The sequence below is a fragment of the Thrips palmi genome, unplaced genomic scaffold (assembly GCF_012932325.1).
Source record: "Thrips palmi isolate BJ-2018 unplaced genomic scaffold, TpBJ-2018v1 HiC_scaffold_17, whole genome shotgun sequence".
Classification (NCBI taxonomy): domain Eukaryota; kingdom Metazoa; phylum Arthropoda; class Insecta; order Thysanoptera; family Thripidae; genus Thrips; species Thrips palmi.
Genome location: NW_023144626.1, coordinates 9,982,551 through 10,122,955, shown reverse-complemented (window position 1 = coordinate 10,122,955; position 140,405 = coordinate 9,982,551). Strand labels below are relative to the sequence as shown.

Sequence of the window (140,405 nt, the reverse complement as noted above, 5' to 3'; positions counted from 1 at the left end):
GCAGCGAGCGCAGTGGGTATCAGACAAAGCTAGGTATGAGGCAGCCGTCACGTGATTCCCTTCCCCTCCCCTCTTTCCCCTCTCCTCCTTCCCTCCCCTCCCCTCCTTCAAGCACATCCTCATCGGCGGCACTCGAACGCCTGATTGGTGATTGGTTTGCACCGACCGCGGTGCAACATTGTGTGTGGCGTCGCGGCACTGCAACAAGCTGCTTCCGAACGGCGGCCCTTTCGTCGCTCTGTCTCTCTCGCACCTGTGCGGGATGCCCTGGGAGTGCGAGAGAGAGAGAGAGAGAGAGAGAGAGAGAGAGAGAGAGAGAGAGAGAGAGAGAGAGAGAGAGAGAGAGAGAGAGAGAGAGAGAGAGGGAGAGAGACAGAGAGAGAGAGAGACAGAGAGACAGAGAGAGAGAGAGAGAGAGAGAGGGAGAGAGACAGAGAGAGAGAGAGAGAGAGAGAGAGACAGAGAGAGACAGAGAGAGAGAGACAGAGAGAGAGAGAGAGAGAGCGACGAAAAGCGCGCTGCAGGTGCCGCGCCACGCCTGCAGTTTGCGACTGACGACAGCAGACTGATTCCGAGAGTCGTGTTCGTCGCTCTGTCTCTCTCGCACGCATGGCGCTCCCCGTCCAGGCGCGAGAGAGACAGAGCGACGAAAAGGACTCTCGGAATCAGTCTGCTGGGCAAATATGGAGCAAGGTTAGATCAATGTCAGCGCGACTCTGTGCGCTTATCGCGGCCAGACCTTTGCGCCCCGATCTCGCTTTCGATGGCGAACACCGTGGAACAGTGCACCGCCACACCGCCACACTGCTATCGCCACGCCGAGCCGTCTGCACTGCGAGGGGGAAGGGAGGGGAGGGGGGGCAGAGAGTGTTCTGCCTCGCATACAGAGAACCACCTGTTTGGCCGGATTCAAATACTAGCACACCCCCGCGTTCTGCCCCCAACCGCCCTGCACTGTGAAAAAAAATTAGTGGTAGGTTTACCGCGCTTGTTCGCGTCAGGACCAAACGCTGTGTGCACTTTTTTAAGAATGAGGGTGGACAGGAAAAAGACCCTGTGTGCAAATTTATCCACCGTTCCACACGTGGTAAATTGACCCATTGACGTACCCCCTAGTTTTTGTTTTCACAGTGGGATTTGGAAACACGATTTTCAAACTGTTCGAGTGTTTTCAGAGTCGTGCACAGGTTTTCGAGCTCCGCGAAGCGGACGGCCAATCAGTCCGCCAGTCCTGTGCGTGCTGGCCTCGCTTCCATTGCAGCCCTTGGCGCGCCTCGCCGTGGCAGTGGCGTGGCACTGCCGTGGCGTGGGGTAGCGGTTCGGGTCGGGGCCACGTCGTCGGTCAGCAAATGACCCTCAAGGCCAGGATTCGACCGCGGACTCCTGAATCTCGGTATTGCTCCGGCATTGGCCGTGGTGCTGGCACCACCACACTGGTGGCTCGGCCGGTGGGCGGCGGGACGGGCGGTGCGCGGCGGGGCGGCTCAGGTTCCAGGCAGCAGCCGGGGCGAGAGGCAGGGCGCCGCAGGGCCGCTGGGCCACAGGGCGCCTTCCAGATCTAGAGCGTCTATATTTGGGGCGGCGAGACCTTGGACTGAGGGTGGCAAGGCTCTTCGCACTGGCGGGAGCAGAGTGGCGCGCGCAGGTGAAAAATGTACCCATCGTGTACTACTACGTTCTCAGGCGGCTGACCAGTAAAAAGTCTCGTAGCTGTGAATGGTTAGACTCATTTTATGTTGTTGTTTTTCAGCCGGGACCCCACATTTTGGCCAAATCAAAAACAAAAAACACTCCAAAATGTCGCTTCTTGAACCAAGATACTTGCAACATGTGCATTGAATTGAAAAATACAATTCATTGTTTCAACTCAGGTCAATTCACTCATAGCAAGAAAATTTCCTTGGTTCCAAAAAAAGGTCAGTTTTGTCAGTGCTGCGTTGTTTTCTACCCCGTACTCTTTTCGCGTGCGCCAAAACCCCCGCGCCGTTTCGGTTTCGGTCGGCGGGAAGTCCGCGAATAGTGCAAGCAAGGGGCGGGCGCGCGTGCAACGACGTGCACCTGCACAGGCCGCTTCGCGTTGGGGGAGGTCAAGGCCTGGGCCTCGTAGCGTGCGGCGCCACGCCTAGCCTCGCGCGGGGCCTCGTCTAGGAGGCTCGTCTAGCCTCGCGCAGGCCTCGTACAGGGCCCCGCGACGTGCCAATCAATACCCGCCCGGCTAACGAGCGTACCCCCGCTGACTGATTCCGACAGTCTCTTGCGTCGCTCTGTCTCTCTCGCACTCATGGACCGTCCCGTATGGGTACGAGAGAGACAGAGCGACGAAAAAGACTTTCGGAATCAGTCTGCCGGCAGACGGTATTGGCGGTGCCGCGCGCTGCGCCATCGAAAATTGATCGACGGCAAGTTGGCGGCAGTGACGGACCAGTGAAAAGCAAAACAAAGGCAGCACTGCACAGTGGGCCAGAAGACCGGCGCCAGCGGCCAAAACTCTAGACGCGTTTTGAGCTCCAGAGTCGCTAAACAGGTCTCGAATCGAGCGTGTAACCCCACCAATGGATTCCTCGTTCAGAGAGCAATCCATTGGTGGAGTCACACGTGCGGTTCGAGTCCCATTTAGCGACTCTGGAGCTCAAAACGCGTCCGGGATTTCGACCGCCTCCACCGGTCTTCTGGCCCACGCCCACTGTACACTGCTCTCTGTGAGCGACGGTGACGTCATCGAGTCGGGACCGGCCGGCGGCGCGCTGAAATAGAGCGGCTTCTCTGCCCCCGCCCGTCACGGAACCGCCCCCGCGGCCACCACGGCGACGCCACGGCGACGCAAAGGGGATTCATGGCACGGGGGCGTGGCGGGGCCGGGGGGCGGTCGGGCACCAAATCCTCCCCCGGACAGCCAGCCAGCGCCCACGTCGACGTCATGGGTGGTTCGTGCCGCCCGGTCAGGCACCTAGGGTGACTCCTGAGACGTTTATTGGCCCCAAATTGGTGCCAAAGTCAACCCGGACTGAAAAAATCGGTCGCAGGATTTCGGCTGGGCCGCGGACGACAGCAGGACTCTGTCGTGGGGAACGTTAACGCGCGGGGCGCCGGGAGAAGCCCCGGCCACGACGACGACCCGGCCGGCACACTGGTTCCGCGAATCGTTTTCATCGCTCTGTCTCTCTCGCACCTACACGGGACGCCCCATGAGTGCGAGAGAGACAGAGCGACGACAACGACTCTCGGAATCAGTCCGTAGGCTAAGCGGCGCCGTCCCCGGCGACTCGGCAGTGCAGGCCCAGAGTCCCCGCGGCACAGCGCGCAGCAGCGTCCCGGAAAGGGGCGGCGATTTCGCGGAAAGTCTGAAGGAAAGTCTGAGCCGGGCTCGCGGGAAGAGTGGAAGGGCGTGTCTCGGTATCGGGGTGAGTGTCTTTGCGGGCAAGTTGCGCCGTGCTGCCGTTCGGCACGCCACGGCACGGCACGGCAGGGCACGGCACGGCACGCCACGGCACGACACGGCACGCCACGGCACGGCACGGCACGGCAGGGCACGGCACGGCACGGCACGCCACGGCACGGCACGCCACGGCACGGCACGGCACGGAGTGGCAGGCGGGGTCAGGGCGGCGATACATGGCTATACTACCCTGCCCTACCCACCCCACCGGGGGCCCAAGAGGTCGCGCCCCGAAAACTGGGTCAGCCGAGGCGCGGCCGAGGTCGCCGAGGTCGCGGTGGCGAAGGCGAGTCGCCGACTCCATCAAGCAGTGTCTGTCGGCGCATACAGAGCCGGCGCGCCGAATCCGAGGCCGAGCCGCCCAGACTGGGTCGTCGCGGGGGTGGGGACACGACGCCGGGGCCGCCAGGGCCGCCCCCGCAGCGCCGCTGCTGCTGCTGGCCAGGTAGGCCACCGCGGTGAAGGACGGCCATAACGCGGTTATCATGGGTGGGGGCCGCGTGGGCCCCGCCCCGCCCCGCCACGCCTTGTAATGGCCGGCTTGTATGCGCCGCACATACGACTGCAGCAGCGCGATCGTGGTGCAGGGCCTGGCGTGGCACGGCGTGGCACGGCGTGGCAGGGCCGTGTCGCCTGGGGCGGCTGAGGCGAGGCGTGGCACGGCGTGGCACGCAAAACGCACGCCCGGGAAATGTGGGTCGACTCGGCGCCCCGGGCGGCGTCGAGTCAGACCCAGTCAGAGCGCGGCCACTCGGATGTGTATGCTCCACGAAGGGGCGAGGAGATGCCCCAACACACACACAGACACACAGACACACACACACACACACACACACGTATACATGCATGCATACTCGCACACGTGTGTACACGCGCACGCCCACACAGACGCGGCAAGGCGGGGTAGGGAAGAGCGAGCAGGAGCAGGCTCGGCGCCGTGGCGCGTCAAACGGGCGGTATAGGGGGAGAAGAGTGGGGGAGGGGGCGATACGGAAAGCGGGATGGGCGCTTCCAGGTGGACAACCTTTTGATCACTAAATGAACATGAACGCGAGTTGCCTTCCAGGGCCGCGCACTGCCGACGCAGACACCTCCCCACCCCGCCTTCCCGGAGCAGGGCCGCACAGTGGGCCAGAAGACCAGAGGAGGCGGCCAAAACTCTAAGCGCGTTTTGAGCTCCAGAGTCGCTAAACAGGCCTCGAACCGAACGTGTGACCCCACCAATGGATTGCTCTTCGAACGAGGAATCCATTGGTGGGGTCACACGTTCGGTTCGAGTCCCATTTAGCGACTCTGGAGCTCGAAACGCGTCTAGAGTTTTGGCCGCCTCCACCGGTCTTCTGGCCCACTGTGGGCCGGCCAGCAGCAAGGCCTTGCGCCAAGGGTGGGCTGATGCACTGGTACAGCGGCGAGGCCCGCAGCGGCGCCGCTTTTCGTTTCGAAAACGAGAGACGCGAGAAACGAGGACGACAACAAACGCCCCATCTTCCTCGCTCGCGCCTTCCCGCTTCCCCCATCCCGCCGGGCCAGCCGGGCCCCGTTCCGTTTTGCAGCGGTCGATACGGCGGAGTCCCCCCCCTCCCCCAGCCCCCTTCCCCGGAGAGTGCCGCCTCGCCGCCCGCTCCCCGCGCCGCGCGGCCCGGCAGCCCTGCCTGCCCTGCCAGCCCTGCCCCCAATGCACCAGTGACCCGTTTTCGCGGGCGAGCTGGCGAGCTGGCGTGCGTAGCGCAGCGTGGCGTGGTGCACCACGGCCAGCTCGATCATGGTCACCACGACCACGGTCACCACCGGCACGACCATGTTCAACGCCAGCACGGCCATGGCCATCATCAACACGACCATGGTCACCACCAGTACGACCTTGGTCAACGCCAGCACGGCCATGGTCATCATCAACACGACCATGGTCACCACCAGCACGACCGTGGTAACCACCATCATGGTCACCACCGCGACGAAACGGGTCAGCACCACGACGATCATGGTCGCCACCACCACACGAACATGATCACTGCGACCACGATGACCATGGTCACCATGATGACCATGACCACCACGACCACGGCGACCGCCACCAAGCAGGGCATGCGGCAGCACACCGCGATGTGACCGCCCCGCTGTCGGCGTGGTGATTTCTGTCCCGTCGCGGAAACGGCCCATTTCGGCGCCGCGTCCGCGAGTCCCGGGACGGCGACGGCGACGCCGAGGGCGACGCCAGCCCGCCGCGGGGGCGGACCGAGCGGACGGCGATCGAGAGATTACAGTGGGGCCAGAGGGGGTCGGGGAGGAAGAGGGGGGGGGGAAGAGGTAGTACCCGGTGGCGGGGAAGGACGCCAGGCGAAAGGAAAATGGGGAAAGGCACGGCGGGAAAGGGGGGGGGGGCAGGCAGACGGGGTGGTTGCTCGCCGTGCCCCCGGGAGCAGCAGCCGCGCGCCCCAATTGCAGCGAGCAACACTCTGGAGCGGCGGACGGGGCGCGCTTCGGCCGCAAAGGGGGACCGCGGAGGGGTACGTCGGGGGCGGCGGGGGCGGCGGGGGCGAACCCTTTCCCTGACCCTATTATGAACCGCGCCCTCATTCAGCGTGCCGTGCTACGCCCCGGCCCCGGTGCACCCTGCGCACCCTGATTCCGAGAAACGTTGCCGTCGCTCTGTCTCTCTCGCGCTCATGGGGCGTCCCTTGGAGGCGCGAGAGAGACAGAGCGAGGAAAACGACAGTCTCCTTGTGCGGGGCTGCTGCCGGCCCGACTAGCCTTGAGCCGCAGCAGCCACCGCACTGTACAGTACTACACTCAAAATGTTGTACAGTGAAGGTTCTCCATATTATGGTGAAAATGTTCCATATTATGGTGGTGCAGCTGACTTCGTAACATACCACTGAGAATTCGCTGTACCTTATAGATATTTTGACGAATTTTGTTGGTATTATGGAGAAAATCTCCACCATAATATGTTGGTGCAGCCTTTCACCGTAAGACATTTACAGTGTATATTCCTGGGTCTCAAGGTGGTTGACGGACACACCTCTAGGACACGTATTGAGCACAAAGGAACTCTCGTGCAGGACTACGTACACTGCAAAATATCGTTGGCGCTTTCATTGTATTTTATGTCTCGAAATTTCATTGGCAAGGTCATGTGTCTTCGAAAATTGACTGACACTAATTTCGTATCTTGAAAATTGATTGACAATTGTATCTACCCCAAATTGATAAATACTTTCATCTCAGATCTCCTGTTGTATACGAATTACAAAATTTATTACTTGGGTGGAGTGTGACTGGCAGACGCTGCAGACGTTTCTTGTACGGAAAGTTAGCCTTGAAAATTGTCACTGTCAAAAGTTACCACAGTGAATGATGGTATCATTATATGTTCCTTGTTCTCAGGGGTCAAGCGGCTCAGGGCTGTCAAGCCAAGCCGGCCTTCCTGGCTCCTGGCTGCAGCGCCGTATAACCCGGCCGGGTGCAGCGGCGACGCTGTGGCTACAAAGTGCCCCTGTAATTCTGTTGCGAAGTTTCCTTGGCATCGGCCGGGCCCCTTGGAAGACGAAGACCACTGCCAAAATGTCGGCACACTGTAGGCACTCCGGTCGGAGTGCTATTATAGGTTTGTGGCAGGGAAGCTTGCCAGTGGGTAGCGGTCACTGGACGGACGGATATACCTCGCCAGGGGTGGTGCTTCCCCCCGACCGAAGGCTTTGTCACTCTGTCTCTCTCGCACTCGTGGGGGCGCGCCGTAAGGGTGCGAGAGAGACAGAGCGACGAAACAGGTTGCGCAACGGCAAGCAGCTCGAGGCCGACTCGCTTTAAGACGGCTACGCAGTAATGAAGTCACCGTGACGCAACGCGTTGCTGTCGGGTCCAACCCTTCCCGGAGAGAAAACTCGGCCGAATCTCGGCTCGATTCCGCACCTATTCGTCGCTCTGTCTCTCTCGCACAGCTTGCTCTACGCGGGACGCCTCGTGAGTGCGAGGAGGACAGAGCGATGATACAATGTGCGCGGAATGAGAGGCAGCGGGTGTGCTTTCCAACTTGCTGGGGCCGCGCCATTCATAAGCAAAGGATTGGCACCGCGTCTAGAGACGTGCTTTCGTCTTTGTCTCTCTCACTCTCATAAAGTGTTCCGTAGTGGTGCGAGAGAGACAGAGAGAGCGTCGTTCGGAATCCTTCCGCAGTGCGAACCGAATAACCCGGCCCAAAGGACCAGACCCGCCCCGGGGCGGCGAGGCCGCTCCTTTCCGGAAGATCGCTCTGTCTCTGTCGCACTCATGGGGCGCCCCGCATGGGTGCGAGAGAGACAGAGCGACGAAAGGACCCCTCCGACTGGCCAAGGCTGCCGAGGCGCCGGCGAGGAGGCGCCGCCCAGGGAGGCCGTCTAGGCCGTCTAGTCAAAATGGAGGCGACGCACTGAGGCAGGGAGCCCCCCCCCCCCCTCTCGCGCACCCGCCCCGCCCAGCCTTGGAAGGCCCAGCCCGGCAGAGGGCGGACTTCACGACACTGGTAACTGAAGCGTACTTTTACGCCTTTCTTCAAGCGTAGCTCTCCTTCCCCTTCCTCTGCCGCCTATCAAAATGCATGGGACAGCACTTCGCTTGACTTGACGCGTAGCGTCTACGCTCAAGTTTTTCCAGTGGGTGTACGAGAATGACACGAAACGAGCCTGAGCCTTCCTTCATCGCTCCGTCTGTGTCGGGCGGGACGCCGTATGAGTGCGAGAGAGACAGAGCGGCGACACCGATGTGTGGATTCAGACGGCAGAGCCAGACCCCTCCCCTTCCCCCCGCCCCTCGCCCGGGGAATGCAAGCGTCCCCGACAGCGGGCGCCTCTCGATATGATGACCTGGAGTACGTACATCTCTCTAAGGTAGAGAGCCGCGCCCGCATCGCCCGTCTACAATGTACCGCCACTCAACACCCGCCAGGAGTACATCTCTCAAAACCAGAAGGCCCCGCTACGCCCGACGCCGGAGCGTTCCGCAACCCACGCCTCTCGATACGGCGACCCGGAGTGCATCTCTCTAAAGTAGAGAGGCACCGCGTCCCGATGCACTCGACAGTCCCGACAGTGGTGCCGTTAGTCACGTCGAGAGATACTTTATGGCCGAAATCAATAACGCAATGTACAGATAGGGGCGTTATGGGGCGGGGCGGGGCGCTGGAAAAATGGCCGCCATATAGGTCAGCAAACCGACTTCCGCTCCGGCCGCGCCATCCCCCCTCCCTCTCTCTCTCTCTCTCTCTCTCTCTCTCTCTCTCTCTCTCTCTCTCTCTCTCACTCTCTCTCTCGCACTCATGGGACACAGCGACGATGCGATTCGGAATCGGTCCGCGCTGCGAGCGAGATGAAGGAATTGCAGGCGGCGCCTTGGCTCGCCTCGGCCCAGCCATTCCAGCTTCAACTGCAGCGAGGGCCTTACAGTGGCGCGGAGCGATGCGCCCTCTCTGCGCCATCGGCGGAACTGTTATGGTGCACACGCAGTGGCGTGGCAGTGTGTAGAAGCGAGCCGAAATTCGCGCCTCGCTTACACAACCCGCCGCCCCTTTCCACGGCGTCCAGCGCCGCGCAATTAATATGGAGGAGGGTGAGAGAGAGACAGACAGAGAGAGAGAGGAGAGAGAGGAGAGAGAGAGAGAGAGAGAAGGGGGGGGAGAGAGAGAGAGGAGAGAGAGGGAGGGGGAGAGGAGATGAGAGAGGAGGAGGGAGAAGGAGATGAGAGAGAGGGGAGAGAGAGAGATGAGAGAGAGAGAGGGACGAGAGAGAGGAGGAGAGAAGAGAGAGAGGGGGGGGGGGAGGAGGGGGGAGAAAGAGTGAAGAACTACAAAAGTAAGAAAATGAGAGAGTAATGGTGACAGACAGGGTGAGAGAGTGGGAAAAGGGCTTCGCGGAGCTCGGCAGAAATTCAAACGCTCCAGGACGAAGTTCAATAAATGAAAATGCATGCGACAATTGGTGCGGTCATCGCCATTTCGCGTGATGAATATCGAAAAGCGATGATTTCACAGCAGCGAAGAAGAATCGCAGAGAATCGTCGTAGCGCGCCGCGAGTGAAATGAAAGAAATGAAACAGTGAAATGAAGTCTCACTCCACAGCCAGGCAGGCCGTCTGCCATCCAGCAAGCCAGTGAACCAGCCAGCCAGCCAGCCAGCCAGCCAGTGAACCAGCCAGCCAGTGAACCAGCCAGTAAGTGAACCAGCCAGCCAGTGAACCAGCCAGCCAGCCAGCCAGTGAACCAGCCAGCCAGTGAACCAGCCAGCCAGTGAACCAGCCAGCCAGTGAACCAGCCAGCCAGTGAACCAGCCAGCCAGTGAACCAGCCAGCCAGTGAACCAGCCAGCCAGCCGGGCGCTCTGAGGGGCGCGGCGCCCGGCGGGTAGGCAGTCCCGGATGCCGCGCTGTCTGACGGGACAGCGCCGCTACCCGGGGCCCGCGCAGCACACTGACACCGAGAGTCGTTTAATGTCGCTCTGTCTCTCTCGCACTCACGGGGCGCCCCCTGTAAAGATGCGAGAGAGAGAGAGAGAGAGAGAGAAGAGAGAGAGAGAGAGAGAGAGAGAGAGAGAGAGAGGAGCGACGAAAACGACTCTCGGACGGCATAAAGCGTTTTATCGAGACAGCGCCATGAGAAATGGAGCGCGCCGCTCAAGGCGATGGTCTTCGCCATGGCTACGCCCGCCGACTGCAAAATCGGGTCGCGTAATTTTTCATACTGGCCGGGCATGGCCGCGCCAGCAGAGGGGCTGGGAGGCGTGCCGCTATGGCGGATACCGAAAAACCTATCGCCAAGGGAATTGGCGGTAAAGTCCGTCCGTCTGTCTGTCTGTCTGTCTGTCTGTCTGTCTGTCTCTCCTTGGTGTTGCACTTGTGTAATACAACTGGAAAAATAAAATGGCTATGAATACGGACTTTGTTGTGGACGATTGGAATATTAATGATGTTTTAGAAGTTTCAACATGTGAAGAATGGATAGGTGAAAAGGAGACTGAGGGTGATTTGTGCATTGTACATTTAAACATAAGAACGATTCATAAGTACTGGGATCAACTATGTATACTACTGGATAAAGTATTGGAAAAGATAGATATCATAGTTCTTAGTGAGACTAGAATAAGAAATAGTTTTGAAAAGTATGTGCTACATCACTTTAGCAGTATAAATGTTATCAGAAGTAATTGTGAAGGTGGTGGTCTATCGGTGTTTGTAAGAGACACTCTCTCTTCTAGACAAATCAGTGTAACCCCGAAAAATTTTGAGGGAATTTGTGTGGAAGTATGTGATGGGAGAGGACGACAAGCAACAATATTGGCTGTGTATAGACCCCCCTATGGTAAGACAGCGGACTTTGTGGATGAAATAGATGATCTACTGCAAGCGGAAAAGTGGAAAAAATACTGTAATAATAGGAGACATAAATATTAATATTCTGCAGGAAGGTAAAATCACAAGTGATTATATAGATATGTTATTAAGTAATAAAATCAGGCACTGTATTAACAAATGTACAGAGAGGAATATGCTGGAAACCATTTAAGTGAAACCTGTATTGATCATATTGCGGTAAGTGTTAACTATAAAAATGTGTATCCTGCAATAATAAAATGTAAAATTAGTGATCACTATATGGTAGGAGCTCTGCTCTCTTTTCAGAATAATAAAAATAAATGTGAGGAAGATGGAAAAAGTGAAAACAAAATGAAGAACATACTTGTAAAAAAGAGGTGGAAGGAAAACTTAAATAGTGTCAAAAATAATATGACGGAAAGTCCAAGTGAAAATTATTTAGAACTTAGAGAGGCATTTTCGTCTGCTACCATAAGGGTTAAAATGAAGGAGAGAAAAGTAAATGGACATGTAAGAAAACCTTGGATAACTGATGAGATTGTTCGCTTAATGCATGAGAGAGATAAAGCCTTCAAAAGATGGAAAGTGTCCTCGAAAGAAAGCTACTTAAAAAGACTGGAGCTGAGACAAGTTTATCAGGGTCTCAGAAATAAAATAATTTACTCTATTAAAAGAAGCAAGGAAAGATATATGGAGGAGCAATTTGAAAAATGTAAAAATGATATTAAGGCTACAGTCTTCATCGGCAAAGAGTCGACCGGCAAAGAGTCGACTTCGTGCGACGGTCCCCGCTTACGCGGCGGGGGCGAGCTCGGGCCACAATAGTTTTATGGCCCTCCCGAGCTCGGAGCACTACCGGAGCTTTTGTCTACCACCATGTGCTGTTCGGTTTTCGTGTCGGCAAAGAGTCGAAATCCGGTCCCGACCCGTCGACTCTTTGCCGATGAAGACTGTACTTGGAAACTGGTAAACTCTGTATTAAATAACAAAGTGAGTGAAAATATTGACAACATAATTACAAAAAATTTTGCGGGTATCTTAGAAATAGAAACGGTTGCCAATAACTTTGTCAATACTTTCAAAGATCAGGTTGAGTGTATTATGCATGAATGTCCGACACTCTTGCTGAAGAATGCAACTGACAGAATAACCAACTCTTTCTTTTTACCAGAAGCAACAATAGAGGATGTGATAAAAATTATCTGACTTTAAAAAAAAAAATCTCCTGGTGATGATGGAATTAAGGTATCACACCTAAGTGACAATATCGAACTAGTTGCTCCAATATTACAAAACATAATCAATAACTCAATAAAAAAAGGAATTTTCTGCGATGAAATCAAAATTGCCACAATCAGGCCTATTTATAAAACTGGATCACCCTGTGAATATAGTAATTATAGACCAGTCTCCATTTTATCAACTATAAGCAAGGCAATTGAGCTATATATGTATACACATTTATTCTCATACCTCAAAAAGTACAAAGTGATTGATGAACACCAATATGCGTATCAGAAGGGAAAGAGTACCATTGATCTGTTACAAAATTTCTCTGACATAGTAAATGAGTCCTTGGATAAAGGTATGCATGTTGTTGTAATGTTTGTGGATTTGTCTAAGGCTTTGATTCCATTAGTCATGAAAAATTATTGAAAAGCTTAGAAAATATTGGGGTGAGAGGAGAAGCGTACAAACTGTTTAAAAGTTATCTGGAAAACAGAATGTGTAAGGTAAGTGTGGCAGGAGTTGACAGCTGCTGTGTAAAACTTAAGTATGGTGTACCACAAGGCAGTTTTCTTGGTCCCCTGCTGTACTTGATTTATATAAACGATCTAAAAAGGTGTTTTAAAAAATGTAAATATTTTGTGTATGCAGATGATACTGTTATAATTCTGTACACAAAAACTTAGATATAGCTGAGGCAAGACTGCAGGAGGAGTTACTGAGTACCAAAAATGGTGTCATGATAAGAATCTCATAATGAATGGAACAAAGACTAAAGTAATGCATATATCCACTCCTTATATTGCAAGAAGAGATCTTAACCTAAGATTTCATTCTATTGAGTGTATACACAGTAATATTGCAAATTGCACCTGCAAAATGAATATTGAAATGGTGGAGTCAGTGAAGTATTTAGGGCTGATAGTTGATAAACACCTAAACTGGAATAGCCATGTTAAAATGCTAAGAGGGAAGTTGAGGTGTTGCCTGTATAAATTATCACAATTAAGTAACTGCTCCCCACATAACATAGTAAACATGGCTTATACAGCCCTCTTTGAATCAGTCATGAGTTATGGGCTTGAAGTGTGGGGATCTGCCTCGGATACAAACTTGCTCCCCATTAAATCATTACAGCAGAGAGCTGTAAAGATTGTGAAGAAAAAGCAAAGAGTTCCATTACCAAATACTATTTTAACATTAGAGAATTTGTACAAATTAAAAGTTTTAAAAAGAAATTATTTTAAGAAAGAGTTTAGAAATATAGTACAACATAGATACTTAACAAGAAATGAGAGTTTCCAATATAAGATAGGTACTCGCGCTGCTCGCTGGGGGCTCCGCCCCCAGACCCCCGCATGTGTGGGGCGCGTACCGAAGTATTTTTAGTTAGTCCGTGGTGACCAAAGGAAAATTTTCTTATGAAGTAACTGTACTGCTTTTTGGAAGGGTCTATTTAACTGCTTTTGACCATTAATTTTTAAGGTACTATTACTGCCCAAATAGATAGCTTGTATTGGCTACTGTGGCAGTCAACGGCATTCAAGGTCCGGAAAAAAATTGAAGACTGCTTTGACAAGAATAAGATCTGTGTCATTATGGTCTATGTGGCCGAAGGCCAAACTAATGGGCCTCTTTTGCGTCTTTCATTTCTGATTTCTACAGATTTCACCGGCCAGGTTTAAGACGCAATATATTACATGGCTTTTATTGCTTGGAAACGGTTGTATTTTGTTCAGTTTAGGCCCATTTCATCGTTTTGAAGATGTTGCCGGTGACGGGAACCCGATTGCGGCACAGTTTCGGAAATGTCACGACCAGACCTACCGATGGGGCGAATAAAAATTTTTAATCGGTCGGTCCCCTTTTTTGAAGATTGAGTGGATTTTGTTGAATTTAGGCCTATTAATCGTTTTGAGGATGTTGCCGGTGACGGGGACCCGATTGCGGCCCAGTTTCGGAAATGTCTCGAGCAGACCTACCGATGGGGCGCATAAAAATTTTCAGTCGGTCGGTCCCCTTTTTTGAAGATTGAGTGGATTTTGTTGAATTTAGGCCTATTTAATCGTTTTTGAGGATGTTGCCGGTGACGGGGACCCGATTGCGGCCAGTTTCGGAAATGTCTCGAGCAGACCTACCGATGGGGCGCATAAAAATTTTCAGTCGGTCGGTCCCCTTTTTGAAGATTGAGTGGATTTTGTTGAATTTAGGCCTATTTAATCGTTTTTGAAGATGTTGCCGGTGACGGGGACCCGATTGCGGCCCAGTTTCGGAAATGTCTCGAGCAGACCTACCGATGGGGCGCATAAAAATTTTCAGTCGGTCGGTCCCCTTTTTTGAAGATTGAGTGGATTTTGTTGAATTTAGGCCTATTTAATCGTTTTTGAAGATGTTGCCGGTGACGGGGACCCGATTGCGGCGCAGTTTCGGAAATGTCTCGACCAGGCCTACCGATGGGGCGAATAAAAATTTTTAGTCGGTCGGTCCCCTTTTTTGAAGATTGAGTGGATTTTATTGAATTTAGGCCTATTAAATCGTTTTTGAGGATGTTGCCGGTGACGGGGACCCGATTGCGGCACAGTTTCTGAAATGTCTCGACCAGACCTACCGATGGGGCGAATAAAAATTTTCAGTCGGTCGGTCCCCTTTTTTGAAGATTGAGTGGATTTTGTTGAATTTGGGCCTATTTTATCGTTTTTGAGGATGTTGCCGGTGACGGGGACCCGATTGCGGCACAGTTTCGGAAATGTCTCGACCAGACCTACCGATGGGGCGAATAAAAATTTTCAGTCGGTCGGTCCCCTTTTTTGAAGATTGAGTGGGTTTTTTTGAATTTAGGCCTATTTAATCGTTTTTGAGGGTGTTGCCGGTGACGGGGACCCGATTGCGGCACAGTTTCGGAAATGTCTCGATTCAGGGGGTGGAAACTCCTATGGCGCGGCTGAAGCCAAGCTCGGCGCGCCGCGCTACGCCACGCCACTGCCCAGCCGGCCGGACGGCGGGCGGAGACGGTCTGCCGCCGCGTCTTTTATTGCTCAGAAATCACTTAAAAATTGAATGTTATGAGATGCCATGATTTTTAAACTATGGATTAAGACCCAAGGAATCGCCCTGTCACATTCATTTTGCCCAAAACTTCCGTCATTTCGTACAGTTTGTCGAGAAAACTTGCGGCGGAACACGAAAATTCAGACTGCAGTTCATATTTTATTTTTTATCGGGTATTTTGGTTGCTCTGACACGTATAGTGTAAGCGAGTCAAAGTTTCCTTGTACTTTCCTCTATCCAATGCGATACCCGGATGTTGAAAAAGACAATCCGCAAAGAAATGCACCGTCATAAAAGATGCGACGGCGAAATGACAGTTTTCGGCAACATTCATTTCCCGCTTGGATTATAATTTCATCTTTGAGGTTATCGAATAAAGACACCTCCTATGCCATGTCAAATTTTATGTAGATTCCAAATCTGTCCTCGGATTTGAAATCCGTTGAAGGATTGCTGAAATCGAAACGGATTAAGTTAGACTTGTAGAGGTTAGCCGTAGAGCTCACGTACACATAACCTCTACAAGTCAAACTTAATCCGTTTCGATTTCAGCAATCCTTCAACGGATTTCAAATCCGAGGAGAGATTTGGAATCTACATAAAATTTGACATGGCATAGGAGGTGTCTTTATTCGATAACCTCAAAGATGAAATTAAAATCCAAGCGGGAAATGAATGTTGCCGAAAACTGTCATTTCGCCGTCGCATCTTTTATGACGGTGCATTTCTTTGCGGATTGTCTTTTTCAACATCCGGGTATCGCATTGGATAGAGGAAAGTACAAGGAAACTTTGACTCGCTTACACTATACGTGTCAGAGCAACCAAAATACCCGATAAAAAATAAAATATGAACTGCAGTCTGAATTTTCGTGTTCCGCCGCAAGTTTTCTCGACAAACTGTACGAAATGACGGAAGTTTTGGGCAAAATGAATGTGACAGGGCGATTCCTTGGGTCTTAATCCATAGTTTAAAAATCATGGCATCTCATAACATTCAATTTTTAAGTGATTTCTGAGCAATAAAAGACGCGGCGGCAGACCGTCTCCGCCCGCCGTCCGGCCGGCTGGGCAGTGGCGTGGCGTAGCGCGGCGCGCCGAGCTTGGCTTCAGCCGCGCCATAGGAGTTTCCACCCCCTGCTCGATTAGACCTACCGATAGGGCGAATAAAAATTTTCAGTCGGTCGGTCCCCTTTTTTGAAGATAGAGTGGATTTTGTTGAATTTAGGCCTATTTTTACATATTATTATATCGTTTTTAGGATGTTGCCAGTGACGGAGACCGGATTGCGGCACAGATTCGGAAATGTCTGGACCAGACCTACCGATGGGGCGAATAAAAATTTTTAGTCGGTCGGTCCCCTTTTTTGAAGATTGAGTAGGTTTGCTCGGAAACGGTGAGAAATTTGTTCCCCTTTTTTGTAGATAAAGTAGATTTTCTCGGAAACGGTGAGGAATTTTCAACTTTTGGGATTTTTCCCAATTTTCCCATTAAATTTGGAATCGAATGGAAAAAACCGCAAGTCTCTACGACCACTCCTTCACCCCAAACATTTCTATGAGTGAGTGAGTGAGTGAGTGAGTGAGTCAGTCAGTGAGTCAGTCGGATTGGGGCTTTATAGGTTCTTGATGAATAAGTATGGTGATAGACTGACAGAGGTGGTCGTGCCAAAAATACTAAATAAGATGCCAATAGATTTAAGGAATATAAATAGTCAAAGTGCCATGAAAACAAAATTAAAACAATATTTTTTAAGTACAAACAATTGAAAAATCTAAATAACAAAAAGAAAGGTGGAGTTTAAATTGTAAAAGACTTTTTTGTTTGTAAAAGATTTTTGTTTGTTTGTTTTTATTGTTTGTTATGACAGAAAGACAGTAAATCCACCCCTGACAAGCAGTCATGCTTAGGGGTTGTCTTTTTCTATTTTTAGGCAGTTTATTACTATGTTAATGTTTCTATCTGTAAGTGCCTTGTTTAAGTTTTTCTTAATAAATACGAATTGAATTGAATTGAATTGAATTGTCTGTCTGTCTGTCTGTCTGTCTGTCCGTCTGTCTGTCCGTCTGTCTGTCCGTCTGTCTGTCCGTCTGTCTGTCCGTCTGTCTGTCCGTCTGTCTGTCGGTCTGTCTGGGACGAAGGCTGTATTTGGACGTCGTCTGTTCCTAGAATCGCATGCCCATATCGTGTACGCTCTGCTTTCAGGCAAAGCCCGTACAAGGTCTCAGAAGACAACAACAAAACGATACTTCAAAGGAAAAAGGCAGCACGGTTTTCGTTTTTGTGAGTTTATGTCAGTCACGAGGCACGGCGTATTCGCTTCGACACATAGCGGGGAAAAAAGGTCTCAAATAACGAGGTCTCCAACTGGAAAACTACTTCAAAATGCTCCCGAACGCCTCTCCTGGCTGCCGCCGGTCAAAGCATTTTCCAGTACTTTGTCGAGGAGCGAGGGAGGAGGGGGGAGGGGGGACAGGATCCCGCGTGGAAAATGGAAAAGAGACGCCCTTCATTTGCGTGGCCTCGTTTAGCGGCAAAACTCCCCTAGATGAATAAAAGGGAAGCGGGCAACAGAGCTCCGGGCCGAGGGGGAGGGGGAGAGGGGGCCGCGAAGGAAAATTGAACACGGTCTCGGAAGTTCACAGGCGAGTGTGGGTACCGGGGCGCGGATAAGGGGAAATGGCGGAGGCAGGGCGAGGCAGTGCAAGGCAGGGGAGGGGGTTACTTTACGCCAAGGACGAAGTGCAGTTGCAGGCGGCCCCTGTCGCCCCTTCGCCCCCGTGGCCCCCTTCCCCATGGCCGCCATCCTCATGCAGCTACCCCGCCACCCGCCACCCCCTCACCCTCCCCCGACTCCCAAGGACCACCGCCACCCCCGCCGCTCGCCTCGCAGGCCACGCCCCCCACCCGCGATTGGCCGGGCAGGGCGTGTAGCCTCGCACAGGGCGCGTAGCCCGGCGTAGCCTCGCACAGGGCCTCGCACTGGGGCGCCTGGGACGCAACCAACATCGCTTCCTTTTCATCTCTTTCGCTGCTTGAGGATTCGAGTCCACATTCACCCGGTTTCCGTGTCCTTGCCACCTACAGTACTCACTTTCCATTTCGGCACCGGCTCGCCCACTTTTCACAGTTCCACCTTTTCCACACTCAGCCGCTTTCTAATATTACACCCACTTCCACTTCTCCGTCCTTGTATTTACCCTACCCTTCATCATCATCATCCGGAGCCATCATATTCTTCTGTCCTTTCTCCTCCTTGGCTAAATTTCACCGACAAATTTCCCCTCTTTTCGATTTCAACGCAAGGGCAAGAACGATAAGAAAGCCCATCGCAAACTGAAGACAATTTTCACGAGCGATGATGACGCTTATGTCACATGCCTACAGCTGACGAGGACATATGCATTTCAAATCTCTTCACCGTCCTGTCTTTGCTGTTTCGTTTTGTTTTTGTTTGTTTGAGTATTTGCACACCCGGCTTACAGTGTAGAGTGGTGCATCGCTAGGCGGGGAAGCGCCTTGGCCGGGCCTGGCAACGCCAAGACCAGGATAGCGTTATGCAACGAGGCTTACAAAGATGTATGGGACTAGTCTAGCCTTGACTAGCCTAGACAGACAATTCTATCTTATCGCGGTGCCCTTGCGGTGCAGTCTGCTTGACATTGCACTCCTAGATTATAGCTTCGGATCAATTCTAGGTTCCCGAACAACGACGCACTCTGCACTCGTTCGTGTTTCGTTTACGACCCGACGAAAGTGTCGCTTCGTGCACGCCAAGCACGTCGAGCACGCCAAGCCCGGCGAGGAGGAGGTACACTATCAAGTCGTTCGTGACGCCCTTCAAAAGGGCACGGTGGGGTGACATTGCAAAGTTTCTCAGAAATACGGAGACCGAGTTCCCGGCAAGAAGAACTCTGGTAAAACTGAAGAGTAGTTGCACGTGTTGCACGCTTCATTCAGGCTCAGTACAACTACGCTTTACAACCTCACGCTTGAAGTCACTTGGAGTCAAGCGTAGAAAATAAATTTTTCCAAGCATTCAGGCGGGAGAGGGCGGAACGGACAACTACACTAGAAGCCGAGCAAAGCAACCACTACCCTTGGAAAAAATGCGCAAAAGTACGCTTTGACTCAACCAAAGCACTGCGTCGGCTTCTCGGAGTAAGACTTCTCGTCGCCGCAAGCGGGTGGCAGCACTGCCTTGCTGGTGATTGGCAAAGTAATTGGGTGATAATGACGCAAAGCAGAAGGACAACAGGGCAGGGTTACACCGGGTAGCACGCTTGAATTTCCAATGCTGACTTCAAATCTTGTCACTGTCAAATTTCTAGAACGATGTCCGTCAACCACTGACAAATGAATAACCTGTTTGGGTCGAACACTCCTCGTCCTGAGAGTGAACCTAGGTTTGCAGGTGACTTTTAACCCTTTCAGGTTGCATTATAGTTGGCGGGCCGGGAGCCTCTTGCATTGCAGGCCTATTCTTGGTGACATTATGAGTGTGGCAATCAGTACTCAAGATGCCCTGCGGAACCTGCACCTTACAAAGGGATCGAACCCTTATAATGACCGAAACGGGCGCAGTTACACTGCACTCAGAAATGGACCCCATGAAAGAGTCGCTAGTTTGAGGTTTTCTTTGGCCATCCCGATTTGGCTGAATCAACTATGCCAAATTTGGGTGAAAATTCGTTCAAAACCCTGTTTTACAACCAACACGGTGTGGGAGGAAAGTCCCCTTTGAGAATGTGTCGAGTGGAGGCAAGTCGCGAGAAGTCACCCCGGTTTATACGGTACAGTAGCAGCGCCTTCGCGACTCGAGACGCGGGCCCTCGCAAAGTTGGTCCTGTTGCCATGGCCGCCATGGCCGCCATGCCAAGCCAACGCCAAAGTGGCTCGCCGCCTGCAGACTGATTCCGAGACTCGTTTTCGTCGCTGTCTCCGTCGCACCAATTCGGGACGCCCCGTGAGTGCGAGAGACACAGAGCGACCAAAACACGACTCTCGGAGGCAGTCTGCTGTCGCCGCCCCGAGAGCCGAGGCGGGCCGAGGGGACCGCCTTGACGCCACAGTGTGGCGGGCCGAAGCCTCGGCCAAAGCCGAAACACTCTCAGACTTGACCTGCCTTACTTCGGCGCGCAGTACCCGTCTTGTTTTCGACGCGTGACGCGGCCGGGCGGGCGTGAGCCGTTGCCGAAAACGCCGACAAACAGACAGCGAGGAACCGATGAAGCGGGCACCACAACATGTTGAGTGTTGTCCGTGCACCGAGAGAGATACACTGGTAAAACTAAAGCGTAGTATTACCCTCTGTTTTCAAGCGTAGTCAGTGTTTACGCTTGAAAACAAGCGTAACAGGCTCATCGGCTAAGATTCCCCCTATCTAAATGCATGGGGAAATTTCCCGAGTATGCTTTATTTCAAGCATAACGTCTTCAAGCGTAACTTTATGCTTGACTCAAGCATAGAGTTACGCTTTAGTTTTACCAGTGTACATTCATCACTTTTGGTTGTTTCTGTTGTTCTTTTCACGGTTTGTTGGACAAAGAAATTGTTGCGGACGGAGACAAAATTTTGCAAGTTATGCTTACAAAGAACGATTTTTCACCCTTCGATTTTGAAGTCCGCCACTAAATCCTCCGGATGGCACAATAAACCCGCTGAAAAGCTACAACAAAACAATCTACAAGCTACTTTTTTGGTCGTTTTTGGACAAGGACTACGTTTATATTTCTCCACGCGGAGTTGGTTTTCACAGGGGGCAGCCACTTTCGACTTCGGAATCAATATTCGCAGCCTTCTCTCTCTCACTCACCTGTCGGATGGCGCTGGGGCTCTCGGAGCTCCCCACGGCGATGTGGGCGACGAGCTGGTCGCTGTCGCTCAGGCTGGCCTCAGGGGACGCTGAGTTGAGGCCCCGCCATGGCGTCACCGCCTCGATCTGAAACAAAGAGAAACTCCGTTAGCGAAATCAAGAGCAAGAAGTGGGAATTTGATTGAATTCATTAATCCTTTGTCGGTATACACTTCTTTGGTACAATAAGGTCCCGCTAAAGCCGTGGCCTTGTCCGAAGAAGAAGAAGGAGGAGGAGGAGGCTTCGACCGACGCAGAGGTTCGAAGCAAGCACACAGTTTAGTTCGCGAAGGGCCCAAACCCTTTTAATGCCCTGCCACTCTGACGTTGTTGGGTCATCGCTGGCACAAATAGTGGCTCTTAATTTTCCTCCCACTCCTCGTCCTACCCGAACCGAAAGGATGGGTGGCCGGGCACTGAGTATATTCCCCCTTTTTTACAAGGATCAACATTAAAATATCAGGCTAAAACGTTTCTAAATATTTCTGAAGAAAATAGGAGGATTATTTGTAGGCCAACCCTCGAACATACGAACATTATTTTATTTCTTCTACATCAGAGCATGTGTACAAACTCGTCCAAACATATTGCGATGTAGGTATGTTTGCAAGGAGGGCTTCGGTCTTATTATCCTGAACGCACCGGGAGGGTTGGGTTGCCATGGTCGATGGCATGGCATGGCGCTCAGAGAGTGGAGGGGGTAAATGCCGAAATTGTACGTCTCTTTGTGCTCCAGCCAAGCCAGCAGAAAGTACTCTCTCTAAAAAAGAAAATCCTCGGGGCTCGATCCAATACCACCACACAACTGGCGGCTCTCGGAACTCAGGCCAAGATCGAAAGTCCAATTCCAAGCCTACGTTTTTTTCTGCCACTCTACAATCACCCATTGGGTAATTCTTTCCCAACCAGACAGTCAGCCACGCGTCACGGGTGTAAAATTCAGTGCAAAGTGAATTTCACCCCCCCCCCCACCTCCCAAGTTTCCCACATCCTCCCCTGTCTGCACGTTAGGCAAAAGCTGTGTGCAGGTAGCTTTATGAAGTTTTGCCTACATATTACCCGATTGGTCAGTAAGAAAGGAACAATAAAAAATTTGTAACTGATCCCGAAAACTTTCTCGAAGTTTTGACGGATAGACCACCTTTAGGTATTCATACAAAATATCTGGCAAAACATCCTCCAATAACGGTTGAAAATAACGTGTCTGAACTACATAGCACAACAACAACGCACAAAACTTGACGCAAATCGTGCCGGCACGGTCCGGTTTTACCCCCACCCCGCCCCAGGCCGTTCCTTGCCCGCGCGTCGATACTCCGGGCGGTCGGCTCGAGCCGCGGAGTATCGCCGGGGCGGCGGGGCTCATGATTACCCGGCTGTCGTCGGGCCGGTAATGTGCGCGGCACCCCGCAGTGGCGTGGCAGGGGCCACACCAGGCAGTACACAGTGGCGTGGCAGCCAAGGTGCGGTGGTGCGGCCCACCTCAACAAGTAGCCAAGCATTTGGGCGCCGCCCCGACCACCCCGGTGGCAGGACCGACGCCCCCGCCCCGCCGCCCCGAGCACCCCCGGCGCACGCCCGGGCGATCAATAGGGTGCCGGATTAGACTGCAACGCCGCCATCCAGCCTCACTGCGTGATGCACACTGCGTGATGCACACTGCGTGATGCACACATGATGCACTCGTGATGCACCTTCTGGATCATTTCGTGATGCACTGCGTGATGCACTTTTTGTGCTGCACTTCATGATGCATTTCATGATGCACTGCGTGATGCATTTCGTGATGCATCTCGTGATGCACACTGCGTGATGCACACTGCGTGATGCACACTACGTGCTGCACTTCATGATGCATTTCGTGATGCACTGCGTGATGCATTTCGTGATGCACTGCGTGATGCATTTCGTGATGCACTACGAGATGCATTTCGTGATGCACTACGTGATGCATTTCGTGATGCACTACGTGATCCATTTCGTGATGCACTACGAGACGCATACCGTGTGATGCACCACGTGATGCACAGCCTGATGCAATATTTCATGCAATTCATCAGTCGATGCACTACGTGTTGCAATCCATGATGCTCCCGCCATGATACAGTAGGCCGCAGAAGTGGGCGCACCTTCGCGGCACTCATAAAATAAAAGTACGTAATGCCATAGATCTGCTCAATCAAAACTATCGAAGATTTAGATAAAACGCCCCTAATAGCCCAACCAACAGGATAAAATTGGTTTTATTGCCCTGCTTTTCCGATAGTCCGGCCCGGCTTACAAGGTATAGGTGGGGTCACTGAGCGGCTCACACTATTGTACACGAACGGTTGATTGGGCCACAAAAAAAGGAGAAAAAAGCGGACACATTATTGAACGACCTCACAGGTGGAAAAACTTGCTAAGTGCTTTGCTATCGTTGAGATTGAACACAAATTGAACGCCTAAATTTGTTCCAATAGTCGTGCACGTCGAAATTGCAGGAAGTCCCCGGAGGCCAAAAGCCAGACTCGCTGAAGGAGGCGAAGGGTGAGCACGTGACTCCGGCCAGCCAGGTCCCAGCCGGGGACACGGACTTTGAAGGGACACACAAAAGGCAGCGGGCGGGGCCCTTCCAGGATGCTGACGCTCACGCCCTTCGAGGCCTCCCTGATGACCGCCCCCGAACAACAGAGCCTCGTCTCTCTCCCACCTATGAGGGATGCGCCCCGAGTGCGAGAGAGACGGCTAAGTTCGGCATCGCCTGCCCCCGGGGCACACAGCTTCCTCGGAGACGAAAGTCTGCCGTCTAGACAATGCAGGGCGACCCCGCACCCACCCTGACCCGCGCAACCTCGCCGGCCAGTGCAGGGGAGCATCGGACCAACCCCCGCTCCCCTTCCCCCTCCCCTCCTCCTCGGCGTTTCGATCGGCCGGCAGTCCCGGGAAAGGGCCTCGCCGATCCCTCGCCCCCGCGGGCCCCACGCCCCGCGAGCCCCGCGCCTCTCGGCGCCGAGGTGGCCCCCGTCCCCAAACTGGCGGCCACTCCAGCTATGCACTTCCCCGCAAGCATCTCTGCCAGTGTTGCCGCATAAGTTGGCAAACATATCGACGCTGCGCCAGAGTCGGAAGGGTTGCCAACCTCAGCCTGTAGACAACTTCAGCAGAGTCGAAAGTGTTGCCAACCTCAGCCTGCCTAATCGACTACTTCACTTGAGTCGAAAGGGTTGCCAACCTCAGCCTCAGCCTGCCTGTACATAGACAACTTTAGCAGAGTCGAAAGAGTTGCCAACCTCAGCCTGCCTAATAGACTACTTCACTAGAGTCGAAAGAGTTGCCAACCTCAGCCTCAGCCTGCCTGTACATAGACTACTTTAGCAGAGCCGAAAGAGTTGCCAACCTCAGCCTAGACAACTTTAGCAGAGTCGAAAGGGTTGCCAACCTCAGCCTTGCCTAATAGACTACTTCACTAGAGTCACGAGAGGGTTGCCAACCTTAGCCTGCCAACTATGAGAAACTTCACCGAAGTCGAAATAAGGGTTGCCAACCTCAGCCTGCTAGGCAACTGCTCGAGTGCTCAAGAGCAAAACCCAGTATGAGGTTGCCAACCGTCCCGACCCTTGGTGTGTAAGCTTCGTGGGAATTTTCGCCTGCGCGTGGCAACACTGATCGCATCGTGAGGCGCAACGCCGCGCGAGGGTTTGGGGGTTGGGGAGAAAGATTTCTTCCACTGCGTCATTAAGGTAGTTTATCAGCTAAGAGGCCTAGTCAAGTAGGTGCCAGAGGCCTAGTCAGATTCACTATTCAGTTGCAAGAAAAATATTTATTATTGTTTTCCAGTTATTTATATATTACTTTTAATTCATCTTTACATTTTGATTTAATGTAATCAATAAAATATATTTATTTTAGTTTGTAAAAAGTTGTGAATTTGACTAGGTTTCAGCCTGCTGCCAACCCTGGACAGTAGTCTGTGCGGTGAAGTTGTGGTTGTACTTGACGAGCCAAAATGAACAGATGAACCTTCAAAACACCTCGGTTTATGTTGATAGTTGGTTTGAGCAGAATTTGACAGTGCGAAAATCACATAGACACTATTCTAGACTCATTTTTACTTCACGGGATTCAATCCCGTGATGTTGGTACCGCCGCCCGGAAGCCAGCCCCGCGCGCCATGTTTGCATTAGTGCCTCCGCTCCCCTGCCCATTCCTTCTCAAGCACCCCGAGAGTCAACCACGGCAACGGTATTTCGCGCGCAGTATTTTACATCAAGAGTATCATGGTGTTTATGAGTGCTTAGCGAAAGGCAAAGAAAGAGCAGAAATCAGAGCAACCACTTCGAATGCCCCCCACCCGCGCGCCATCGCGCCCTTTCCGGAAGATGGCGCGGCGGGCGGCTCCCAGTCGCCGGTGGGTCCGGGCGGCAGCCGTTTCTCTGACGTTAATTAGCCTTTACTCTTTCAAATTATCATGCGCAGGTGGTTTTCTTAACTTCCAAGGACGCAGAAATGCCCAAGGAACAAGTAGATAAGTCTTTCGAAGAAAAGTGTACATTTGAAATGTCTCTTTTTTCGAATTGATTGCCTGCCGACCACCGTCTGCCCATAAGCCGCCATGCTAAACGACGTGATTTTGGCCCAACTTTAACACTAAAGTACTCAAAAACTATCCCATAACCGAGTAGTTTTGAAGGTTCTATCTTGTAGAAGGAGTTTTGAGAAATCAATAGAGTCCTAAAACTTTAAAATCTGTACATTTTGATTTAGCTGATAAACTACCTTAAAAAACAAAAAACAAGAGCGCGAGGCTTCGTTCCGCGCCCGGGTTGGCTCGTGGCAACCGGGTGCTACTACTGTACTTTTACTTTTACTGGCCCCGGACGCACCTGGGCGGCTGGACGAGCGCTTTGGCCTTGATCTCGGAAACTCGGTTCAAACACGGTTCACTTTCAGAAAGTTCACTACAGTTTTATACAAGACTAAAACAAATCTCTCTAAAAAGTATGCAGGTGCGCTTTTAGGAACACCTCTTTATCAGGACAGAGTTCCTAGCTACGGGTGGTGGCGAAATGTCTGCCCAATCGGGTGCCTGCGAATTGAGTGAGGACGAGGAGACCAAGTCTAATTTCGTCCAGTGTAATTGGCAGGGGTTGGGTGTGGGCGAAACGGCGAAATGATGAAAGCACGCTTCTCTCGCGATACGTACCGCAGTCCGGACCGACCACATAGCACACCCTCTGTGCCACACAGTGTTCGGCTTTCACTGCGTGCCACTCGCCCACACCACTCTGGCCACACCCCTCTAAACGCGCTTCAATTCCAACAAAAAGGGATCTATTTTTATCGGCGCAATGTCGCACTTTCGTAGCAGCTCGTCGCAAGAGTACGCTGCAGTCGAACTGTCTGCATCAAGACAGATAATCCCCTAGGAGGTCTCCAACCCCTTGGCCGTCGCCGGCACCCCGCCCCGCCCCGCCCCGCCCCGCCCCGCCACGCCCCGCCAGGTCGTTGCCCCGGCCCTGCTGGCAACACCATGCCGGGAGTTGGGGTAGGTCTGGGTTCGATGTCCGCGCCGTCCGTGAGGCCGGGCCGCGTCGGTGTGTGCGTGTGTGTGCGTGCGCCGCGCCTGTGGTGGTGTGTTGTGGAGCCCGGCCGTTCACCCCGCCGCCTCGCCCTCTCTCTCGCACCCGCAGCGCCCCTCGCAGCCCCTCGCCTCACTTTCACTGAGCCCTGCCCGCCCCGCCCCGCCCCGCCCCGCCCGCCCGCCCGCCCACCCCACCCCGCCCCACCGGGGGAGCGGCGTAGCGTCCTTTACTTTCCTTCCGCCCCGGCCTGGCCTGGCGTGGCGTGGAGTGGCGTCCTCACAGCGAGCGGGGACCTAAGCTAATCATACGACTTTAATGGCAATAACACACTCCACAAAGGAACGAGAGAATTTCAGTCCATTTCCGAACTCCAACTTTATGCCTTCCCACCGGCCGACCACTTCGGTTCCTGATCGATTTCCAGTAAAAATCGAGAAAGAAAAACGGACGAAGCCTGTCGGCGACCGGCTTATTTTCCCAACCGTCTTGTCCAGCGCCTTCTTAGCATCACAGTGCCTACGACACAAACGCGCCTGCAGCAGCGGCCAGGACGGACTGAGCGCAGCGATTCTAAAACGAGAAACAAGAGCGGGCAATGAGAATAGCGGACGTATTATTATTACCAGAATGCGAGAATACGTTTCCTGCCCTGCCCCAAGGAAGCAGAATATACCGAGGGAGGAGGGACGGGGAGGGCAGCCGGCGAGCCGCGGCGGGAGGGGAAGGGGGAGAGAAAGGGGAAGGGACCACGACCCCCGCAACACGCCTGAGGGCATTGCACCCCTGTTTTCGTTTCAGATGGGAAGGGGAGGGAGAGAGAGCGAGAGGGAAAGGGGGGAGTTGCGTGGCGAGTGCGGGGAGGGGGGGGGGAGGGAAAGGGGAGGGGGGAGAGGAAAGGGGTTCGCACGCGTGTTCAGGCGTAGTAAGACGTACAGTACAGAAAACGCCCTTCAAGGCCGCCTGGAAAGGGAAACCGGCCGTGTAAAAATAGCCCCCATTGACGCCGCGCTGCGTCCGCATCCATGTGGAACGCGTCGTGGAACGTCGCGCGGACATTGACCTTTCGCAGCCAAAGAAAACAATGACCTTTTTTTATTTTTCTTTATTTTTTGCAGCAGCGGCCAAAGTAAACAATGACCTTTTTTAATTAATTTAATTTTTTTTTTGCATCTTTTTGCGTATTGTCGTGGCCAAGCAAGAGCCTGAGAATCCCGCTCGGTCACTCGGTTCGGCGAGGCGGGGTCGGGGACAGGAGGATCGTTTGAACGTGTTGTAATTTTTTAGAACACTACTTTCCTCTTTTGTTTTTAATTTTTTTTACCACGGTGGTTTTCGCTTTGCATTCGAAATGATTTGACGTCTGCGGGCGGACTGCCACGGCAGGAGTGGACAGCCCGACGCGGGAAAACCGTGCACGCGTTCCCAATCGAACCATCGACGTGAAGTCACAACGCTAATCTTTTATTCACTTCGCTCGTGGCAGCTTTTTCCTCCGAACTCTATTTATAAGAGAGCTAGCCGTAACTTCCTCGCCTTGCACCGAGGATTAGGAGAATACTAAAATACTCGATCCATACAATATTTCGGGGGAGGTATATTTTACCACTCAAATCTGGTGTTATAAACAAGCTGAAGGTGTTTGTGCTTGACCGTCATGACCAGGTGGTTTCGCCATTCGACACTTTTGAGTTGGGGGCGGTGCCCCCGGGGGGTACCCGTCCGTCAGCGGAAAGGTGACAAATTCGGTTCCGGAAAACCGGTGGCCCTCCCCGCCGTGGAGCTTTCCCCGAAATTATTAAAGGAGAGGCTGGCGGGTTGGAAATCAAATAACTCGATCCATACAATATTCGGGGGAGGCTACCTTCTTACCCCCTCAAATCGGTACACAGCCGAAGGCAGTTGTGCTTGCCCGTTCCGCGCGGCACACGCCGAGCCATCCCGCGAGATCGCCTTCATCAGTCCCGTCGCGACGGAAGGTGAAGTTCGTCCGGCCTCTCCCCTCCCGTGGCGTGCGCGAAATTATGAAAGGGGGGGTTGGATCAAATGCCCCCTCCCCACTTCGGGGATACCCGCAATTTCCCCTCCCTCCAGCGGCTGTCTAGCCGGCCGCAGCGGGGGGGGCACACCCCCACCCCCCCCCCCCCGGCGAAAAAACGTCCCTCTCTCTCTCTCTCTCTCTCTCTCTCTCTCTCTCTCTCTCTTACCGATGCACGGTACAAACGGTTCCTGGTTTGCCCAGGAACTCCCTGGAAGTCGCCTATGTCTTTACCAGGCTTCCTGGGGAAACCAGGAAACGTTTTTACCGTGTGCGGAACGACTCATGAGTGCGACAGAGACGACACTGGTAAAACTGGATCAGAGTTGTACGGTTCATTCAAGCCTGTGAGTCTATACGCCTGAACTTAAGAGTAGAGAAGTAGTAATTCTCCCAGGGACTAGAAGATGGAAGGAGATGGAAGAGAGAAGCGGAAAGGAGAGAAATACGCTTGAAGCCATAAGAGAAGCAACCACTACGCTTGAAGAGCGAGCGACGGACGCCGGCCGGTGCGCGCGCCTGGCGCCGGCAGTGTAGGCAACCCACTGCACTGCCACGCCCGGCGGAGCGCGGCGGACACGGCGTCGTCGGCGTCGAGCTGCAGACGGCGCGTCTACGCTGTCAAAAAAAATCGGAAAATCCCCGAAAGGGCATTCTAAAGCTCCGTTGCAATTTTCCAAAGGCTTCGTTTTCCGAAAAGAATTTTCTTTTCGTACTATATTTGCGAGGAATTCTGACAAAACAGAAACAATGGTTTTGGAATTTTACGAAGAACGGAGCTCGGAACGCCAGGCTATTTTTTTCTGGCATCAACTAATAGCGGGTCCACTTTCGCCCCGAACAGTCTGAACCAATTGTCCCATCTTGTCCAGGCGGTCCTTCCTGCCCCCCCCCCCCCCCCCGTGCCCCTTACTGCCCCTCACTGCCACGGCCAAGGAGAGACAGGCTCACGACTGCATAGCATCGCGTTAGTGGCGAGACGATCTGCCACTTGCGAAATGTCGAGACACACTGTCAACAGCGTCGCGCGAGCGCTGTGGTCGAACGGTCGAACCGAAACGTGCGCTTTTATGCCTTTCTTCTTCAAGTGCAGTGGTTGCAACTTGGCTTCGAGCGTAGTGATTCGGTCCTCTCCAACTCCGCCTATCTAAATGCATGGGAAGTTTCTTCTCTACACTTGACTTACTTCAAGCGTACGTTCTTGTAGGCGTGAACGAAGCGAACAACTACCAGTGTCTTTCCGGAACGATGCACTTTGCAAGGTGCACCGGGTGCAGCAGGCATTGTCACCTGTGTCTATTGGCAGCGCGTCCGTCACCGCGAGGCGGCCTTGACTGCGGCAGTGCATGTGCAAAGTGGTCTATTAACGTATCACGAGTAGTTGCGATCAACTCAACTGGATGGCACTGCGGCACAAAAAACCCGCTGCGAAGTTCATTTTTTTCCCCTCCGCCGCCCCGTTTCGACACCTTGGGCTTCATGATGCATGAGCGAAGACCAGCCACACTGGGAAAGGTCACGGTCGTCAAATGACGCCGGTGCTTTGTCGCTGTCGCACTCGCGGGGCGGTCCGTACGGGTGCGAGAGAGACGGAGCGACGGAGATGGAGCCAGACCGACTACACATTCGGCTGGGCGACTTTGTCGCGTCCTTTAGGCACCAGTGAGTGCACAGTCGAGTCGACCACCCGGCCGCGGCCAGCCTCGGCGGAGCGAGAGGAATCGAAAAACGCGCGCGGGTTCGACTCCCACCGCCGCCACCGCCGCACGTGCCGCCAAGCCGCGATGCACTTGGCTGCTGAGTGCAGCGCAAGCAAGGCTGCAGCGGCGCGCACGCACACACACACACACACACACACACACACACACACAGAGCCAGGCTGATAAGGCCCCCTGCAGCTCCGCGCGCTACACGCCGTCAAGGCCGCCAAGGCCACCGGGCCAGAGTGGCTGCTGGCGGTCTGGAAGGCGCAGCACTTCGGGCCACCAAAAGCAATGCAAAATTGGCAGTTTCTTTTCGAAAGCAACGAAATTTTCATATTTCGGTCCGTTTCGTGATATTCGATTGTACGTGCATTGTATGTGCAGCAATATGGGGCGAAGTTCATTGTACGTTTGTTTCGTCCATTCGTCCGTACTTGGTTCCGTAGCCAGATCAAATATACCGAAAAACAATTGTAGTTTAACTTTTATAAAGTACCTCCCAGTTATTTCGGCCACCTGTAGCCTAGTTTACTGGTCAGTTGAATTTCGTCGAATTTCGGACAAAAACTACTAAATTTGGGGAATTTGGAGAAAATTTAATGGATTTTCGTAAATTTTAAATTTTTGATGAATTTTGGAGTGCAACTTTGATTAGAGTAGTGTTTCCCCTTGGTTTAATCAAACGATAGTTTCACTAAAGGTCCTTCCACCCCGTCCGTCCGTCCGTCCGTCTGTCTGTCTGCTGTCTGTTTGTCTGTCTGTCTGTCTGTCTGTCTGTCTGTCTGTCTGTCTGCTGTCTGTCTGTCTATCTGTCTGTGTCTGTCTATCTGTCTGTCTGTCTGTCTGTCCGTCTGTCTGTCTGTTTGTCGGTCTGTCTGCTGTCTGTCTGTCTGTCTGTCTGTCTGCTATCTGTCTGTCCCTCCGTCAGTCCGTCCGTCCCGCACCCTCCGCGGTTGTCTTCGAGTTTCGGCAGCCTCCTAAAATGGGGCAAAACCGTCCAAGGGCGCGCGGCGGCACGGCCCGCACGGGGCGGACGTTACGCGGCACACGGCCGATGGCGCCGATGGCGGCGGCAGATGACCCTCGGAATATGAAACGCCATGCCACGCCACGCCACACGCCACCGCACTGCAAGCGCCTGCACTGCAAGCGGTGCGAGGACGCGGAGCGCTAAATCGGGGACCCGGAAGCCAAACCTGAAAAGGGTAGTACCGGCCGGGCGAGGACGGGCGGCAGTGTGAAACATGCACCAACAGCTGCACCGCGCCGAGACAGTGCAGGGCACCGGCGCCAATGCCCCACCGCGCACACAGACACACACACACACACACACACTGGCCATCTGCACTACTCACTAACATGAACCACCAGGGTCACGAAAAAAGTGACCACCGTTCGGTTGAAAATAAAAAGAAGTCCGATATGTCGCATACTAAAATAAGGCATGTCGAGGGACCCATCATCATCCTTGTGTGTTGTGGTTCGCGAATCCGTTTTGTAGCGAGTGGCGCAGGCACTCTAGAGTCGTCTAGGCGGCAGCAAGCAAGGCAGCAAGCCGCCGTGCATGCACTGTCGCCTTTAACGAGCTTTGGCTCACGCTTCGAGCTCGTCGAGCGAAGCGGCGCTTGCGAGCAAGCGCATGCGGTGGTGCGCTCGCGTTCCAAAATCCAAGCGCGCTGCGCAGTGGCGGATCCAGAGCCGGCCTGCGAGGGAGGGGAGGACAATGTATCGCTTTCTGTCTACTACTTACAAAGAGGTAAATAGTGGTTTTTTGTCTACCTTTTAGGAGGATATCCAGGGGCTATAGGGAGAGACTTGTACTTCCGTTTCTGGATCCGCACCCGGCGCGGGGCGTAGGCGCGCCCAGGCTAGAGAATCCTAGATCGGCCGCGCCAAGCCGGAGTGTGCAGCCTGCCTGCAGCAGACTGAGAGTCGTTTTCGTCGCTCTGTCTCTCTCGCACCTCAACGGGACGACCCATGAGTGCGACAGAGACGGAGCGACGAAAACGACTCGCGGAATCGGCCGGCAGGTCCACTGGCTGCGACAGCTGCTGCAGCAGCGCGAGTAACCTTGGCGCTTAATTTTAGCCGGCAGTGGGCTCTGTTTGAACTGCACTCTGTACTGTACTCGCAGCTTGGCTGCAGCGGCTCGGGCGTGGCGAGGCGCGGCGTGGCGCGGCGTGGCGTGGCGTGGCGTGGCGTGGCGTGGCGTGGCGTGGCGTGGCTGCGTGGCGTGGCGTGGCGGGTCCGAGGAACGTGACACGAAGAGGCACAGGCTGGGTCACCGCGGCGGCGTGGCGCAGCGATGCAGCTTATGTAATGCGTTGCTCGTCTCGCCTTATCGCTTAGCAGGTTTATTTCGACGCCCCGTGCAGCAGCGTGCAGCAGCACAGCGCGGCCCTCGCGCCAATTGAAAGGAAAGAGACACGCGAGGTCGCGGTCACACAGTGGGCCAGAAGACGGGCGGAGGCGGCCAAAACTCTAGACGCGTTTTGAGCTCCAGAGTCGCTAAACAGGGCTCGAACCGAACGTGTGACCCCACCAATGGGTTGCTCTTCGAACGGGGAATCCATTGGTGGGGTCACACGTTCGGCTCGAGTCCCATTTAGCGACTTTAGAGCTCAAAACGCGTCCAGAGTTTTGGCCGCCTCCACCGGTCTTCTGGCCCACTGTGGGTCACCAAGGAAACGCCCTCACTCGGCCATTTTTGTGATATATAATTGATAAACGAGTACCGCGTGTGCGAAAAATCTGGGCGCACGAGTCCTTTTTCTTGTTGATACAGTGGGGCGGCCTAACGCGCTTGATACGTACCGGGGCGTACCCAGCGCACAATGGGGCGCTGTGTCGATTACGAAAGGAATACAACAGCGAGCCAGCAAGCCAGCCAGCCAGCCAGCCAGCCTACGCAAAATGAAAGGATCCTCTTTTCAGCGGCAGGCTCGTGCCAAACACGTTTGGAACATTTCTTGTTGCGATTCCATTGCACACCACCAATAGGTTTTGCCTCTAGCTCTTCATCCCGTTTTCAGTGAGTTGGGGTTTACCCACGATTTTCTCGCTAAGCAACTTTGAGACGGCCTCGAAATAGGAAATAAGGGAAGACGAGCGTCATTTTCGCCATAACAACAGTAATATTTGGTTTGCTATACAGTGGCCTAGAGCTACGAGTATTACAACACTCAAAACACCCAATCCATGGTATCTCACTCGGTGCAACGCAAGCGAAAATATTGCCTATTGCCAGTTTTTATCTCACTTTAGTCCACATAATACGGAAATTCGTCTCGTTGTTGACGCCGGACGAACTTCAACCACAACAACGACGCAAGACGCGACCGAAAAAAAAAATCTCGGACACAAAGAGTAACCCGGCCCGAAATAGAGTCGGTAGTACTCCGTCGTATCCGCGGTAACATCGACTCGGTTGTCTAGGTTATGGCGGCGGCCGCCCGAAAACAGAGCCCGCGCAACGGAAGGGCTCGCGCGCGGGGGAAGCTCACCTCGCCGACGGACACTCCCGGACACTCGCGCCGCACCGCGACGGCCGACGCCGCGGGCCGACGCCGCGTCGACGGCGAGGCTGGCCGAAAACGAATCGTCCTTTCGCCGTGTGACGCAACGACGCCATGCAGTTTCAAGGTCGCGCGGCAGGCCTGCCCCAGGCTCGCCCCGCCCAGCGGCCATCCGCCGCCATCTTGAATCGGCGAGAGTGAATCGCCCAAACAAAGAAAGGCACGCCACGGCGGCCCCCGCGACCGCGGCCGCGGCGGGGGCGTCGACGGGGTGCACCGGGAGCCTCGTCGGCGAAGACACAGACGCGCCGTCACAGTGCTGTCACTGCCTCGCTCACCCCGACCGCCGCGGTGCCGCTGGCCCGGCCTCCGACGGCGGCCTCGGAAAACACGCCCTTGTCGACGTCCGCGAGGACGGGGCGGCCCGCCAGAGCCGTCGGGGAACTCAGAGGACACACACTGCCGCCGCGGAGCGAAGCGCCGGCCGCGAACACCTCGCCGTCAACCCTCGCGGCGCCGTCAGCCCCTGCGCACTAGCGCCGCCATCTTGTTTGCGCGCCGCGCTCCCTGCCGCTCGCTGCGCGCCGCGAGAGCGAGAGAGAGCGCCGCGCCGCCCCTGCTAAATTTACGTGTGCGTTGCACAAGCGCGGCGCGGCGGCGGGTCACGGCAACGATTGCACCTGCACTTGAAGGAGGCGCGAGATGCCCGACTTCCGAGGACTCCGTCGGCACACCTGCCGCCCCGCCGGCCTAACCTCCGATTCGCCGGAGCACGGCGCCGACGACGCACTTGGCGGCCGACAGGGGCGGGCCGGGCGGGCCGGGCAGGCCGCGGGGGTGCACGACGTGGGGTACGCACACCGGAAGGCCGCCGCCGCCGCGCCGACGCCGCGCTACCCGTTCGAACCGGATGCCGCCAGCCGCCAGGGTGCGCGCGCACGACGCCCGCCCGCAAAAATGCCCAACTAGGTCACGGCGTTCGCGGGGGCGACGCGAGCACGCCGACGATCGCGGCGGGCGTCGTCGCCGTCCTGGTCGGCCGCGTGTCGACGGTGTCCGCGGCGGCGTCCGGCCCGCGGCCCGCCAGTGGGGTAACACGGCTGCCGCCGGCACTGACCAAGGTCACTAACAAACCTCTTGCCGCCATCAACGGGCCGACCGCACTGTTAGGCCGGCCCGGGTGCGTGGCGGCCTCGACGCCGTCCTCCAGGAGCACCTTGGCGCGCCGCTCGCACCAGAACCGCACCTCGGCGTCGACGGAAATACCCACTTGCTGAGAGCGAAGCAAGCGAAGGCCGTCCTCTCCCGTTCGTCGGCACAGTGCAGGCACAGTGCAGGCAGAGTGCAGGCCGCTGCCAAGCGCCCTGCGGCCCGCGGCACGGAGCGGAAGAGACACGACGGGCACGACGCGGCGCAGGCTGGGTAGTGAGTGCCGACGGGGTTGGTCACCAGAGCGCGCCACCAGTCGACGCGCTCGCCAGCTCGGGGGCGGAGCGGGGCGCGGCGGGGCGGCCGGGGGGGCCAAGAAGGGGGTAGCAGCCCCCACCCTCGTCCTACATTACCGACCGTCTATGCCATTGTCCAGAAGTCCACTCCTGAACGCCACTCCACCCAATCAACCCCCACACTCTAACGAGGCTACAGTCACACCAGTGACACAACCACTCCAGCGCCCTCAGGACTCTACCCGGAATATGTCAAAATTTGTCACACGGTTACCTCACTGCGCCCCCGGAACTGCCGACTGATTCTGGAAAACGTATCCGTCACTCTGTCTCTCTCGCACTCATGGGGCGTGCCGTATAGGTGCGAGAGAGACAGGGCGACGAAAGCAAACCCTCGAAATCAGTCTACTGCACTTCACAGCGGAAGCTTCCCCCGTCGCCGAAGCACACGCACCTCCACCGCCACCGCCTCGACGGACTGCTGCTCCACTACACTCTCGTCCTCGTTCAGGTGAGCACTGCCCCGCGCCCTCGGCGTGTGGCAGCCTCACTCATCGCGTCGGCCTTGCCGGGCCACACGGCCAGGCCTTGCGACTCGTTGCGGCAGTGCTCTTGCAGCATCCCCCATCCCTCTGTCCTCTTCCCACACCGTCTCAGAGGCGGCGCGGTCCATCACGCACTCACTCTCACTCGCGGCAACCCTCGGCAACCCTTGTGCGACGCACACCTGTCGCGAACCTACCTGTTGAGGCGGCGCCAGGTACGCGCCGGCCCCCGGGTAGTGGCGTTCCCTGCAGGGCATGCCCGGGGGTGGCAGCACCGGCAGATAGGCGGCGAGGTCCTGGGGGTGGCCGCACTGGGGGGCGGCGGGGGCGGCCACGGGGCCCGCGGGGGCGGTCGGGTACAAACGTCTCATCGCCGAGGGCGTTCGCAGGCGGGCACCTCGGGGCGCCGCCGGTCGGCTACCGGGGACACGGCCTCATCTCCGGCGTCCGTCTGTCCGTCTGTCGGCGCGTCCGTCCGTCCGTCCGTCCGTTCGCGCGGCGCAAGTGCGGCTGGTCCGCGGAGTCCGTGCGGCGCGGCTGCGCGACGCGGCAGTGGTCCTGCTGGCCTGCTCCGCTGCTCCGCTTCCGCGCGACGCAAACCTGCGAGTCCCCGACCTGCCTCAACGGCGGACGGTTCCCCTAGGGCCGAGCCGAGCGCCGAGCCGAGCCGAGTCGAGCCGAGTCGGCCGCCGAGTCGAGCCGAGTCGAGCCGAGTCGAGCCGAGTCGAGCCGAGTCGAGCCGAGTCGAGCCGAGCGCCGCGCGACGCCGGCGGGGGTGCACCCCAGCGACACCGGGTGGGCGAGCCGCGAACCCGACTGCAGTGCCGGCGTCGCGGCGGCGAGGCGGCGCGCCACCCGGACGTCCCTGACGCGCGGTGCAGCGCCGTGCGGGGTAGCGTCGCGGCGCCGCGGCCGGCCGGGGGTAGTCGCGGCCACGCGGTCCAGCACGGCCAGCCCACGCTAAAGTCATGGGTGTTTGGGAGAAACGCAGGGTTACCCCTAGTCCGACATTTTGAAACCAACTATTGTTCACGTGGTCCAGGTCGTCCATTCGGTCCAACACGTCCATGCTAGAGTCCTAGATGAGCTTGAGTCCTGGATGTGCAAGAGTCCTAGTTGTGCTGGATTCCTAGTTGTACTAGCGTCCTTGTTGTACTTGAGTCCTTGCAGTACTTGAGTCCCAATGGTACTGGAGTCCCAATTGTGCTGGAGTCCAAGTTGTACAAGAGGTAAGTTGTACTAGAGGCAAGTTGTACTAGAGGCAAGTTGTACTAGAGGCAAGTTGTACTAGAGTCATGGATGCATTACTGGTACGCGCCCACTGCAGGATTCAAGGATTAGGTTGGTGGTTCATAATAGGGAACACACCCTGTGTTTCACCAACACGTCAAGAACGCTAGGCCAGGCTGCGCAGTGCCGTGCCATCCTCGCGGGGCAGCAAGACCACAGACCGGTTCCGAGAGTCATTTTCGTCGCTCTGTCTCTCTCGCACCTACACGGCACGCCCCGTGAGAGCAAGAGTGACAGAGTGACGGAAAACGATTCTCGGAATCAGTCTGCTGCATATCGTGCGTCCACCACGGCCGCTTCCGGCCCATCCGGTCCAGATAGAACACTCGCCATATGCCGTCGCATCCCGAGAACCGATCTCGGGATGCAGCAGCACTGTGTCCGTTCGCGTGAGTCAACGAATGTCACGGCTGACGTACGCGACGTCGCGCGACTCGCGACCCTGAGCGAGGCTAGATTACGCGCCGTGGCGCCACGTAACGCCACTGGACGTATCTCTGATGCAGAAACGCGGGCCGTGCAGTGCCACGCCGGGGGGCGGGTGGGAGGGGGAGGGGAGGGGGCGCCTGGGAGGTAGGCTGCCCGTCGCGGAGCCCAGCGTGTTGGGTTGCCTATGCCGCCGTTCACAGGCGCCGTCCGCTAGCGCGAGGCCGGGCGGTGGGCGGGGCGGGGCGGGGCGGGGCCGCGGCGAACCGCTATAGCAGCCGCTACCCGATCCTGCTCCCTTCCACTGCCGGCGGCTCGCCGCTCAACGCCCCGACTTGTAAGGATCATCGGCATCGATGGATCGAACCGAGATGCACTCCGTGCCGTGCAGTGCACCGTGCACAACCCCTCGCACGGGCCAGAAGACCAGTGGATGGAAGCGATCAAAATCCCGGACGGGTTTTGAGCTCCGGAGCCTCTAAATGGGACTCACTAAACCAAAGGTGTGACCTTTCTTGAACCAAGGTATACATACTCGCTTGAACGTTTCAAATAATATGACTTATTGCAAGTAAATTTTCTTAGTTGAACAGGCGACTAATTCGGGTGTGTCCACCTATAGAGCTCAGCCAAGCAAATAGGTGATATCGACAACTCACTAATGGCGAGGTAAAGAGATTGATTTCGCATTTCAATACTTTAAATCCAATTTTAAATTTATTTTTGAGGGAAGACACGTAACACGTTTTTGCGGGAAAACTTCTCCGTCCTCCCTGTGCTTTTCACTCCGAACATGGAGAAGGACCCTCGGCTCACCTGATGCGCTTCCACCATCGTTAGGCGGGCCGTCTCACTTCCATAGGTAGTCCGCGCTGGTCACCTGAGCAAAAAAAAAAAAACAGAATCATTAGTACATTGTTTTCTACCGCATTTTTTAACCCTTCGTGTAGTCACGTGGACTGAGGGCGTCGGAGTCAGCGGCATTCAGGTGTGTGGGGGGGAGGGGGGGGGGGTAGCATCACATACTGAGTAGGGTGGTGCATAGAATTTTTATCGAATTTCGTTTGCGGCACCCGCTGAATCAATTCAAACGGGTTTGAAGATTTCTAAAATCCTTTTTAAGTTTTCGAAAAGTCGCCTGGTAGGCAAAGGGCGCTTCTTCTGCCCTAAAAGTAGGCTAAAAAGCACTGCTTTACCCCCGTCCTCAGAAAACCCCTGGATCCGCGCCTGGTCGGCGGCCCTTCCCACACTGAGATTCCAAACGATTCCAAAGCACGTGGTACAAAATGCAGCTGAGATATCACACCATATGTGCTATGCGATAGCCTGCACCTTACGTGCAATGCGCCCCGAAAATGCCTTATGCTAAAGCATGGGATTGGGGAGGCATTGCACTTCATATGCAACCAATTGACGCTACTCATAGCGTTTGGATTCTCAGTGCAGCCGGCCGAGAGGTTTCCATTCGCCCGCGGCTCTGGAATCCCTTTCCAAAGGCTTTCCAAGTTCAGAGAGTGTTTCTCTTTCGGCAGACGAGTCGATTAGGACATGTGAAGAAAGTGATACAGCACTGCCACTGTGCGTTCCGCGAACGATGCACCGTGCCACGCCGTGGCTGCACTTCCCCCCTCCCCCTTCCCCTCTCCCCCCTCCCCCTCCTCCCGCCACGACCGGAAAGCAGGCCTGCCTCAAGTTCAATGGGCCACCGAGTCACTGGGGCAGCGGAGTGGCAGTGGCAGCTACCGGTCAGCGGAAGGGAGGGGGAAAGGGGGAGGGGGGCAAGGCGGAGAGGGGGCGGCCAGGGAGGCGGGGGGGGGGGCAGGAGAGAGGTGGGGACAAGGTGGGAAAGGGTGAGGAGGGGGTGACGGTGCGGCGGCTTGCGTATTTCAATGCCCGCGCCTCGGAGTTCATTCCCCCCTGCAGCGCTACGCGCTCTGGCGCACGGCCCCGTTGTTGTTGCTGTTCTTATTGTTTGATATCGGCACGAAAGAGGAAAAGAGGTGTACTTGGACACTGTTTAGGGCGCCGATGAGGGAGGACGTCCGGAACGTGCGTCGAAAGTCGTGTTCACTGCACTCTGCTGCAACTAGAAAACCAAGGAGCAGAGAGAACGAACGACGCTAGGACACATGCACCCAGAAAAATGGTTTCTTCATTTTTAACATTTTTGGTAGCCGTCTTTGTTAGTAAAAAAAAATCTTGGCGCAAAAAATATTCATACAGGAAAAAGAATTTTCATACAAGAAAAAATAGTTTAGATCAAAAAAGTTCTCCTTGGAAAAAAAAGAAAATTTAACTTTTTCTTGATCAAAAAGTCATTTTTTGAGGTGTGGCACTTTTTTACGTTCCCGATATGGCAGTCTTGCTTACCCGACTTTTAAATTGGCGTTCGAGTCCCAAGAAGTTGGGACAGTCATGGCTGCAAAATGATAACAGGAAAGAGAAAAAATTCGACAAAATATGGAAAATTAGGAATTTTGAAAACCCTTGACTTGAAATAATCTTAGACCGTAAAAGATGATCTCCTTAAATGACACCGGTCGCGCACAGCGCCACCCGTTCGTTCGCGCGGTGGAAAGGAGTTTCCACAGACAACAGGTGCAGTGCCCTCATTGACACAGATACACCGTAAAGCGTTTGGGCCTAGCAAACTTGCAGTGCACGCACTGCAGTGCGCCTGCACTTCCCCTTGCAGCGTACCCCACCCACACTACTACACGGTCGCCTCCGACTTTCGATGGCCTGCATTTTTGCGCTCTTTTCGTGTCGATCAGAACAAGGCGAGGCGGGGCGTTGTCCGCTTCAGTAACACAGACGACTGTTGGATGCGCACTTTCTCAATGAACTGGGCCTTCGAAGAGAGAGACGGACAAGGGGAAGGGGGCACTAGTCGAAGAGAGAAGGGCATAGAGAGGAAGACTCCCTTCAAAAGCGGTTTGCGCGCTGTTGGTTCTTCTGCCCATGTGTGTGTGTGTGTGTGTGTGTATGTGTGACTGTCTGTGTGCACGTGTCTGTGTGTGTGACTGTCTGTGTGCACGTGTCTGTGTGTGTGACTGTCTGTGTGCACGTGTCTGTGTGTGTGCGAGTGCGAGCGTCCGTGTGTTACTTCCAGGCAGGTGAACGACCGCCACTCTCCTCGTTCCACTCGCACTCTCCTTATTCCACTCGCACTCTTCTCCTCTCATTTTCCTCAGTGTGGACAGACAGACAGACAGACAGACAGACGGCCGAAGCTTGTGCGAGGGAAACACCATTCCGCGAAACGTGAAACACAGTCCGCGGGGTGTGGTCCAAACAGACTGATTCCGAGTGATTCCGAGGGTCGTTTTCGTCGCTACTGTCTCTCTCGCGCCCATGGGGCCTCCCGTGCAGGTGCGGGAGAGATACAGAGCGACGATGTTGACCTTGTTGACTCTCGGAATCAGGATGAGACATCAGGTGGAAACTGGATAAGGTTTGTAGATCCACAGGGAGGACACGCACTTAGAATGACGACGATTGGATCGTCGCTGTAATTGACGTCCAAAGGGACCAAGCAGGCGAAATGCTGCTCTCCCAGACGTCAGAATAGGGGTAATTTCCTTTGACGTCATTTTGACTACCTGTTCACCACGGAAACAAAAGCGGTCTTCCAAAACTGAGACCCGAACAAAACGAGGAGAAGTGCGATCCATTGGTACACTGTCATTATGTCTGATTTGCGTCTCACTTCAGGGAGTATGGAGCTCAAAACTCGTACAGAAACGTGCGCGCCCAAACTGGTCGTCCTTGCCTTGACCTGACGAACTGTGCGATGGTAGGATTCACAGAGGCGATTGGTTAGGGCGCCATTTTCACTACAGCGCTGTTTTCAAAAGCACGCGCACAAGCACTGTGCATAGTAAATTGCTTGCAGTTCGTGGTCTAATGCAAGGGCGGAATCGACATCGTTCCTGAACTTGGACTTGATCAAGATGGCTCATAAGAGCAGTGCGTGAGTGCAAGAAGAGGTACCATCCGCTGGGCCACATGCACACTCAAAAAAGCCGTCTGTTGAACCAAGATAATATGTTGGCATCAGGTGAATTTTCTTAATTTCAAGTAAATCTACCACCTGATGCAAGTCAATTTCCTTGGTTCAGAAACGGCTCTGTAAGTTGTACAGTACGTAGTCTGCCCTTCTCCGAGATCGCCGTCAATGGCTGAGTATCTAGACCACGGCAGGGATCCTCACACGAACCACGGAAGCGGCGTCTCACACTCACAATGCTACGGCCAATGCCACACTACTGTAGAGGGCAATCACGTGCTGTTTCCACATTCATTCACAATCCAATGCACACCATCGTCATTTATTCATAACTAAATTTTCCTGGAAACACCCTACTCTCTAATTAGGTGGTCGTGTCGCGGTAAACGGATGTGACAGCGTATTCAAACGAACAAGAAGAAAATAAAATTTTACATGAAGAATAATATCACGTCAGATTCGTTCAAAGCAGATTCCTGGTTTACCCAGATAGCCTTAAGACATGGGTGATTTCCATGGAGTTTCCTGGAAACCAGGAACCGTTTTTGCCTTGTTAGCGGAGTTGTTCCGTGCCTTTTTCAGCCACTGCAGACTGGAGTCACTAAAAACTTCGAAAACAGATTTACGACCATTCAAAGACCACCCACGCGACCCGAAACCCTGTTTGAACCATGCCTCGTTCCGTCTTTATATCGCTCGATTGTGGGCCAAGTCGTCCAGTCTGCAGATGGCGCGGTCGTCGACCTCAAGGCACTGGCCGGCACTGGCCGGGCCGTGGCGAGCCGCGCCCACTACAGTTATGGGTACAAAAAACAGGTCAAGGGTGACCAACGGGCCGAACAGCGAGGAAAAGACCTGGACGCGTGCCAAACTCTTGCATTCCTTGCAGTGAGCGGGCTTGCCCGATGTACCGCCCGGTGACGCATTTCGCAAAGGGGCCCAGCAGGTGGCGTCGAGCGGAGGCTGTTTCCGAACTTGGCTTTCGTCGCTCTGTCTCTCTCGCACTCATGGGACGTCTCACAGGAGTGCCAGAGAGAGACAGAGCGGTCTGAATCCTCCTCCTGGCCAGATGCCTGGGTCCTTGGTGACGTCACTGCAGACCCGAATCGGCGAAGTCGACCGAATCGGGTCGTGATTATGAAAATGAGGCCGGCAGTGTAGTTACGTGGAGTGGCAGTGGTGGGCCCTCCATGGCACACCATGCCACTCCCCCGCCCATTGTGTTTCCAGCTAATCAGCAGTCTGATTCCGAGAGTCGTTTTCGTCCCTCTGTCTCTCTCGCGGTCATGGGGCGCTCCGTATAGGTGCGAGAGAGACAGAGCGACGACTCGCGAGGCGGCTCACGAGGTGGCGCCCATTTTGGAGCGACAGGACGGAAGACGCTGACTTGGCTAGCATGGCTCGCGTGCGAGACGGGTAATTCGTTACGAGCAGATTTTATCTAAATTGGTACATTGTTGACACATCGCTAGTGTTTCTGCTAGTTTTTCTACGAGAGAGCTGATGAAAACATGGATAAGTTTAGAAGTTACACAGAAAGAAACGTTCACTAAAGTTAAAAATAGTTTGTCAATTCGTTCTAAAATTAAAATTATTCTATTGTTCGTTTGCTTAGTTTTTCCTTGAAGAAATCTTATTTTTCGGGGTACAGTGCCTTCAGCTCCGTTTTTGAAACTGATCTCATCACCTTCAAACACAGACATTACAATAATTTGGTTAAAAAAAACGATCCCAACGTATTGATTGTACAAAAAATCTGGAATGACTCCTCCTGAATGACCTTGTCTGCTGAAATTCACACGAATCCCCCCCCCCCGGTCACCTTCCAGGACCTACACTGAGTACGCACACGCCGACGCACTGTATTTACAAGAAAAAAAGACAAGCAAAATCAAATAATGCTTCTGCATGAGCATGAAACTTCCTTTCAATTGCCGCTCAGACGCAAACAAGGCAGAAGTGACGTGAGGAGGAGGAGGACACTGTTAAAAAAAAGTGTAATTTCAGAAAGGATGGCAGCAAAACAGTTTGGAAATTAAAATTACAAAATGGCTCGTACTTTTTTTACAATTACGTTATTGAGCAACATATATGTTATGAAAACTTGATTAATTCGCCTTTCCCGAGCCCCCATTTTAGACGCAGTCCAAGCAAAAGGACCGACAAGTGTTCTGTCGTCTGTCTCTCTCCACGCCGCCTTATCCCCCAATGAAGCGAAACGGGGCTTTTGAATCAGCGGGTTTCGCCCGGAAAATCTTGGGAACTTGGGGGTGATACGCTCTTACCGCTGTGCTACCCGTCCCACGGGAGGCGGAGGGTCAGCTACTGATGACTCTACCAGCGCCCCTTGGCCACGCCTCTTGAGCTAGTTATGAATTTACAATCGGATTCGGAATTACTATTGTGTGCTCAAAATCAACATTTAAGATTCGCATTTTCAGAACATGGTTTTAAAATTACCAACAATTGTCAATTTTACGAAACTGTTTCGAATTTTCGCATCAAGTTATGAAAATTGCAATGTTTGTAAAATTCATATCCGTATTCGTAAAATTGTCATCAAAATTGCTTTGAAAATTCATAACTTTTTAACAGTGGAGGAGGAGGAGGAGGAGGAGGAGGGGGAGGAGGGGGAGGAGGAGGAGGAGGAGGGGGAGGAGGGGAGGAGGAGGAGGAGGAAGAGGAGGGACCGGCGATTTGGGGAAGGGGGATTCAATAATTTAAAACATGGCTCGTACTTTTCCTCGGCTTGGACCCCGGATTATTTGTCTTTGACCTTGAGCACGACGACTCATATGTTATTAAAGAGCGACGCTTGACCTTGAATTCAAGCCCCACCCGCCAGCCTCCAAATCTTCACCTACGCCTGCCGCCCGCACCAGCAGAGCAGGGATTCCGGACAGTGTTCTCGTCGCTCTGTCTCTCTCGCACGCCCGTACGAAACGCCCAATGAGAGCTAGAGAGACAGAAGAGTGAAGAAGCTGTGTTCGGAATCAGTCTGAAGCGCCGCGCCAGCGCACAATCCTTGGCAACCTTGACAATGGGCTGATGACCCCGACCCTGACTGAGTGCCGCAGTGCCGTGGCGTGGCAGTGCCGCGAGCAGGACGGGACTGGGGAGGGGGCGGCCCCCTCCACCGCGCGGCGCCGCCGGCTGGAGCGAGGAGAAGGGGTCCAGTCCAGTCCGCCGCCTTCGCCAATAAAACCCATAAAACCGTCGGATTTGGAGCAAGTTGACACTTCACCCGGTCGCTGTCCTCGTAAATTTTATTTGACCAACAAGAAGTTCCGGAAAGTACGACTTCCAACGCCAGAAGTTAAAAAAAACAAACTTAAAACATTTTTTGACCTATTCAAAATTTGAAAATTTTGGATTTGAACGGCTTTGAAATGCGGCGATAAACCATTATTGCAAAATTTAGAGAATTTAAAGGCAAGTTGCAAATTGGTACAGTTTAAAATATCAAGAGCAATCTTATAGTGAAAAATAATTTTGCAGTACAGTACGCATGACTCACGAAATTTTGATTATTTTTCCTAACTTTCCCTGTCTTTTGCGGTCAGCAGTTTTACTTACTGTCCAAAATTGTATCAAAATTTGAACACATTGGAACTTTTGCAAAGCTTGGCGAGGCCTGAGTCTCTTGGTATTCTCGGGTTGTCTCATCCAGAATTATGGTATCACTGACGGGACATAAATCTGATCTATTTCCTATTCTAATTCGCTCAGCCTGCTGTTGTTCCAGGGACAGGACAGGTGGGGAAGAGCGTAAAAATTCCTTTGCATTCCTAGCGGCTAGACTGCCTGAACGATAGGCAAACAACCTACTTTGCCTGTAGGTATGCAAAACAAAAACCTACAGTTCGCACAGAGCCTTCCACATTTTGCGAGTAATAGCTCAAGCTTTGACACATCATCATCATCATCAGCGCTGCTGGGACCTTTGATACGCTTGACCTAAAAATGCTACTCCCCCCTTTTTCCCCGGATAGGCAGCCTCTGGATCCGCCACTGCCCTGAGGACCCGGGCCACGCCTTCGTCCAAAGAGGATTGAGGATTATGAATCTCGCCGCGCGGGCATCTGCTCGGCGAAGGTCGCGCTTCCAATACGCACGGCGCGTACAGTGCCAAGCCGCCGCCTCCGATTTGGACGTGTGTGTACACTGTCCGTACACCATCACCGCCTTGACGAGTTATACAACAAACGGCCGTGCGCACAACATCGCCTTGGCACGCGTACAGGCAGGTGCAAAACGATTTGGTTCAGTGATTGGATCGACAGTGTCGCCGTAAACGAGGAAGTGCCTGACAATCGACTTGGCGGCGCGTTGCGGAGACGGGAATGGAGCGAGGAGCCTCGCATGAAGCATGCGCGCGCCGCGGAGACCAGGCGGAGACCTCAACGCACTCCAAGGACTCCTCCGTCTTCTTGAGCCTACAGGCCGCCTCAAACAGGGGCACTGCACGCCGGCCGAAGCGCAGTGGCATGCATCTCGGTGGACAGGACGAACCTCTGCGTTATCAACGAGAACGGCCTGCGACGGGCACCTCTGTACATCCAGCGAGGGCGCCGTCAAACCCGTCAAACTCCAGGACGGCATCAGACGACATGCAAGACGCAAAGCACCGACAAACCCCAAACCGCTTCAACCCAAGCCCCAGAAGGCCGTTAAACTCCAGGGCGCCATAAAACCCCAGGACGCCGTCAAACCCTAGGACGCCGCCGTCAAACCCTAGGACGCCGCCGTCAAACCCTAGGACGCCGTCAAACCCTAGGACGCCGCCGTCAAACCCTAGGACGCCGCCGTAAAACCCTAGGACGCCGCCGTCAAACCCTAGGACGCCGCCGTCAAACCCTAGGACGCCGCCGTCAAACCCTAGGACGCCGCCGTCAAACCCTAGGACGCCGCCGTCAAACCCTAGGACGCCGTCAAACCCTCGGCCTCTGGCCGTGCCTGGCCGTGACCATGCGACCTCGGCAGGGCCCCGCGTCCCTGGTCCTTACTCTTACAGAGCTCTGTCATTATGCTAATTCGCAGCCAAACCCATTTTTCGTGTGGTTCGTCCGGCCGCTCGCTGCTCTATGATTGCGCGGGGTGGGGCAGGGCGGGCGGGGTGGGGCAGGGCGGTGACGCGCAGCGGGCCGACGACCCCGAGACGCGATAGTGGCCGGACTGGCAGTAGTTAGCGCCCCTCGCTGAGTTCGGGAAGTCGCGCAGAACGGAGAGTGTGTCACGTGGGACTGTCCGGGAACGGCGAACCGCCGCCAGCCTGTCTCCTCTCTCTCACGTTACTACGCGGCGTCGCGAAGGGGCGGGAGAGAGACAGGGCGCCGAAGAAGTGTTCGGATCCTCTCGCGACGACAAACCGACAACCGAAGTGATTCCCAACACTGCATTGCCGCTTCATCCTCCACCCTATGGGTGCGAGCGAGACAGGGCGATGATGGGACACTGCGCGAATTCGCCCTCCAGAGCGTCCCTGCCATACTCCAAGGACGCACAGTGTATCATTACGATGGGCCGCTCGGCATCGGCACGGAAACGAGTTTCGGAAATCGGCCGAGGCGGCGAATTTGCCGAGATGAGCGCGCGCTGCCGGCGAGGCACAGCGCGGCGCCCACCCAGCCGCCTCGCCTCCTCCATCTCTCTCGCACTCATGGGGCGCCCCGTGGCGGTGCGAGAGAGACAGACCATCCTTCGGATTCAGGTGTCAGGCGGACTCTGTTTTGAGTCCCTCCTTTTGAGCGTTCGTAATCACAGGGGCAGGCAGCGGCGTGGGCAGCGGACGTGTTTGGCCGTTTCCATAGCGTGTTTGAATTGCGTGGCTGCGACTCACTCGTTCTGTCTCTCTCGCACTCACGGGTGGCGTCCGAAGAGTGTAAGAGAGAGAGAGAGAGAGAGAGAGAGAGAGAGAGAGAGAGAGAGAGAGAGAGAGAGAGACGGCAGCGCTCCTTCGAAGAAGCGAAACCCGCAAAGCAATGAAATGGAAGACGGGAGCTCGCAGCGTCATTCCCGGCCTCTTTACACCAATGTTGCAATTTAAATTGTTTTTTTTTTCTGGAGCCATTCCAGGGCTGTTCCCCACACTGTACGCACAGAGGGCGACGACGTCGCGGGACAATACACACTGGTAAAACTGCAGCGTTGTTGAACGCGTCATCCAAAGCATGCAACCTGAAGTTTTTATGTATGCGGTAGAAACGGTTCCTGGTTTTCTCAGGAACTCCCTGGAAATCACCTACGTCTTTACCATAGGCTTCCTGGAGAAACCTGGAACCGTTTTCAGCGTGAAGAGAAGAAATTTCCCCATGGATTCAGATTGGGGGGGGGGGAGCGGATCAAAGAGTGTACTACTGCGTACGCTTGAAGTCGAGCGGAGCAACCACCACGCTCGAAGAAAGGCGTAAAAGTGCGTTTCAGTTCTGCCAGTGTATCTCGGGCAAGTCGCGGGCCATCCCGGCGCGGAGAAGGGGCGGCGGCGGTCGTTGACTCCAGAACGAGTCCGAAAGACGTTTTCGTCGCTCTGTCTCTCTCGCACCCATACGGAACGCCCCATGAGTGCGAGAGAGACAGAGCGACGAAAACGACTCTCAGTCTGCAGTGCTGCGCCCCGGCCGCGCCAAGACTGCGCAGATAAGTCGCGTATCTATGGTGGAGAAGAGTGGCACCTTGCGGGCCTTGCGGGCGCGTTCGCCCGGCCTGCCCCATTCTTTCCCCACTGTCTCCTCAGTACAGCAGAGACTGATTCCCAAAAGTGCTTTCGTCGCTCTGTCTCCCTCGCCCCCACGGGACGACCCACACCGACCCTCCCTTTCAGTACAAATTGTCACGCGAAAAGAATTTTCCAAACGCGTACGTCCAACGTAACGCACAAAGGGCCAGAAGACCGGTGGAGGCGGACAAAACTCTAGACGCGTTTTGAGCTCCAGAGTAGCTAAATAGGGCTCGAACCGAACGTGTGACCCCACCAATGGATTCCCCGTTCGGAGAGCAATCCATTGGTGGGGTCACACGTTCGGTTCGAGTCCTGTTTAGCGACTCTAAAGCTCAAAACGTGTCTAGAGTTTTGGCCGCCTCCACCGGGTCTTCTGGCCCACTGTGTGACGTCACGCTGACCTAGATCCCCCACCGCCCACCAATCTCACTGCGTAACATTATAAATGGAAGTCCTCCTCAATATACGTAGGAGATGATTTTGCGGCGCGGCGTGCCACGCCTTGTGCCACGCCACGCCGCGGGGGGCACCGCGCCGCTCACTGCCTGGATGGGCTGGACGGGCCACGCGGCTCGCTGTCAAGGCTAAGGTGCCGTGGCGTGGCGTGGTGGCGCGTCTATAGAGACCCGCACACAACAAATGCACTTGACAAGCAGACTGTAAAAATTTAAATAGGAAGCCGAACAGAGTTTGAATGAATAAAGCTCATGAGCATATGCTTTGAAAATGATAAAAATCACTCCTCGTCCATATTCCCTACCCTTTCCGCAAAGGTAATTTAATTTTGAAAAATTTTACAAAACTTTGAGAAATTAGGATTACTACGAAACTTTGAAAAATAAACAAAATTTTGCATGACATTTTGAACCGTAGTTTTTTTGCACACTCTGTACTCGCTTCAACTGTCATCTTTTCATTTTCATTCGCATTCTCCACTGTGAAAAATTCCTTACTTTTGTACGGAAATGGTACAGAAAATATAGTACGAAGGTACGGAAAAAAGTGCGGACCGTTCCGTAGTTGGCAAGGACGGACGGTCCAGGCAAATTATTGACCAGACATGTTCCGTATCTTTCCCGCACTTTTTTCTCACAGTGTCTGTTGGTCGCATTCACGTTTTTAGAGTTTGAACGGTCCGTTTTCGTGTCTCGTCTTCAGACATTCCCTTCCCTCGGCGAACCTGGCGGCGCCTGACGCGTGGCGGGCACAGCCCTGCGGCACAGCGATGGCGGAATCATTTCCGCTCTCGCTCCGTCTCTCTCGCACCCCTGCGGAACGCCGCGGGACGCCCCACGAGTGCGAGAGAGACGGAGCGGCGAAGGCGCACTCGCTCTTCGGAATCAGCCTGGCGGCCCTTAGGGCCTCCGTCCGTGTAATGGGTGGGGTCGCTGGCCGTCTCGCTCGGCTCGGCCAGAGGCGGCCAGAGGCGGCCAGGGGCTCGGCCGGTCGCTGACACCTCCGAGACGCGGCGTCGCGGCCGCCTAGAGCCTAGACCTAGAACGAGCACGCCCAGGCTAGACGCGGCCGGAACGCACTTCCTGGCCAAAGACCCGCACAAGCCCGTCCCAAGTCCCAACACTGCAAACGCTGTTCATCCATTGGTTGGAATCCCCATGCCACCCCACTGGTGCTCCATTTCGAATGCTAAAATTTGGCCTCTGGTCCCATACCCTCAGAGAGAGCCAAAATTTGGCGTCTCAGGCTGCCGGAGTGCCAATTTTTGGCATTTTCCAGAGAGCACCAAATTTTGCAAGGCTACGATGAATTTCGGACAAATTTTACTGAATTTTTAGAAGAATTCCGATTTATTTTAATATATCACAGTGTATACCACATTATAGATGAACTTTGGCGTACAGATTTGGCTGGAACTGTTTCTCCTTGAAATTTTGGCATACAAAACGGAGCCCCACTGGAGTGGCGAGAAATCTTAAGAAAGGACTTAAGCAGCGTAAGTTCCAGGCTGAAATGTTTAAATTTGTTTTTCGAAAGGGTGAAGCATGTTCCTGAATTACGGGAGCGCCTTGATCCTAGCTCAGCGGTTCCCAACCTTTTTCGGTTCGCGACCCCAGATTTGATACAAAAAATTTCCGCGACCCCCAGGAAAAATTTCGCGACCCCACGCGACCCCTCCTTTAGCATGTCTTTGATACAAAGTGCGATAATCCACCTTAGTTTGGGAGCAGTATTGCCGCAAAGTTGATCAAAACGGCCACAAATGTCTTTGAAAAATCGTGTTTTGGGCCGACTTTAAGCAGCCTTTGCGTCTGATCCGAGGGGGTATTTCGTCCTCCCTCAACGGGCATTTGGTCTTTGGACCTTCCTTTAACATGCCTTTGTTACGGAGTGCGATTATCGGCCTTAGTTTGGGAGCAGTATTGTCTCAAAGTTGATGAAAACAGTATAAAATGCCTTTGAATGTCATTTTGATCCACTTTGAGACAATACTGCTCCCAAACTAAGGCCGATAATCGCACTCCGTAACAAAGGCATTCTAAAGGAAGGTCCAAAGACCAAATGCCCGCTGAGGGAGGACGAAATACCGCCTCGGATCAGACGCAGTTGCTGCTCAAAGTCGGCCTAAAACACGAGTTTTCAAAGGCATTTTCGACCGTTTTGAACAATTCTGCCAGCCGGGAAACAGCCGCGACCCCAGGCGACCCCAACCACCTCGCCGCGACCCTTCGAAATTTTTTCGCGACCCCATTTGGGGTCGCGACCCTAAGGTTGGGAACCGCTGTCCTAGCTTGTTACAGCAAATGCTTGCTCCTGGCAGCAAACGCCAGGAGAAAAAAGGACGAAAGGTTTCGCGATGCGTGCAGCGCGCAAAGACAAAACCGGCGAAACTGAAAAACCCTTCGAGATTCCGAAACATAAAAGGAGGATGGCCCAAGAAAGGGGAGAGAGCAATGACCCCGGCTAACTGTCAAGGCGGGTACGTGGAAGGGACGGCGGAGTGGTGGGGGGCTCAGAGGAGGAGGAGGAGGGGGTTCGAATCTAGGCTAGGCACCCAGCGTCATCTTTTCTGGAAAATTCTTGTTTTGACAGAGGTAATGACCCATTTAATCACAGCTCATGAAAGCACCTTCATTCCTTTTCGGCCACGTGACTCACAAGACGCAAAACCGATCATGGTCGCTAATTGGGTGCACCATCTTCGGCCCCGGTAGCCGTTCGTGAGACCAATAATTCTGCTCAACTGCGCGGTTTGGATGGGAAATTAATCCCCCGGTGGATAACACCCACAGACCCGGTTTGATTAGGACGTCTTCACAATGGAACGCCCCCGCGGGAAGGTCAACGAACCCGTGCACTCCCCGCTCTGCCCCTTCCCCTCCCTCCCGCTGGCCGAGGGATAGCGAGTGAATTAGCAGTGCTAAATACCCAAAACCCATCCAGCTGCTTGATTTGGAGCACTGCTTCGACCCTCTGTCTCTCTCGCACCCCTACGGCAAGCCCCACGAGTGCGAGAGAGACAGAGCGACGATAGTACAGTTCGGAATCGGTCTGCATGGGGGACTCCGCGAGATCCACGACAGACGTCAAACCGTCTCCAAGACTCGTCATTAGTCAGGAATCAGCCTCTGGACCCCAAAGCATTGGTCGGCGCTCTGTCTCTGTCGCACTCATGTGACGTCCGGCAGGGGAGCGAGAGAGACAGAGCGATAAAGCGATTCTTCGGAATGAGCGGTTGCTTGAGTAATTTGGACCTCTGTGCGCGTTGCCCGGCGTTGCACAGTGGGCCACGAGACCGGTAGAGGCGGCCAAAACTCTAGACGCGTTTTGAGCTCCGGAGTCGCTGAACAGGACTCGAAACGAACGTGTGACCCCATCAATGGATTCCTCGTTCGGCGAGCAATCCATTGGTGGGGTCACACGTTCGGTTCGAGTCCCACTTAGTAACTTTGGAGCTGAAAAGGCGGCCGGGATTTCGACCGCCTCCACCGGTCTTCTGGCCCACTGTGCGTTGCCGTGCCGCGGTTAATCTTCGTCCGCTCATCGGCGAGGTGCGGCCGGCCAGCCTTTGGCTGCCTTTGGCGCTCCAGCGAGTCAAGCCGACGATAATAAGTCCGGCCGCCACACCTGCGAACTCCTCGGACTGCCCGCACTCGTCGGAGGCACGCAACGCGCCGCCACGCCCCCCGCACCGCGCCGGCTCCTTCATGACCCTCGGCAATGCCAAGGTCAAGCGAGCATCTTCGCGAGCACGGCGCGGGGCGGCAGGGCGGCGATTCCCCCGGCCGCCCGCGTGAACGGCGCCGTGGCGGACGGCGGTCGACGGGCAGGTGCAGTTCGGTGTGTCCGCGGCCATTCCGAGACGCCGTCAGCGGACACTGATTCCGAGAGTCGTTTTCATCGCTCTGGCGCACAGTGGGCCAGAAGCCGGTGGAGGCGGCCAAAACTCTAGACGCGTTTTGAGCTCCAGAATCGCTAAATGGGACTCGAACCGAACGTGTGACCCCACCAATGGATTCCTCGTTCGGAGAGCAATCCATTGGTGGGGTCACACGTTCGTTTCGAGGCCTGTTTAGCAACTCTGGAGCTCAAAATGCGTCTAGAGTTTTGGCCGCCTCCACCGGCTTCTGGCCCACCGTGTGGCGCTTTCGCACCAGTGCGGGATGCCCCATGAGTGCGAGAGGGACAGGGCGACGAAAACGACTCTCGGAATGAGCCTGCAGCTGCAGCGTCCCGGACGGACCTGGTTGCACTTGCCCACGCCGGCAGGCGGCGCGGCTCGCGAGCGCCGGCATGCAACAGGTGGCGCAGGCCCGACGGCGGCGGCGACGTCCTCCAGCAGCAGCGCGCCGCGACAGGCCTGGTCCACACCAAGACTCACCAGGATCTCGGTGGCGACGGCCAGCTTGCGAGAGGGAAGCCCCAGGTCGGGGCACCTCGCGACGAAATCACTGTGAGCCGGCAGGGGCTCGGCGACGCACTTGTCACAAGTCACGCACTTTGATTCACTTGGCTTGCGCGCACTTCACTGTAATCACACAGGCTGGCGGTAATCCACAGGGCGGGAGGTAATCCAAGGGCACTGTCACTGCACTGCACTGGACTGCACTTCGCACTCGCACCGTGCCGGCGACAGCGCGTACCAGCGTGAACCTGCTTAGACGGCAGAGCGGCGAGCACTGAGGAGGAGGAGGAGGTGGAGGCCGCCCCGAGCCCCCCTCCCCCTCCCCCCGCCCCGCCGGCCGTGCGCGGCCCGCCCTTGACAGCGGCAGAGGCCGGCAGGCCGCCACAACACGACGCCAGCGCTCCTGCCGGCAGCAGCCTGAGCACGGCTCTCGTCGCCCTGCCTCTCTCGCACTCACGGGGCGTCCCGGAGAGGAGCGAGAGAGGCAGCTGTACCCGGCAACCTGCCGAGATTTCTTGCAGACGCGGTGGCCGATTCAAACTAGGCGAAATCTTGCGTCGTTTCTGGACCTGCGCAATTGAATGGCCGAAAGACTGTGAGTCCGTGCTCAGGTTTTTCCATCCCGACGATGCTTGACGCTTAGCACATTAGTACAATCACTTGTTCTTCGACTTGTTACGTAACAGCCGACTCCTCGGGCATTGCAAGCCAAAGTCGGTTGTCTGTTTCTTGTCGTGCCAGAGCACTACCTCTCAACCAAATCTGAATTTGCAAACTACTAAACGTCCACCACCCGAACAAGAAAACTATGAAGTCAAAACTATGAAGGCAAAGTTCTGCGAAGCCTAGAAGGCCAACGTTCTGCTGCACCTCCTGAACCCTTCCTCTTTTCCTGTTTATGTCGTCGGCAACGGCAAATCGCTGGTTTTGTTGTTGTGACACCTCCAGCCGCGTTGTTCGAACGTTCAAACCGGGCGGCCGGTCGCGCCAGTGCCGTGCCGTGTCGAGCCGCGGACACAGCGTTGCGTTGCCGGGCCGCCGCCGGCCGCCGCGGCGAGCGCTACCGTCGCCGGAGCCTCTTCGGAAGACGAGCCGAGCCGGCACCAAGAGAGTGCAGCCGAGACGGGCCGAGCCTCGCCGAGCCGAGCCGGGCGGCCAGCAACGGGACTCGGATCCTCGGAGGTGCCCGGCACGCCCGGCCCTAGCCCGGCCCGGGCAAGGTTGTTGACCTGCCCGCCGCGTCCTGCCGTCCTGTCGCTCTGTCTCTCTCACACCTAGACGGGACGCCTCACGAGTGCGAGAGAGACAGAGCGACGAAAACGGCTCTGCAGTGTAGTGCCCTAGCAGTGTAGTACCCCGGCCGGCCTGCAGCGATAGCTGGGCCGTGTGTGGCACACACCTGTGGCAGGTCCCTTTGAACTCCTCGCGACTATCGGGACTGCCAGTGTGCCAGTGCAGTGAAAGGACGGGAAAAGCGTCTCAGCTGATCCAGCTCAGAAGGAAACCAGTAAAAGGAAGAGGAAATGAGACGGTGGTGGGTGCTGCTCGAGTCAAGCATGAAGTTGCGCTTCAAGATGTTATGCTTGAAATGAAGCAGAGAGAAAAAATTCCACATGCATTCAGAGGTGGAATCTGAATGGATGAGCCTGCGACGCTTGATTTCAAGAGTACAAACCGATTACGCTTGAAACAGAGGGAATAAACTACTCTTTAATTTGACCAGTGTACGTAATCATCATTTCTGATCCATGATTAAACGCAGCCAAGGGGCCGCGCTTAAATCGATGATTTGCTCCAGGCCTTGAGTCAACTTCCCCCTCCATTTCCTACCGTCCTGTATCATAGACGGGCCCTAACACAAATACTTCGAAGTCCAAAGAGTCACCCAGACCTAGCCCAACGAGTCCGAGCGGAAGAACTTGAATTCCTTATCATGTGCAGTGCTTCTCCGCCTGCGTCAGCCTGCGTCGAGGGACGCTGTCTGCGCATGACGCGCATGCTTATGGTGCTACCTGTCGCAGGTACCGCAAGGGCCGAAGGGCCGGCCGAGGCTCCTGCACTGCCATCTGGTGCCCTAATGATTTATCGCAGGATGTGTGATGATTCCTCAAAGCCATCGATTGATCGGCTGGCGGGGCTGGCAGGGCTGGCGGGGCCAGACGCGATCCCGTTGGACTCCGTGATGACCCAGTGGCAGACTCCAGCTGCTGGAAGGCACGCCGAGGCCAGGGATAGCAAAGGGTTGAAATTTAATAGCTCGGAAAGGGCCCCGTTTGGCCCGTTAGCCGATTGAATAACATCCTGACCTCCCCCACAGCGCGGCGGGGCCGGGCAGGGCGACCCACACCCGGCTCGTCCCGTTGCGCTGCTGCCGCGCTCCTCCAACCCTTTTGCCCCTTTATACTTTTTTTATGCCTTCTTCTGCTCTTTCCTAATTGCTTCCTCCTGACCTGCTGGAGACAGTGCTGCACAGAACCCGTTCGCATTCGCGGTCGAAAGGGTTTCGAAGGGTTCGCGGGTTTACGAACGGATTGAGCCTGGGTGGTGATCGGCATGGTGCCGTAATGCGGCCGAAATGTTTCCGGTTTTCCAAAGGGTTTTCGTAGGGTTTTCGAAGGGTTCCTGGCTTGAGGCTGAGAGGTGATAGGCGCAGGGTCGTCACGGGGTTGAAGGGTTTCCAGAGGGTTTCCGGAGGTTTCCTGAATGGTTCCTGAAGGCTTGCCCGCCTTGAGGCTGAGTGGTGATCGGCGTCATGTCGTCACGCCACCGGGACTGCCACTTCCATATTCATAGCCCAGTTGACGGCGGGCGGAGCGGTCAACGCGGACCCCGTATGGCGGCGTGGTCCCTCCTATCCAGTGTGCCGACGGCAGTAAGGCAGGCACGGCAGGCCGGGCGGGGCGCCACACCGTTACCCTCACAACAATGGGAGATTTCATGGAAACAACCGTACCGCCGCGCAGGGCCGCTGCAGCCAAGCGTTGCGCATGTTTGTTGTGGGAAGACGGTCGCCGTGCTTCCGTCGTGAGGACTTGCCCCGCGAGGCACCGGGACTCCTAAACGGAACATATTGTCGGGCGGAGCGGGCGCCATCACCGTCTTCATATTCTGGCCCGACCTCCACAACTTCTTACCCAAGGCGGCCCCGTGCATAAAATTACGTCATTGGCTTTGAGGAAGATTCCCCTCCCCCAAGGAGGGACACAGCGGGGGAGTCAAATTGAGACCGGAGACTCCGATGACATAACGGGCCTGCTTGCATTCTCCGGAAAGGGTCACCATTCAACACCATTGATAGAGAACATAATTTATGCATGGGTTTTTGCTCTGAATTGGTTTACTACTACAAGAGCGAAATCTTGCTTGTTGGACCACGTATTCCTGGAAACACATTATGAAAATTTGCTGTCAGTTTAGACAAAATCGTTCATTTGCATCACTTGAGCAGGACGTCAACGTCATCAACTGGCTTAGTTTCAATTTTGTCAGGAAATTGGCCTTACAAAGCTACAAACAAGATTTTCTCAGTCACCTACCATGTAACCCATTAATGAAAGTTGGTGCATCTGCTTCGACAATGAACTATGTATCAAACTCAACAAGCTTTCTTCTCGTTTGAGGTGACCTTCTTTTTCCCGTCGAACCTTGTCAAATTGCAGCCAACTGAACGTTTGCGGCACATTGCGTGCGCCGTGCGCCCTCTGGCGGCAGCTATCAGAGCTTCATTGGGTTATTACTGCTCGGCCTATCCGAGCCAGGCGAAGCCAGGGAGGCGTGTGTGCGGCCCGCCCCATCACGCCCGCTGACCCACTTATGCCTCATCCATCCCCAAAGGGATCTGCCTACAAGGTGTAAACGAAAACAACAACAGCAACAACAACAGGCAGCAGCTGGCGCGTGCTACATTCTTTTCATTTCCACGAAGCACACGCGCATTCGTTTTGATCCAGCCGGCTTGCTCCAGCACGCTGACACGTATAAATCGGCCACCCCCACACCACATTATGCGGCCGGAAACAAATCGGGAGGAGCTGTTAAAAACAACAACAACAACAAGCAGTTCTGGCTCTTGGTTTTGCGTTTTGCTTGTTCTGCCCTTTCATTTCACCCGGTCCTTCAGGTCCTCCTGGGTCCTTTGTGGACCGCGACAAAGACAGCCAAAAAACAACAACTAAACAGCGAACGGGAGCTCGCGGAAAATAATCGCGCCCCAAAGCGGGCATCCCGGAAACACACTCCGCCCTGTCAAACACGTGCCCCACTTTTTGTTGTTGTTTTTTCTGCTTCGGAGGACCGCCGTCGGCAGGCCGGCCCGGGGCGCCGTCAGGTGGTGTTCTTTATGCCCACCTGGAGAATGATCCCATCCCGGCCGGTGCGGGGGTGCGTCCCTTCGGGTTCCTTCGTCTCGGGGGCAGCAGGGCAATGGGGAAGGAGCGACCCGTTAGGTCAGGTCCTTTTGAGCGGCCAGGAAGGGGCCCGCTACGTGGACAGATCCATACACCAGAGCATGCATGCTTGCATGTGTTGTAGAATATTTTTATTTTGAAGTTTGTAGAAAAGGAAATATGGTAAGGCTTTTGCATATCGTTAGGTGGAATTTCACCTGTGAATTTCTCACATCCTCTAAAGCAGCGTAATTCATAAGGCTCCAAAAAGGCACTGAAGAAAACCATCCCCACCCTTCAAAGAAACAAAAGGACTCTGTACACAGAGAACATCGTAGCCGTTCGCCTCGCTTGGACAGCCACTGTACGTACAGCAATTTTATCAAATGTCGCCATTCCTGTGCAGTATAAAGCATTCCCTTTCCGCTCTATCCAGCAACCAACACACCAACCTGTCCATTTTGCAAATCGAAAACGCCGAGGTTTGCGGCTGCATTCCCTCCGCATCGCGGCGGATTCCTTTGGCTGCCCCATCGAAACACCCGTCGACCTACTCGCATTCATTTATCACCGAGAGGGGGCGGCAGTGGGGCCGCTTGAGGGACCTGCCAGCAGTCCTCTGCCTCTCTCGCACTCGCCCGATAGGCCTGGCCCTACGGGTAGGCAGGGTGCGGCGACAGCAGGTGAGCGACGTAAAGCAGGGCAGTCTAGGCAAGGCCTTGGCTTCCCAGTTTGACGATACGGTTGCTCATCATTTGTTACGATTTGCCCTATATACGATGCGGCTCCCTCTTTGAGCAATGTCGGGGAAACGTGCTGAGCGACAGACCCTACCATTCAAGTGTTTTGTCAAAGATTTTCTGAAGATGTATAACAAGGGAATTGGGTTGATTCAATTCGATTCATACACGTTTCGAGAGAGTTCAATACAGCACAACACGTTCTACTGTAACTAAAAGTCTTTGAACAAATTTCAAAGGCCCAAGAGCACAAATTTAATTTTAATTTTCAGGAGTCGGAATTCAAAATTACCAAATGAGTTTAAACAAAAACTGGACTGGACAAAATTAGAATCCTAAGGGAGTCAATTTGAGTTAAAAGGGCACAAATTTGGATTTCAAGTGCAATTCGAATTGCCAAGGTAGCAGTTTCAACCGAAAAATAACCAACCCTGGAATAATACAGTACGCTTGGATTTGAATTCAAAGAACAAACATTGGACGGCGCACGAGAATTTTATCTCTTTCAGCTTAAATTCATTCAGTGGTTACGTCTGCTCCCTTTGATATTTCGCCCTTTCATCGTGATGCTGCAAACTGATTCCAAGAGTCGTCGCTCTGTCGCCCTCATGGGACGCCCCATGAGTGCGAGGGAGACAAAGTAAGCCCTCCCTGGCCGTCACTGCCTGCCCTGCTTGCCGCGATTCCATCAGAGGCAGTACCATAAGCTTTTCACGCGGTTCATGAATCCAAAACGCGGTGTCTTCTCCGCGGCAGATTTGAATTTCCGAATTGGGCTGAGCGCCACCACTACCCAGCTGCGTACCCTCCGACGGGAAAACATTACCGAACGATTTCCTCATTACTGAAGTATTTCAAAGACTTCTCTGCTGCTTTACTTCATTCCTCGGATGACTTAATCCTTGCCTTATGCAAACTCTGATACCATCCCGAATAAGTTACTTTTCTTTTGGTGTCGGCGCTGAAACCGAAGAAGGGTTGTCCTTCTCGTGTTACGCGTCCTTCCTTGGAACCTGTGCCGGTGTGCCGGTCAAGCAAGGGATGGGCCAGCTGCAACAAATAGGTCACAACGTTTGGTGCCTTCATGTCAACCATACTCCATATTTTGTTGCGAAACTTGAACTCGAAAAAACACACTCTACATTCTTAGGAACATTTTGTAATACACCAGTGCTAGTGTTGACGAACTTGCGCAGTTGTAAGTTATGTAAATGTGGACATAAATTAGATACAACCTTATAAATACTCAGGCACAATGCACACAAGTAGACACAAGTACATAAGTGGACACAAGTACATACCCTAACCATTTAAAGCGCATGGGTTTGTAAAAATGTTGCGAATTTTCATCACATTGGTGAAGAATTATACCAACGCGCCAAGTTTAGTAAACACCGGTTCAAAGGGGAACAACTCTATAAATTTGTACGCCAAAATTCATAATCTAGAGTTTGTGTTGGTTTTCTTCCAAATCCATGAAAACTAGTCGATTTTCAAAGAGATTCTTAAAAAAACCAGTGACATTTAAATCAAAAACCATAGAAATCTGATTGAAATTTGTCCAAAATTCATAAGGCATTCGAAAATTTGCACACTGAAAGTCACAGTTCTTTCCCCTTGCGCAGGACAATCATTCGAAAAGAAATGAGACGTCGTTCGCGGAAAGAGCCGCGGCGCCGCAGTGAAAAGGGGGAAAGGTGCTCGAGCAGAATGATACTCCACGCAGACAGCATTTTATCAGAGCGCCAGGCAAGGCAGGGCCGGGCAGGGGGGGTTGCTGAGCGGCGATACGAAACGTGAGTCCGGGGGTAATGCTCCCGTGTGCCACTCTGGCGCGCCATGCCACGCCGCCTTGCCGCGCCGTCACGCAAGAGATGCTGGCGGATTTCATAACGCCGCGCAGGGCCTGCCTGCCGGCCAGGCTACCCGGCGATGGCGGCCACGGCCACGGCCAAGGCGAACGTGGAGCGCGCGGAGCCGAGCCTTGCCCCTTCCACCGCCACAGCGAGCCCCCCCAGGAGAAAAGGGGCTCGGAGGGGCATCCGGTGAGTCGAGTTCAAGTTCAATGCCAGGCGCTGCGTGGCAGGCAGCCTCGCGGGCAGCGCGGGGCGGGGTGGGGCGTGGCGGGGCTGACGACTCCGGCGCGAAGCGCGCGTCGCTGAGGTGCGCGGCTAACAGAGAAAGAGAGAGGACTCTGCCAATCTTATAAGCAAGTGTACCTTCCGACCCCAGGACCACAGGTGAACCCAGGGAAATAGGGGGGCGGGGGACTTATGTAGGAAAACGTCGCACTTGGGCCCTGTAAGTGTGCAAACTTTTGCTTCATCTCTTCTTCTCCCCTGAAACAGTCTTTGGATCCGCCCTCGTAGATTTGTCACCGAATGACGTCACGAGTGCGGCCTGCACTTGGTGACTTTCTCCGAGTCACCGAATATCGGTGCGCCGTGCAGTGTGGCCCACACAGTGTGATGGACATTGTGTCGTCGGGCTCGAAATACCCACTACACCTTCCCGACTTGACTCGGCGGCACCCTAATGTGCTGCATGCATGAAGTCCGCGCTGCAGACTGATTCCGAGAGTCGTTTTCGTCGCTCTGCCTCTCTCGCACTCATGGGGCGTCCCGTATGGGTGCGAGAGAGACAGGGCGACGAAAACGACTCTCAGAATCAGACTAGCACTGGGCGGCCGCCGGGTTTGGCCACCACTGTCGGCCGCGACACCTTCGCGTCATTGGTGACAATTAGGAATTCATGGCACCCATGCCCCCGATATACCAACGATGAGCACGGCAAACAGTGTCCGTACGTACTTTGGTTTCGGCGAGGCTTTTGTCTGTTGGGCTGTACGTCCACTGCAAAGCTCAACTGTAAGCTGTGCTGCTTGGTTACACACACTTATAGGAGCATGCTTCCAGCTGGACCGTGGAAATTTGTAGTCACCTCGTGGCCAACATAACGATTATGGATGATATTTTGCGTATTGCTTGAGAATCATTGACCGTGTCATCACATTTTGATGCCATTGTCATCAAAGTTGAGATACACAGAACAAATGAAGAGAGCTGTACGTAAGCACGTCCCCATAGTATGTTGCGTTAGGAGGCTTGGCAACAGGCCTTTTAACTTCCAATTCACCCCTAGAGGGTCGGTTGACCAACACTTTGCCTTTGCAAGTATAAGGCAGCGTCACTTTGCCCGTCCCTGAGGCTGATTTAGGAGGATCCACGCTAGCACATCCAGGCACGTACGCATGCAGCGGAGTGGCGAAAGCTACTGTCGTGGGCTTAGTCCTACTAAGGACCCAACCCGTCCAAGTTACGGACGCGTAAAGCGACCTCAAGGCTGCTAGTTGAACCCCTAACTTGAAACTTGAACTTGAAACTATAGTCCCCAGTCTATTCAGCCAAGTAGGCATCTTTAGGTGTGTACTAGCAAGTATGCACATGTTGTTTCATGGAGTACACTCTTCAGTTTGTAGAGTAATTGAGTGTTTGCAGTGTACCTACCTTGTATGGCGAAGAAGTTCCAAGCCTGTCGTAAAGGTAAGAGTCAGAGTGATACAGCGAGGCAACCAAACCAAGAAGGCGGCGCGGCGAGCACTCTTTCCATCCGAAGCTCTCGTAATGTTACATCCAATTACCTCGCACAAAATGGCTCCAAATGGCCGAAAAAAAAGAAAGAAGCACACTCGCGGAAAGTGGAGACAGAGTGCAATGCAGACGTGGCACGCGGAGCAAAGAGGCACGGAGGCGTGGCAGGGCAGCGCAAGCAGACTGATTCCGAGACAGTCAGTCGTTTTCGTCGCTGCCTTTTTCGCACTCGCACAGCGTCCCGTATGGATGCGAGAGAGACAGAGCGAAGGAAACTGCTTTCGCAATCAGTCTGCAGGATCGACGACATTGGCCCAGAGCACGTGGCTGCGCTGCCTGCACTCCTTGCATGAGTCTCCGTCTACCGTAACTTGATATGGCGATAGGTGTAGAATTTACAGTGTCCGCTTTTGAAAGTGCAGAGTTTTAACACTCGGACACTGAAAATTCTACCTTCGCCTCGCCATATCGAGTTACTCAAGTTATTCAAGTATAGTGAGGACTTCTCCCTTGTTGAAGAAAGCACATTTCCAGGTGAGGTGCTTGTTGAAAGGCATGCAATCTCAAAATCTTACAAACGGTTTTAGGCCTTACAAACAAAAGTAGCTTGTTATGAGAAAGTACTTTGAGCATACATTAGGTTACAAAGGAAATACTTCGTTATTTACGAAGCCTTGATCCAGCCTTGAACCTTGAACCTTGAACCTTCGTTTTAAAGCGAAGTACAGTCAAACACCTCTACTTGTACCTTACTTACTTCGTAAACACTGAGAATGAAAGAGTCATGATCATGACTCAAATTTTGCGCGAGGAATTCCTTATCACCCAAATTCGGGTGAGGAAGGTTTCTTCGCCCAAACTTGAGTGAGGAAGGTTTCCTCACCCTAATTTGGGTCATAATACTATCGAGCCATAGGCAGCTGATACACCCTTCCTCACCCAAATTTGGGTGATAAAGTATACCTCGCCCAAAATTGGGTATTGATCATGACTTTTTCATTCTCGGTGTAACTTGTCAGCGTGTGGCTGCGGTGGCGTTTCCGCCATGTTCAAGCTCAAGCTTAGCACAGACAGGCGTCGCGTCCCCAAAGCGCCGGCGACACGCTGGCGAGGCCATGACCCCCGCCGTGACAAAGCGCGGCGCCGACCCTATTGAGCCCGTTTAGGCGCCTCGCGCCGCAGAGCGCCGCGGAGGTTAGAAGCGGACGGAAGCGGTGTCGTTGCGCCGGAGCCTCGGAGAAGCGCGGAGTTGCCGCGCTGCAGGCCGCATGCCCACCACGTCGCTCCGTCTTCCTCGCACTCACGGGCCGTCCCGCGAGGTGCGAGAGAGGCAGAAAGCACCGTTCGGAAGCAGCCCAAGCAGCCCGCCGCCGTGAGGCGCGGTTTGAATGGCCGGCCGCCTCCAGAGCAGAGCATTCCCCGCGTGTTTTTGCAGGGAAAACCCAACCCGGCGAGTCCGTCCGAGCGATTAGACGTTCTTTCGACGTAAACAAACTCCAGAAAGGAGTGTTGCTCACTGAGATACTTTGACTGCGGCGTTGTTTGCAACACGGCATGACACAATGGACGCCGCTCGCGCCGAGGTCGAATTTGATTTGAGTGAGAATCACTGGTCATTTATGACAACCAGAAGGACAGTGCGTGATGGACGGATGTCCTTGTCGAATGGAGACCATTGGCAGATCCAGAGACTGTTTCAGGGGGAAAAGGAGCAAAGGTTGTCATTTTGCCATCCTCCCTTTCTTCCCCCTCCCTTCTCCCTCTCTCTTTTTCGACTTATAAGTCCTTTTAAAGTGGTCCACCCCCCCACCTCCTCTCTATCTCTCTCTCTCTCGCGCGCGCGCTTCTGATCGAGGCGGAGAGACGTTTTCTGGCTGTCAGTGGAATCCAGCCCAAGGCAGGTGCGCAGCACTTGCGCGCGCACTCCTGCACATCTCAAATCCCAGGTTTTGCGGCCAGGTGGGGCCGGCGGAGACCGCTTCCGAGAGTCGTTGTCGTCGCTCTGTCTCTCTCGCGCCCACAGGGGGGACAGGGAGTGCGAGGGAGACGGAGCGGTCCCTGCAGGTGGGCGGGGCGGGGCGGCCCCAGGTGGGGCCACGGTGTGGTGGTGGGGCCCGGCCGGGCGGTCGTTGCCCCGGCGCCGAAAACGAACGCACTTGGCCGCGGAGTCGGTCCGGAACGAGGAGAAGGGGAAAGGGGGGGGGGAGGATGAGCCCCGCGCAGACAGTAGATGCGCCCACCTCGGCAAAGGGCACCTTGAGCAGTGAAAGAGGGAGAGAGAGGGGAGCGGGGTGCAACCTGTTCTTCTCCGCAGCACGCTGCAGGGCAGCCCAGCCAGGGCAGCCCGGCCGGGGCACCCACTGCAAGGTTATTTTTAGGCGAATCATGTTTCATGCGATGTGACGAGCACTTTGTGTCCCAGCCGACGACCGTGATGTCAAAGAGGGTCCGTCGGTGAACCATTTTCGCCATTTTGAGGTCAGGTTATGACACACGGTATAGAAACGGTTCCTGGTTTTCCCAGGAACTTCCTGGAAATCACATGTTTCTACCATAGGCTTCCTGGGAAAACCAGGTACCGTTTTTACCGTGCAAGCACGGCGGTTGTATTTTGATGATTTCGATGGTACTTTAGTGTACCAAACTGCTCACGAATCGTACCTGAACCTTAGGCCATTTGACCGAAAGTAAATGCTTTCGACGTCCGTGCGGGGCGCGTAAGTAAACAATGTTCGAAAGTGGTTCGCTCGTTCCACACACGGCCGAGAAGCGAAACCGTTTCGAGTATTTTCGGATCGACTTGGCTTCTTCTTACTTTCAGCGGCTATTTACTGCCAGCCCAGGTACCCGCTTCGGGTGGGGGAATCGGTATGCCGGAGCGACGTTCCTGCTGCTCTGTCTCTCTCGCACTCGTGGGGCGTTCCGCGAGGGTGCGAGGGAGACAGAGCGACGAAGGCCTGCTGCCTACGGCCTGCCTACGGCCCCAGGCCCACCCTCGACACCAGCGCCACGAGTCGCTCTGGCGGCCGCTCGCCGAAGCAGCGGGGCCGTTCACCCCGCCGCCTTCCTGACGTCACAGTGTGTCCTACTCACTTGGCGGCGCTTCGCGGGGCCCCGTTCGCACACTCGCCGCTCCAAACCTTTTGAACAAGAGCCGCCGCCGCGCTCGATTGTCGGCGTGAAATGCGTTTACAATTTCGTACACGCAACACTTCAAACGGAGTCTAATTGCACTCTTTCACACTAAACGACTGTGGAAAATGTAGCAGAAGACGTCTTGGGTGGAAGCTGGTGACAAAACCGTAACCACAGTGTCAAATTTGTCACTGCGAGGCTGGTTGTTGTTTGTACTTGTAGCATGGCAATTTCCTCTCTAATGCTTAGAGCAACATCACGTACTACGATGTTTGATTCTTCATTCTCAAGCAAAAGTAGTTACACTTTACCAGTTACCCTAACACAGTTACACTTTACCTCTTCTTCTTCTTCTTCTTCTTCTTCTTCTTCTTCTCTTCTTCTTCTTCTTCTCTTTTCTTCTTTTTTCTTATCTTCTTTTCTTCTTCTTCTTCTCTTCTTCTTTTCTTCTTCTTCTCTTCTTCTTCTCTTTTCTTCTCCTTCTTCTTCTTCTTCTTTCTTCTTCTTCTTCTTCTTCTTCTTCTTCTTCTTCTTCTTCTTCTTCTTCCCCTTCCTGATGTCGTGCCCGTCGATGTGGGGCAGTGCGGGAAGCGTGCCTAGGCGGGCGACGTGCCTCGCGTCGCGCGGTGCATCGCAACGGGTGCGACCACACCGCGCAGTTTGCACCGTCAGAAAGTGTGTCGTTTGGACGCCACGCCAGGCCACGCCACGGCACGCCACGCCACACCACGCCACGCATGCACATGGTACGTAACACCGGCCCGGGCGCCGCGCGGCGCAATGAGGATGTAAATAAAATTCTGTTCGGTCACGACGACGTCCCGACGGCGCGTGCGAGCGTGCGCGACACGACCGTGACCCGAGGCAGGTCGCCCACCCGACGGAAACTATCCGACGAAAAACGAAGGCGTCAATGTTACGCCTTTCGGGGGACGAGAACCGTGTGTCATGTGACCCGCAATAGGTGTAACATTGGCCATGGATTATTCATGGAGCAGGCGTGCCACGATTACGCAGCGAATTCAACAGGGTACTCTGGTGAGCACTTCAAGAGGGTGTACTCATTTGGGTACACTACCAGGAGAAGGTATACTCAGAGAGTACACACCTACAGCTGCATACACACTGTTCACGGAAAAAACGATTCCTGGTTTTCCAGGAACTCCCTGGAAATCGCCTATGTCTCCACCATAGGCATCCTGGGAAAACCAGGTTTCGTTTTTACCGCGTTGTTGAAACAAATTCTGACATTTCAGACAGTCAGGGGTCCTGCAATTTGAGACCATTGCAGCGTGTAAGTACTCCATTGAGTGAACGCTTCTGAGTACGTACACTGTTGAATTTGATGAAAAGATTAGCGGAATCCATGAAACCCTTCCAAAATGTCGAAGGGAAGGGAAGGTACGGAGCCGTGTTCGCCACGCACAGTAGGCCAGAAGACCGGTGGAGGTGGCCAAAACTCTAGACGCGTTTTGAGCTACAGAGTCGCTAAATGGGACTCGAACCGAACGTGTGACCCACCAATGGTTTCCTCGTTCGGAGAGCAATCCATTGGTGGGGTCACACGTTCGGTTCGTGTCCCATCCAGCGACTCTGGAGCTCAAAACGCGTCTAGAGTTTTGGCCGCCTCGACTGGTCTTCTGGCCCACTGTGCCACGGTGTAGTACATACATGTGACCTCACAGAACCCCGAAAACGCCTCGTCCGTTCGGTCGTGACGCTGCCGTTTCTTCTCGTGACGGTGACTACGGTGACCACATCGCCTCCTGCAACACAAACGACCAATTCCTCTATAGAAACTCGACTCGCGCCGCGTAACTGTTCGTCCACATGACATGCATAGTGCGTAGTACACAGTGTGCCCGGTGGAGGCGGCGCACAAAAGGACCCGTTATATTCCGCAGCGAGAAAAAAAATAGTCCTCGCCATCCTCACGCGCCTTGGTGGGGGTGGAAGTAAAGGCAGGGATTCCTTTCAATGCCCTTTTCCTTGGTTTTGCGAGAGAGAGAGAGAGAGAGAGAGAGAGAGAGAGAGAGAGAGAGGAGAGAGAGAGAGAGAGAGAGAGAGAGAAAATATTTGCGTACCACGCTTCAATTTGACGGCGGAGGCGGGTGTCTGAACGCACTGAACGTTCACACAACGGACCCCTGCAAGGAACGCTACTCCCGCAGGTTCAGTTTTATTTAAATTTTACGATGGACTTCCCATGCGACCGTCGCGCTTCGCGGGGCAAAATGTAAAACGCGAAGTCGCCTAGGCGTGCGGCCATGCCGCTACACTGACCACACCGTGGACACCGCGGACAGTGGGGCACTCGGGGCACTCCGGTCGAAGCGCTGCGTTTAGGTCTCCTCGGAAAGGGCGCCGCGTTTCCAGCACACTGAGAGTCGTTTTCGTCGCTCTGTCTCTCTCGCACTTATGAGGCGTCTCCTACGAGTGCGAGAGAGAGAGAGAGAGAGAGAGAGAGAGAGAGAGAGAGAGAGAGAGAGAGAGAGAGAGAGAGAGAGGAGAGAATGAGCGATGAAAACGACTATCGGAATCAGTCTGCTGAGGGGGACCTCACTGACCCAGTGTGGGCCCAGTGGACCCTGTGTGGACCCAGTGGGGGCAGGAAGGATCGAATGTCCATTGGGCCATTCGGCATGCGCGCTCGGGCCGGAAAGGGACCGCAAAAGGCTGCCTCTCTCTCTCTCTCTCTCTCTCTCTCTCTCTCTCTCTCTCTCTTCCTCTCTCGCACACATGGGGCGTCCCGTATAGGTCCGAGAGAGAAAGACCGACCTGCAGTGCGCCATGCGATACGAAGCCACCCCTCATTTCCGCAGTCCGCACTCGGAGCGGGAAGGGGGACACCATTTTGCATTTTTTTGTGTGTGTGTGTGTGTGTGTGTGTGTGTGTGTTGTTTGATATCTTTCCTCAAATTCGAGCGAAGAAAAGAACCTATGTTACAATTCTACAATGTCCTGAAATTAATTTTTTTCTTGAAACTGTCTTGAGATATAATGATTTTCATGGCTCTTGAGCCCTCTAACGAGAGTCCCATGCATAAGAACCGTTGTTGAAAATCCAGCCTTGAACTTTGAACCTTGATGGGAAGGCCGCGTGGCATTTGCCAGTCGAGTGCTAAAAAGCTGCAAGTAGGCAATAATTGCTGAAGTCCCCCCCCCCCCCCTGCCCCAACCGTCCCGCTTCCAAGACACTTCTAGATCCGCCACTGCCCGCTGCCTCCATGAGCTAGCTTCATGAGCTCCATGAGCTCGGTGGGACGGCTTGTGGGACGTCAGAAGGCGGTCCGTGGGTGATGACGCCAGGGGGATCCCCTGAATGACGCGCGAGGGAGAGAGAGAGAAAGAGATGTAGAGTGAGAGAGAGGGGGGGAGGTCGTTGGCTCCAAGCCGAAGCCTTTCCCCCAAACACGGTGAGTCCATCCCGCGCGAAGATAGGCGCCGCCCCGCGAGCGTAGTGGGTGATACACTGCAGCAGGCTGACTTCGAACCGCCGCCGTTTCGTCGCTCTGTCTCTCTCGCCCTCGCGGGGCGTCCCGTAGAGGCGCGACAGAGCACTCTGTTCGGAATGAAGCGACTGCAGGTCGTCCACCCCGCGAGGGCGTCCCAGATAGTTGCTGGAGTCCGCCGTATCAGACACACTATTTTCAACTGCGATTGAGGCGCGCGCTGCAGTGTAAGTCAGTCGATTCCTAAAAGTGCTTGCGTCGCCTGTCTCTCTCGCACCCGTAGGGAAACGCCCTAGGGTCCTGGAGTCCAGACCGGCGATGCTTCTCCAGGCGCGCCGCAGTCGCCGCGGTCGCGCCGAGTCCGTGGTGGGATGGAAGTCGGTTCGTTGTGCCACTTCCCCAGACTGGCCGGCCCGAGTCCCGCTTGCCCCGCTTGCCGTGCACGAAGTAACCGAACGTAACAGGGTGGCCTACCGTCGCGGTGACCCTGCTCGAAGCGAGGAACTACCAGCAAGGAACTACAGCAGCAGAAGGAACAACCTCGGTAACAACGAAACCAGGGTTAACCGCTCGTCTTGAGGCAAAGCACGGGGAAGTGCCAAGAACTACAGCAGCAGAAGTAACAACCTCGGTAACAACGAACCACGGTGAACTGCCCGGACTGCCCATCATGGGGACAAGCGCGGGGAAGTACCACGAACTACAGCAGGGGGATCCACGAAGTAACAACCTGCCAGTGCTGGATAAAAGAGCGGGGAACTGATGCTTGAGGACGTACTATACCGGGAAACCAGAGGAGGCGCTCTACCGCGCGGGCAGAAAGGGCAGTACCAGGAACTACAGCAGGAGGAAAGTCCTCGAAGTCAACAAGGCCTGAAACTCGGAGCGTTGGAAGCGAGCGAATGTGACCACAATGAGCGGGGAACGTGTGGCCCTGATGGACTGCTGTCACAGGTAAAACTAAAGCTAATGTTATACAACGAAACCAGAGGACCGCTCTACTAGAGGAGCAGGGGAAGTTGCCAGTTACTCAGCGAAGTACTCACACGACGGAACTTTGCCGGACTCCCATAGCAGGCGTATTTACCACGTACTCGAGCAGGGGCGAACCATGAAGTAACACCTGCCAGTGCTGGAGGCGGGGCGTGCGGTATGGGACGTCTGTACACTGGAAAACAGAAGCGCTAAGTTTATCAAGCTTTAAAGGCTCATTACCAGGCCATCGTCCCCGCTGGAAATGTCCTGGTGGGAAGTCTTCCCTAGTCTAGGCTCGACTTCGGAGCGTATGGACGTCTTCAAGCAGAACTGTGAATCCGACTCAAGCATGAGAGGGACGTGGTGGTTCTGTACCAGTGCCGCTCGGCGACGGGGACGACCCTGGGACAAACACCCCCAGCTCCAACATAATTGCCAAACGATGAAAAATGCTATTCATGATCTCATCACGACAACCAGTATGGCGTGTGAAGTTACCGGCTTGGTGTAACTTGGTCTTTTCCTGCCCTGCTGCGCCGCTGTGGCTGAGGCATCACATTCGCCGAACGAAGTCCGTGCACTGTGCGGCTGTGGACGGCAGGCAATCGCAAAGACAAGCTCTGCCGAGGAGAAAGATAGCAGGGCATTAATTCCCTCTGAAATAAATGACAGTTGCTAAAAAACGGGCAAAACAAAGCGAACTGCAGGTGGTGGGGGCCGCGAGGGCCGGGCTGCTGAACCAGGCCGTACCGGCCGTCCGAGCGGAGCCGCGGCCGGTCCGAGCCGAGCCGAGCCAGCCGCGGCGGCCGAGCCGAGCCGGGCGGGCCGCGCGGTCAACGGCCTGGAAGGCCCTGGAAGGCTGCAAGGGGCGCGGGCGCACGCTGGCCGAGCACTGGAGGCTCCAGAGCCACGCCACGGCCACGGCCACGGCCCACATCTCGGTTACGACTCTTTCTTTTGCATCACAGAATCGAACCGGACCGGAGTCAAACGCCAGCACAGCCGGTACACTCAAAATGTCTGATGGTGAAAGAAATTCGGCAAAATATATCTTGTAAGGTCAGGGTGAGGAACGACCGAACACTGCAGGGAAAACTCACACACCCTCATTTTATAGACTCAACTGTCACATTCTGATAATTCGACTGGTTATTGGAACCACCCTGTAATCCGGTTTGGAACCCTAACTAGTTACTTTCAGAATGAGGAAAACAAGTCTATAAATAGGGTGAGTTGTTCCTCACCCCTGAGGTGTTCGATTTTTCCGTGCCCTGACCCTAAGGTCCTGCTTGTCCACCTTGCCGAGAGGAGCAACGGAAAATCGTCCAGGGAATGAAGGACGAAGTCATCGTCCCATTTTCTGTAGAGTCGTTTTCGTCGCTCTGTCTCCCCCGCAACAGCAGGGGACGCCCCACGAGTGCGAGAGGGACAGAGCGACGAAAACGACTCTCGGAATCAGTCTGCTGCTGTAATTGGGATAGCCAAATTGGCCGCCATGCAATCTGCTGACGTTCAAACGGCGTCCTTGTAAGGGCACTGTAAGTGAGGGCAACGCCACGAACGACGCCGGCCAGTCTCGTCCTGTGCCGAAAAGCGGTACTACACTGTATCACGGGTTTCTGCGGGCGGCGGCCAGGAACCGCAAGTACGCCGCACTCTGCAGGATGACAAAGGAGGAAAAAAGAAGGAATAAAGATAGTTGTAAAACATCGTGACAGCCGAACCAGCCGAACACCTTTGTCTTTTCGCTCTGCGAGAGGAGGGAGGGAGGGCGAGAGAGAGAGAGAGAGAGAGAGAGAGAGAGAGAGAGAGAGAGAGAGAGAGAGAGAGAATGATATACATAGACAAGTAGTGCCTAGTGCCGATGGCGGGTTTGAGGTGAACGCCCGCTGCCAAACGCATTCGTTTCAGGAGTACACGCGTAACGCACGACGTGGTGGTGGTTCAACGTCTTCATGACTTTTTATTTTAGAACTTTTCGGCGAAAAATCGGCGGGTCGGTTTCCGCCGTGTGGATGAGACGATGCACCGGCCGACTGCACGCCAACCTGACTGAGGGCGGGGCCATTTTATAGGAAGGTCGATTAGAGGACGATGCAACCTGCCTGCATTCACACACACACACACACACACACACACACACACACACACACACACTTTGGCACACGCAAAAAAAGACAGCGGAGGGGAGGGGTCTTTTTTGGCAGGCCTCACGCACCCATTTCTCCTTTTTTTAGCCCCATCGGGATGCATTATACTCCCGACGTCCGTGAAGTTTGAGGGACGTCTTCGTGCAGGCCGTGCCCGATGGGCCTGCAGGCTGATTCAGCGAGTTGCGTCTCCCTCGCACTCGGCGGGCGTCCCGTATGGGTGCGAGAGAGACAGAGCGACGAAGGCGACTCTCGGAATCAGTGTGCTGGCTGAGCACGGCCTTCTCGATAACCTCGGCGCGACCTCCAGGCCTCGCAGCCTCGAGTCAACGCCCCCTAGATTGGCGAGGGGCGCCGCGGAGCCTCTAGCCGCGATGGGCCGGCCGACCACTACACTATCACGCCGCGACACAGTGGGCCAGAAGACCGGTGGAGGCGGCCAAAACTCTGGCCGCGTTTTGAGCTCCAGAGTCGCTAAGCTGGACTCGAATCGAACGTATGACCCCACCAATGGATTCCTCGTTCGGAGAGCAATCCATTGATGGGGTCACACGTTCGGTTCGAGTCCTATTTAGCGACTCTGGAGCTCGAAGCGCGTCTGGAGTTTTGGCCGCCTCCACCGGCCTTCTGGCCCACTGTGCGCGAGCCGCGAGGTGCGGAATCCGATGCGAGTCACCGACTCGGAGACTCCGAGAGCTTCGAGCTTCAGGCGGACTTATTTTCTCTCTCGACGGCAATTAATCGCGCGTCAGAACTTTTATTTTATTTTTAATGCGAGGCTTTTCTTTTCATCCACGCCGTTTTTAATATGCGCTTTGCGCTTTGCGAGGTGAGCGAAAAATAAAAACAAATGTTTTGGCTTCTTCAGTTGTTGATCTTGAAATCACGTTAGCATTTTATGCGCCGTTTGTAAGTAGGTGCACCATGTGGTACAAAACTCAAACCATCTCGAAGTCGTGTGGAAATAAACGTCCGCATCATATATTACGAAAATTCCTCTAGCGTACATAAAGCACGTTCACCTCACCACTGTAAATCCATTGATAAGCTCCCTTACTGCTCAAGCATACACTCGATTGTAGCCCTGTTTTGAATGCCCAAAAGTTCGGTAATCTGGCCCAGTCTCCTGCTGAAATTTGGCGTCCGAAAGACTTCCCGAGTGCCAAATCTTGGCATTCTCTGCGGTCAATCCGGCGCCAAAGGGCCACGTTTTGGAATCCGAAACGGGGCGCCGCCGGAATGGGAAGAAATTTTTCCAATGCATGGGTTTGCGATGAGCCCATGCAACTTCACCTGTCACCAGCGTCCAGCAGCCTTTTGCAAGGGCTCAAATATCGAGCACGTTCCGACAAAGTGTGCTGGCCGGGTCTGGCGGGCCTGGCTGGCCGTCGTGGCGGTGCCTGAGCCTTCCAGAGACCGCCCCGGCGGGCCGCCACACAGTGGGCCAGAAGACCGGTGGAGGCGGCCAAAACTCCAGACGCGTTTTGACCTCTCGAACTGAGCGTGTGACCCAATCAATGGATTCCTCGTTCGGAGAGCAATCCATTGGTGGGGTCACACGTTCGCTTGACTCTGGAGCTCAAAACGCGTCTGGAGCTTTGGCCGCCTCCACCGGTCTTCTGGCCCACTGTGCGCCAGAGCGGCGTAAGTGCGGCGCGGATACGCGGGTCTTCCCTTGACTCCGCGGCTACGCGGCTGCGGCGCGCACCGGAGCGGAGATGCACGGAGCAGCGCTCCGGGGCCGCGCCTGCCCGGCCGGAGTGGGGCTGGCCTGCCTGCCTGGCTGCCGGCCGGCCTGGGCCGCGGGGCCAACGACCCAGGCCGGCATGCCTGGGCTGGAGGCTCGCTGGAGGCTTGCTGGAGGCGAAGCAGCGAGCGAAGCCAGCCACACCGCCAGCGCCCCTCCAGGGGCTCCAGCACGGCCCCGCTGCCGTGGCATGAATTGCATAAGCACTGCCGGGGTACTGCCAGGCCCGGACCTTGACCGAGGAGAGGAGGATTCAGGGATGGAAGTGTAGCATCGCAGTGTAGCAGCACAGCAGGGGTGGGGAAAGACGACTCACTCTCGCAGTTCAAGATTCAAGGCTGGACTTCCGCAGCAAACGGAGTCACTCGCAAAATCCGCAGAACAAGATCTACCCCAGGCCGAGTAAAAGTGTAGTGTAGGCCTAAAGTTCCTGGAAGTTCCTTCACTTCGCAAGCTGCTCGCATTTAGGGCGAAGAAATTCAATCCCTCTCCTTCCTTGGGCGGGCGCATGGCGCCACCTTGACAATTCATCACGAAAAAAAGCAGACATCCGCTTGGAATTTGATTTACGGACGAGCCCTCCGTGCCGAGGGTCCCAGAACGTCCCGGCCGGGGGGGCCGCCGGGCCAGGCACCCTTGACACAACCTTTGCGCCGCCCCGCCCCCGCATGTGTGGGCGGAGGGTCCAGGAAGAGCCCTCTCTCTCTCTCTCTCTCTCTCTCTCTCTCTCTCTCTCTCTCTCTCTCTGACTACAACACCGCGTTCATTCCCCACTTTATTTTATATCTTCTCAAAATCTCAAACTTTGTCGCTTTGCGACGACGCGGGCTTTTCAGTGAAAATGGTTTCGCCGCTGGAACGCGAGAGCCCTCTCCTCTCCTTCCCCGGCTCTGCCACTGGCTCTGCCCGGCCTGGACAAATACTTGGTGCGTCCACAACGAATGAGTGCGGCGCGTCAGCGGACGGAGAAATGAGGGTGAAAGAGAGAAAGGGAGAGAGTGAAGTGGAACCAAACAAGAATCGGGGAGCAAGTGGTAATTGGCGATAACCGGGGCCGAGCCGCACCGCGATGATTCTGGAAGAAGAAGAAGAAGAAGAAGGAAGAAGAAGAAGAAGAAGAAGAAGAGAAGAAGACGAGAGAGAAGAAGGAGAGAGAGAGAGAGAGAGAGAGAGAGGAGAGAGAGAGAGAGAGAGGGAGAGGGAGAGAGGGAGGAGGAGGGGAGGGAGGGAGGGAGGAGAGGGAGGGAGGGAGGGAGGGAGGGAAATAGGCTTCGGCTCCTGACCCGACATAACTGTTCCCTTCCTCGTTCGGTTTGTCTTCTTCTTTTACTTACTCGACGATCAGAAAAAGGTCCAGTGGAGGATGATGCTGCTGGAAGAAAGGAAACACGGTGTGAACGACCTCCGCCGGGCCGGGCAGGACGAGCAGGCGGAGCAGGCCGGCAACGTCCTTTCATTCTCAAGATCATCTCGGGGAAATTCTCTTTGAGAACTCATCAACGTCAACAGCACGGCTTACATGTAATGTATTCAGTCACAAAAATAACATTTACCTTATACTAATCAAGGCAGTTGGAAATCAGTGTCTCTAGTACTGATGTTGTTGTTCAACCAAATGAAAGCCGTTTGTGGTTTTTCGGTGTGGGGTATGTTGTTTACATCTGACCGTCCAGGTGATTGTTGTCTCCAGATTGTTCCAGTCCCTCTGCGCGTGCTTTGGGGAAGGCCCCCGTCGACGCCTTTCGCTGTCCCTCCACCTAGGTACCGTAAGGCCGTAGGGGAGCCTCGGGGCCGCAGCACAGCACAGGCTGATACCGAGAGTCGTTTTCGTCGCTCAGTCTCCCTCGCACTCACGCGGCGTCGCGAATAGGCGCGAGAGAGACAGAGCGACGAAAACGACTCTCGGGATCAGTCTGCTGGCAGCACGGCGCCTCCTCGCCAGGCTCGCCAGGCCGGCTTATGAGTGGTCACTGCGCGGGCCGCGCGGGCCACCCATCAATGGAAAGGAAAACTGATTTGGGGGAGTGAAAATGAAACCGCCCAGGTCGGGCGCCGCCCGGCCCGGCCCGCGCGTCAAGAAGAAAAGCGAGGACAAAATCGGGATCACATTCTGACGAACTAGAATTCTGTTGATTCTCTTCAGTATTAACTACACTAAGCATGTTTCATCGTGGTGAGGGGGGAATTACCCTTCTTGGAAGCACTTGCAAATTGGTTGAGTGACATGGTTGAGCCAAAATGCCGTCCAAACGGTGGCAGTCATGACACGAACGCCGAGACCGGGCGGAGGGGTCATGCAATACGTGTCTCGTCACAGAGCACGTCGTGGACGTCGTGGAGGGTGTGTACAGTTACTCCCCTTCCGCCGGTCCGCTTGCCGCCATTGCGCCGTGCAGGCACACTGCGAGCAAGCCCTGCAGACTGAGAGTCGTTTTCGTCGCTCTGTCTCTCTCGCACTCACGGCGCGTCGCGTATCGGCGCGAGAGAGACAGAGCGACGAAAACGACTCACAGTCCGCCTTGTGCCGCGGGAACCTTTTTTCATGTCTTTCCTCCGGTTGATATTATTGTTTCCGTGAAATTGGCGCTAGCGGGGATCGCGGCGGCGGCACTACACCGTAGGGAGTGCCGCTACACGGCAAAATCTTGCCCCCCGCGCGTGTGTGCACTGTGTGCCGTTGTCGTCTGGAAGCAAGCTTTTTGTAGTGCAACTGTCGCCTCACTGGCTCGCTGCAACGGGACCCGTGTGTGGGCCCAACCCGTTGAGTAAGGCCTGGAAGCTTGCAAGGGCAGAGCAGTGACGCTGGAGTGAGGAGAGTCTAGAGTGACGCCAAGGGCTGAGAAAAATGACGCCGAGGACTGAGAAGAGTGATGTCATGGACTGAGAGGCGCCAAGGGCAGAGCGACGCTAAGGGCAGAGTGACGCCAAGGGCAGAGTGACGCCAAGGGCAGAGTGACGCCAAGGGCAGAGTGACGCCAAGGGCAGAGTGACGCCAAGGGCAGAGTGACGCCAAGGGCAGAGTGACGCCAAGGGCAGAGTGACGCCAAGGGCAGAGTGACGCCAAGGGCAGAGTGACGCCAAGGGCAGAGTGACGCCAAGGGCAGAGTGACGCCAAGGGCAGAGTGACGCCAAGGGCAGAGTGACGCCAAGGGCAGAGTGAGCCAAGGGCAGGTGACGCCAAGGGCAGAGTGACGCGCAAGGGCAGAGTGACGCGCCAAGGGCAGAGTGACGCGCCAAGGGCAGAGTGACCGCCAAGGGCAGAGTGACGCGCCAAGGGCAGAGTGACGCGCCAAGGGCAGAGTGACGCGCCAAGGGCAGAGTGACGCGCCAAGGGCAGAGTGACGCCAAGGGCAGAGTGACGCCAAGGGCAGAGTGACGCCAAGGGCAGAGTGACGCCGAGTGACGCCAAGGGACGTCCCGTTTAGGTGCGAGAAAGACGGAGCGACGAAAACGGCTCTCGGAATCAGTCTGCTGAGCCGCAAGCTGAGCGCCCGGGAAGCCCTCCCGCGTGCAAGTCTCCAGCCGGCCGAAAGGGTACCGCAGCATTCATTCCCTCTCCGCACAGCTGGCTCATTCCGGACACATCTCCGTCTCTCTCGCACTCCCGCGGTGCACCGTAGGAGTTGCGAGAGAGACAGAACAGAGGACAATGACGTTGCGTGACGCAGCGGCGCCGGGTCAGTGGCCGAGCGCAGTCCGCGGAGCCGAAGAGGCGGCCTCGCCGACCTCGCCAAATTCGTTGAGCCGAGTTTGTTTCTGCCGGTAAAACAATTGTCGCAGTGACCGTGTCCGCTGCACGGTTGGTTCCTCTCGCCCAGCCAAAACAAAACAAAACAAAAAAGGCGGGGTAAATGCTCTGCGACCCTTTCTGTTTACGGGACTCTGCGTGATTGTGGGCCTCGTCGCGGGGGGCGGTCGGCAACGCTCTTTCCTCTCTCTCTCTCTCTCTCTCTCTCTCTCTCTCTCTCTCTCTCTCTCTCTCTCTCTCTCTCTCTCGCACTCACGGCGGCGTCCCGTAAAGGTGCGAGAGAGACAGAGAGGGACGGAACGCTGTGCAGAATCAGAAGGTATCGGTTTTGGTCGCTCTGTCCCTCTCGCACCCTTATGGAGAGCACCATGGGTGCGAGAGGGACAGAGCGACGGTTGGCGGCAGACGGGTCCGCACACAGACTCCCCCGCGTGAGAAGCGGCCCCCGCATTGGACACGGTGCCGGGGGTGCCGATTGTCTCGGGGGGCGGCCTGAGGCGGCCTCCTCCCTTCCGGGTCAAATAGACTTTCCCTTGCTGGGACAACAACAGTGGTCCGGGGCGAAATTGCGTGAAGACGAGCTAACGGGAACATCGAGAAAAAAAAAGGGTTCCCTAAAGGCGACGCGGGCAGGTGCTGCGTGCCCCACAGTGTGGGTGCCGTGTGGTGGCCCGCCTGCAGAGAGGCCCCGTTAGGGGACCTCCTGGTCCGGTAACCAATATATTCTCCACCCTCCTTGCACCCATGAACCCTCTGCGCGTGTTTTTTCCCTCTCTCTTTTTTTTACCTACGTTTTTTTTCCTTACCAGGTGGTGGTGGTGCGCGGAGATCCAGATATTGTCGGGGAAATTACCCACCAGGTCCCGTTGGACAAGTGCTGCTTCCTCAAGGGAAGGTGTTATACGCGTCCTAACGGGATGATAACCCTTTCAAGGATGTGAGGGAAGAAAAAAAAGTGGCAAGGGCGGGGGCGGGTGTGCCGTATCCGTCGGTGAAAAGCCCTTCTTTCAAGGGAGTTTGTCCTGTGGAGCCCTCCACAGGACGACCAAACACAGGCGCGACAAGCCTGTTCAAAACACAAACACACTGTAAAACTTAAAGTACTTTTATTTTTTGTAAGTTACCCATGTTGATGCATCACAGTTCGTGCATCCGTGCAGAAGTTACGAACGAAATCAAGCACAGAAATGTGCTAAAAACTCGCAGGCGACTCCGCAACTTCCCACGCGGAAGGAGCAGAAAAAGAGCACATATTCACATTGAGCGTGTGTGGCGGCACTGTAAAACCGAGAGACACACTGTGCGGGTCTTTACTTCCCCTTTCCCACCCTCCTCTATTTTTCGACCGGCCCCGGAATGCCTCATGTTCCCACCGCTCTTCCTCCCATTCCTGTTACTCGTGCATGCATAATGGCAGATCGCTGTCCCCGTACAGTGTAAGTCTGATTCCGAGCCTCTGTCTCTCTCGCACGCCTTGACGCCCCCGCGAGGGCGAGAGCGACAGAGAGGCGCTAGTTCGGAGACTGGTAGGTCGGAAGTGGTCGCTGCGTTTCGGCTCCGGCCTCCGGGCTGCAGACTACTGATTCCGAGAGTCGTTTTCGTCGCTCTGTCTCTTTCGTCCCGTGAGTACGAGAGAGACAGAGCGACGAAAGCGACTCTCGGAATCAGTCTGCTCGGTTTGGCTGGTTCGTGTCACAGGCCTAACAGTGACCACACCACATGTGCGGGGGCCGGAGGGGGCGCTGCACCGCCCCACCCACAGTGCCCCACCCCAGGTACGACTGATGACGCTGGTTCCGAGAACAGAGACAGAGAACACTGACCTCAGGCAGCGCATCCAGCCACACGGCGCAGCCCCCGCAGCCCCGCCCGGACCAGATGGAGTCAGCAAACAGCAAAAGGACCAAAGGACTGAGAAAGGGAGGCTCTAGCAGTGCACGCCCACGCCGACCAGCCAGCCGGTGGAATCCCCCAAAGTTTCCACGTTCCCAGAACACAAACCAGGGCAAGCGGCTTCGAAACGCCATTTCTTCCAACGTCTTCTTACTGTGAATTTTCCTCGCAGTATGGTCTTTTCAAAGAGTCGCGTTTGTTCGCTCCCTCCGCTTTCGACCTACATTTTCGGGGTCGTTGTCCTCTGTGTACATTTTCATGGAACTTGCAGTGGTGTCGCACGTAAAGCTTTTGTAGTGTAGCAGTACGTTCTTGCTGCCTTGCCCTTGCTACACTGACCGAACGCGCCAAAGGTGGCAAGCACGGATGCCGAGTTGAAAAAAGGGGGTACATATCGCCCTTCCTTGACCCTTGTAGGGCAAGAGCAGATTATTTTTCGTCGCTCTGTCTCTCTCGTACGTACTCACGGGACGAGAGAGACAGAGCGACGAAAACGACTCTCGGAATCAGTCTGCTGATGAATACATACTGCACTGCACCCACGAAAACAACAAATCACCACACGGTCGTTCACCCGGGCTGACAGTGGACCGGACTGACCAACATTATGAGAAGTAAACGATGTTTCCGGGCCCTGTCCTCGGTGAGCACACTGTGAGCACCTTTACAGGGGGCGTCCGCCGCACAGTGGGCCAAGACCGGTGGGGCGGCCAAAACTCTAGAACGCTTTTGAGCTCCAGAGTCGCTAAGCAGGGCTCGAACCAAACGTATAACCCAACCAATCGGATTCCTCGTTCGGAGAGCAATCCATTGGTGGGGTCACACGTTCGATTCGAGTCCCATTCAGCGACTCTGGAGCTCAAAACGCGTCAAGAGTTTTGGCCGCCCCACCGGTCTTCTGGCCCACTGTGCGCCGGGCGTCCCGTATAGTATTTCCAACGCCTTTCTTTCCGAGCCCTTGCTCGGCCCTTCCCGAGGGTCCCGAGGCGTCCGGCCGGTCCGGCGAAGGGCCGGCGCACGGTGCAGGGCAGGGCGTGCTGGGCCTGCACTGTAGGGCCGAGGCGAGGGTCAACGCACTCCCGTGTCCTCTCCCGGCGCGCGCCTCCATGGCCGCACCGCGATGCCCGCCTGCTTCGCCGCCTCGCCTCCAACGGGGCCACGGGCCGCGGCAGGCTGCCCGTAGAGCTGCCGGCAGCCACGGCCACGGGCAGTGCACAGTGGGCCAGAAGACCGGTGGAGGCGGCCAAAACTCTAGATGCGTTTTGAGCTCCAGAGCCGATAAATGGGACCCCGAACCGAACGTATGACCCTACCAATGGATTGCTCTTCGAAGAGCAATCCATTGGTGGGGTCACACGTTCGATTCTAGTCCCATTAGCGACTCTGGAGCTCAAAACGCGTCTAGAGTTTTGGTCCCCCCCTCCACCGGTCTTCCCCGGCCCCCACTAAAGCAGGTCGCTCAAAGGGCGGGGCACTAGCCACTCAATTATTCCACTTCCAGGAGTTTTAGGCGATAACAAAACAAAAGGACCCTTTATGAATATTCCTAGTTCACGACCCTTTTTCTATCACGTCCCGTCTGTCGCCCTCGTTCGCCTAGCTTTCTGCTTGAGCATCATTTTTTATAAATTTCATTTCTGAAATATTTTTGAAATTGGTTGAAAGTGTCCACTGTAAATGTCTTACGGTGAAAGGCTGCACCAACATATTATGGTGGAGAGATTTTCTCCATAATACCAACGAAATTCGTCAAAATATCTATACAGTGAATTCTCAATCGTATGTTACGAAGTCAGCTGCACCACCATAATATGGAACATTTTCACCATAATATGGAGAATCTCCACTGTACAACATTTAGAGTGTCGTTCCTTACCATACTGTATTTTCATTTTGTTGTCCTCATATGTGACGTCACGTACAGTCCTCCTACTTCCCCCCCTCCCCCTCCCGGCCTTTCAGGCCGCTCCGAGGTCCAGATAACATTCATGACGCGGGGCGGCGGGCCGCAGCGGGCTGTCCTGCTTGGAAGGCACCTTTCGTGGACCCATCGCCGCCGCGGTGCCGCCGTGCCGCGTAACGGTGTTGTCAGCAATGACCCTTTTCTTTTCCGAGGCACAGAAAAGTCACAGAAAGGTGCGGTCGGCTGGTACACTGGGTACACCACGGCCACGTATCGCGTTTCGCCTCTCGGAAATTTTAAATCGGTTCCTTCAGTGGGATCAAAACGCCCCGATGGGGAGCCGAGCCGAGCGCCGAGCTGAGCCGAGCCGAGCCGAGACGGGCGACTCCGGGCCGAGCCGAGCCGAGCCGAGGCCGTGCGCGGGCCGCGCGGTCCGTTAGCCCAGGCCGGGTTGACGAACCCTGCCGACCTAACCTCCTCTGCACCACGCCGCACCACCGCGCCCCGCCCCACCTACCTGGCCCCGCCGCGCCGCGCCCCGCCGCGCCCCGGCCCAACGCAGCCATCGTGCGGCAAAACGATACCCGGAAGACTCACGAAAATTCGTACCCAATCAATCGATTGATACTATGCCAACCCTTACGACATGAAGAAACCCTTCCTGTACACAAGGCCAAACTGTTCCGGTAAAATTTCGAACAGACATTGAATCGAGCGCATTGAATCGAACGTTGAATCGAGTGTTGAATCGAGTGTTGAATCGAGTGTTGAATCGAGTGTTGAATCGAGTGTTGAATTGAGTGTTGAATCGAGTGTTGAATCGAGTGTTGAATCGAGTGTTGAATCGAGCGTTGAATCGAGTGTTGAATCGAGCGTTGAATCGAGCGTTGAATCGAGCGTTGAATCGAGTGTTGAATCGAGTGTTGAATCAAGTGTTGAATCAAGTGTTGAATCGAGCGTTGAATCGAGCGTTGAATCGAGTGTTGAATCGAGCGTTGAATCGAGCGTTGAATCGAGCGTTGAATCGAGCGTTGAATCGAGCGTTGAATCGAGCGTTGAATCGAGCGTTGAATCGATCGCCGTGGAAAAACAAAGGAGGCGAGCGAGGAGCACAGAAGCAGAATAAAGGAATAAGGAGAGGCGAGAGAAGGAAGGAGCAGGTCGTTCCCGTTAGAGCGAAGGAGCTGCCAGTGACTTCAGTGAGGACGGCCGGGGCGTTGAACTCGGGGCAGCGGTAAGGAGAGGGGGGCAGGGGCCGAAGGAGAACGTTTGGGGGTTCCAGGGACGTTTAAAACCAGGCTGGCTGCATCAAGGTTGGGACGGGATGAGGACCAGGTTTTCCTGTGGAAATGCAGGTTAATGGGTTCAGGCGCGGCATTTGGGGGGGGGGGGGGGTTTAGTTACTGTGCGTTTGGCAGGCTGAACGAACCGAGGTTTAGGCATAGACAAAGAGGGCGTAGGTGGCGAGGCGAGGCGCGGCGGGGTTCCTGCTATGCATCGAGGACAGCACACTGTGGCCCAACCTTCCCGTCCTGAGCCGTGTTCGAAAGGGGTCACGCCGATGGGCCGATGGGCGCGCATGGGTGGCCCGGCCATGGGCCGCCATGGGCCGCCATGGGCCGCCATGGGCCGCCATGGGCCCGGCGAGCGGCGCTGGCCAGTTTCCGTCGCCAGCGCCAAGAGAGGCGGGTTGAATTTAGGTCTAAATGGCCACGTTGACCCCCGCGAGGCCCACCAATAGTGTCGCGCTATCCGAGAAGGAGGCGTCGGGGGGGAGGGGGCAGGGACGAGGAGGGGGGGGGGGCAGAGGAGGGGGGTCGCTGCGGTGGCGCTGGCCGCAGAGCACGCGAGTGCAAGCGATGAGCGCAACAGGGCTGCACCGTTAGGAGTGAAGGTGCGAAGCGGAGGGCGGCCGCGCGCTGCTGCCCAGGTTCATCGACCTCCCCCCCTTACCCCCTCCCCCCCCCCCCCCGCCAATCCTTTGCCTCCTTCGCTGCTCCTGATCTGCGCTCCACGCTCGTGAAGCCGCAGTTGTCTGCTTCCGCACAGTGCTCTCTGCCTCCTCTCGCACCCCCTGCGGAACGCCCAACGAGCGCGAGAGAGACAGCGCGACGACGACGACACTTTTCGGAATCAGCCCTACAGTGCAGGCCCTGCAGGATGAAATGGACGCGCCGCGCTGAATCGGCTGATACGCGGCTAATTTCCGCCTTCGCCCTTCCCGATCATGACGCGCGCCGCGTTCTTTTACAGCTTTGCCCCGTTTCGGGGGTCTTGGGTTCAACTGCCGGCGGAAGCAACGGTGTCTTTCTTTTTCTTTTGTGAGAGTTTTCATTTTTGTTTCATTTTCCCTCAATCAAGGATCATTTTAGTTCATTCCGAAACCGGAAGACAAGAGGAGCGAGGGGGAAACAACTTCTCTCATTCACTGTCCACAATTTGAACGCACTCCAGATTCGGGTGGCAAAACGCCAGTAAGGAGGCAACATGAGCGGCAAATACCCCAGAAATCTTGCACATTCTAACACATTCCCACCATCATTGAACACACAATTTTACAGTGGGCATGCACCCCTTGCATAGAAGCGTGTCTGATCCATTGAACTCTTCGTCCACTCTTCGTCGATGCTCGCGTCGGCTGCCCGTCGGTGTTGTTCGAGTGTTTGAGGATGCGACGCTTGAGGGCGTGTTGGTGGTGGGCGTCATGGCGTCCGGGGAAGGCGGCCCAGGCAGTCCGGCGGGGCCTCCACTGCCGGGACTGCGGGGCCCTGGCGGGGCCGTGGCGGGGCCCGTGGGGCCGTGGTGGCCGGCCGGTCCCTTACCGTTATGATAGAGCGGGGCCGGGTCGTCGACCGGAGTACCGAGTGAAGTGAAGGGCTTAGCAGCACTGTGTGGTTGCAGGGGCGGCCTCCTCTGCGGCGTCGCGTCCGCCCGCATTTCGGGACTCTTATTTGCATCTCCAAAGATATTTCAATTCCTTTCATTCTTCACGACCCACCCCGCACCCACCCCTACCCCTTTCAACTTTAAATGGCCATAGGTTCTCAAAAAAAACACAACACAGCCACCTGAAGCACCTTTGTGCTGTGTTGATAGGGGCAGCGGTAGGGCAGCAATGATGCAAAAACCACCAGTAGGGTGTTGTTGGTGGTTGTATAAGGTGTACAATGGGTCGAGGTGGCCGAGGTGCAAGTCGGTTTTTATTTGTCAGTAATGAGGCTGGCCGCCACTCCGCGCCGCTGCGCCGCTCGTCCCACTTGGAGGGTTCAACGGCCGGGCTCCAGGGACTCCAGGGAACTCCAGGACGGTTCCAGGCCTTCCAGCGTTCCAGTGGCTGGGGCCTGGAGCCGTCCAGGTGGGCCCTTTCGAGGTAGGGGCCATTCCCCTACCTGGACAAGAACCCAAACAGGGAAGAGGCCGGGAAGAACTGGGCGGGGGGGTGGGGTGGGGTGGGGTGGGGCGGTGTAGAGCAGGGTGGGGGCCGCGGGCTTTGATGAGGTCCGCCGGGCCCGTCCCGTCCACACCTTCACTGAACAGAGAGCATCATGTTTGCCGACCAGTCGAAAGGAAAACTTCCCACTCTTCGGTGGAAAAGTGAGAATGAATATTACACGTCGGCGCGTCGGCCCGGGCCGGCCCATCCCCGAAGCCGCGCTGGCAGTGTGCTGGCAGCGCCTCGCCGGTCACCGTCCCCGACAGCGAGAGTCGCAGCGCGGCGTGGCGCGGCGCCACAGTCAATGGTAATGAAGGCATTGTCAAACATCCGATTGCCGATTGACGGCTGACTCGGCACTCACTGTAAAAAAGGGTTGCACGCACAAAGTTTCCGCAGCAGTACGAAACTTATCGAGCCAACATCCATCCGTGGCACCACCTGCTGCAAAAGCATTTATGAGTCAATGGAGATTTCAACGCACGCACGGTAAAAACGGTTCCTGGTTTTCCCAGGAACTTCCTGAAAATCGCCTATGTCTCTACCATTGGCTTCCTGGGAAAACCAGGTACCGTTTTTACCGTGCGGGCAAGAGGGGAAATTCCATGGAGACAGCATCACCTACGACGAGCGCTCCATGAGTCCATAAAGCCATGGGACGAGTATGTACAACGAATTGAGCAAATGCACTCGAAAACAACGCGGAAGTTTCCTATGGGACGCAGTTTCGGTTATCCCACAGCCCTCCCCCCCCCCCCCACACACACACACACAATTGGACACATCCTAAAGACTCGCACCTGACTTTCTTCGGCCGTTATCTCTGTCTTATCTCGGCGTCCTTATCGACGCAATAGTTCTTATCAACAGGCGATACTCTAAGAGAGAGAGAGAGAGCAGATCACTTGGGACAAGGTCACCCAACCACTTGGCCTGGCGACCTAGACCTATTTTATCGTTTTAGTATGGGGAAAATTGTTTAAATTTTGTTTAAATTTTGGAACAACAACAGAATTTTGTTGACTGTTGAAGGTTGCCGGCCTTCAAGCCATCATCATCAACAACATAACATCATCAACAACATCATCATCACCATCAGCACATCATCAACAACATCATCATCACCATCAGCACATCATCACCATCAGCACATCATCATCATCAGCACATCATCACCATCAGCACATCATCACCATCAGCACATCATCACCATCAGCACATCATCACCATCAGCAGCACATAATCACCATCAGCACATCATCTTCATCCAATATTTGCTCTAGAACACCTCTCTGTGACTGGTCCCGTCACAGGCGACATCGCGACCAGGTGTGAAGAAGTGCCTCCCCGCCAGAGTGGCCGCCTCCGCCGCGGCGGGGGCGATGACCGCCAGCAGGAGGAAGCAAATGAAGAAAGGGCAAATCGACGCGCTGGTTCATTCAAATCCTCGGCCCAGAACGGCGGGCGTTTTCGTCGCGCTGTCTCTCTTGCACTCATAGAGCTCTCCGTAAGGGTGCGAGAGAGACAGAGCGACGGAGTTCGAGCTGCGTGTCTTTCCATACCGCTCTCCGCGACCTACCAGTGGCGGTGTCAACGCCGTGCAGGCTCTGCAGGCTGACCCCGAACGCTGCTCCGTCGCTCTGTCTCCCTCGCACCCCTTCGGAACGCGCAACGAGTGCGAGAGAGACAGAGCGGCCTCTGTTGAGAATCAGCACGGCGTAATAGATGCGGCCGGATAACCTAGACCTTCGCATTTCGCGGGGTCATGGCCCGGCCGCGGCGCCGCGGCGGGGTCAGCGCACCACACTGCGCACTACAACACGCCGCGATCCACCACATTCCTTTTGGCGCGTTCACCCATGCCAGAGGACAATCACCGAAAGTGGGTAGTAGTGGGTCCGCGCCCCGCCCCGCCACACCGCGGCCCACCACCGCCACCACGCCCCACCCGGCCCACCCGAAAATGGCGGCCGGCCCGGGCGGTGAGGTAAGCGCGCCGCGATGTTCGCGTCACGCCAAAAGAGCAACGCACTTTGCTTTCGGCCCGCCTGCCTGCCTGCCTGCAGACTGATTCCGAGAGTCGTCTTCGTCGCTCTGTCTCCCTCTCACTCACGGGGCGTCCCGTACAGGTGCGGAGACAGAGCGACGAAAACGACTCTCGGAATCAGTCCTCTGCCTGCCTTTCCGTCCGGCCAGCCTCTGCAAAAGCAGCCAATGGGAGACGCTCTCGGAGGAGAGGGGTCCTTTTCTGGTGAAAACTCGCGGCGCACGAGGCGGCCGGCCGGACGGCAGTCGCTCTGTCTCTCTCGCACCTGTACGGAACGCCCCATGAGTGCGAGAGAGACAGAGCGAGACTCTCAGTCTGCAGGGCGTATCATCATTATAGACGTTAGTGTTGTTGTCGAAAAGCGCGCCGCGGTGGGGCCGACTGAGGAGTCTGACGAAATTGCTAGAACACGGGACGTGCCCATCTGTTGGCCATTCTCAAGATGAAGGTTTCTTGTTATTGTTCAATTGTTTTGACCTTCGAAACTAATGTCGTTCGAGCGAGGAAACACCTGCCAAGTCAACGCGGGGTCCGCCACTGTCTGAAATAATGTACAACTGAGAGCGAGCGTGGTAAGTTTTCAGTGAATGTTTTATGCCAACTTACAGGCGCTTTTACCGCAGATTGCCTACTGACAGGGGTTTTGCACTTACTAGTAAAATGCCAGTAAGTGTGGATATGGGCGCATAATGAGTGCAAGAAGTGACAAACCCCTCGCACGTCAAAACTAGCGCCACGATGAAAAAAAATTAACTTAAAAGGATTTTTTTCCCTGCGCCGTAAGTAAAACTAAAACATTTTATTCAGAAAACCAAAACGAAGCAAAACGTTTAGTGGATTAAGTCAAGAAAACTCAGTGTGGAGGCTGTGGCTGAAAACGGCGAGGGGCCATGACAGAGCGAGTCGCCCCGTGCACTCACTCCCCGGCCTCTCTCTCTCTCTCCGCTCCGCCACGTCACGAGCCTTGGTCTTGAACTTGACCTTGCGGAGCAGCGCGGTTGCATTGCAGGAGCGCGCGCCGCCCGGAGCGCCTGGAGTGGAGGGAGCCTGGAGCCGGCCGGCCGGCCTGGAGGCGCGCCTGGAGGCACGCCTGGAGGCGGGGGGGGGGGGGGGGGGGCTTCCAGTGCCCCTCCAGCGCCGCGCGCCGCGCTCCGCTCGCCATCCAGCGCGGCTAGCGCGGCGATAGAGAAGGAAGACAAGACGGCCCGTCCTTTTCTAGTGGAGCAGCCGGGGCGCGGCAACGCCACGGCACCGCGGCACCGCGCCGAGCCGAGGGGCCGAGAGCCGAGCCGGGAGGTGAGTGGCCGCCGAAGACCGCAGGCCGCAGGGCGCGGCGTGGCGTGGCGGCCCGTAGGCGTAGCCACGGCGCACAGTGGGCCAGAAGACCGGTGGAGGCGGACAAAACTCGAGACGCGTTTTGAGCTCCAGAGTCGCTAAATGGGACTCGAACCGAACGTGTGACCCCACCAATGGACTGCTCTCCGAACGAGGAATCCATTGGTGGGGTCCACGTTCGGTTCGAGGCCTCAGGCAGGAGCTCAAAACGCGTCTAGAGGTTTGTCCGCCTCCACCGGTCTTCTGGCCCACTGTGCGGCGCAGCCACGGCCCTTCCGCCCGGTAGGCAACCCGTGACGCAACGCACAGCGGCGTAGCCAGCGACACGTAGCCTACCGCGGGATGGCCAGGTAGGCAAGAGACTACCCTACAAGTACGGTAACCAGGTTACGAAGCCCTCCCTGATAGCGACGGGGCCACGAAGCGAGTGTTTGACAAAAATTCCCACTGAGTCGCGAACGAGTAGCCAACCTCAGTCCTCAGGTTCGAACGCGGGGTAGCCAGTTAGCGAGCCCATTTGTCGCCGCTGACGCATACAGGCTGCCGTATCTGGTGCGGATAGGGGGGGGGGGTGTCCTTCCATAGCCCCTAGATAGCCGCCTGAAAGGTAGGCAAAAAGTGCTACTTTGCCCTGTAAGTACTACGCTAAAAGTGCTACCCCCCCCCCCCCCCCGGGTCGCTTCTGGATCCGCCACTGAGTCGTATCGGCCTCTCCTATCCGCAGCGGCCCAATCACCTTCACTGCTCTGTCTCTCTCGCACTCGCGGGGCGTCCGGTGAGGGAGCGAGAGAGACAGCGTCAGCGCTGTGCTGACGAGCTGACGCGCTGACGCGCTGACGCGCTGACCGCGCAGACAGGCTGCGGCCGGGCCGCGGGGTCGCTGACCGGCGCGCGCTGCGGGTCGGGCTCGGGCAAGACGCCTGTTCACTTCACTCGCTCTCCACCTAACGGGCCGGCCGACGCCGGGCCCAGTGCCCACAGTGCCCACAGTGCACAGGACGGCGCCGTCGCGACAGTGGAAGTGCTCAGAAAAAAATAGGAAAAAGTAGAAAAACCGACAAGTTCTGTGGCCATGGAAGTACACTTTAAATGTGGCATTGGAATTCCCTGAGACTGAGTGCCTAGGTAAACCGCTCCAATTTTAAAGGCGTCAAATAGCACCCCCTTACACTATGTTCCAGGGCACTTTTGTCGCCTGATTCCAGGGTCTACAAATCATTCTGCACTGGCCTCCACCCATGACAGACCATGTGTGATTTAATTGCTATAGAGTGAGCAAAGGGTGCCCATTGTCTGGACAGCGACAAAGTTGCCAAGTTCCTCGGCACCTTGGTCGCCCACAAACAGGTACCCTTGGGTGCCCCAACAGTGGGCATCTTAAAACGTTGTCCAGAAACTGGACATTTTTTTAAAAGTCTCATACCACACTGAGCAAGGCACACAAAAGATTCACCGCTTGACTCAAGTGTTGTCGATTGCGACCCCATGTGCAGATAAGGATTTAAAACTCACCATACATGTATGTATATTCTGCCTGGCTGATACTTCTGTTTTCCAATAGGTTTCTTGTTTCTCTTCCGCCTGCTGTATGGTTTCAGGCCACAAAACACCACACAGCAACACACTCCTATGCAGAGTCTGGCTGAGCCATGAAAGGCCTCCAAATGAGGGGTTAGTCGGCAGCCATCCCCCTCGACTAGCCTCAATGTTCGAACGTTGCGACATGTCGACACACGCAAAGCACGTCCACTCCACTGCCGACGGAATTCACCCATTCTTTTCAAAAACGAAAATATCTTGAACACTTGTGAAACTGTTCTAAAAGAAAATAATAAATCACACGCGACAATGGAATCAACACAAACAACAGTCCGGTCGACGGGAGTGCCAACATAAGAAAACAAAATCCCTAACTACTCCCCCCACCGGCTTCCTTTTTAGTGGATTACGTTTTTTTATGACGGCACTCTCATCAGCAGAAATGTTGTTGTTTTTTGTCGTTTCGGATCGACATTTTCTTCTGTGAGCGAGTAGGCGAATATTGCGCACGATGAAACAGTGCCGGAAGGGTCGCCAACCTGACATGAAACGTAAATTCACGAAATAAATTCTCAACTGCGATTGTGTTTGTACTTCGTGTTCTCGTAGAGTTAAATATTTCATTTCATTCAGTCCTTTTACAACCTCTCCATAATTCAGGCTTGGAATTTTTTGTCTTCGCGACGTCGACGCGCCTTCCTCCTCTTTCCGGCGCTAAGACCGCGACGGCCCTAGATCGGCGCAGGGCGATGCCCTCTGGCGGGCAGCAGACTGATTCCGAGAGTCGTTTTCGTCGCTCTGTCTCTCTCGCACCCGTGGGGCATCACGTATGAGTGCGAGAGAGACAGAGTGACGAAAACGACTCTCGGAATCAGTCTGCAGACGAACGAGCAGGGCCGCGGAGTCGCAGCAGCCGGGCGCGCCCGGCAGAGCGAGGATAGGCAACGCAGCGTGCAGGCGGATGGAGACAGAGAGAGAGAGAGAGAAGAAGAGAGAGAGAGAGAGAGAGAGAGAGAGAGAGAGAGAGAGAGAGAGAGAGAGAGAGAGAGGCGGAGAGACGGACAGACGGACGCCGGCCCAGCTGGCCGCTTACTGACTCGCGCTGGTAGCGCCTGCGGCGACGCCGTTAGGCCACCCAACGCACACTCGTGCACGAAAGGTGGCCTACCCGCGCCTCTGCAGGCGCTAGTCGTTTACAGTGTCGTTGACGCACTCCATGCGCTTCTGTTGCTACCGCTCGACTTGTCCGTCGGCTGGGGCGGCAGACGCCGCCCGCAGGTCCTTCGACACGCGACCGGCGGCGGCCTTCTCGTCCGGCAGAATGTCATCCGCCAGGGGGTTGGCCACGCCCTGGAACAAACACACGCCGTCAAATAACGTCAAATCAAAACCCTAAAACGGAGATGGAGGACGAAGAATGAAGCACACCCTCAATTTCCTTGTGAAGAATGACCGTGTAGTCACAATACTAAGCTGTTTCTAACTAGTGTGTGATTGGAATGAATCCTAATACCGAGAAATTTATTCGTAATTAAGTTACTAGTCATGAGTACTGAAGACCCTTTACCTCTGACGTGCTGTCATGTAATGAGATTCTTGTTAACATCAATGTCACGCAGAAACATCTTGAGAGTCAAGGTTACATCAAAGTTTACTCCCCCACACACACACACACGCACACACCACAACACTCACACAGACACACTTACACACACGCAATCATTACGCGGAAGATGAATCCATTACAGCCGCGCATCCAGATAAAGGTTTGAGGGTTTGCGCGACCGCGAGATTCTCCCCCACCCCCTCTTTCCCCTCCGCGGTCGTCATTGAGTCATTGACTCCCTTTATCTGATTCGACGGCGACGCGCAAGCGGGCAAGCCGTCAGCTGTCTGCCGAGTGATTCGGAAGAGCAGTTCGTCGTTCTGTCTCTCTCGCACCCTTACGGAGAGCTCCATGAGTGCGACAGAGACAGAGCGACGAGGACGAGACGACTCTTCAGCAGATGGCTGCAGCGCCAGGCCAGGCAGCCAGGCATCCCCAAGGGAATGAGTCTGAAGCCCAGAATAGGAATGCGCTCGAAAAATGGACCACGATGCTTGGTCTGTCCTGTTCGAACAGAGGTGCTTGGTTCAAAGCGCCTGATTCCGGCCATCGCGAATTCGCAATGCACTGTGAAAGCTTAGTGATCGATCGGAAAGGTCGATTTGACCTTCGCGTCCCAGCAGCAGTTAATGCACTGGAAATTTATTGGTAAGTTTCCTAGCCCTCCGTTTCGAGTGCCGCGCCTGCTGGGCCCGGATCGCTCTCGGAGCATGCCAAAGTTTGGGTCTCTGGACGCCAAATTTTGGCACTTCGGCCCTCTCAGAGGACGATGCGAGGCCAGAAGGCCAAATTTTGGCATTCAAATCGGAGCTGCACCGGAGAGGCAAGGAGACTGACCAACGTACTTGTAGTGTAGTCCCGTTTAGGTCGCGCCGTCGCTATCTCTGCGTCGGCGGCGGCCTCGCGATCCCGAGATGCCGGCACCAATGGCACAGCGAGTGTCGCCTTAACGCGGTGCGCGCACGCTCTGCCGCCGTGCTGTTCCGGTGCGTTCCGGTGCGCTCCGGTGCGGTGCGCTCCGGTGCGGTGCGGGTCCGCGGGTTGCGGCTCCAGACGGCTCCGCGCCACGACATGCAGTCCGTGAGCTTGGCCGGAGGGAGGGTGAGGGTGGGGCGGGGCGGAACGGGGTTTGGGCTGCGCGGTTCGCAGCTAGAGAGACTCAGACACTCTAATTGAAGACTTTGCAGACTAACTATTTCTCTTTTGGAAGTATCTCCATTTGAAGTCTCTCTATTTGGTGTCTCTCTATTTAAGGTCTCTCTTGTATTTGCAATCTCTCTAAAGTCTCTCTAGTTTTTGCAATCTCTTTATTTGAAGTCTCTCTAGTATTTGCAATCTCTCTATTTTAAGTCTCCCTAGTATTTGCAAACTCTCTATTTGAAGTCTATCTAGTATTTGAAATCTTTCTTTTAAGTCTCTCTAGTATTCTCAATCTCTCTATTTGAGGTCTCTCTATGTCATTTGAAGTTTTGCCCGTTCTGAAGTCTCTCTACGTCCAGTCTCTCTACTTGCAGTGCCTATAGAACACGTTCGACGAACACAGCTTGACAGCTCTTTTTCTGTCACTGTCCCTTGCTTTACCGGGGCGTGATAGTGCTCTGATACGTTACGCGGGCGATATGCGCGCGGCACGAACGTGCTGCTGCTGCGCCAATGCCTCGGCAATGCCTCGGCGATGCCGCTCGCGTCATGAGCATCCTACAACCGGAGGAAGCACGACGTTCGAGCGTTCGACGGGAGCAAGTGCTTTATTGCACACTCTCAGCATCGCTACTGTCTCATTTTTGGCGTTTTGGTTGGGCAAGGTGCTCTTGATTTAGCGTGTTCCGCCCCTCACTCAAAAAAAAAACAGGAAAAGTATTTTGAGCACAAAAGGAACAAACTTATTACTTTGCGATAAAAAAAATAGCAAATTGCTAGATTGAAAATTATTTTCTTTGTTCTGAAATAGTTTTTAAGCACCATGGTAAGGAGTAGTGCCTTTAAAAGAACGAGTCAGAAAACGTGCAAATTCAAATTCCAATGACGTGGCGTCTTTGTTATGCTATTTGGCCCCTTCGTGGCCGCATCTTTATCTGGTTTGTTTATCTGTGCGAATGAGGAACGAGATGGAGGTACACTGTAACCGTACTCGAGAGGTGTTACGTAACGGCATAATCTGTGACGTTAGGTCTACGGTGAGGTATAGCACCGTGCCATGAATGTTGAATTAAATGGGGCAAGGTCATGTTGCTGTATTGGATTATTTTTTTATTTTTAAAGTAAGCACATCACAAAACACAGACACAGATCACTTGGTTATCGGCTTGCAACACAGTACAAAAAGCAAGGACAACTGAAACACACTAGCAGCATATAATTAAACCGACACACATTTAAACGTAACTTCTACGAGCGATTTACAAAAACAGGGTATTATGTGGCTATCACAGTTATCTTAAAGATAGGCATTTAAAAAAAATACAAAACACAAACACAATAAAAAAGCCACAATAAGTAAAAACAACCAATGTTTTAGAAACATCATTGCCAAAAACAAAACTCTAACCAATCTAGCTCATCTAGCTCAACCTCTCATACTAAAAGAGCAAAGAAAACAATGAGAGGAAAACACTACACGGTAAAAACGGCACCTGGTTTTCCCAGGAGCCCTATGGCGAAGACATAGGCGATTTCCAGGGGGTTCCTGGGAAAACCAGAAACCAGGAACCGTTTTTGCCGTGTACAAGACAGTGTTCATTGAAGCGAAGGCCACTCGCGTTCACTGCGAAGACATCAACCATCAACATGAAAAACTTGAAAAGGATGAAACACTTAATTATTGAATGAAACTATAGTTTCAGTTCAGACAAGCTTGAGAACACATCATTGGAGGTTGAACACAGGTGAGATAGTCCCCAGAAATGTTGTCTTTATAATGAAGGGCTTTGTCTGAACTCCTCTGAGAATGAATTTGAAAAACTTACGTTACAGTCTTTTGAACGCATATCGAACACGATTCATTGTGTCATGGTAAAGGCACTTAATTTTTTAATGAAAAAAAAAAAATTAAAAATAAAAAGTAAAAAAAAAATAAAAAATTTAAAAATTTTAACCTAAAAAAAAGGATTATTAAAAATTTTAAAAAAATTTTCAAATGATTGGAAAAAAACCTTGTTAGGTTTTTACCTTTGATATCAATGTGTTTGGGTTTAGTTGCAAAGGGGCCTTTAAAAGGTAAACTTAATCAACATAGCAGTATTACACTTGTATCACAGACAATGTTTCCCTCCAGCAAGCGTTACCTTCCGCGCCACTTTTCTACTGCGTGCTTTGCACACAGGCATGATGGCACAAACAAACACGTATAGAGGCAGCGAGAAGCAAAGTTTTGGACAACAACAACACCGAGAACGACAACAAAAACTCAGCAAGGCGATACCGGACAGCACATACACCCGAATGGGACTTTTGACACGTCGCGCGGGCTGCGCTTTCTTGTCTCGCGGTTCGCCGGTTCGCGGTTCGAGGTTCGCGGTTCAATGAACGTCCCAGTCGGTCACCCAGTGGAGTGACCGTGGACTGGCCGGCCATGCCGACGTCGGTTTGTTTACGGTGGCGTACGTGCAGCGGCGCGGGCCGGCGCGCCGGGTTTCCAAAACACAGTTTGAATGGGCGCCTCTTGGCTGGCCGCCTTGCCGCCCCGTGACGCATGGCCTGCCGGGCAGACCGCGCTGGCAGGCAGACCGCGCTGGCAGGCAGCCGGCCAGCGATCCGGTAATCCCGGCCGGCCGGCCGAATGAGTCCAGGCCGGCCAGCGGACTGCTTCCGAGAGTCGTTTTCGTCGCTCTGTCTCTCTCGCACTCATGGGGCGTCCCGTACAGGTGCGAGAGAGACAGAGCGACGAGACGAATGAGTCTGCAGGCTCCTGGAGGCGGGCGGGGCGCGCTGCGCGACACGCAGGGAAAGCACTCCGCACGTCACGGGACGCGCGATGACGTCACGCAGCGCCGCGGCGGGCTGTTTCCAAAGCCGTCGCTCTGTCTCACTCGCACTCACGGGACGTGCCGTCGGGGTGCGAGAGAGACAGAAGACTACAGCTGGCGGCCGTTGAGGCCGTTGAGGCTGGCGTTGCGCGCCACGGAGGGCAGCCTGCCCATGACGCTCACCTGCAAGGCGCCCGACGTCTTGTCACCCGAGCGCACCAGCAGCTTGGCGGGGCCGTGGTCGTCCTCCAGGCTGGCCTCGGACGACTGCACGGCCGTCCAGGACGGCGACGCGGACGCGGCGCGCGTCGACGAGTCGGACGGCGGCGCGTCGCTGCGCGAGAACAACGAGGCCACCGCGCTGGCCGCCACCCCGGCGGCCACCGTGATGATGAGGGACAGCGTGCAGTACCACAGGAAGGACACGCGGTACAGCACCATGGCGTACTCCTTCTGCACCCTGGAACGCGACGGAAGCCGGCGTGAGCCACAGGGAGCACTGAGGCGTTCGTTGTTGTCGGCTTCATTCAAGCATCCAACTTTTACGCTTGAAGTCAAGTGTGGGGAAGAAATTCTCCCAAGCATTTAGATAGTCTGGAACTAAGAACGACGCTTGAAGCCAAGCGCAACAGCCACTACGCTGGCAGAAAGGCGTAAAAGTGTACGCTTCGATTCTACCACTGCACTTGTGGCAGGGCGCTGAGGGCAGCCCGGCCGCCGGGCCAGGCGCCTGCGAAGTCCAGGGTAGGCAAACCCGCCAAGCAGCCGTGCTGGGCGCGACGCCTAACCCGCGCCGTGCCGTGTCAATGGACCGCTTTCGGCCTCACAGCTTGACCCACAGAGTTTGGCGAGATCCAAAAGATTACATCGGCGGTCAATGTCTCGCGGATCGCGTACTGTACGACACTGTACAGTAGTGGTTGCAGCACAGTGGGCCAGAAGACCGGCGGGCGGCACAAAATTCTAGACGCGTTTTGATCTCCAGAGTCGCTGAACCGCACTCGAACCGAACGTATGACCTCGCCAATGTATTGCCCTCCAAGCGTGTGACCCCACCAATGGATTCTTCGCTCGGAGAGCAATCGATTGGTGAGGTCACACGTTTGGTTCGAGTCCTGTTCAGCGACTCTAGAGATCAAAACGCGTCTAGAATTTTGGCCGCCTCCGCCGGTCTTCTGGCCCACTGTGCTGCAGCCACTACTGTGCAGTGTCGTACAGTACGCGATCCGCCAGACATTGACCGCCGATGTAATCTTTTGGATCTCGCCAAACTTTGTGGCCCACTGTTCGCTGAGAGTTTCGGGCAAGTACTTACGGTGCGTCGAGCAGGACGACGGTCAGGTTCATGGCGGCGCAGCCGTCGGTGGACAGCGGCAGCACGGGGTTCACGATCTGCCCCGCGTCGGTCGCCCACTGCGCGCCGATCGTCATCCAGCCCACCACGCCGATGCCCGCCAGCAGCCCCACCGTGGCGCCCTGCGGAACGGAAAGAGTGTATCAGCTTGGAGTTCCCAGTGGAGGCCAGGAGACCGGCGCCGGCGGCCAAAACTCTAGACGCGTTTCGAGCTCCAGAGTCGCCAAATGGGACTCGAATCGAACGTGTGACCCCACCAATGGATTCCCTGTTCGAAGAGCAATCCATTGGCGGGGTCACACGCTCGGTTCGAGTCCCATTTAGCGACTCTGGAGCTCAAAACGAGTCTAGAGTTTTGAGCGCCTCCGTCGGTCTTCTGGCCCACTGTGAGGCGGCCCTCGGAAAAGGGATAAGCGTGCTGGACTCACCACGGCGTTGGCGAAGGGCACGTACATGCCCAGCATGAAGAGGCCGAAGAGCGTGCCGGAGAAGAAGGAGGACAGCGCGATGGCGACGGGCGCCAGGCCGGACATGAAGGGCACCAGGAAGACGAGCGCGAAGGACAGCAGGCCGAAGCCCAGCGAGAACATCTTGACGGTGAGGCCGCGGCCGCGGTCCGACAGCTTGGCCTTGAACTGCGTGCCGTCCAGCTCCGCGAACCAGATGGCGGCCAGGGAGTTGAGCCCCGTGGACACGGTGCTGCGGAGGGACGAGGAGGACGACGTCAGCGAGGTGCTCGCCTAGAGGACTCATTCCGAGAGCCGTTTTCGTCGCTCTGTCTCTCTCGGACCCATGGGGCGTCCCTTATGGGTGCAAGAGAGACAGAGCGACGAAAACGACCCTCGGAATCAGCGAGCTAAGCGCCTGCGAAGCCAAGGGTAGGCACTCCGCCGCAGGGCTTGCCATGCGGGCGAGGATGGGTGGGAAACGCCAAAATTCTAGAGCGTTTTGAGCTCCAGAGCGCTAAACGGGGGTCGAATCGAACGAGTGACCCCACCAATGGATTCCTCGTTTGGAAGGTAGTCCATTGGTGGGGTCACACGTTCGGTTCGAGCGTGGTTAGCGACTCTGGAGCTCAAAACGCGTCTCGAATTGTGGCCACCTCCACCGGTCTTCTGGCCCACTGTGCGTCGCTCTGTCTCCGTCGCTCTCACGTGGCGTTTGTAGGGGTGTGAGAGAGACGAAGGACTCGCGAAGTAGACCGCCTACCTGAGCCCGGCGCTGAAGATGCCCGCGACGAAGAGGCCCGGGAAGCCCGGCAGGTCGCCGACGGAGTCCATGACGAAGAGCGGGAACAGCTGGTCGGCCTTGGTGACGAGCCCCGACGTGATGGGGTCGCACGCGGCGTACTTGGCGAAGATGAGCATGCCGGCGTACACCGTGAGCAGCACCACCACCGTCCAGCCCGCGCAGTTGATCCAGATCATCTGGCGCGCCTGCTTGACGGAGGGCACGGTGAGGTAGCGCTGCACCTGCAGCTGGTTGGCGCCGTACACCGCCATGTGCAGCACCGCCGCGCCCACGAACGACGACCACACGGAGTAGCGCTCGGTGGGGTCCGTGGTCCACCTGCAAAAAAATGCCGTTTAGTTACACAGTCGAGTTTATAAATTTTAAAAGTGTCTTTGTAGGTTTGGTGTGTAAAAAGTGTAAAGGATCTCTGCTAAAAACAGAGGGAAAGTGTGGGCCCTTACTTGAACAGGTCTCCCCGGCCGTGCTCCACGTTGCGGCGCCACACCGTGTCCAGGCCGCCCACCTCGACGGTGCCCTTGATGAGCACCGCGAACATGGCCACGTACAGCACCACCACCTGGAAGGTGTCCGTCCAGACCACCGCCTTCATGCCGCCCTGGAAACAAGAACAGAACAAAATCTTCACGTGTCTTTCCCAAATTTTTTGTTTACACTTTGAAAACCTTTACAAACTATTTAGGTTAAAAAGTAAGATTGTCAAATCCGTATTTTGAGCCACATTAAACTTACAAAAAAAATACTTGAAAATTTTCAACTATTTTTTCTAAAAAAAAAGAAACATTTTTGGAACTAAGAACGACGTTGCAAGCCAAGCGCAACAGCCACTACGCTGGCAGAAAGGCGTAAAAGTGTACGCTCCGATTCTACCACTGCACTTGTGGCAGGGCGCTGAGGCAGGGGTCTCAGAGGGGGGCCCCGCGGGCCGGCCCGGGCCCCGGAGCTGGGGTGCCACACGGCCGCAGCGGGCCGCAATGGAAAGATAGGCGGGCCAGACTGGGGCCGCACGGCCAGGCTCAGTCAGCGGCGGCTGGGCGGCGGCGCGCTGCCTCGTCGCCCAGCTGAAAACGTGAACCGGCCGGCTCGCCGTGGCTGGCGGCATCTCTCTCGCACCCCAAAAGGGCCCATATGGGAGGAAAAGGACAGACAGTCAGTCCGTGGGGGCCGAGGCAGCGCAGCGCTGGGTCGCCGCCGTCGCCGCTGCCGTGCGGCTGGGTCGAGTCCGGCGTGTCACACCTTCGCCCCCTCACTCATTTCATCTCCTATCTCTCTTCTTTGCCTTTCTCTCTCTCTATGCGGCCCGCAAGCCATGCTCACTCTGAGACCCCTGCGCTGAGGGCAGCCCCGCCGCCGGGCCAGGCGCCTGCGAAGTCCGGGGTAGGCAAACCCGCCAAGCAGCCGGCTGGGCGCCAGGCCAACCCGCGCCGTGCCGTGTCAATGGCCGCTTTCGGCCTCATAGCTTGACCCACAGAGTTTGGCGAGATCCAAAAGATTACATCGGCGGTCAATGTCTCGCGGATCGCGTACTGTACGACACTGTACAGTAGTGATTGCAGCACAGTGGGCCAGAAGACCGGCGGGCGGCACAAAATTCTAGACGCTTTTTGATCTCCAGAGTCGCTGAACCGCACTCGAACCGAACGTATGACCTCACCAATGTATTGCCCTCCAAGCGTGTGACCCACCAATGGATTTTTCGCTCGGAGAGCAATCGATTGGTGAGGTCACACGTTCGGTTCGAGTCCTTTTCAGCGACTCTGGAGATCAAAACGCGTCTAGAATTTTGGCCGCCTCCGCCGGTCTCCTGGCCCACTGTGCTGCAACTACTACTGTGCAGTGTCGTACAGTACGCGATCCGCGAGACATTGACCGCCGATGTAATCTTATGGATCTCGCCAAATTTTGTGGCCGCTGAGAGTTTCGGGCAAGTACTTACGGTGCGTCGAGCAGGACGACGGTCAGGTTCATGGCGGCGCAGCCCCCGGTGGACAGCGGCAGCACGGGGGTTTACGATCTGCCCCGCGTCGGTCGCCCACTGCGCGCCCATCGTCATCCAGCCCACCACGCCGATGCCCGCCAGCAGCCCCACCGTGGCGCCCTGCGGAACGGAAAGAGTGTGTCAGCTTGGAGTTCCCAGGAGACCGGCGCCGGCGGCCAAAACTCTAGACGCGTTTCGAGCTCCAGAGTCGCCAAATGGGACTCGAATCGAGCGTGGACCCCACCAATGGATTGCCTGTTCGGAAAGCGATTCATTGGCGGGGTCACACGCTCGGTTCGAGTCCCATTTAGCGACTCTGGAGCTCAAAACGAGTCTAGAGTTTTGAGCGCCTCCGTCGGTCTTCTGGCCCACTGTGAGGCGGCCCTCGGAAAAGGGATAAGCGTGCTGGACTCACCACGGCGTTGGCGAAGGGCACGTACATGCCCAGCATGAAGAGGCCGAAGAGCGTGCCGGAGAAGAAGGAGGACAGCGCGATGGCGACGGGCGCCAGGCCGGACATGAAGGGCACCAGGAAGACGAGCGCGAAGGACAGCAGGCCGAAGCCCAGCGAGAACATCTTGACGGTGAGGCCGCGGCCGCGGTCCGACAGCTTGGCCTTGAACTGCGTGCCGTCCAGCTCCGCAAACCAGATGGCGGCCAGGGAGTTGAGCCCCGTGGACACGGTGCTGCGGAGGGACGAGGAGGACGTCAGCGAGGTGCTCGCCAGAGGACTCATTCCGAGAGCCGTTTTCGTCGCTCTGTCTCTCTCGGACCCATGGGGCGTCCCTTATGGGTGCAAGAGACGACACCTGAACAGAAGACCCGGCTATCTTTTCAGAGCGATTTGAGAACCGGCTACCTTTTCAGAGCGATCCGAGAATCGGCTATCTTTTCAAAGCGACCTGAGAACCGGCTATCTTTTCGAGCGATCCGAGAACCGGCTATCTTTTCAGAGCGGTCCGAGAACCGGCTAACTGACTTTTTTTAAGAAATTGAGTTTCTTACATTAATCGATAGAACAGGTGATGCGGATTATTTTAATGTAAGAAACTCAATTTCTTAAAAAAAGTCAGTAAGTCGGTTCTCGGACCGCTCTGAAAAGATAGCCGGTTCTCGGATCGCTCGTAAAAGATAGCCGGTTCTCAGGTCGCTTTGAAAAGATAGCCGATTCTCGGATCGCTCTGAAAAGGTAGCCGGTTCTCAAATCGCTCTGAAAAGATAGCCGGGTCTTCTGTTCAGGTGTCGGAGAGACAGAGCGACGAAAACGACCCTCGGAATCAGCGAGCTAAGCGCCTGCGAAGCCAAGGGTAGGCACTCCCGCCGCACAGTGGGCGATTGGACCCCAAAACCGCGACAAAAATCAGGCGTAACTTTTATCGATCTGAAACTTAGTATCCAGTTGTTTTCGGCATTGCTTAGTTCATTGGCGGTAATGGTTTTCCAGGAAAAAAAAAAAAAATTTTGAAAAAAAATTTCGAACATTAAAATAGTTTGTTTTGTGTGTTTTCTAACGTTTTATGCTGAATTGATTGTGATGCCATTCATAAAATATCTGATAAAGTCATTCTTATACAATATTTCAACAAAATAAGAGACGTTAGCAGACGGCTGGCTGGTCGCAACTAGTGCAAAATAAACGATTGCTAACAAAAAGGGGGCAGACATGAGCAGCTAATCTCACTTGGAGAACAATAAACACGGTCTAAGCTATCGACTCATGCCGAGTTTTTAATACGAGTCGACGCGAGTCAAAAGATATCTCAATTTAAAGATTACGACGGAACCTAACCTCGCAGTCGCATTACGACTGGTTTTGAAGTTACAATTTTAAACTCTTTCTCAGCTTGTCAGTAGGTTCTTTACAGCTCAAAATGTAGCCAGTACTTCAAATTATCATCACCCAGCCAATGAATACACTAAGTTCCTTATTTTCACGACGGCGAGCCTGAAAAGAAATCTACATGTTCGGGTGCCGCTGCACTGTTACGCAAGAGGGTGAGAAACAATAAGTCGCTACGAGCGATCGAACCAGTGCGAAGGTTCAAAACCATGCGGGAGAGGTGGCTAGAGGGGTTATCTACAGATGGGCAACCAGAGAATTTATGAATAGTAACATTTAATTTTTTATCTTTTGTCGCGATTTTGGGGTCTAATCGCCCCCTGTGCGCCGCATGGACCTGCTGTGCGGTCGGTGGCCTTGATCCCGAACACGGTGTAGGGAGATACGGTGGGACACTCGGGCCCTCCGCCACGCGGCCGAGTGAAGCTCGTTTTTGGCCCGTTTCGTAGTTCCGAACGCTCCGCTAGTAGCGCTGTTCTCCAAGTGGGCCGAGGTGGAGGGGGAAGTGGGCCGGCTCACTATTGGCTGGCCGCTGGCGGCGGTGCGCGGCGGTGAGCGGCGGTGCGCGGTAGCCAGCCGCCAGCCAATAGTGAGCCGGCCCACTTCCCCCCCCACCTCGGCCCACATGGGGAACAGCGCATCCTGGCGGAGCGTTTGGAACTACGGAACGTCCAGAAACGGGCTTCACTCCGCAGCGCCTAGTGTCCCCCCGTATCTCCCTACACCGTGATCCCGAAGAATCTTGACTTGACTTGACTTGAAAGGCTAGACCACAACTGATCTTATGCCGGTTCGGGCCAGATCGTCGCACCGCGTCGCACAGTGGATTTGCCAGAAGACCGGTGGAAGCGGCCAAAATTCTAGACGCGTTTTGAGCTCCAGAGTCGCTAAACAGGGCTCGAATCGAACGAGTGACCCCACCAATGGATTCCTCGTTTGGAGGGCAGTCCATTGGTGGGGTCACACGTCCGGTTCGAGCCCCGGTTAGCGACTCTGGACCTCAAAACGCGTCTCGAATTTGGCCACCTCCACCGGTCTTCTGGCCCACTGTGCGTCGCTCTGTCTCCGTCGCTCTCACGTGGCGTTTGTAGGGGCGCGAGAGAGACAGAGCGACGAAGGGCTCTCTCAGACCGCCTACCTGAGCCCGGCGCTGAAGATGCCCGCGACGAAGAGGCCCGGGAAGCCCGGCAGGTCGCCGACGGAGTCCATGACGAAGAGCGGGAACAGCTGGTCGGCCTTGGTGACGAGCCCCGACGTGATGGGGTCGCACGCGGCGTACTTGGCGAAGATGAGCATGCCGGCGTACACCGTGAGCAGCACCACCACCGTCCAGCCCGCGCAGTTGATCCAGATCATCTGGCGCGCCTGCTTGACGGAGGGCACGGTGAGGTAGCGCTGCACCTGCAGCTGGTTGGCGCCGTACACCGCCATGTGCAGCACCGCCGCGCCCACGAACGACGACCACACGGAGTAGCGCTCGGTGGGGTCCGTGGTCCACCTGCAAACAAAAATGCACGTTTAGTTACGCAGTCGAGTTGTATCAAATTTAATGTGTCTTTGTAGGTTTAGGTGTGTAAAAAGTGTAAAGGTATCATCTGCTAAAAACAGAGGCGAAATGTGTGGGCCCTTACTTGAACAGGTCTCCGCGGCCGTGCTCCACGTTGCGGCGCCACACCGTGTCCAGGCCGCCCACCTCGACGGTGCCCTTGATGAGCACCGCGAACATGGCCACGTACAGCACCACCACCTGGAAGGTGTCCGTCCAGACCACCGCCTTCATGCCGCCCTGGAAACACGAACAGAACAAAATCTTCACGTGTCTTTCCCAAATTCATTGTTTACACTTTGAAAACCTTTACAAACTATTTGAGGCCTTAAAAAGATAAGCAGCTTGTCATAATCAAGTATTTTGAGCACACATTAAGCTTACAAAGAAAATACTTCGAAATTTACGAACTATTTCTTTGTATAAAAATCAAAGTAAATCAGTTTGTTCAAATTTTAATTTGATTTTTAAATGAAAATTTCATGTTTGCAGATGTACTTACGATGGTGGTGTAGAAGATGACGACCACGTACATGGCGGTAACGACGAACAGCGTGTTGAGTCCAGTCACTGGAAACACACCGACATGGCGTTTACTGGGGAGGGTCGGCACTTTTCGTTTTTATGGCACTCAAAGACAATTGTTGTTAATCTTCTAAAGTTTTACTCCGTTACTGGTTTTTGTTACTCTGGCCAGTAAAAATATGTTAAAAGAAAGAAAGAAAGAAAGAAAGAAAGAAAGAAAGAAAGAAAGAAAGAAAGAAAGAAAGAAAGAAAGAAAGAAAGAAAGAAAGAAAGAAAGAAAGAAAGAAAGAAAGAAAGAAAAAAGTTGGTCAGCAGCCTCACCTTGACTCAGCGCGAGCGCGGGGGCGTACAGCACCAGGGCCAGGTACAGGATCTAGAAACAACGACAATGGCGTCAGCACGCACTCGTTGCACTCGGCCCCTCCAGTGTAGCGGCCGAACACGCTCTTATCTCATCACGAGCGGGGAGGCCTTCCCTTTCGTTCGACAAGACAAGAAGGATGGCGGCGATTGCGACCCGGAAGCAGCGATTCTCAGAAACCGGAGACTGATTCCGAGAGTCGTTGTCGTCGCTCATGTCTCTCCCGCACTCACGGGCGGCCCGTATAGGTGCGAGAGGGACAGAGCGGCGGAAAGGACTCTCGGAATCAGTCTGCTGGAGAAGTCTGGACAAGAGGGACGAGAGACTCACCATTTGGACGGTGAACAGCACCGAGGCCAGGCGCTGCACGTTGCGGCCGAACCTCATGCCGAAGTACTGGAAGAGCGAGTAAAATGGCAACATTACTCCTTTGTTTCGTCCGATTCTGTTATTCGACGAGGCGTTGGCTTCATGTATGCATTAGAATGTAACTTTTGTCACATTCGTGTGACTACAGTACAATCTGGTACAATGTCACTTTCGTTTCAACGTGACACTGCACGATCAAATGTGTACTTAGTACACAGTTGGATCAACTTGACAAATCATAGATGTGCTTGCAATCAAATGAATAGGGTCAGTTGGGGTAATTATGGGACACGGGGTAAAAATGAAACAGCTGATTCTTAGTCAAAATTTGACATTTTTGAACGCATGACAAACCAAATGTGATGTTTTTATAACATTTGCTACGGCACAAGTTCTAAAATCTCGATTCTTGACTAAGAATCAGCTGTCCCAATTTTACCCCGTGTCCCATAATTACCCCAACTGGCCCTATGACGTCACATGACGTCACATGACGTCGAACGCGCTGTTGCAGAGCTGCAGTTGGCTGCCACTCACCTCGTAGGCCGACGTGATCTGCAGCTTGTGGAAGAACGGGATCATGACGTAGTTGATGACGGGGATGGCGAGGAAGGCCGCCACCCCGAAGAGCCAGAGCTGCGGCCCGAACAGGTACACCTCGGCGGGCTGCCCCATCAGCGTGATGGAGGACAGGAAGCTGGAACGCACCGCCAATGTAAGTAAGGCGAAGTCGCCCAAAAGCCGCAATTTGACGCGCGGCGCACAGTGGGCCAGAAGACCGGTGGGGGCGGCCAAAACTCTAGACGCGTTTCGAGCTCCAGAGTCGCTGAACAGGACTCGAACCGAACGTGTAACCCCACCAATGGATTACTCTCCGAACGAGGAATCCATTGGTGGGGCCACACGTTCGGTTCGAGTCCCATTTAGCGACTCTGGAGCTCAAAACGCGTCTAGAGTTTTGGCCGCCTCCACCGGTCTTCTGGCCCACTGTGCGGCGCCGAGGCGGACGGACAGATACGCCGCCGTCGCACGCCTATAGGTGCGTTCACGGCGCAAAGGGTGTAATTTCGCAAAGATCGTGGCTCTGGCATGACCCCCCCCCACCCGCCTCCTCCCCCTTCCTTCCCCCTTCTCACACTTCCCGCTCATCCGCTCACCGCCGCGGCGCGTTCTGAAAAAGATCCGCTGGAGAGCGATTCTGAACGAAACGTTTTAGGTGTCGTCGTCGCTCTGTCTCTCTCGCACTCATGGGGCGTTCCGCATAGGTGCGAGTGAGACAGGTCGACGAATCAGTCTGCAGATAAAACAAGTGGCGGCAAGCGGTCCTCCATTCCGAGTCCTGGGGACTGTGCCGCCTTGACTCCGAAGGATCGCCTGCTCTGTCTCTGTCGCACTCATGGGGCGTTGCGTACGGGTGCGAGAGAGACAGAGCGACGAAACGGTCCTTCGGCATCAGTCTGCAGTTCGCGCGCTATGAAGACCCTGAAGAGCAGCGTCGATGACACGCGCGACTATCTAAACGCCTCCCCTCCCCTCCCACTCCCCCCGCGACTTCTAATCCCAGGCGATTTTGATAAGCACTCCTTATCCTCGCCGGGCTGGGCCGGGCGGTGCCAAAGGCGGTGCCGGGGGACACACAGAGACGCGGCCATCCCGCGCGACGCGACGTGAGAACGGATTCCGCGCGCGTTTCCCGCCGAAAACGCCGCCGTCACTGTCGTTCTTGCAATTCGTTCCGCGCGGTCCTGTTTTCGCTCTGTCTCGCTCGCACTCGCACTGCCCGTAGGGCGTCGCTTATAAGTGCGAGAGAGACGGAGCGACAGGGCGGATTCAGTCAGCTGGGACCGCAGCAGCGCACATGGGGCCAAGCATGGGGCACACGGAAGTTTGACAGTGCGGGCTTCGACGTTCTGCCTCTTTCGATCTCAGGGGGCGTCGCGTTGCGGTGCGAGAGAGGCAGAGTGCTCTTTGGAGTCTACTGCACTGGTAGAACTGAAGCGCACTTTTACGCCTTTCTTCAAGCGTTAGTTCTCCGTCCCCTCTTCTCCCGCCTATCTAAATGCATGCGCTTTGGACTTCCAGCGTGCGTAGTTGTATGCTTCAGTTTTACCAACGCACAACGCACAGTGGGCCAGAAGACCGGTGGAGGCGATCAAAATCCCGGACGCATTTTGAGCTCCAGAAACGCTAAATGGGACTCGAACCGAACGTGTGACCCCACCAATGGATTGCTCTCTGGACTAGGAATCCACTGAAGGGGTCACACGTTTGCTTCGAGTCCTGTTTAGTGACTCTGGAGCCAAAACGCGTCTTGAGTTTTGGCCGCCTCGACCGGCCTTCTGGCCCACTGTGCAGTGGTGCGCTTTGTGGTGGGGCACGCGGTTCTTGTGCTGCTTCGAGTCGGCGGGCTGCGACACTGGTGACACTGGCATTGGCATTGGTTGGCGGCTTGTCCGGTAGCATGGCGTGCCGCTGCAGGCCTCCGAGACCCCTTAGCACTCGCCTTAGCGCTGCCCTTGCCGTGCGTCGCGGCGTCGCGGTCGCGCTGCACACACTCGCCGCCATTGTGTGCACTCCGCGGAGACCGCGTCGCTTTCGTCGCTCTGTCTCTCTCGCACTCGCGGGGCGCCCGCACGGGTGCGAGAGAGACAGAGCGACGAGGAATGCTGCAGCTCGCATAGCAGGCGCGGATCCAGAGGGACGGAAAGGACAGCGCCTTGACGGCGCCTAGATAGAGAATCGCCTGAGAGGTAGACAAAACGCCACACTTGTCCACTGTGAGTAGACAGGAAGTGCTATACTTTTCCCTTCACAGAAGAAAAGCGCTCCTGGCTGGCCCAGTCGGCCCAGGGAGTCCCAGGGAAAGCCAAGAGCCCTTTTTGGCGAGCACCCTCAGGCCGGCTTCCACTTACGGAAGAGACGCACACTGGGCCAGAAGACCCGTAGAGGCGGCTGACAATCTAGACGAATTTTGTGCTCCAGGGTCGCTAAATGGGTCTCGAACTGAACGAGTGACCCCATCAATGGACTCCTCGTTCGCAGAGCAATCTATTGGTGGGGTCACACGTTCGGTTCGAGTCCCATTTAGCGACTCTGGAGCTCAAAACGCGTCTAGAGTTTTGGCCGCGTCCCGGTCTTCTGGCCCACTGTGAGACGTACCTAGAGACGCTCTAGACGTACCTGGCCAGCATGGACAGCGCCACGGGCAGGGTGCCCATCTTGCCGCTGCCCGTGAGGAACTCCTCCGCCGACGAGTCCCCCGGCTGCTCCTCCACGGAGGACGACCCCACCTCGCTGGAGCCGCGGCAGGAGCCGCCCCGCGACCACGGCCGCCACCTGCAACACGACGACGGTGAACAAGCATTCGAACACGAATCGCTCACTAAAAATGGCTGTGAACGGCGAGAGTGAATGCCCTGCCGTAAGGCCGCCTGGACCTCCCTCACGTTGTTCTTGCACTCACTTGAAGCCGTGGTACAGCCCGATCACGGTGGACACGACCAGCATGCCGACGAACACGAAGTAGTCCGTCCACGAGAAGTACATCTGCTCCTCTGCCAAAAACAGAACGGGGAAAATAGTATCGGATTCAATGATAACTGGCGGCAACTAAACGCCATGCCCGGCGCAGCGAGAGTGTTTTCGCTTGTTTTTGTCATTGACTGGCCGTGCGGCAGACAGCGCGACGCCGTTGACACACAGCCGGACTTACCGGCCATGGCGGCGTTGACGTCCCCGTCAAGGGTCTCGGTGACGGTCAGGTGGAATGAGGTGCCAGGTGGCCACCAAGGAGGTCGCCGCCGTGGAGGTTGCCGCCGTGGAGGTTGCCGCCGTGGAGGTTGCCGCCGTGGAGGTTGCCGCCGTGGAGCCGCCCTTGTGGTCGCCCCCTGGTGGTCGCCGCCCTGGTGGTGGTCGCCTCCGCCCTGGTGGTCGCCGCCGTGGAGGTTGGCAGGCGAGGTGGCCGCCGAGGAGGTGGTGGCGGCTTGCGGCGCGGCGGGCGGGTGCGCGTTGACGGAGTGAAGCTGGGCGCACGGCGGCGGCGGCTTTTATATGACTCGCCCGCGGCGTGCTGGCGGTGCCGGCGGCACATGCGCGGGGCGTAGCGGCGTGGCGGCGTGGCGGCGGGGCGGATAGCAGCGCAGGGCAGTGCGGACGCCCCGTCCGTCCCGCGTGGCTCGCAAGTGGCGTGGCGCCCGCCGTGGCGCGCCGCCCAGCAGACTGATTCAGAGAGTCGTTTTCGTCGCTCTGTCTCTCTCGCAATTATGGAGCGTCCCATGTAGGTGCGAGAGAGACAGAGCGACGAAAACGACTCTCGGAATGTGTCTGCAGGGTCCAGTGCCCGGCCCTGCCATCCCTTGCCCTGCCGCCTGCCGCGGCCCAACCTGTCCTGTCCGCGCGGGCAGAGCGCAGAGCGGGCTGCCCCCGCCTGGGGAAGCCCCATGCCTTCGGCCACCTCGGCGCCGGCCGGGGAAATGTCCACCGGCGTCTCGCGCGCTCGCACCCGCAGCCTGATTTCGATTTGATTGGTCGCTCTGTCTCTCTCACACTCACGTGGCGTCCCGCACGGGTGCGAGAGAGACGGAGAGACACGGTCGCAGTTCGGAATCAGCCCACCCCGCAGTGTCTGCAGGTCCAGAGGCAGCGCTTTCTTCGTCCGCTATCCACACTTGTCCCTCTCGCACTCATGGCGTGTGCCGTGGAGGTGCGAGAGGGACAGAGCGGCGGGTGCGGGCAGCAGAATCGCCCGACGCGTTGCTGGAGTGCATCACGCCCTTCTGGACCAGCGGCGAGCGCTCCTGTGATACGGCGAGGTTTCAAGGGCACCGCGAGCGGGAACAACGCCCAGCTGCGCCGCTCCAGCGGGCTCCAGGCACTGCAGTGCAGTGGCAGGGCACCGGCCGGCTGAGCTCTCGTCGCTCTGTCTCTCTCGCTCCCACACGGGACGCCCCATGAGTGCGAGAGAGACAGAGCGACGGAATCAGACCGCTGGAACAGGGAGTGCGATGCTTTTATTCGGTCCCGTCAAAAGTTCCACGCTGAGCCCGGCGCTCTCCACCCACTCACTGCGTTCGACAAATTGGCGGGAAGATTCCAGTTAAGACACAACGCACCGCCTGGTCACTCCGCGTTGAACTTTTTTCCTCTCTCTCTCTCTCTCTCTCTCTCTCTCTCTCTCTCTCTCTCTCTCTCTCTCTCTCTCTCTCTCTCTCTCTCTCTCTCTCTCTCTCTCTCTCTCTCGCTTGAGTGGCGCGAACTGCGCGGGCCGGCCCGAAGCCGCGGTGGGCTCCTGCTGCATAGACCGAATCCGAACATCGCTGTCGTCGCTCTGTCTCTCTCGCACTCGCGGGGCGTTGGGGCGTTCCGCAGCGGTGCGAGAGAGACAGAGCGACGAGTCGGCCCGCTGCGCGATGTCACGGCACCGGCAGATTAGAAGCAAGGGCCGAGTCCAAAATGTGGCGAGTCAAGCACCTCGGTGACTTTGAGGCTCCGAGAGTCGTTTTCGTCGCTCTGTCGCTCTCTCACACTCACGGGGCGTCCCTTGAAGGTGAGAGAGAGACAGAGCGACGAAAACGACTTCCTGAATCACTCTGCTAGAGCAGATCGCGAGGGAACGGCCTAGAAAATGGCTTCACTTTTCTTGCTGCTATTATTTCACTTTCAATTTTCTTTTCTCCCTTCCTCTTCCATCGCCTGGGGTCGGCCTTCTCAGCGGATGGGTGTCCGGTGCCAGTGCCTGTTTCGGACGTACTTCTTATGCGGTTCCACTGACCCACCCGTGCTGAACTCAGGTTCTTGGTGACGGGCTTCTGTGGGACAACGCTACGAATCTTGGTTAAAGAAGCATTCTGCCAAAGTAGAACAACATATAAAACGCATCGTACTACGCGTGAGTGGCGGGAACACCACGATGAAATGGTCACCGATGCTATCGGCTGAAACATTGACCAAAGCAGTGTACTTTTTGCTGCTACTTTTTCCCTGATAGTGGTCCGGCCGCAGCCACCTGACGAGAGGCGCGCGCTCTCCTACCCAGCGCCTGCGCCGCCGATGCGAACTGGCGACCGCTTCAACTCGCCAGAAAACGACTCAAGTTGAGGAGAGACGAGAGAGCAGTTATGGCTACACTGCTAAAATTGAAACATAGCATACAACTACGCTTCAAGACCTTACCGAGCCTTACCCTTGCAGTCGAACGGATCGCCACCGCTTGAAGCCAACGGGAGGAACCATTACGCTTGCAGTCAAAATAGAAAGGTGAGACTTTTGACCCTTTCAGAGGTGATACTATAATGTACGACTGGAAAACGGCCATACTAAAATCTATGACCGAAAGAGGGCCATATACTTGCTTGTGTCACTGATAAAGGTTGATATATCCCCAAGCTAAGCAAGGACCAGACTCACTGATGTCTGACCTTTTTTCAGTCATGCTTTTTGAATCACCAATAGTTGGTCAGATGTCTCACCCTTTGAATTTCCGCGCAGCAAGGCGTAAAAGTAGGCTTTAGTTCAACCAGTGTACCGTACCCCGGAAAAGAGAAGAAGGGTAGAGTCTGAGGACAGAGTCGTTGCGCGGGTGTCGACTCGTTGCGCGACTCGCGCGGGCTATCCTCGGGATCTGTCCCTGGCCATCCACAACTGCTATCTGTCAAGGGCGGGGCGGGGCGGGGCGGGGCGGGGCCGTCGCAGAATCCGAGAGCCTAGTTACAAGTGCACGACGCTCGTCCCCGGAAAAGTACACCGCACCGTCGTAAACGGCTTTAACGTTCGCCGCTTGATTCATTTTCACCCGTTTTTATCCTTCTTTGCCGGTGGAGTGACTCCGAGGATGGTTCCGGTGATGATGGACTGGCGGACCGTAATCAATGTTTACGAGCCGCGTTGTCAAAAGCCTGCGCAGTGACCGACTACCGGCACCGGCCGAAGACACGTTCCGCGACCCACGTGGCTCCGCGGCCGCCGGGCGTGGCCGCTCCGCACAGTGGGCCAGAAGACCGGTGGAGGCGGCCAAAACCCCGGACGCGTTTTGAGCTCCAGAGTCGTTGAACTGCACTCGAATCGAACGTGTGACCCCACCAATAGATTCCTCGTTCGGAGAGCAATCCTTTGGTGGGGTCACACGTTCGGTTCGAGTCCCATTTAGCGTCTCTGTTGCTCAAAACGCGTCTAGAGTTTTGGCCGCCTCCATTGGTCTTCTGGCCCACTGTGCGTGGCCGCTCCGCTCCGCGCGCCACACTTTTAAGACTCGAAACCTCACAAACCATTTAAAGCCTTACAAAGAAAATTAGGTTGTCACTACAAAGTATTTCGATCAAGCACAAGCTTCGACAAGCTTACAAATAAACTAAGTCATGATTTGCCAACAAGCCATCCCCGTCTGCCACAGGTAAAAGTTTGTGAACCGGACGGTGGTTCTCTGTCGTTCGTCGCTCTGTCTCTCTCGCACTCACAGGGCGGTGCTTTGGAGTGCGAGAGAGACAGAGGCTCGGACGCCAGCCTGCCGGCCTGCGTGGAACGTTTGCAGCGACGGACGCCCGCGCGGAAGGAACAAGTTGAACTGCGGTTCCACACGGCAAAAGTACCGCCTGGGATTCCCAGGCGCATCATAAGGAAAAGGGCCTATTTTCCAGGCACCGCCTGGGAATCCCAGCGCATCATAAGGAAAAGGGCCTATTTTCCAGGCACCGCCTGGGAATCCCAGGCGGTACTTTTGCCGTGCAACTGCAGTGGCCAATCTGCAGTCGTTGAGTCCAGTTCTATTTTGCACTGGAAGGGTTGTCACACTCTTAAAACCTTACGAAGTATTTTGAGCATACATATAACAAACTAAAATACTTTGTTATACGAAGAAATAGTTCGTAAATTACAAAGTATTTTCTTTGTAAGCTTATGTATGCTCAAAATACTTTGTCATACAAACTTCTTTTCTTTGTAAGGCCCAAAATAGTTTGTAAGGTTTTCTCAGTGCAAACTGCTGAACTGGGTGCAGCGGAGCGCCTCGGAGCGCCTGCAGCGTAGGCAGCCGGCGAGGAAGCGCGCACCGCAGTGCTGCGTGGCTGCCTACCCGAAGTTCGCAGGCGCTCCGCCGCACAGTGGGCCAGAAGACCGAAGGGAGGCGGCCGAAATTCTAGACGCGTTTTGAGCTCCAGAGTCGCTAAATGGGACTCGAACCGAACGTGTGGCCCCACCTACCTATGAATTGCTCTCTGAATGCGGAATCCATTGGTGGGGTCACGCGGTTCGAGTCTCATTTAGCAACTCTAGAGCTCATAACGAGTTTAGGACTTTGTCCGCCTCCACCGGTCTTCTGGTCCACTGTGCGCGGGCTGCTCCCTAACATCGCTTTCGTCCCTCCGTCTCTCTCGCACCACGACGGCACGCCGCATGAGTGCGAGAGAGACGGAGCCAGCCTGCAGCTGCCCGGCCCTGATGCGCGCACCACGCACAGTGGGCCAGAAGACCGGTGGAGCGGCCAAAATTCGAGACGCGTTTTGAGCTCCAAAGTCGCTAAGAGGGACACCAACCGAACGTGTGACCCCACCAATGGATGCCTCGTTCGGAGCAATCCATGGGGTCACACGTTCGGTTCGAGTCCCATTTAGCGACTCTGGAGCTCAAAACGCGTCTATAATTTTGGCCGCTCCGCTGGTTTTCTGGCCCACTGTGCCACGGCGCACCGCGTGCGTTACTACGGCGGCAACGGCCGCGCCGTCCGCGTCCATTCAGTGCAGGCGGAGCAGGCGCTGAATCTGCTTGTCGAGCACTTTCCGCGTGTGTGTTTTGGAGAGCGCCGCCGCGGGCCGGTTCTCGGTGGTGGCATTCCTCGGGGAGAGAGAGACGGAGACAGAGAGACAGAGACCGCCACGCGCGCCCAAGTTTGAGCTGCACGGTGGACGCGGGCGCGAGCCGGGGTGGGGGTGGGAAGGGGCGTCAAGGTAGATAACCGCCTGAAAGGTAGGCAACTGTCGCACTCATGGGGCTCTCCATAAAGGTGCGTCAGAGACAGAGCGACAAACCCTCGGAGAACCTATCTTCTGAATCGGCTGACCTCGGGGGCTTTCGCGCCCTTTATCGGTGTGGGGTGCATTCTCCATTGTTGCCTCGGTTTCACTCTCCGCCGACAGTGGCACCGCGTGCCGCGCAGTGCCGCGTCTGCCGAGCGGCCGCACTGCTAAAGTTACCGCACTGTAAAGTGGCAGCGCGGGGTGCCGACGTCCCCGACGTCGCCGACATGGCATGAGGCCGCTCGGCCCCCTGCTGGCCCATGCCAGGGCCTGGGGGCGGCGGGGGTGGGGGCGGGGGTGGGGCAACGAGGGCGGCGCGGACGGCCGCGGCTACACCGCCAGCAAGCAGCCCTCCAAGTCCTGCAGAGTGAGTAGTGGTCCACGCCGAGCCGAAACCGGCAGGACGCTTGCTAACACGCGTCTAGAGTTTTGAGCTCCAGCGTCGTTAAATGGGACTAGTCCCGAGCTCGAACCGAACGCGTGACCCCACCAATGGATTCCTCGTTCAGAGAGTAATCCATTGGTGGGGTCACACGTTCGGTTCGAGTCCTGTTTAGCGACTCTGGAGCTCAAAACGCGTCTAGAGTTTTGGCCGCCTCCACCGCGGTCTTCTGGCCCACTGTGCCCCATGAGTGCGACAGAGAGTGATCGGCAGGGCCCGCGCTTCACCGTGGTGCCTTGCTCGTGCTGCGACGCGGAGCGCGTCATGGACTTCATGACGAGGACCTTCTACCGGGAGGAGCCGGTGCTGCTGGCCGCGGGGCTGACGCGCAACCCGCCCAGGATGCTGCTGGAGCACACGCGCGCCTCCTTCGACGAGGGCCTCTCGCTCATGGCCGTGCTGCCCGACCACCAGGACAGGATCTGCGGCGTGGCCATCAACAGCATCGTGACGCCCGAGGACGCCTGCAAGCTGCGCCAGGACGCCGGTGAGGGACGCGACCGCGGACGCGACACAGTGCGCGAGAAAGACAGAGCGACAAATCTCCGTACCGATCCGGTGAGGGGCGCCACCAGAGAACACCCTGACCTCGCCCAACTGCCGGCCGGCCGGTTTCAGAGCAGAGGAGAAGAGTGACCCCCGTGACCCGCCTCGAAGTGCAGGTGTCGATACCTCGTAAACGGTGGAATTTACTGGCGTTATGGACAAAGTGACTTCTTTTGAAAATTTTATTTCCATTTAATGTCTTTAGCTTGTCGCCGTTTACGAGATAGCGGGTCACGTTGGGTCAAGGAGCCGGGCGCTGATCCAGAGGGGGAGGGGGAGGGGAGGTGTCCTGTTCTCCGAATATCTGAGAGCTTCATCAATGGGATACAAATTCCGCTCTCGGATTCAGAACTCGTTTTTTTCCAGTGCAGAGGCCGCTGACTGCCCCGCCACGAAGCGCGTCCTGGAGCTCTGGACCATGATGCTGGAGCGGCCCGAGATCTGGCGCGTGTCTGACGGCGACGTCCGCTGCATGTTGGAGCTGCGCGAGCTGGCCACCTCCGAGGACATGCGCGGCCGCGGCGTGGGGCTGCAGCTGGCGCTGGCCGCCCGGGAGGTGGCCGCCGACGTCGGCGCGCCCGCCTACAAGATCGACTGCACGAGCCAGTACAGGTTCGTCGCGGAGCTCGGTCGCTCTGTCTCTCTCGCTGGTCAGTTCACTCCGGCCGGGCAGCCCGCGCCGCGCCGTGTCTCTGAGACTCCTGGTGTCACCGTGGTCTCCTCTTTGTTCCAGCGCGAACATCGCACAGAAGCTCGGCATGAAGAAGGTGTTCTCCGTGCCGTATGCGTCGCACCTGGGCGAAGGCGGCAAGCCAATCTTCACGCCGCCGTGTCCACACGTCGAGGTGAGGCCGATGACGTCACAGCCGACTCGTTGCGAGAGTCGTTGTCGTCGCTCTGTCTCCCTCGCACCTATACGGAGCGCCCCGTGAGTGCGAGAGAGGCAGAGCGACGGAAACGACTCTCGGAATCAGTCTGCAGCAGGTGACACATTTTGAAACGCTCGCTGCACCCCAGGCGGCCGTCTACACGCAGGAGCTGTCCAAAGACTGCCAGCACAAATTCGGCGGCGAATTTTGAACGACCAGTCAGTCCTCCTGCCTGGAGCGAGGTAATACATTGCGCCGCCGAGGCGCGGGGCGCGGCGGCGTGGACTCGCAGTGGCGTGGACTCGCGGGGCGGGGACCAGGATGCCGCACAGTGGGCCAGAAGACCGGTGGAGGCGGCCAAAACTCCAGACGCGTTTTGAGCTCCAGAGTCGCTAAATGGGACTCGCACCAAACGTGTGACCCCACCAAAGGATCCCTCTTTCGGAAAGCAATCCATTAGTGGGGTCACACGTTCGGTTCAAGTTTCATTTAGTGACTCTGGAGCTTGAAACGCGTCTAGAGTTTTGGCCGCCTCCACTGGTCTTCTGGCCCACTGTGTGCCGCCGACGCCGCGACGACTCGTGTTCGAATCCGGCAAAGTTTTCCTTTATCACGAATCGATTCGTCCACCGGAACGGATCGCGTTGACAGCGCCGAAAACGGAACGGTTAGCCGGAGCCGGAGTCTCCCGCGTGCCGTCGGCACACAGTGTGTCGGCACCGAGCATCAAGGCCCACAGTGCAAAAACCAGCCGCCGACGCCAAGGCGCTAGGGCAGCAAGGGGGCGGTGCGATCCGGACCTATCCGGCCTGCCGTGCCGAGCGATTCAGAAGAAGCGTTTCGCCTGCGCCACTGTCTCTGTCGCTCTCCCGAAGGTCTCCGTATGGGTGCGAGAGAGACAGAGCGACAAACCGATCTGCTGAATCGCTCGGCTGCGGACGGTAAAAACAAAGGTACGCGGCGTAGGGACGGAGGCGGAGACGAAGACGGAGACGAAGGCGGAGAGAGGGGAGGCTGCACAGTGGGCCAGAAGACCGGTGGAGGCGGACAAAACTCTAGACGCGTTTTGAGCTTCAGAGTCGTTAGCCAGGCCTCAAACCGAACGTGTGACCCCACCAATGGATTCCTCGTTCGGAGAGCAATCTATTGGTGGGGTCACACGCTCGATTCGAGACCCCTTTAGCGACTCTGGAGCTCAAAACGCGTCCAGAGTTCTGTCCGCCTCCACCGGCCTTCTGGCCCACTGTGGGCTGGCTGACTGATTCCGCCGCTCGCCACTTTGTCGCTGTCTCTCTCGCACCGATGCGGATAGCCCTGAAAGCCCCATGAGGGAAAAAGAGATAGACGGATGCGATGTTCGGAATCCGCTCTGCCTTACAGTGGAAGGGGCAGCCTCGGCCACATTGTGTCCACTTCGTGCCACTTCGTGCCCGGCCGGCCACACGTGCCGGGCACAGCCGGGCATATCGCAGCCAGAGATTTACCTCAGCTCTAGCTCCGCGTCGCTCCGCGTCTCCGCGCCGGGAGGGGAGGGGGGGAGAGAGGGGCAAGGAATGAGACACGTTTTTGGCCCCCGTTCGAACTACCGCCCAGGGAGGCGGGCAAAAAGTACCACCATGGCGCCAGGAAGGTTTGGTTTTCAAGGGAAGGCCCTGGCTGGACTAGCATTGGTCCACGGGCAAGTCCACGGGTCTTTCTTGTAAACCAAGAGAACACTTTTCCCGTATGCGCAAACCCACCGTCAATTTTATCTCCTTTTGCCTTCCCCGCCCCTCTGGGCCCCGCCCGGGTCACTTCCAGCACCCACACTGCTAGTGGTTGGGCCCCTGCGTGACGTTGACTTTGGAACAGCGCTCGCGGCGAGCTGCGTCTGCGACGCTGTGACTCACACAGATTCTGGGGAAAGCACGCCGTGCGAAACGAAACGGGGAGTGTGGACGGCGCGGACGCACAGGGGGGGATCGCTCTCCAGCACACTGGGGAAGAATCCGCGCTGAAACCCATCCTGCGGCTATTTTTGACACATGGGGAATTCCAGGGCAGCCGGGTGGGCGCCGGACGGGCACCATCAGGTATCGGGTGGGTACCACTGGGTGCGCGGCGCATTGTCAAGTTCAAAAACGCGAGGCGTAATCTGCGCTTTACAAAAAAGTGATTGAAAACAACAGAAAAAAGATTGAGGCCGAAATTGCGGGTGTGGTGGTGCAGTCGGTCGGGAGTGGCCAGGACCACGCCTTCGAGTGCTACTCCAAGATGAGGGGCCACACCCACACCGTGCACACCGCGGGCTGCACCGGAACCCAGCTAAGTGGCGTAGCATGGCGTGGCAAGGCGTGGCACGGCGTGGCATGGCGTGGCAAGGCGTGGCATGGCGTGGCAAGGCGTGGCATGGCGTGGCATGGCGTGGCAAGGCGTGGCAAGGCGTGGCATGGCGTGGCAAGGCGTGGCAAGGCGTGGCATGGCGTGGCAAGGCGTGGCATGGCGTGGCATGGCGTGGCAAGGCGTGGCATGGCGTGGCAAGGCGTGGCATGGCGTGCGCAGGCTGCTCGTTTGCCGATGGTTTCATTGCCGATGGAGCAGTAAATCGCAAATAAACCGCGGCGATACGCTGCCAAGTCACGATGCCTTTCGAGACGAGGGAGAGGGAGAATTGAATGTCATTCGTCGCCTGTGGACCGAGTCCGAACAGGGCTTTCGTCGCTCTGTCTCTCTCACGCACAGTGGGCCAGAAGACCGGTGGAGGCGGCCAAAACTCCAGACGCGTTTTGAGCTCCAGAGTCGCTAAATGGGACCCGAACCGAACGTGTGACCCCACCTATGGCTTGCTCTCCGAACGAGGTATCCATTGGTGGGGTCACACGCTCGGTTCGAGTCCCATTTAGCGACTCTGGAGCTCAAAACGCGTCAAGAGTTTTGGCCGCCTCCACTGGTCTTCTGGCCCACTGTGTCGCGCCCGCCCGCGAGTGCGCTGGAGACAGAACGACCACCGTGGTGGATTCAGTCTGCCGGAGGCAATAATCCATTAAAGAGACAAAATTCTGACGGGTATGGGAAGGAAATCAAATTTGACAACACTCATTGAAAATCGTAGTGAAAAAGTTTATGATGCAAGATGCTTGATAAACAGTGGATAACAATAAACGTTCATCACATTGTCACATGATACATGAATTGAAAGAGTTCATGCATTTGTACGATACACATGGTGGCCCACTCATTTGATTACTTTGTAGATTTTGGTGCACACGTTGCATTCAAAACCGTCACAGTAATTTAGTGTACCATTTGATATTCTACAGATTAACATATCAAAATCATGACAGGTACTGTATGTGGTGTACACTGACGTCCTTGAGGGAAAGGACACATAATTTACAATTCAGCTGCCACATCACAAATAATAAAGACTACCTTTTGCCCGACATAATGTACAGTAAAGACCCATTCGATGAGCAAAAGGAGCACAAGAAACAGCTGAAAGTCTTAACCAAAATAAAACATAACAAGCACCTCATGAACAAAGCTAAACAAAAGTTCTCAAACTACATTTTGAACTACTTGTGGCATATGTTAAAAAAGGCATTTTTCAAATTTCAAAATAAACCAGCTCAAGCAGAAGGGTGCACGTACCATTACAGTACACTTAGCAGATAAAGAATTACATATCTACCTTTAGGGTTGCTAAACATAGCTCATCAAAGTCACCATATCTCTGCCTTCTGCTTTGGAGCCAGTCTGACAAATTCATCGAAAGATGGCAGCAAAATCATAGTCCACAAGCCAGTTTAATTTGTTTCAGGGATTGATCATGTCCAGCTTGGGCTATAAATCAAAGATGAGGAACATTTAATTGACTCTAAAATCAATCTTAATTGTCTAACATGATTCATTTTGATCTTGTATACTTTGTCACACTCAAAATATGAACACAACCTGGTGAGATTGTGTGGATGTCACAAACAATATATTTTTTTATGCAACAGCACATGCCAAAATGGATGACAGTGAAGTTTCATAACAACAAACTCCTAGTTAAAGTAAACTTAGTTTTTCAATATTTCATTTAAAAACAAACAGGACTAGTAGGTTTCACCCAAAATATTTAACACAATAAACTACAAAAAATAAAATATAATATAAAACAATAGAGAGATCAACATTTTAATGTCATCAGCTTGACACTAAAAAGAAAGCATAGTGGATTCCTTACATTCCAATGAATGTTGTGAATGCACAACATTCTCATGTAATTCCTCTGTGATTTGATAGATGTAAACATTACTGCAGTCTAATGAAAACAAAACGAAGAATTAAAAGAACAGGAAGAAGTTAAAATGCTTCTACAGTACTGACATATCAGTAAAACAGTACCAATTCTAAGCGTTTCAGCAACCACTGAGAAAATTTGGTGGTTCAACTGTCACACAAAACAAATAGATTTGGAAATAAAATGAATCAGTCTTTTTGTCTGCAAAGGAAGCAATTTGCATTTTGGTTTAAGGTTTGTTTTGGCTTACAAAAATAAAAAAAAATGTAGAAATAAAAAACACTTCTATGACAATTTTTTTTTTGTTTCAGCAATTACACTGCATGTGATTAAATAGTACCAACAAATAATCTACAAAATTAGTAAAACTGATACTCATACAAGACCCTTCCCCTTTTCTTTTTTTCTCAAATCATTGAAACTCTTTTTGTTTGCCATGAGTTCTTCTATGCTGGTACATTTCATGCTTAGTTTGAAAAATTAACTTGCACGAGCACTCGAAGCCGTCACGCCACATGGTGTGCATGATGTTTGTATGAGTTCTTAAGGATGCAGCGTCACGATACATTTTGCCACAGATCGAGCATGGACGAGCTTCATAAAACGCCAGGCGGTTTTCACTGCCACCGTCTCCATTGGCTGCTGGCATGAAAAGAACAAAACACATTACTCTTCTTGAACATTTTTTTTGCTATAGAAGTTCCTAGAAATAGAAATTACCCTCTACTTTTTACAATAGTACAAAATCAAAACATTGACTGTAAGAGGAGTTTGATAAAACAGTACACAAAAAAGGAAATTAAATCACAATTTTGCAAGAGATACAGTAACTAGAAGGCAAGTTGATACCTACAATGAATACTACGCATGCAACCAATACAATGCTCTACGATGATCATCTGAGTGATGTGAACCTCACAAGAAAACCAGTGAACTCAAACAGATCAAGTTTCATGACTGAAAATACCCAAAATTAAATTGGAAATAATGTATTAGCTCATTGTTGGGAGCTCTACGATTCAGAACAATAAAACTCCAAACGTATGTAAAAATTAACCAAATTCCTTGAAGCAACTACAACGACTGAATTAACATTTAACTACAGAATGTAAATTGACACACATCCACAAAATTTGTACTGGATGAACATTTAGTCCTGAAACTTACTCTGACTTGAGATTCTCAGCCATCGATGCTAGATATTCTGCTGCAGATAATGGAGCTGATCTAGTCGCTTCCCCTGCTGAAACCACACCTTCAATTTAAGTTTAGGTGACCAACCAACACCTAACCTTCTTTCTTTTTTTAAATTTCTTATGGACCCATTCATGATTAACATCAGACCAAATTAAAAGTGTATCAATGTGCATAAATACAAAATAAGAGTTGATAAACAGGCTTCAACAGTTTGTGCAAAATGATAAAGAATACTTACTAGGTAGACTTGGAGTGCTCATTCGGGCAGTAGGGTGCATCATTGCCATGTGAGTCCGTAATGTTGCAGCATCTCGATACATCTTATTACATACAGAACATGGCCGAGGTTCGTGGAAAGACAGTTTGCGTTCAGGTGGAGATGATGTGAATGGGTTATCTGGAAATCATTGTGAAGTACCATTTAGCAAACTAAAATGGAAGGCTTTCAAGTAAGAGAGTTACTAGTGCCAGTACTTAGTATACGTACTCTGGTTTGCCCTCTTGGCAAGGCTAAGCATGAATGCTGTTGCTTTTCCAATTCTTTCATGAACTGAAGAATCATAGGCAGAGGAAGATGGATGCCCAGCCTGGTTTTGATAAGTATCTGTATCAACAGTTTCATCAAACTCTGGGTTTTGATATTCTAATTCTAATGCTTCAGTGGGATTGTCAATATCTAGGTCTAAGTCAACAGATTCTTGCTTCAATTGCAGCCCGACTTCCATCTAGAAAAAAAGTATTTAAAATTATACTGTGTGATAGAACATACATAAAATACCAAACAAAAAATCAAGTTGAACTCACCATCTGACTGCTTATGCTATTTGCATCTTCTGGCCTAGGTGTATTTGATTCTGTACGATTGCTTTCATTCTCAAGTGAACTTGAATGAGAAGAACCAAGGGTGCTAACTGGTGACTGCGATAACAACTTGGCAAGAGTGCTAATTGGAGAAGATGGCTTAAGCGATTCAGATTGCAAGTCTGAAGCATTTTCTCCTGGACGAGTTGATGGGCTTGTGAGTAGTGTTTGTGCAAGTATACTTTGAAGTTGTGGTACTGGACGTGTCTTCTTATTGGGGGTTGGTGATTCAGAGCGATGCCTCTTCATTGTTTTCGGGCCATTATAATCAAAGTCCCGGTTATGGTCACATTCAGAACTTTCACCCTCTTGCTCTTCTGATTCCTCCAAACATTCCTGCAGAATAACGAGTAATACAATTAATGCAGAAAAAAGAAAAAGAAAACAGACTAGAATAAAATTTTTCTGGAAATGTTTTAAACTTACTCTGGAGGCAGCTAGACCCCGAACACCAAGCATTTTTGCTGCTTCTAACAGAGGCTCTAACTGTTGTTGTTCAACTGTAACCCTCCCACAATACATGAACTCCAACAAACGACGTAGCTCTTTCATAGCCACATCTTTGAGGATAACAATTGGATGAGGGCATGGGTTCTCCTGGAAAATTAGAAAGTGTGGTCAAGAATTTGAAAAATAATTAGATTGTCAGAATTTAATGTCATTAGGACAGCATTTAACTGTACCATAAGGAGCTGTTTTAGGTGTGTGCTACAAGCTGACACAACTACTTTATGGGCCTTTACTGATTGGCCTTCACACGCAAGTGTCATATCTACAAAATCCTGATCTCCATATGATGATTCTAAAGATTGAAGTACTGTTTCTCTGTGGCTGCCCCAGCGAAGACTTAATGTCAGCTTATCTTCAGCTTTTTGTGTCATTTTATCAACTTCTGACATCTGTAAAAGAGGAAACAAAAATCAACATAGTAAAATGAAAAGCAAAGAAATAAAAATAAATTCCCTAGAGCTGCCTAGAGTTGTACAGTAAAATGTGGGACACTTAGTAGAAAAAGAAAAGGGCATAAAGCATCCATACAATGAAAAGCTCTAAATTTTCTCTTCATATAAATAAGATTGTCAAAAAAAGGATAAAAATTTATTTTGAAAAATTAACAAAGCAGTTGGTCACTTCAAACCAGGAAGGTGAACTGATCAGATGACAACCAAAAGTGAAACTCAAGAGTTTATCCAAAGAGCAGAAACCAATAAAATTGAAAAAGCAACATTCACAAACCTTGGTGGTGAAAAAAAGGGAATACTATAAGCTAATCAAAGGGGCAAATGCACAATCATTTCGGTAGGAAAGGAAAGCGGAACCAAAACAAAATTACGGTCCGAAGCCGAAATACAGCAGACGCAGATGCACCAACTAAACGGGTCTCCTGAAACTCCAGGCAGAGAAGTAGATCAAGGCTTGAAAAGTTTTCAAATAATTATTTCTTAGTTTCCCTCGAACGAAAACAAAATTTAACTTAAGAATAAGAAAATATCTTGAAACTACCCGATACTACAACTATAAGGTAGATCTGTTCAATATTTGAAAGACAAGGTCATGAGGACCCTGGCTGGAAGAGCTTCCGCAGCCATCCAGCTGCACTGTGACGTCACTTTTGGATGAGTAGCTTCGAAAACAAATCAACACTACTGCTACTGCTGTGTGTGTGCTCATTGTAAATTTTCGGTAGGAATCCGCAAATATGGACTCGTTAAGGGAGCAAGTCATGATTAACCAGTTCGTCCTCGCCGCTGGATGTGCCAAGGAGCAGGCAAAACAGCTTCTTCAGGCCGCACACTGGCAATTTGAGGTATGCTGTGTCTCTATTTGTAAACAAATGTAGAAGAAAATGGCTGACCTCCCTACTCCTGGTTGGCTGGCGACTGCCGATTCAAGCAGACTGCACTGAAGGTCAACAACTTCAAGCACCAATTACCCAAATATATACTTTGATGATCAACTGTTGGTTTTTTGTTGTGCGAGTAATTGCGCCGTAGACTTAACTTCCTGTACACGACATGGAGGAACGGTTGTTTCCTCCATGAACTCACTCTGCTCCCCCCCTCCCTCCAAACAAATAACATCTAAACAAAACACATTTTGTTATGGCCTGTTAATAGACGTCTATACAACCTATATTCTCTTCTGTCCTTGAATCAACCACCTCTTCACAAAATCAGCCCTTCAGCTGTGACAGAAAATATAATGCGAATACTTCATTTGAAATTTTAGGCCATTTGGGTATTGACATATCGTAATTTCTTCAATACGTATCTGGCCTATAGTCCTACAGCGTGTCCTCCATAAAATCGTTTCTATATTTTCTGATCATGGTTCCATTTTACTTGCTATTACAGTTGTGGCAAGATAATTGCGTTTCTGCCATTACTCAACCTGATCCAAATTTCTTTCCTTCCGCTCATCCCTCATCCCTTTCATAATCATACCAGCCGTATAGTGTCTGTTTTTTGTATATTTGACTAGTAGTTTTCTCAGTTAAATCACATACTCATCTTGAAATGTGCCAAAGCACAGAAGGTGTGGAGGGACCTAAACAACACTGAAGATTCATGCTGTCTGGCTCGATGGTATCATAATGCAACTTATTTCATTTTTTATTATTTCAGACGGCTTTGAGCATATTTTTTGAAGAGGCCTCTGTTCCACCATGCTCAAGTAATCCAGCAGCACATTTTGGACAGGTGGGCACAAGAAATGGCTACTGTGAAATAACATGCTTCCATTGCTTTCCAACTGTGATTAGGAGATGACATGCCCTTCTTTACAATTTGTTTATATTTTCAGATTTGCACTCCTTGCAACACCCCTGCAACTCCACCAAACTTCCCTGATACACTATTAGCATTTTCGAGAATGAATACAGGAGAGAAACTGGGATCGTCCCCCTCAGGTAAAGATCATGAACAAAAAAGAATATTTCCTTCTTTTATTTTTGTTTCATTGTGTGCATTTTCCTTGTGACAGGTGTTAATTTCTCAACATCCCCAAAACAACAGCCTTCTCAAATACAAGCCCAGCCCAATCAGCCCCAAGTTTTCAGAACGCAACAGCCTACACATACCGGTGTGGGCATCGATCTACAAAGATAAGTGATGAATACCCTGTGGCAGTGCATCTATGTAGGCTTGTCATGTGAGCGCGCCATCCCCAAATTATAATGCATTTGCATTGCAACTTTTTTGTGGTCTTTAAAATTTGATGTTATTCTTGCAGAGTGCACTGCCCCCAGGGGTTCTGTAAAGTTTGTGTAGAAAGTAGTAAAGGAGGTTTGAGGGATAACTATTTTGGTGGAACGACTTAAATCAAGTCAGTTGATTACTCAGTTACCAATTGTAATTGCCGGCTACTGAGTTAAAGTCTTTCGAAGTATCATCATTCGTACTTGCCATAAATTGTGTTGTCCTTCAAGCTCTTATGTTCTAAGAAATTTCAGATAGCATTGTACAAATAAACTTTACTTAGATGTGTTGACCCTTCATTGCATAAATACATAGGGCAAATCTACCAAGCAACAAACTTGTGAAATATCAGAATAAGTTTTATATTTATAACAAGATTGTTTGCATGCACTGCATGTTTATTTTTCTCCTTTAGAAAGATTTCATCACAATGATAATGCTTTAGATTTCATCACACTTTTTTTTCTCAATCAGTCTAAAGTCTAAATATTACCTGAGTGTGCTCTGGAGTAAATGTGCACTGTGTATGAACAATCTGTAACCTTGTATTTAATGGATTCAATTCAAACTTGTATTTTCTAATTTTGAGATTTCAGAAAATTTTTAAATCTTTTACCTGCTGTCTGGTACCTTATTGTGGGTTGTACAAGTAGCTCATCTATCAAATTTTATTGGATTCTTCTTCCTCATCTAGGTATCTGGTGGTTTAAAACTATTGACTCCTGGGTGTTTTTTGACCGTTGAGTAGTATAATGTAGTATTTTTAAATCCCTTATACTTCAAGTGATATTAACATGTTTGCCATAAAATCATTTACAGAACTGTCAGCATTATTATACCGGTGTTAGTGTGTAAATGTGTTTTGACTTCTATGTAATCTCAATCTCATCCTAGAAAATATGACTATATCTCAATGTACTCACTATACTGTATAAAATTATTGCTTGGCAAGATTTGTTGCTCTCATCCTGGAGATCACATTTTAGGTTTCGTGTAAAATGAAGTACACATAGTTGTGTTCTTCTTGAGAGTGAAAGTGCGTTCGAACAATGAGATTAGGTCTCGTTCAAATATGATTGCTAATTTTCTTTTTTGTTGTGGTTGGTGTGTAACCATTTAGATAAAACAACAAAAAAAAATATGTAGGATTTTGGAAAAAAAAAACATAGCTTTAATAAGCAGACATTAACCTTATTGAAAGTCGCTCTCCTTCTCTCTTTTATTCTAGGTTCTGATACACTCAATCAAATCTCAGCGTTTTTCTAATTTTGCTTAAGTAAACCATTTTGGCAGGTTTGCATTCAGTGGAATAAAACTAGTATTATGTATATGTATCTTTCTAGGAAAGCTAACTTTTGTCTTGCCTAGGCACTGGTGTTGTAAATAGCTATTTGTTAATAGTTCTGATTGTATCATGGGTGTTGGAGTTGTAGGAAAGGAGAGAAAAGGGGGGTGACTGTTGAGAGTTTTGGAGGTCAAAGAGAAAGTAAATCAGCTGCACTAACATGCATTGTTTTCAGATGATTCTCTGCTGTGCATCTGGTTTATGGTACAAATTCGTTTGTATCTTTTCTTTTTTATTTTTTGTGATAAACAATTGGTTGGATAGCAGTTTATCAATCTACTGCGAGTGTTATTAGTTATGTTATAGTAATTTAATCATTTAAGGCAGTGAAGACATCCTGGTTGAACCCCGACTGGGGAAAGAGTTAAACTACTTTAATTGATGCCTAAATCCTATTTGTAAATTTCATGTGAAATGTAGTATCAACATTATGTGATCAGTAGGAATGCAATACAGTCAAAAATGCATGATGGGACGCTTTCCTTTGTTTTCCAATATTATTTTGAAATATTTATTTTAAAGGTGTGTGCTTTAATTTTGTTTGAGTGCTGTTGTGTTAGGCTGTTCTTCAGTAGGAATTTGTCTTTCATGATTTATCTGTTATACATTTGCAACTGTGCCACTACATCAATTAATTATAAAACCCTTTGCTATTGTTGTGTCAAAGTGTGTAAAATTACCTTTTTACTAGAAAATTGGTCTTAATGTTTGGGTGTTGTCTTCTCTGCATGAGAATCTGGTAGGTCTCTTTCTTTTTTCTAAATGCCTTAATATACTGAGCTCATTTCTTGAAAGATCATCTGGGCTGTGAAAATGTTACATTTAATCTTTCTTAAACTTTAAAAGTCTCAAACCTGAGATGCAGTAAAACGAGTAAAACATAGTTGCTTCCCTAAAATGCAATCAAATAAGTTAATGGCGGACTGTAAAAGATGCACCAACGGTAAGATTATAGGTAGGACAACTCGTTATTATACGCCTGGCACATCCTTTTTAAAACTACCATTTTAACATTGAAATTGTATTCTGCATCTTTCTGCCAAATGTGTGAAATTCGATTATAGTACTGAATATGTGTACCTTTGTGAAGGATTTTGAACCTTTGTTGTTGTAGCACACTTATGTTAAAACTCATCAGTTTGCTCATTCATTGTCATCTTATTGTTTTATTAATGTGTTTTGGTACAAGACAAGTGTGTAATGAGATAGAAAGCAGGTTGCAATGAAACACCCTTGCCAATTATTTTGCTTCTGGTCACTCTTATACATAATACATCTCTTTTTCTGCTTTGAGCCATCCAAGGGAACTTATTTTCTCTACTCTGCATGTGTAGCATCACAGTAGCAATGCTTCACAGTTTGTTACACATATTACAATTTGCTTACTTTAAAAAGCAAATAAAGATACAATGTAAATATTTTTTATTTAATTGAATTTGTGTTGCTCATTGTTGAAGATGTATGTTGTTTCCTTTCAACAACCTTGGAAATAAGCAACCTACTATGGAAGCTTCATTATACGCTTTGGTAGAGACAGTTTTCCTAGTACATGTCATGTCAGTGATTCTGTTTTTTTTTTCTTTGTGCACAATTCAAGCTTAGAGTGCCAGATTGTCCTCTAGGTTCGGTCATGTTGAACCAATCTTAAGTAACTTCATCTAAGAATTTGACCTTGGTATGCATGTGTTTAATTATCTTAGTTGCATTTTGTTTAATTTTGAAGATGATATACCTGAGTTTCTTAAAGTGGAGCCAATGTAATTATAGTGCATGTGAGTTGAGCATGTCTTTGTTCCTCAAGTCTGATGTTAATGCTCCTGTCAAAATCATATTTGAGACAGATGCCAATAAAGAATAAACATTCGTGTTTCTTTCTGAAGCATACATACTCATGGGTTCATTCTTATATCTCCATATGATATTTTTTTCCTATACCTGTGTTTCCTTTTGTACGATGCCATCCTGACTCCATGTTTCCATGTAATCTGAAACACGGAGAGGCTTTCTTAAATAGAAATACTATCATTAGATCAGTGATTTGTTTACCGATAGAACTCACCTTTGATTATGTCCTTGTGATGTGGGTGTTTTTCTAATGCTGCCTTGATACATTTATCAGAGTTCTCTTTATCCTCCATTCGGTGTAAGGCTTTGGCTTTGTACAGAAGGGCCTGTAGAAAGAAAGGAACGGAACGTTTGGAGTCAGAAAACTCGTCAACTTGATGACAATTATGATCTCTTGCATGGCCCTTAACTAGTCCACCTTTAGACTGTTTTCATCCAGGCGTAATGCCCAGTCACAGTCGTCCACTGTCCTCTGGTACAGGTTCAGATTGAGGCACGTCAGGGCTCGGTTCTCGTACAGCATGGCACTGTCTCGCCTTTCTTCGATTGCCTGCACGAGACGGCAAGAACGGGTCATGAGTTTAGAAGGGCAGGGCGAGGCGGGCATGGGCGCTCAGCAGACTGATTCCGAGAGTCGTTTTCGTCGCTGTGTCTCTCTTGCACTCATGGGTCGTGCAGTCTACAGGACTTGGCAAACAGGAATCGCCTGTGTCTCCACACTTTCGAACTCGCCTGGCTGTAGAGATTGAGGGCCCTCTCAAAGTGTTTCTCTCTGAAGGCGTCAGTCGCCCTGCGCCTCAGCTCGTCCGAACGTGCCTGCGCTCTCGCCGGTCTCTGGCCCGGTTCTCGGCATCCCTCTCCACTTGAGCCATGAAGCACTCTGTAAAAATAACACAGAAATTCCTCAAATTTGGTCTGACTTGTGAACGATTGAAGTGACTCATCCCTTGTGTTAAACGCCGCCGTGGCTCCCGCCAGCCAGTGCTGCCACAGTGTAGGTAAAAATTCCCAAACGCACCAGTGCCGAAAGGGCCACCGACCTAAGCCTGCCGAGGCAACTTCTCGAAACCGAAGTCAAGATATTGTCAAGTAGGCCGCCCAAGTATTGGCAACCCTTTCGACACTGGCGATAAGTCGCAATTTTCGCATGCTTATTTGGCAGCACTGCACACGCCAGCCGGATGGGTTGCCTACTAGGGTTCTAAAAAAACGTGAAATATTTTGATGAAAAACAGAAAAGTAGCATATACGTGGCAATTTTGGGCCCGTCCCGGTTACATAAAAAGTAAAATTTTCCCTTTTTTTGACCAAAGGGGAATTAAACCGAGTCTGGGGTTTAAATAATGGTTTTGTCATCGCAACTCAAAAACACAGAAACAAGCAAAAACTCGAAAAAAAAGAATTTTAAAAAAATACCCCGCTGGGTTTTAACCCCGGGTCCGAATTCCCCGATTCGCTCGAAACTGGTACCATTGGTTTTCTTTGTCGCCCGTTTCCCAAAAATACCCAACATGCCCTCCTAGCGCACCCGTTCCCGAGACCTCCTCGCCCCCATGTAGACCATGGGACCGCAGCAGACCCCCCGGGGCTCGGTCGGTTTTGCTGCCACCGGGCGGTTCTAAGGGTCACCCAAGGAGGCGATACCAAATTTGGTCAAGATGGGACCACGGGAAGTCCTCGGACGGCGGACGACGAACAAACGAACGGACGCACAGCAAGGATATACTAAGCCCGTCCCCCCGGGGTTTTTTTTACAAAAAAAAACGGAGGGCCAAAAAAAATGGAAAAAACTTTTTTTTTCCAAAAAAAACGGAAAAAAATTTAAATTTGAAAATTGTTTGAATCGGTGGGGGGAGTAGATGAATCAATGGGGGGAGAAACAGAGCCCCTGTGGGGAAAATAATTAAATTTTATTTAAATTTGTATTAAAATGTAAAAAAAGCTGTGATTTAATTTTTTCGCTTTTTTTAATCAGTGAAGACTTATTGAGAGGGGTTTCTATCGTTTTCCTCAGTTTCCCATGTTTTTAAAGTGGATTCCTATCCAATGTTTTATCCCTTTTCTATTCGAGTCGATTGGAAACCCAAAGCTTAAATTTACGTCCATTTTTATTTTTTACTTTTTTTCGAAAAGTAAAGCGTGAAAAAAAACCCGAAAAAAACGTTTTTTCGCAATTTTTCCAAATATTTTTCACGCTTTTAAAACCCCATTGCCTACCCGCCCGGCGGCCCACGGCGCCGAGCGGAGCAGCGGGGCGCTGCCGAGAGATTCAGAAGATTGGTTTGTCGCTCTGCCTCACAGTGGGCCAGAAGACCGGTGGAGGCGTTAAAAACCCCGGACAGGTTTAGAGCTCCAGAGTCGCTACATGGGACTAAAACCCAACGTGTGACCCCACCAATGGATTGCTTTCCAAGCGGTGAATCCATTGGTGGGGTCACACGTTCGATTCGCGTCCTTTTTAGCGACTCTGGATCTCAAAACGCTTCTATAGAGTTTTGGCCGCCTGCACCGGTCTTCTGGCCCACTGTGTGCCTCTCTCCGACAGAGACCTTCTCTCAAGCAGAGACAGAGGGTCCGACTTGCCTTCTTACCCTTGGACATTTCGGCCGGGTCGCTGCCGCCGATCCTGTCGAAGGCCTTCTGGTTGATGACGGTCCGGTCCTTGCCGTGACCACCGTGACGCAGGCCCCCGTCGCCCCGCCCCTTGGCCGCGCTGCCCCCCTCGGCCCGCTGGCTCCCCTGGCCTCCCTGCCCCCCCTGGTCAGAGCTGGAGCCGGAGGAGCGTCGCCCCGCCGAGCACGCCGTCGACGTCCCCAGCAAGACGTCAGCGCGTTGGCGGGCGTCGTCGGCCACCCGGCTGTCGGAGCTCCGCATCTGTGTCACCAGTCTCTCTGGAAAAGAAGGACGACGGACTGTTCTCAGCTGTGCTGGCGATACATAGCCCCAAGCGGAACGGGTTGTGGATTTTGGGAGTGGATTTCCCCGGTGGCCGACTTCCCTCGGGCACATGCAAACTGTAGCAAAGCTGCGTCAGACTGCTTAAAAGTGAAGTCAAATCGATTATCATTTTGTCATTTTGGCTATAAGGGTGTCCGAAGGACCACGCACGGTACTAACAACAACAACGCGCCACACCACTGTATGTCCTCATCATACGCGCCTTGGGTGTTCGGGTGGGCATAGCATACTCACCGACTTCTGTCACTCTGTCCAAGAAATTATCAAATTCGTCGTCCATGGTCAGTTGAACCCCGTATGGTGCTGTGCCGTGGTGATGCTCTCGCTGTTTAGACGCCGTCCGTAACCATGACGACGGCGGCGGTGGTATCTCATGGCATGGCTTGGCGCTCGCACCTTGGTAGAATTTCTTGGATTAAATTTGTTTTTATTTGACGTAAACTTACGTGCCGTTCTAGCGGTTCGCTTTCCACTACACACTGGAAAAGCAAATAGGCCAAAATTTAAAGTATTGCATCCGCTCCAGTTTGACGAATGAGACTCACTCTCCTCGTATTTGCTTCGTCCTCTTCAGCCAAAATAGTGTATAGTTGACTGCGTGACTGCACTGTTAACAAATTCTGTTCTTTGGTACACAAAATTGGGCACGGAGAAGGTGCGGAACTTCCGTTACAGTCTCTCTCTGTAGTCTCTATGAGGATCCCAAGGAAACAGGTGCGGAAAACATGCACGGAACCTCCGTAGCGAAATACGCGGACGCATTTTCCGTGGTTGTCCACGCCCCACGCAGTCATCGTCTTCCTTTGTCGATGACACCAACAGCTCCGGCGGACCTCGAACAAAGAACTCGATGCCCACTTCACACCCTTAAAAAAAATCCTCCGTTACAACTGACACCTGTCCTTGGCCTATTGAGCGGAGGGAATTCCTGCCGATGTGCTGCTCCCTGTAATCCGCCTTCGCCGCGTTTGTTCCAGTTTCAATTCAAAAGTACAGGCTTTGACAAGACTTCGAGTCTAATTTGAGTTACCTGTTCGTCCTGGAAGACCGAAACTACATTTCCGTACGAGCGGAGTCTGTCGAAAAGAACCGCCAGCGCCAGGCATGCTGGGCTATATCCGGTGTTGGGTGCTCGCCGCTCGGACGTACCAACATCACGGCAAGTTTACTACCAGAAAACAAAAAAACTGACATTTTGTTCAAGAATTTGATATTTTATCGTGTTTTGTAAATTGAACTAGCCGTGTTCTTTCGGTTGGCGTATTATTCACTTCATTTCAGCTCTGACCAACTGATGCGTCTGCTTGTTTACCATTTAGTTTATGAAGTTTGAAACATCTTAGGAAGACGCGAAGCCCTTTTTGTGATTTTTGTCAACATTTTGTGCATCTATTAAATCGTTGTTTTGTCACGCCACTTATGAAGCAAAATGGTAAGTCCATTATTTAAGCTCACCACTTGTTTTTATGACGATCCTATTTTAAATGGACCGGCGGATCCTGTTTGTTGTCGGGCACCTTTTGCAGGTTATGTTACCTACACCGGCAGATATGTCTGCAATTTCTTTTAAACACATTGTAAATTAACTCACAACCATATTTTCACCCTGTCTTCCATATTTTCCCCTCGCACAACAATTTTTACTGATAGCAGGTGTTGATCAAATTTCTGATCCAGTCTATTCAATTTTGCTCAAACCACTGCTGATGCATTGTAATTTTTTATTTTCAGGCAGGACCTGAGGGAGGCGCCCCGCCAGGGGCATTTTCCGCTGGAATGCCCCACATGGCTCCTGGCTTTATTCCAACCCCAGGAATGGCAAACCCTGGACCCATGTTCAACATGCCGCCTCCTGGCTTCGGCGTTCCAGGCTATGCCCCAGCAACCAACGGAGAGAGCCAGCTGAAGTAAGTGTGACCGGAAGCTTGGCATTTTGACGACACAGTGTAGTCGCTTTCAGTCGCAGTGGCCTTTGTGTATGCTGTCACATCTATTGATGTTCTGCTCTTGTGGTTTTACAGCGGTGTTGATGACAACTCCAACCCATCTCTAGGTTTCAAAAAGAGCGATTGGTCAGAACACACTGCACCTGACGGTAGAATCTATTATTACAATTCTGTTACCAAGAATAGCTTATGGGAGAAACCGGATGAACTGAAAACCACCACAGAGGTAATTTTCAAGCTGCCTGATTTCAAACCAAATGATAGCACAATTACTATTTTGGTTGAAACATTGTTTTCTAGCTCCTCCTCTCCAAATGTCCCTGGAAAGAGTACACGTCAGAAACTGGTAAAACCTACTATCACAATGTTGAAACTAAAGAGTCCCGTTGGGTGATACCAGATGAACTGAAAGATCTGAAAAATCGGATTGCTGCTGAAGAAGTTAAAAGGTAGTAATCTTGTGGCTTTTACCCCCTCTTTGTTTTGGATTTGTTTCATTGTTTTAAATGTCTTTTTTTTCTCTTTTAGCATTGCTGTTCCTGCCATTGCTGGTATTGGAGGTCCTTCCCTACCCCTAGGGGCTGCTCCTATGATGCCCATTCCCCCTGGTGGAGGTAGGCATTCTTCTGTTCCAAATTTCCATTGTACCCTGTCATTTTCTGATTTGTGCTTTAATTTTTTCAAATTTGGTTTTTGAATTTTAGTACACCTTGGCACACCACCTCACAACATGAAAAACAGCTCTGCTCTGGATGCGGCAATGGCAGCCACCCTTGCCACTCTTGGAGGCGGAGGTAAATGTGGATTGAAGATATGCTTTTATCAGTACTTCATCTCACACGATTAGTACTCTTATTTCTAAAATTTTTACTTCTAAGGTGATGCTGCATCCAAGAAAGGATTTACCCCGGCTAATAAAAATGATGGTGCTGAACCGAAATTAGTTTTTAAAGATAAAAAGGAGGCAATTGAGGCTGTGAAAGACCTGCTGAGGGATCATGTAAGTCTTGTATTTTATGCATTATTTAATGCCTTATTACCAAGGTTTCCATATCTAATAGTATATTTTTGCATTGGTTCTAGGATGTACCAAGCAATGCATCATGGGAAGCAGCAGTTAAATTAATTCAGCATGATTCAAGGTATGCTGTTATAAAGAATTTGAATGAGCGAAAACAGGCATTTAACGCTTACAAGACACAAAGACAGAAGGAAGAAAAAGAGGGTCAGCGATTAAGAGCCAAAAAGGCTAAGGAGGATCTTGAGGAATATTTGATGAACAATCCTCGAATGACTTCTTTGACCAAGTATTACAGATGTGAAGAAATGTATGGAGTCCTTGATGTGAGTGCATTTTTAAAAAAAAGTCAAATGTACTTGTTAATTTTCTGTGCATCACATGCATTATCATAAACATTTCTGAGTGCAGGTTTGGAAGAATGTGAGTGAAAACGACAGAAGGGATATCTATGAAGACGTAATCTTCAATCTTGCAAAAAAGGAAAAAGAAGATGCTAAAAATCTGAAAAAACGTAACATGAAAACCCTGTCAGAAATTTTGGACTCGATGACTAGCATCAATTATCGTTCCACTTGGCAAGAAGCTCAGCAGGTGCTCATTGAAAACCCTGCTTTTGCTGATGACGCAGATTTATTGGGTGAGTCCAGCTCCATTCCTGTTAGGCTATTCTTGAGAATATTAATCAATAATTGGAAATTTTCTCTCAGCCATGGACAAAGAAGATGCATTAATTGTATTTGAAGAACATATAAGAGAACTTCAGAAGGAGGAAGAAGAAGAAAAGGAAAGGGACAAGCGCCGATTAAAAAGACAGCATCGAAAGAATCGAGATGCTTTTATTGTAAGTAGTTGCAGTTCAACCTACTCTCATGACCCTTATGCTGATTTGCATCAATTAATGCATTTTTGTTATTATTTGGCTCAGTCTCTCCTAGATGAACTTCACGAACAAGGGAAACTTACATCTATGTCATTATGGGTCGAACTCTATCCAATTATTAGTGCTGATCTAAGGTTTTCAGCCATGCTAGGTCAAGGAGGTATGTTGAAAAGAGTATTCAGTAATTTTGGAGATTTCCTTTTTATGTTTTCATTTTACACTCTTGTCCTTTCCTTCTTTTAGGTTCAACTCCTTTAGATTTGTTTAAATTTTATGTTGAAGACTTGAAGTCTCGCTTCCATGATGAAAAGAAAATAATAAAAGAAATATTGAAGGAGAAGAACTTTGATGTACAAGTGACCACTTCATTCGAAACATTTGCAACTGTGGTTTGTGATGATCGTAGATCAGCTACATTGGATGCAGGCAATGTCAAACTTACATATAATGCTTTGCTTGAAAAGGTGATTGTCCTTGATATTTGATCTGTTCTTAGAAATTTCACATATTGTTATTCATTTTAACTTTCTTTAAATTGTTTTGTATGTTGATGTAGGCTGAGGCAAGAGAATCACAGCGCCAAAAAGATGAGGCCAGGAAATTCAAGAAACTTGAAGCTGCGTTCAAGCAGCTGATCAAATCTACGGATGTAACATATGAAACTCCTTGGGAAGAGGCCCGCCTGAAATTTGAGGGTGACAAAGCATTTGAGGCAATCACCCTTGAATCTGAGCGTGTTCGGATATATAAGGTAAATCTAATATTAATAATGTGCTGAAGACGTCCATCTCACTCTGCTAATTGTAATTTTATGGTTTGAAGGAATTTCAACATGAAAATGAAGATTCTTGTGCTCATTATCACATTCGGCCCAAAAAGTCAAAAAAATCAAAATCAAAGAAAAAGAAATCAAACTCCAGATCCAGATCTCGATCAGTAAGTACGATTTGCTGTTATCTCCATCTCTGTTTTATCTATTGACAAAATGTCTCAAACTAAGAAATATTATCTTTTCTTTTAGTTATCTGACACAGAAGATGAACATGGGAAGAGGAAAAAACGAAAGAGGAGGTCACGTTCTAGAAGTGAAAGTCATTCAAGTTCAGGTTCTGATAGACATCCATCAAAACGATCCAAACGCAAGAAGGCCAAGAAGAGGAAAGGAAGAAGTAGATCGGTAATGAATGAATTATCATTTGTATATTTTATCTTGCTCTGAAACCTGCCAAGATCACATTTTTAATTTTCTCAAATGGTTTACAGCCTTCAGCTCACCGGTCAGGCTCAGATGATGGCACCAGAAGTAAAACTGCTCCTCCTGCAGAAGACACTGTGGTCTCTGATGCAACTGTGTTCCCCCCTGAAGTAAGCGTTGAGAAGGATCCCCCTGAATCTCCTTCTGCTGTTAAGGTGGGTACATCTTATGATTGGAAATAATTGAAAATTTGTTTCTTTTGTGTTCTTGCAATTTATTTTGCCACATCTTAACTTTTTTTCAGGATGCCCCTAAAGAAGAAGGAGAAACTACCGATCGGGTGTCAGAGGAAAGAGAACTCAGTGAAGATGAACTTGAAAATCAGAGACTGCTTCTCTTGAAGCAGCTTCAAGAGCAACAAGAGGATTAGTGTCTGTGAAAAAGAGAAACAAATTTTACTTACAACAATCTGCGTGCTTGAATTTGACAATGGTTATTTTCAAATAACCAAAACCTTCATTGTATGGACTGTTTGTATGAATTTGCCCCATATTGGTGCAGAAGAAATAATTTGTACAAAGGGTAATCAATTTTCTCTTAGACCAGAGTGTAGTCAAATGTGTCTTGGGATAGCTGATAATCATTGGAATGCTAAATGGTCAACTCCTTTATCATTTAATCGTTTTTCAATCATGCTTACCATGGTTTTGCTCATTTAGTATGATGAAAATGAGTGGCAAAGGGGAGGCAGTGCCAAGCTGTGTTTTATTCAATATTGCAAATTTTTTATAAGTATTACACAAAATTAGTAAAAAAAATTTCAAACCTCTTAAGTATATTATTTATGGTTCAAAAGCGTCATGTGTGACAACCATTTTAGAGTCATAAGTGGGCTGCGTACCTTTTGTTACTGTGGTTTCATTTCGAGTTTCACTTCCTGTAAACCATCCAGTGATTTTAATTTTTTAACTTATTAAAAGGTTACATCATATCTGAATTTAGTCATTGTACTTAAAAGACACCAAAAAAACAAAACAAAAAAAAACCTCTGGAGTCATAATGTAAATCAGAACACCACTCATGAACTTTGTGGATTTTAAAATAATCTGTGAACATAAAATAAATAATGCAACTAATCCGCGTCTATTGATGACTTTCCTGAAAGCTGGTCACAAACCGATTCAACGTGTGTGAAAGTGGAAGAGATCTCTTCTTTCGCGTCCCATAGCCCGGCCGTTTCGAAATGACGTCATGGCGTAGCGCCCGCGCTCGCCAGGTGGTCTAGCCCGTAATGATAATGGTAAAAGCATAGGCCGGCCCGCCGAGCGCCGCGGTGTTGCGGTGCTGCCTACCCGCCGTTCGTCGGGCGCTCGGCTCGGAGCGAGGCGGGCATCTGATCATTGAGTAACTGAACTGAACGACATCAGGTGGCCGACAGTGCAAACGAAATTTGTTCGTCTTCGGCTTCAGCTTCTTCGCTTTGAGACTCGCCTCCCCTTTCGGCGAGTCACAGTGGGCCAGAAGCCGGTGGAGGCGGCCAAAACTCTAGACGCGTTTTGAGCTCCAGAGTCGCTAAATGGGTCTCGAACCGAACGTGTGACCCCACCAATGGATTGCTCTCCGAACGAGGAATCCATTGGTGGGGTCACACGTTCGGTTCGAGTCCCATTTAGCGACTCTGGAGCTCAAAACGCGTCCAGAGTTTTGGCCGCCTCCACCGGCTTCTGGCCCACTGTGCGAGTGGCGCGTCGCGTCGCGTCGCCTGCCGGCCGGTAGCATCCAGCGGGTCTTCGGCGGGCCGGGCCGGGCCGGACCGGCACCGGCCACTCCCCGACCCGACCCGGCCCACTCGACCCGACCCGACGCGACCCGCTCCGAGAGGAGTCCTCTGGCATTCCTCGATGGAAAGGAAACGCTTGTTACGAAACCGCCTGCAGGCGGGGCGGGGCGCGCGGCGTGGACGCGCGGGCCTCGCGGCACGGCACGGCGGCAGGGTCAGGGCGGTGGCATGACTACGCTACAGGTGTCGCCGAACAAGCAAAGGGTGAGCATCTCAGCGAGGAGAGCATCCGGGTGGCGGCACGGCGCGGCGTCTCGTTTCCAGAGGCAGCCATTTATCCCCTGTTCAAGACGATGCACAGTGGGCCAGAATACCGGCGCAGGTGGCCAAAACTCTAGACGCGTTTTGAGCTCCAGAGTCACTGAACAGGACTCGAACCGATCGTGTGACCCCTCCAGTGGGTTCCTCGTTCGGAGAGCAATTTATTGGTGGGGTCATGCGTTTCGATCGAGTCCTGTTTATCGACTGTGGAGCTCAAAACGCGTCTAGAATTTTGGCCGCCGCCACCGGTCGTCTGGCCCACTGTGCGATGGTGCGATGCTGCTGATCCGGGCTGGGCGAGCCGGCAGCCGTCTCGCTGTCACCGACCCGACCCAACACTGAGAATGAAAGAGTCATGATCATGACTAAAATTTTGGGCGAGGAATTCTTTATCACCCAAATTTGGGTGAGGAAAGTTTCCTCGCCCAATTTGGGTGAGGAAGGTTTCCTTACCCAAATTTGGGTCATAATACTATGGGGCCAGATGGGTAGCTGATACACCCTTCCTCACCCATTTTGGGCGAGGAAGCCTTCCTCGCCCAAATTTGGGCGAGGAAACAATCCTCGCCCAAATTTGGGTGATAAAGTATACCTCACCCAAAATTGAGTATTGATCATGACTTTTTCATTCTCAGTGAACCCGAAGATCCCGTAGACGACTCGCGAGTCGCTCGGACTAGCTCCGGGCGTGAGACGTAATTGCCCGATTGCAGGTGCGTAGTGTGACTCAGAGGGGGAATGGCGGCGGGGTGGGGCCGCCAAGGAGCCACAGGACATGCCGGGCCAGCAGACTGATTCCGAGAGTCGTTTTCGTCGCTCTGTCTTTCTCGCACTCCTGCGGGGCGTGCCCGGCGGGTGAGGGAGAGACAGAGCGACGAGAACGACTCTCGGGATCGGTCTGCAGGGCAGGACATGCCAGGGCATCCGCGGCGGCCTCTGCCTCCGGCCCGCGGCGTTCCAGGACTGGTCCCCAAGTCATACGCAGCGTTCATCTGGGCGATCTGGGTCACACTATCACACGCCTCGCCTCGACTCGACGCGGACTGTCTCCACCCGGAACTGTGGCTGCCGGCCCGCCGGCTGCAGCGCCACTGTCGGCGTGCGCGAACGCCACGGCGGCGTCATCGCGGTACGGCGGCACGGCGGCACGCAACGCCGGGGAAAGGCGAGGCGAGGCGACCATCCGCCGGATTGTCCCGGCGCCCTCCGCCTTTGTCTTCGTTTCGCTCATTTTGCCGCCTTTTAAGGGGCTCCAGTCAGCTCCAGTAGGCTGATTCCGAACACTGCTTTCGTCACTCTGCCTCACTCGCACTCATGGGGCGGTCCGTAGGGTAGGGTTCTAAAAGCCGGAAAAAAAACATGAAAAAAACGGAAAAAAACTGTTTTTTTCGGCTTTTTATTTTAGCAATTTTTCCGGAAAAATATGTTTTTTTCCTAATTTTGGTACTTTTTGGTGTTTTTTTGCTATTTGCGCTTATTTGACATGCTGGCAAGCTTAGTTAGGTCAATATCAACACCCAGGTATGACAATAAAAATAAAAAACGTGAGCTCCGTTTTTTTGCCACCTAACGCGCCACTACGCTCCCCCCTTAGCTTCGCGCCACCCGTTTAAACAACATTTCAGGCCCAAAAATAATTTTCCGTTTTTTTCGGAAAAAACCGTTTTCTTTCATGGTTTTTTTTCCAAATTTTATTTTTCACGCTTTTTTAGAACCCTACCGTAGGGGTGCGAGAGAGACAGAGCGACGAAGCAGTGTTCGGAATCAGACGGCAGTAGTGATTCCGAGAGTCGTTCTCGTCGCTCTGTCACTCTAGCACCTGCACGGGAAGCCCCTCACGAGGGACACAGAGCGACGAAAACGATTCTCGGAATCAGTCTGCAGTGGGTGGCAGGGAGGGTTGGCATACAGTGGCAGTTGGAACCTCGATCTCGCCCGGGCTGATAGAGCGGTTCCAGGCCCCTGCGGGCCCCTGGCTCGACCCCTGGTTCCAGGCATGGAGTTCGGGGCGATGCCTGGCGATGCACAGTGGGCCAGAAGACTGGCGGAGGCGGCCAGACGCGTTTTGAGCTCCAGAGTCGCTAAACAGGCCTCGAACCGAACGTGTAACCCCACCAATGGATTGCTCTCCGACCGAGGAATCCATTGATGGGGTCACACGTTCGGTTCGAGTCCCATTTAGCGACTCTGGAGCTCAAAACGCGTCCAGAGTTTTGACCGCCTCCACCGGTCTTCAGGCCCACTGTGCGGCGGAGGCCGAGCCCTCCACGACGGGATTCCACAGCGAACGGGTCTTTGTTGAACTGTCACCGGGGTATAAAACGGAAATGGGTTGGATTGATGTTGGCTGCAGAAAGGCAGGCGGCAGGGGCACACCGGCATGGCCGCGGCGGGACTCTTCGCACAGTGGGCCGGCGGCCAAAACTCTACACGCGTTTTGAGCTCTGGACTTGCTAAATGGGACTCGAACCGAGCGTGTGACCCTACCAATAATGGTTTCCTCGTTCGGTCGGAGAGCAATCCATTGGTGGGGTCACACGTTCGATTCGAGCCTCAGCTTCTCCGGAGCTCAAAACGCGTCCGGGATTTTGACCGCCTCGCCTCCACCGGTCTTCCGGCCCACTGTACGTCGGCCGTCCGTCGGGACTCCCGAAGTGAAATCCGTGATCCCGACCGAGAGCCTTGCTCGCGTCGTGTCGCGTCCCCCGCGTCTGTCGGCCCGAGACGGCCGAGTGGCCCCCACTGGGGCTCGATGCTCGATCCACTTGCGTCGCTCGAATGACCCAACCGGGCGCACCCGCGTGCCTCTTGCCGCGTGCCGCGTGACCCGCCGTGTTCCGGGCCGGGT

At 53.5% G+C, this 140,405-nt stretch overlaps 7 protein-coding genes across 14 annotated transcripts; 3 read left to right on the top strand and 4 right to left on the bottom strand.

The window, feature by feature from the left end:
* Positions 1–89,680: 89,680 nt before the first annotated feature.
* LOC117644033 (sodium-coupled monocarboxylate transporter 2-like) lies at positions 89,681–98,517 on the bottom strand. The gene is made up of 7 exons (XM_034383220.1): positions 98,500–98,517; positions 97,707–97,861; positions 97,222–97,581; positions 96,441–96,711; positions 95,974–96,134; positions 94,842–95,118; positions 89,681–90,437 (listed from the first exon to the last, which is right to left on the bottom strand). The coding sequence occupies exons 1-7, from the start codon at positions 98,515–98,517 to the stop codon at positions 90,318–90,320; spliced, it is 1,362 nt and encodes a 453-aa protein (XP_034239111.1). The 3' UTR covers positions 89,681–90,317.
* A 678-nt stretch (positions 98,518–99,195) lies between these two features.
* Positions 99,196–107,744, bottom strand: LOC117644032 (sodium-coupled monocarboxylate transporter 1-like). The gene is given in 12 exon segments (XM_034383218.1): positions 99,196–99,261; positions 99,263–99,361; positions 99,657–99,927; positions 102,220–102,579; positions 102,713–102,867; positions 103,130–103,197; positions 103,474–103,525; positions 103,844–103,909; positions 104,420–104,579; positions 107,063–107,218; positions 107,346–107,436; positions 107,595–107,744. Coding segments are annotated over 12 exon segments (1,551 nt in total). The 5' UTR covers positions 107,602–107,744.
* Positions 107,745–113,515: 5,771 nt separating this feature from the next.
* Positions 113,516–114,955, top strand: LOC117644031. Its single transcript, XM_034383217.1, has 4 exons — positions 113,516–113,816; positions 114,247–114,487; positions 114,609–114,720; positions 114,893–114,955. Exons 1-4 carry the CDS (start codon positions 113,516–113,518, stop codon positions 114,953–114,955), a joined length of 717 nt encoding a protein of 238 aa, XP_034239108.1.
* Positions 114,956–117,822: 2,867 nt separating this feature from the next.
* Positions 117,823–122,579, bottom strand: LOC117643384 (protein bric-a-brac 2-like). 8 transcript variants are annotated; one of them, XM_034382242.1, is made up of 8 exons: positions 122,306–122,579; positions 121,753–121,968; positions 121,496–121,666; positions 121,013–121,405; positions 120,696–120,933; positions 120,447–120,605; positions 120,179–120,266; positions 119,483–119,650 (listed from the first exon to the last, which is right to left on the bottom strand). In XM_034382242.1, the coding sequence occupies exons 2-8, from the start codon at positions 121,966–121,968 to the stop codon at positions 119,629–119,631; spliced, it is 1,287 nt and encodes a 428-aa protein (XP_034238133.1). In that variant the 5' UTR covers positions 122,306–122,579; the 3' UTR covers positions 119,483–119,628. The 8 variants fall into 8 exon arrangements, with proteins under 8 accessions (XP_034238130.1, XP_034238129.1, XP_034238133.1 ...); XM_034382241.1 differs by having other exon boundaries at positions 119,483–119,653; positions 122,306–122,578; XM_034382247.1 differs by having other exon boundaries at positions 120,179–120,251; positions 122,306–122,578.
* Positions 122,580–122,668: 89 nt separating this feature from the next.
* LOC117643386 (UBA-like domain-containing protein 2) lies at positions 122,669–127,495 on the top strand. The gene is made up of 4 exons (XM_034382249.1): positions 122,669–122,876; positions 123,694–123,768; positions 123,872–123,977; positions 124,052–127,495. Exons 1-4 carry the CDS (start codon positions 122,769–122,771, stop codon positions 124,174–124,176), a joined length of 414 nt encoding a protein of 137 aa, XP_034238140.1. The 5' UTR covers positions 122,669–122,768; the 3' UTR covers positions 124,177–127,495.
* On the bottom strand, positions 127,464–130,723 carry LOC117643385 (tetratricopeptide repeat protein 12-like). The gene is given in 7 exon segments (XM_034382248.1): positions 127,464–127,596; positions 127,671–127,782; positions 127,875–128,006; positions 128,189–128,271; positions 128,274–128,336; positions 130,048–130,347; positions 130,649–130,723. Coding segments are annotated over 7 exon segments (792 nt in total). The 5' UTR covers positions 130,695–130,723; the 3' UTR covers positions 127,464–127,540.
* Positions 130,724–131,541: 818 nt separating this feature from the next.
* Positions 131,542–136,592, top strand: LOC117643685 (pre-mRNA-processing factor 40 homolog A). The gene is made up of 17 exons (XM_034382712.1): positions 131,542–131,846; positions 132,146–132,321; positions 132,436–132,586; positions 132,661–132,809; positions 132,889–132,974; positions 133,065–133,154; positions 133,239–133,360; positions 133,444–133,704; positions 133,790–134,018; positions 134,089–134,222; positions 134,307–134,421; positions 134,505–134,725; positions 134,818–135,012; positions 135,084–135,197; positions 135,283–135,438; positions 135,525–135,671; positions 135,761–136,592. The coding sequence occupies exons 1-17, from the start codon at positions 131,844–131,846 to the stop codon at positions 135,884–135,886; spliced, it is 2,475 nt and encodes an 824-aa protein (XP_034238603.1). The 5' UTR covers positions 131,542–131,843; the 3' UTR covers positions 135,887–136,592.
* The last annotated feature ends 3,813 nt before the right edge of the window (positions 136,593–140,405 follow it).

Coding starts and splice junctions, on each gene's coding strand:
- LOC117644033 (XM_034383220.1), bottom strand. Junction 97,582..97,706: donor GGCCGGGGAGACCTGTTCAA/GTAAGGGCCCAC, acceptor ATTTTTTTGCAG/GTGGACCACGGACCCCACCG. Junction 90,438..94,841: donor AGACGTCGGGCGCCTTGCAG/GTGAGCGTCATG, acceptor TGTTTGTTCCAG/GGCGTGGCCAACCCCCTGGC.
- LOC117644031 (XM_034383217.1), top strand. CDS start 113,516: ATGAGTGCGACAGAGAGTGATCGGCAGGGCCCGCGCTTCACCGTGGTG. Junction 114,488..114,608: donor GACTGCACGAGCCAGTACAG/GTTCGTCGCGGA, acceptor TCTTTGTTCCAG/CGCGAACATCGCACAGAAGC. Junction 114,721..114,892: donor CGCCGTGTCCACACGTCGAG/GTGAGGCCGATG, acceptor GCTGCACCCCAG/GCGGCCGTCTACACGCAGGA.
- LOC117643384 (XM_034382238.1), bottom strand. CDS start 121,968: ATGTCAGAAGTTGATAAAATGACACAAAAAGCTGAAGATAAGCTGACA. Junction 121,406..121,495: donor GGGGTCTAGCTGCCTCCAGA/GTAAGTTTAAAA, acceptor GTTATTCTGCAG/GAATGTTTGGAGGAATCAGA. Junction 120,934..121,012: donor ATAGCATAAGCAGTCAGATG/GTGAGTTCAACT, acceptor CTTTTTTTCTAG/ATGGAAGTCGGGCTGCAATT.
- LOC117643386 (XM_034382249.1), top strand. CDS start 122,769: ATGGACTCGTTAAGGGAGCAAGTCATGATTAACCAGTTCGTCCTCGCC. Junction 123,769..123,871: donor CAGCAGCACATTTTGGACAG/GTGGGCACAAGA, acceptor TTATATTTTCAG/ATTTGCACTCCTTGCAACAC. Junction 123,978..124,051: donor ACTGGGATCGTCCCCCTCAG/GTAAAGATCATG, acceptor TCCTTGTGACAG/GTGTTAATTTCTCAACATCC.
- LOC117643685 (XM_034382712.1), top strand. Junction 132,810..132,888: donor GCTGCTGAAGAAGTTAAAAG/GTAGTAATCTTG, acceptor TTTCTCTTTTAG/CATTGCTGTTCCTGCCATTG. Junction 135,198..135,282: donor CCAGATCCAGATCTCGATCA/GTAAGTACGATT, acceptor CTTTTCTTTTAG/TTATCTGACACAGAAGATGA.